We start from the raw sequence: 144,179 nt of genomic DNA on the forward strand, positions 1-144,179 counted from the left end.
AATCACTGGGGTTAGTGTGGTACAATGGATAATCGGGTCGACCTTATCTGCATCTTCACCATTAGTGGAAAGCACACTTGGTTCACTTGAAACTGCTGTGGGTTTTAAATTCGTTATCTGGCTACTCGATGTCGGTGTCCTCAGGATTCTTGCTCCAATGTTCTGCTCAATAATCAGTGGAGCGTGTATAGGTTCAATGCAATTAATGTTCCCCTCAAGGTTTGAAGAGTCATTACTGACTAACTGCTGGTCTCCGAAGTTGGGATTTTGCGGCGTTGTGTTGAAGGGAGACATTTGTCCCTGCTGTAGATATGATTCAGGTTGTGTTATTTCCATTACCTGAGGATCAATGTCTTGTCCATTTTTTCGATCCGTACTAAAACACTGGCAATTCTCAGTCTGCTCCTTGCAAGTTAAACATTCAATTAATTTTGTTAGCAAATCCTCAGCATCCTTCTGTGGCCGTGCAGCATTATTAATCTCTGTTCGGCTATAATGATCCTGAAGGTCAGCGCATAAACCTTTTTTCTTCGGGCTTGGACGAGGCGATTCCTTTGGCTTGTCTTCAGTTGGGCTTGAACAGTCTTCAGCGCTGTGCCCTTCATTGTAGCATGAGAGACCGCTGTGTAGTGGAGCATAGTAGACTTGCATCGTCTGCCGCTGGTTGGTCAGGAGAGGTTGCTAGACCCTCATGGTCTTGTTCCTGCAAGGACTGCACATTGGAGTCTTGCGTTGCTTCTATCGTGGAGGCTGTCCACGAGCTCTCTGTGGAGGCTTGTGACACTGGAGTCACTTCTTGTTTGTGCAAGGACTGCGCTCTGGAGTCTTGCGTTGCTTCTATCGTGGAGGCTGTCCACGAGCTCTCTGTGGAGGCTTGTGACACTGGAGTCACTTCTTGTTCGTGCAAGGACTGCGCTCTGGAGTCTTGCGTTGCTTCTATCGTGGAGGCTGTCCACGAGCTCTCTGTGGAGGCTTGTGACACTGGAGTCACTTCTTGTTCGTGCAAGGACTGCGCTCTGGAGTCTTGCGTTGCTTCTATCGTGGAGGCTGTCCACGAGCTCTCTGTGGAGGCTTGCACCGCTCCCTGTCTGTTAATGTCAGGCTGCAGCATCATCCGGTACTGATAAGTTGGAACGTCATATCTGCTGGATTGAAGATCCTCAAATCCGAAAAATGAATCCGCATCTGCGTCGGATTCAATGTGGGGGCCGCCAATGTGCAACACGAAAGGTTCGTCCGAGTCATAGTCGTATAGGACCACGGAGCTATCATTGGGCTCGCGAGGTCCGGAAACACTGTAAAGATCGTCATCGAAGTATTCGAGGTCGGAATCATCGGCTTGTGCGTAGGTAACTGCTTGTCGGAGGGTTCTTCGGAGGTCAAATTCATCTCCTGGGTCAATTTGCGGCACTGTGCTGTCATTCCAGGTGAGGGAAGGTTGTTTTACAGCTTTAACAGATTTTTGTTTTTTTGATTTGGGACGTTTCCCTTTTAAATTGGATTTGGGACATTTCCCTTTTAAATTGGTGCAGTCTGGGGCCTCTGACATCCTGACGCTCGGTATGTAGCACGTAGGAAGCGACTGCGCATGCTCAAATCGCTGTTCCTTTACCGATGGCCGTTTTCTTGACTGCGCATGCGCAGCATCTCGCGCATGCGCAAACGAAACTTCCGGTTCTGCGCACTGCTCGCGCAACTGTGCTAGCGTTATACCTTTAGCAAGATGGCCACCGACCTCGACCCAGCCTTCTCTCAGGCCCGGGATTTTGGCTTCTGGGAATTCGGGCTCCGGGATCCCAGCCACGAGGTGAGTACTGCAGCTTTTCTTACCTTTATTTGCCGATTGGATTGCGTTTTCTTCACAGTACTTGGAGAATTTGTCCAGGACTGCCTGGTAATCGTACCTTTGCTGCCTCCTGAAGAACCTGAACCTTGTGAATATTTCTCTTGCCCTTGCACCGGCGATGGTGAGGAGAAATTCAATTTTTTCGCTATCATCCAGGTCTTGGAGTTCAGCTGCCACCAGGAACAATTCGAACATTTGCCGGAATCGCCGCCAGTTTTCGCGGAGATCGCCGTAGCACTGGAGCGGCTGCGGAACCGGGAGCTCTACCATTTTGCCTGGGCACTGCTGGTTGTCTCTGTACACTGAGGTATGCCGGCAGGTATCGATCCACTCCTGTACCATGTGGTGTTGGGTGCTCTGGTGCACAGATGAGCCAACACAGTTGTATGTGGTACAACTCTATTTTATTATAACTCTTATAATACAGTTCGTTCTGGATACTCTGCACGTGCTGTCTCCCTGAGTGTGTTTGGTAACAGATGTTTCCTGGTTCTCCTCTGCAGCTAATACTGACCACCGGGGGTCGTGTCTGTGCTTTTATATCTTTCTGTCATTGGTTGTGGTGTTGTGTGTTCTGATTTGTCTGTTGGTGTGTCTATCATGATGTGTGTGTTTGAATATCATGACACTACTGTGCCTCTGGTACCACTCCCTATCCCACGCTGCCCCCAGCCGGCAGACCGGCAGGCAGTGCTGGCCCACGATGGGCAATCCTCTGGCTAGAGGTGCTGAGCCACCACCTCCGTGCCCCTGGCACCACCCTTGTCCCACACGCCACCGCCCTTCACCACAGACCCCCCCCGACCCCCCCCCCCCCCCCCCCCCAGAGGATTGACAGCACCCCACCCACCAACAGCCTCCTCACACCCCACCCTGTACCACATGACAATGCCCATACTCTGCACCATGGTTGGGTGCCCTGCACACACAGGCCACCAGCCGCAGATCCCCTGTGCTGCCCGCGTGCAATTGTCTCACACACTGTTCATTATCTGTACCCCTCAGAGAAGGCGACCACGACTGCAGGGAGTGGGAAAAGACTGGAGGGGCCTGCCGGACCTGCGGCACCTCACTGTCACAGAACAGTAGGTGTTGGACCTGGTCAGCGGGGTAGGAGATCGGGCAGTTGTAGAGGCGGAGGTCGGCATGGCACAACCAAGTGAGCCCCCAATGCGTTGTGACGTCCCTATGGCAGGTTTCGCCCCCACAGCCCAAAGATGTGCAGGGTAGGTGGTTTGGCCATGCTAAATTGCCCCTTAATTGGAAGAACTGAAATGGGGACTCTACATTTATTTTAAAAAGAAATGATACCAATGTTCTCCTACTGACACTTGATCCACCTCAAGAACCAGGTCCAGCAGTACTCCTTCCAAGTTCGACTGGAAACATACATCTGTAGAAAATATTCTTGAGAATGCACTGTAGAAATTCTTGCCCCCCTCTACCCTTTACACTATTCCAATCTATATTCAGATAGTTAAAGTCCTCCATTATAACTACTCTATAATTCTTGCACCTCTGTGATTTCCTCGTAAATGTGTACCTCTACCACTTTCTCAATAGACTACACAGAGTAATATGATTGCATTTTTGTTTCTTAGCTCTAGCCAAATAGATTCTGTCATCAACCTCTCTGGGACAAACTCCCTCTCAGCACTGCAATGTTCTCAGTCAATACTACTACTCCTCTCCCTTTCCTGCACACCATGTATATTTAATACCTGTTCTTTTTTGAACCAGGTTTCTGCTATAGCCATTTCCAAATGCCAATCTGCTCCTATAGCTCACCAATCTTATTTACCATATGTCCTGCATTCACTCTGCAACTGGATCCTTGACTTTCTGACCCACAGACCACAATCAGTAAGAGTAAACAACACCTTCACGATAGTCCTCAATACCGGGGCCCCTGCAAGGCTGCGTACCTAGCCCCCTATTTACACAGGGTAGTGGGTGCCTGGAACTTGCTGCCGGAGGAGGTGGTGGAAGCAGGGAAGATAGTGACATTTAAGGGGCATCTTGACAAATACATGAATAGGATGGGAATAGAGGGATACGGACCCAGGAAGTGTAGATTTTAGTTTAGACGGGCAGCATTTAGGTCGGCACAGGCTTGGAGGGCCGAAGGGCCTGTTCCTGTGCTGTACTTTTCTTTGGTCTTTGTTCCTACTATACTCCTTCTATCCACAAGACTGCGTGGCAAAATTTGGTTCCAAATCAATCTGCACGTTTGCTGGCGACATGACCGTAGTGGGTCGAATCTCAAACAACAACGAAGCAGAATACAGGAGGGAGATAGAGAACCTAGTGGAGTGGTGCAGCGACAACAATCTCTCCCTCAATGCCAGCAAAACTAAAGAGCTGGTCATTGACTTCAGGAAGTAAAGTACTGTACACACCCCTGTCAGCATCAATGGGGCAGAGGTGGAAATGGTTAACAGCTTTAAATTCCTAGGGGTGCACATCACCAATAATCTGTCCTGGTCCACCCACGTCGACGCTACCACCAGGAAAGCACAACAGCGCCTATACTTCCTCAGGAAATTAAGGAAATTCGGCAAGTCCACACTGACTCTTACCAACTTTTACAGGTTCACCATAGAAAGCATCCTATCGGGCTGCATCACAGCCTGGTATGGCAACTGCTCGGCCCAAGACCACGAGAAACTTCAGAGTTGTGAACACAGCCAGTCCATCATCCAAACCTGCCTCCCATCCATTGACTCTATCTACACTTCCCGCTGCCTGGAGAAAGCGGGCAGCATAATCAAAGACCCCTCCCACCCGGCTTACTCACTCTTCCAACTTCTTCTATCGAGCAGGAGATACAGCAGTCTGAGAACACGCACGATCAGATTCAAAAACAGCTTCTTCCCCGCTGTTACCAGACCCCTAAACGACCCTCTTATGGACTGACCTGATTAATACTACACTCCTGTATGCTTCACCCGAAGCCGATGTCTATGTATTTACATTGTGGACCTTGTGTTGCCCTATTTTAAAAAAATATATTTTATTAAAATTTTTCAAACAAAAATGTTTCCGTTTTTACAACTCAACAAGGGATTATACATTAACTGGTAAATAACATTATTTAAATAATATAGTGAACTAACAACAAAAACTAAAAAGAAAAATAAATAGCAAAAACACAGAATAGTGCTCCCCCCCCCCCTCCCCCCTGGGTTGCTGCTGCTGTCATTTCTATCTTTTCATTATCGTTCCGCGAGATAGTCAAGGAACGGTTGCCACCGCCTGGAGAACCCCTGAGCCGATCCTCTCAATGCAAATTTTATTCGTTCCAATCTTATGAACCCTGCCATGTCGTTTATCCAGGCCTCCACGCCTGGGGGTTTCGCTTCCTTACACGAGTAGAATCCTACGCCGGGCTACTAGGGACGCAAAGGCCAAAATATCGGCCTCTTTCGCCTCCTGCACTCCCGGCTCTTCTGCAACCCCAAATATAACTAACCCCCAGCCTGGCTTGACCCGGATCTTCACCACCTTTGAAATTACCCTTGCCACACCCCCCCAGAACTCATGCAGTGCCGGACACGACCAGAACATGTGTGTGTGGTTCGCCGAGCTTCCCGAGCACCTCCCACACCTGTCCTCGACCCCGAAAAACCTGCTCAGTCTTGCTCCCATCATATGTGCTCTATGTAGAACCTTAAATTGAATCAGGCTAAGCCTGGCACACGAGGACGAGGAATTTACCCTACTTAGGGCATCCGCCCATAACCTCTCCTCAATCTCTTCCCCCCCAGCTCCTCTTCACATTTTCCCTTCAGCTCCTCGATCATCGCCTCCCCCTCGTCCCTCATCTCCCGGTATATTTCGGACACTTTGCCCTCTCCGACCCATGCCCCAGAAATCACTTATCTTGGATCCCCTGTGTCGGGAGCTGCGGAAATTCCCTCACCTGTTGCCTCGCAAATGCCCTCACTTGCATATACCGGAAGGCGTTCCCCGGGGCAACTTATATTTTTCTTCTAGCGCTCCCAGACTTGCAAACGTCCCGTCTATAAACAGGTCCCTCAGCTTCCTAATTCCTGCTCGTTGCCAACACTGGAACCCCCCATCCATCCTCCCTGGGACAAACCTGTGGTTATTCCTTATTGGGGACCACACCGAGGCACCCGTCACTCCCCTGTGTCGCCTCCACTGCCCCCAGATCCTCAAGGTTGCCACCACCACTGGGTTTGTGGTGTACCTTTTCGGGGAGAACGGCAGCGGCGCCGTCACCAGCGCTTTTAGGCTCATTCCCTTACAGGACGCCATCTCCAGCTTCTTCCACGCTGCTCCCTCATCCACTTACAGACCATCGACACATTGGCGGCCCAGTAGTAGTCGCTCAAACTCGGCAGCGCCAGTCCCCCTCTGTCCCTACTGTGCTGCAGGAACCCCCTCTTTACTCTCGGGGTCTTTCCTGCCCACACAAAGCTCGTAATGCTCCTGTCTATTTTTTTAAAAAAAGGCCTTTGTGATCAGAATGGGGAGGCACTGAAACACGAAAAGAAACCTCGGGAGGACCACCATTTTAACTGCCTGCACTCTGCCCGCCAGCGGCACCATATCCCACCTCTTAAAGTCTTCCTCCATCTGCTCCACCAGTCGCGTCAGGTTAAGTCTATGCAGGGTTCCCCAGTTCCTGGCCACCTGGATCCCCAGGTATCGGAAGTTCCTTTCCACTCTCCTCAGCGGCAGAGCATCTATCCCCCTTCCCTGTTCCCCGGGGTGCATTACAAAAAGCTCGCTCTTCCCCATATTTAGTTTGTATCCCGAGAACTCTCCAAACTCCCTAAGTACCTGCATTACTTCTGGCATCCCCTCTACCGGGTCCGCAACATATAGCAGTAGATCATCTGCGTAGAGCGACACTCTGTGCTCCTCTCCCCCTCTAAGCACCCCCCTCCACTTCTTAGAATCTGTCAGCGCTACGGCCAGTGGTTCAATTGCCAACACGAACAGTAACGGGGACAGGGGACACCCTTGTCTTGTACCCCTATGTAGCCGAAAATACCCCGATCTTTGCCGGTTTGTGACGACGCTTGCCACCGGAGCCCCATATAAGAGTCTGACCCATCTAATAAACCCCTCACCGAACCCAAACCTCTTCAGCACCTCCCACAGATAGTCCCACTCCACCCTATCGAATGCCTTCTGCGTTCATCACCGCCACTATCTCTGCCTCCCCCTCTGGTGGGGGCGGCATCATCACCCCCAGCAACCTTCGTACATTAACATTCAGTTGTCTACCCTTTACAAACCCTGTCTGATCGTCATGCACCACCCCTGTATGACCCGCATTGCAGCGGGTCTTTATCTCGTTTCAGGATTAGCGATATCGTCGCCTCCGACATTGTCGGGGGTAGCATCCCCCTTTCCTTAGCCTCATTAAAGGTTCTCGCCAAGAGCGGGGCCAACAGATCCATATACTTCCTGTAGAATTCCACCGGAAACCCGTCTGGTCCCGGGGCCTTCCCTGCCTGCATGTTCCCCAGTCCTTTAATCACCTCGATTGGTGCCCCCAGACCTGCTACCTCCTGCCCCTTCACCTTCGGGAACCTTAGCTGGTCCAGAACGTGTAACATTCCTTCTTTTCCCCCCGGGGGTTGGGACTTATATAGCCTCTCATAAAAGGTCTTGAACACCTCGTTCACTTTCCCTGCTCTCTGCTCCATATTTCCCGTTTCGTCCCTAACTCCGCCGATCTCTCTCGCCGCCATCCTCTTCCGAAGTTGGTGGGCCAACTGTCGGCTCGCCTTTTTCCCATACTCATATTGCATCCCCTGTGCCTTCCTCCACTGTGCCTCTGCCTTTCCCGTGGTCAGCAGGTCAAACTCCGTCTGTAATCTTCGTCTTTCTCTGTATAGCCCTTCGCCTGGGGCCTCCGCATATTTTTTATCCACCCTCAAAATTTCCCCCACTAGTCTCTCTCTTTCTTTGCCCTCTTGTTTCCCCTTGTGGGCTCTGATGGAGATCAGCTCTCCTCTAACCACCGCCTTCAGCGCTTCCCATACTACTACCCCCACCTGAACCTCCCCATCGTCGTTGACCTCCAGGTATCGCTCAATACAACCCCTCACCCTTCCGCAGACCCCCTCGTCCGCCAGCAGTCCCATATCTAGTCGCCAGAGTGGGCGCTGCTCCCTTTCCTCTCCTAGTTCCAAATCCACCCAATGCGGGGCGTGGTCTGAAACGGCTATGGCCGAGTACTCCGTTCCTGCCACTTTCGGGATCAGTGCCCTTCCCAAAACGAAAAAGTCTATCCGGGAGTATACCTTATGGATGTGGGAGAAGAAAGAAAACTCTTTAGCCACCGGCCTGGCGAATCTCCACGGATCCACTCCCCCCATTTGTTCCATAAATCCCTTAAGCACCTTGGCTGCTGCCGGCCTTCTCCCGGTCCTGAATCTGTCTAGCCCTGGATCCAGCACTGTGTTAAAATCCCCCCCCCCCATTACCAAATTTCCCACCTCCAGGTCTGGGATATGTCCCAGCATTCGCTTCATGAATCCCGCGTCATTCTAGTTCGGGGCATATACATTCACCAGCACAACTGCCTCTCCCTGCAGTCTGCCGCTCGCCATCACATATCTGCCCCCACTGTCCACCACTATATTCTTAGCCTCGAATGATACACGTTTCCCCACCAATATTGCCACCCCTCTGTTTTTTGCGTCCAACCCTGAGTGGAATACCTGTCCCACCCATCCTTTTCTTAGTCTAACCTGATCCGCCACCTTCGGGTGCGTCTCCTGGAGCATGACTATGTCCGCCTTCAGTCTCTTTAAGTGCGCAAACACGCATGCCCTCTTAATCGGCCCATTTAAGCCTCTCACATTCCACGTGATGAGCCAGATTGGGGGGCCATTCACCCCCCCCCCCCCGTCGACTAGCCATCCCCTTTTTTAGGCCATCTCCTCATCCAGGTCCCGCGCACCCGTCTGTCCCCCAGGCAGCGCCTTCCCGCCCCGATCACCTCATCTCTTACCCGCTCCCCCTTGCACTCAGCAGCAGCAACCCAGTTAATCCCCCCCCCCCCCCGCTAGATCCCCCTCTAGCTTGGTTACTCCCCCCATATTGCTTCCGGAAGTCAGCTAACTCTGGCTGACCTCGGCTTCCCCCGTTCACTCTTTGACCTCCCTGCGTGTGGGGCTCCCTTCCTGCGCCCGTTTTCCCGCTATAATTTCCATAGCGCGGGAAAATACCCGCGCTTTCCTCTCGGCCCCGCCCCCCTATGGCGCAGTTCCCTCATTCCCCTTCCCTGTCTCTTTTTCCACCGGCGCCCACATTTCTTCGTGTCCCCCCCCTATCGGGGGGAGAGAAATTCCCCGTCCAACATTGCTGTACAATAGCCCTTCCCTTTCCCCACTTTACATTCCTGTACCACCACCTCGCTGCTTCTCTCCAAACGTCAAACTCTCAAATCTAGTCCAGTTTCTCCTCTTGGATGAATGTCCATGCCTCATCCGCCGTCTCGAAGTAGTGGTGCTTGCCCTGATGCGTGACCCACAATCGCACCGGCTGCAGCATCCCAAATTTTATTTTCTTCCTATGGAGCACCGCCTTGGCCCGGTTAAAGCTTGCCCTCCTTCTCGCCACCTCCGCACTCCAGTCCTGGTACACACGTATCACCGCATTCTCCCATTTGCTACTCCGTGCCTTCTTGGCCCAGCTCTCTGTCCATGTAGCGATGGAACTTCACCACTATTGCTCTTGGTGTTTCACCTGCCTTTGGTCTTCTCACGAGGACCCGGTACGCTCCCTCCACTTCCAGGGGGCCCGTTGGGGCCTCAGCTCCCATTAGCGTGTGGAGCATCGTGCTCACATACGCCCCAGCATCAGCTCCCTCTGCTCCTTCGGGGAGACCTAGAATCTGTAGGTTTTTCCTCCTCGAGCTGTTCTCCAGGGCTTCCAGCCTTTCTATGCACCTCTTGTGTAGTGCCTCGTGCGTCTCCGTTTTTACCACCAGGCCCTGTATCTCATCTTCATTCTCGGCTGCCTTTGCCTTCACTCCACGGAGCTCCATCGCCTGGACCTTTTGTGTTTCCTTCAGTCCCTCGATTGCCAGTAGCATCGGCGCCAGCACCTCTTTCTTGAGCTCCTCCACACATCTTCGGAGAAACTCCTGCTGGTCCGGGCCCCATACCACCTGGGCTCCATCCGCCGCCATCTTGCTTCTCCCTTCTCTTCTCTGCCGCTGCCCCAAAGGATCCTTCGCAATCTGGCCACTACCACCGCTCCTTTCCATACACACCTGGGGGGATTCCTTCCTTCGTCACCCCACACTGGGTTAGGTCGAAAGAAAATTCCGTTGGGGCTCCCGATAAGAGCCCAAAAGTCCGTTGGAACGGGAGCTGCCGAAACGTGCGGCTTAGCAGCGCATCACCGCAACCGGAAGTGGTGTTGCCCTATTAAGTATTTTCTTTTTCATATATTTTATTTTCGTGTACTCGATGATCTGTTTGAGCTGCTCACAGAAAAATACTTTTCACTGTACCTCGGTACACGTGACAATAAACAAATCCAATCCAATCCAATCCATACATATACAGTAACCCTGGTTTAGATGTTGTTATTTTCTCCCTGACTCGGAACCCACCTAATGATTTCTTATTTGCTACTCCTGTGCTATCACTCTGTCCCAGTATCCTGCACATTTATTCTAGCCTCCAAAGTTCACTCAGTTCCCCGTCCGAGTTGGTGGCTGGAATTGTAAGATCAAATGTTGGTGTCTCATGATCATTGTTGTGAGGTTGCTGCTGCTCATTCTCCAGGCTCTACTGAGACTGTCCAGGAATAGGCCTCAGGTATCTGAAAACACAGAAGCAAAAACGGAGAGCTGGGTTGACTGAAGGGTAGGTGGCGAGGAAAGCAGTTCCATGGTTACACACTCTAGCAGCACAGTAGCACAGTGGTTAGCACTGTTATTTCACAGTGCCAGGGTCTCGGGTTCGATACCCGGCTTGGGTCACTGTCTGTGTGGAGTCTGCACGTTCTCTCCGTGTCTGCGTGGGTTTCCTCCGGTTTCCTCCCACAAGTCCCAAAAGACGTGCTGTTATGTGAATTGGACATTCTGAATTCTCCCTCTGTGTACCCGAACAGATGCCGAAATGTGGCGACTAGGGGATTTTCACAGTAACTTCATTGCAGTGTTAATGTAAGCCTACTTGTGACACTAATAAAGATTATTATTATTAGTTTCTGCTTGACACAGCATCACCATGAATAGTCTCTGTAGCACCAGATGCTGCAGAGGGTTGTTGCCTCCAGATCCAGGATTTGGAACACCATCTCCTCGAGATAGCTTAGGATGGAGTTGTGCTGACCACTGCCTGGTTTTCTGGGTCAATCTGGTGTTATGCATGACTTTCCCTTTCTAGAGTGGAAAGAATGTCAGTCATTGTGTGGGACGGTGTTTATTTTAAGAAATGCACTCCTCACCCCCTTCTAGTTTTTTTTATATCTGTCTATCTTTAGATTTGCCCCATAGTCTTATAAACCCCAGGCATTCAAAGCTGGTTATGCAATTTCTTTCTCATGAAAGCTCTGCACCATGCTAATGAAACTAAACTGTATTCATTCCAAAGCTGTCTTTGCTGAGGTTTGGTGTCCAAAAAGGAAAGCAGTACTCCAAAAAGGGTCTAACCTAAATATAAAAGCAAAATAACGACTGCTGGATATATGAAGTAAAAACAGGTAATTTTGGAAACACGCAGCAGGTCTGTCAGCATCTGTGGGGAAATAAACAACAATTAACGTGAGTATTGCTAAAAAACAATAGACATGTTGTTGAAGCTTTTTGTTTTGCACTCATCAGGACAGAGTTGCTCCATGTGACAGGATACATCACTGAAACAAAAAACAGATTTCACAGATGAAAGTAAAATTTTAGATGTCTTCATACAGATTTGAAGTTGCAATCACTTCATATCTCTTAGCTCTCCCATGACCTAAATGGCATCAAGAAAGTTACCATTACACCAATGTCATCTTTGTTTGGCAACAGCTTGATCCATCAAATTACCCTGTTTGAGGGATGGGCAATAAATGCTGGCCGAACCAGCGACGCCCACATCCCATAAATTAATTAATTTAAAAATTACACTGTTAGGTTCACAAATTCAGCAGTTAAGACCAACCTGAGGGTTGGTCTGGATCCATGGGGAGCATCAACTTCACGGAGGCTCATGGTGGAGTTGTGCAGCTCCCGTCCACGATACCTTTCAAACTCTTCCTGATGTTGTATATTTCCAACAAATTGCATTTAAATTTCTCCCCCTGTTGCTAACTTTTGGTTGGTTCTTAATTTGGCTCTATTTAATCACGTTTGCTCAAGAGTCACCAGGTATCTTTCAACACCGCCACAAGGTTCAGAACCGAATACTGATCAATGACTCGATACACCAGTTAGTAAGTTCAAAAGCAATGCTCATTTATTTACGCACAGTCAAATCTACTCATGCATAAACTCTACAAAACTAAACTACCACTATTACTAAGGCCTATACTTAGCTTCGGGCGCCCACTCAGTCAGAGGAACAATGGCCGTTGCTCGGTTCTGAGGCTGCTGGGTCGAGCTGTTTACAGGGTAGCAATTAGGAGCGTCTATCTCGTAGTGTGCGTTGACTTGGAACTTACTTGGTCTGATGCAGCTGCTAGGCTGGTCTCTCTCTTCGCTGAGAGCCAAAGCCAAAGGAGGGCATTCTCCCTTGGGGGATACCTTTTATACCCAAAAGGGCTTCGCGCTCTTTTGGGCGGGCCTTGAACTTGGCCTCAACTAATTGGGTCTTTCCCAATCATCTGTATCGATTTTCCTCCAATAGAGGGGTGGTTCCTTGATCGTTGGCCGTGTCCTGGTGACTGTCAGTCAGCTTTGTCTTAGCTTCTTCTGGCGCCGGGGAGTCTGTCCTCACATTGTGTATCTAAATGTTTCCCTTTTGTCCCCGGAGATGGTTCATTAGTATGTAAATCGTTTGGTAGTTTCTGTCCTGTCTGAGCGTTTAAGGTTCTAATCAACAGACAGAGCTTGCACCTTCTTGTTTCTTAGCATTGTCCAATTTTCCCTGCAGTCTTTGCAAGTGTCCATTTTGTAATCGGGACGTGGCCATCCCAGATGGCTACAGCACTCATAAATCAGAATTGAACCTATTAAATCTAATGTACTGTAGATGCATATATATAAAAAATCCTTTACATATAGTTTTATATTATTCTTTTCCTCAGTCATCTCAGACTGAAATGAAAAGTTATTGGTTTGTTATGAGTGCTTCATGCAAAAAAAAAAAAAGAAGAAAAACCTTCCAAGTTTTTGTTTTCTATTTGTTATTTAAGGGCGCAATTCTCCATAAAGATTTCTAAGTGTGGTAGCGAGCGGGAACTGCCGTGAGCTTCCAGGCACTTGGCCCGGCGAAGGTGGCCATTCAACGTTAATTGGTCCACTTAACAAGGCTCCACAGGCTTCACGCTGCAAATGAAGGCTTGCCAGCTGATTCGCTGGGACCGCGCTCGCCAGCCTCCTGCTAACAAGGTCGAGCAGCAATTAAACAGCATTTGCTCAGACAACGCCACTCAACCCACAGCCATAGCGCCAAGAAGACCGGCCCCAGGGCAGCACGGTGGCTCAGTGGGTTAGCACTGCTGCCTCACAGCGCCGACGTCCCAGGTTCGATCCCGGCTCTGGGTCACTGTCCGTGTGGAGTTTGCACATTCTCTCCGTGTTTGCGTGGGTTTCGCCCCCACAGCCCAAAGATGTGCAGGATAGGTGGAAAAAATGAATTGGGAACTCTAAATTTATTTTAAAAAGACAACCGGCCCCAAGATTCGGGGATGCAGACCTGGGGAGGCTCCTCGATGCGTTAGAGGCCAGGATGGATGTCCTGCTCCCCCAAGGGTACCGGAGGGTGAGCCACAGGGCAGCCAGTGCCACCTGGGATGAAGTGGCGCGGCAGCCGCGAGCTTGGAGAGTGTGACCAGGAGGACTGGACTCCGGTGTGGCAAGAAGGTCCACGACCTACACCGGGCAGCATGGGTGAGTTGATACCAATGCTGCCGCTGCCCCCCCTGACACCTTTCTGTCCCCAAGCGAGCATCCACTCTCTCAACCCTCCATGCGCCCTTAAATGCTCCCTTCATCACCCCCCTCCCAACCCTTCCTTCACACCCCCGCCCCAACACTGAACTACACGTGCGGCTAATGATGCCCTCTGTGTCTACACAGTCATTGGGAGAGGACCCAGACTGGCGATGGGGTGCCGGACATACGAATCCTCACCACCTTGGAGGAACGGGCCCTGGAGGTGACGTGTGTGGCTGAGTACAGAGTGATCACTAATGTGGAGGTTGACGGACGCCGCAGAGGTGAGGATCCACTGGGCCCCACCCATAGGACCTTTCAAACTTAAATTATTGCCTTACTGACTGACCGTAGCTCCCATTGACCACATGTCTATTCGCCCGCAGGACCTCCAGCCAATGACAATGGCCCATTCAGGGTAGCTCACTCCCCTGCCCCAAAGAGAACATCTGGGAGGAGAGCTCCGAGGATGCCATGATAGATGAATCACAGCTGTCATCCTCACCCCACACCTCGGTGGGACATGTTAGTGGTCAGGCTTCTGGGGCACAATCTGGTGAGAACCACACAGTCGCTGATGTACATCAGGTGGACGCAGGAACCCCCGGGCAAGATAGCAGTCGGAGGGCTGCTGGATCCCAGGGCTCAGCTGGGTCCCAGCCAGATGCAGAGCCTATGTAACAGGTATACCCGGAGCTGACAGAGATGTTAGGGTGCGGCCGTGATACTCCGAGGGAGATGTCAGCGATACTCCAGCAGGTCTATAGATGATAGGAGACGTCCTAGAGGCTAGGGGCGCAGAAGATGTCGCCAACAATGCAGGGGCAGCGCGGTGGCACAGTGGATAGCACTGCTGCCTCACGGCACCGAGGTCCCAGGTTTGATCTGTCTCTGGGTCACTGTCTGTGTGGAGTTTGCACATTCTCCCCGTGTTTGCCTGGGTTTCGCCCCCACAACTCAAAAGATGTGCAGAGTAGGTGGATTGGACACGCTAAATTGCCCCTTAATTGGAAAAAATTAATTGGGTACTCTAAATTAAAAAAAAAAATGCATGGCACCGAGACCAACTCTGCTAGAGTGGCGATCGCAGTGCACGACGTTGGCACCATTAGTGAAGGTGCCCAAGGTGTCGCGCAGTCAGTGTCGGCCATTGCTGAGGGCCTCGGCAGGTGTCTGACTCGCTGGGGGATGCCACCCAGTACCAGGCTGACCTTGATGAGGTTCTGCAGGACATGTCCCGCTCTCAGCTGGGAATGGCCGAGGCGCTGCAGGGCATGTCCCGATCACTGAGAACTATCGTTGAGGGCGTCAACACGATGGTGCAGGTATCGGGAGCCACCAGAGCTGGCAGAACCAGATGACGCAGGAGCAGCTGGGGTTCAATCTAGCTGCCCATCCGTCCCCAGGTGAACAGTCTGGGCACCGAGTGGGAAGACGGGGCACTGAGTGCCAACCCAGACCAGTCCCATGGAGTGGGGGTGGTGGCCATCAGCTCCCCCGAGATCCATCTTCTGACGAGACCATGTCCCAAAGTCAGCACACGGGACAGGGCAGCGCGGCTGTACATGTGCCGCCGACAACTGAGCCGGGGCCCTCCGGCCCCAGAGCCCACAGAGGACTCCAGCCAGGGGCATCGAAGGCCACGGGACGAATTAAGCGGCTGGCTGGCTCCATCTCAGATGTGCATCCTGGGGACACACCTTGACATAGAGGTAGAGCCAGGAATGTTAAGCATGTTGGGGATCACTGAGGGCACTGGGGGATGGGTGAGAGGGTGGTGGGGGGAGGTAGGTAGGGGACGGGGAAAGTACCTCTAGGATAGTGGAGAATTGTTGGACACCTGTGACTCATCTAAAAACCCTTGGCCACAACCAGTGTGATGCCTCTGTCACTTTCTTTCACAATGCAGCTGACCTCCGAACCCTTGGCCCATCTTTCCAGGCATCTTCCCCTCCCTGGATATACCAAATGCAGGTGATGGGTGTGAGCGAGCACTCCGCAGACAGGCAGGGGTCAGACTATGGCATAGGTTGAGGAGCACTAGGGTTCAACTCCCTGTGGGTTATCATCACCCCCCTGCCCTTGACAGTGACCCCCTGGCATTGCCGACACAGCCCCAGCACCCTGGAGTGATGAGACACACACCCTGGGAGGGTTGGAGATGAGGTTGGGGACGGGGGGGGGTAAGGTATCGATGATGGACCAGGCCACGTCCTATGAAGTGGGCATGTATAAGGGCATCCAGCTGGCCCTCCAGCCCCTGCTGGTCCAGTGCTGTCTCATCATCCTAGTCCTCCACAGAGTGGGCACATATTCTTCACCCCAACCTCCAGCTGCTGTGCCCGGTTGTGAAGGACACAGCAGACCACACAAAGTGGGCGACCCTCCAGGCGGTGAACTGCAGGGCACCACTGGAGCATCAGAACCGCATTTTTATTTTGAAAAATATTTTATTGAGGCATTTATGTGGTAGTCTGTATTAGGGGTATTACGGTACCTAGGTTGAGGTTGTAAGACGATTGGTGTGGGAGGTACCTGAGACATGAAGATCATTGGTGAAGCCTGCCTGCTGGTTCCACCCAGTAATGCGGAATATAAGAGTCTGTGTCTCCCTCGCAGCCGCATTCTGTACCTGCGCTGTTGGGGAAACATCTAGTCCAGTAAAGCCTTCAATTGTCATCCAATCTCGCTTCTGGAGTTATTGATAGAGCATCAATTTATACTTTAAATTTTAACACAATGGACAGCAACACAACCCCAATCAGAACCACATTTTGAGCAGTCCGGTGCATCGCTCAAGGTGGCCTCGTTGGATTCGGTCTCCGCCTCGATCTCCAGCTGCCGTACTGGCATCACCTGAGCCAGGTCCTCAGCGGATACTCCTTATCCCCCAAGAGCCAGCCGGCCATCCTGGGATGGTCCTCTAAGAGGCCGGGGATAACCCAGGATTTAGCTGTCGTGTACACTCCCTGGGAAGCGTGGACACACTTGCATTATCTTCATGAAGTGGCCACACACGAGCTGTATGTTCAGGAAGTGATACTCCTTTCTGTTAATGTAGGGCACTCTCAAATGGCCTGGTGAGCGTAAAGTGACATGCATGAAGTCTATCAGCCTCTGGACCTGGGGTATCCCAGTGATAGCAGAAGATCCTGTTGCCCAGGCATCTTGCTGGACGTGGTCCATGTCAAAGTTTAAAAAAAAAAAAAAATTTAGAATAACCAATTATGTTTATCCGATTAAGGGGCAATTTAGCTTGGCCAATCCATCTACCCTGCACATCTTTGGGTTGTGAGGGTGAGACCCACGCAGACACTGGGAGAATGTGCAAACTCCACACAGACAGTGATCGGGGGCAGGATTGAACCCGGGTCCTCAGCCCCGTAGACAGCAATGCTAACCATTGCGCCACTGTACCGCCCTGCTCCATGTCAAAGTTGACATAGTTTTCCACCCGGGCAAACAGGGCATCCGGGATCTGTCAGACACACCTGTGGGCTGTGAGATGCCAGGCAGGTCTCCGCTTGAGCCCTGGAATGATCCCAAGGTGTAAAGGTTCAGGGCTGCAGTGACCTTGACGGCCACCAAGAGCGGGTGTCCTCCTCCTCCATGTGATGCCAAGTCCGCGAGGACATGGCACAGGTGCCGCATCATCTCCTTGTTGCGGCGGGGCCTCCTGCGGCACATACCGTCCGTCATCTGTTCAAAGGACCAGCTATGCCTGCAAATCCTGGGACTTCACGGGCCTCCCACCCCCACCCCCACCCCCCTCCTTCAGGTCCCTCCCTGTCCTGATGGGCAACCCGGTCCTCAGTGTATGGGGTGGGGTGCAGCACATGGGTTGCCGGCTTCAGCATCTGCAGGCTCTGCTGCTGCCACCGCTTCTGGCGTCTGCCCGCCCGGTTTACCCGCAGCACGAGCAGGGCTTGTTCTGTGGGGTCCAAAATACCGTACATACCATTCAATATCTGTAAGGAATTGGGTATTGGTGTTACTGACAAACAAAGGTGGCTCCCACCCTGGAATCCTCCATTCCCCCATAGATACCCCTCCCCCACACCAGGAAGGCCCTGCCCACGCACTTCCAACCATAGCGGGCCCACACACTCCCAACCGTAGCGGGCCTCACCCTCAAAATATCCTAGACCCTGTACCCCAGACACCCACTCATATCGTCACACGAATGGCGCTGGTTTTTCCGCTTCGCACTCACACACCCACCGGCCACGGGCATATCCCTGGAGCTGTGTCCCATCCCCTGGACATTTGGATCTCAGTTGGTGTGTGTGGTGATGCCTCCAGCATGTTCAGGCAGTGTCCAGGCATCACGGTCTGAATGGAATGCTAGGTAATGATTCCCACATGCTCCATGGCCCACCCACCCACAGGAATCCATTTGGTTAACCCATGATTGAAAATTCCCAAAGCAATAGACCTCAGCAGTCGGTGGGGGGGTTACGCATGGTCAGTGGGGTAGGGACACACTATCCAGGGATTGGCATGGTAGTGCCATGCCCGATTTCCCCCCCCCCCCCTACCCTACTTACCTACCTTTGTATGACAGCCCACTCCTATCGAGAGTCGTCGTCTCCCCCCCCCCCCCCCCCCCCCCCGCCCCCGCCCCGCCAGCCCCGCCAAGCACTGGGTCAGCAAGTCCAGCACTCCCGGCCTCTTTGCCTCTGAGCAAAGATGGCTACTCACCTTCTCGGCTCACCACAGAAGCCCTTCCCGCCAGGTTCACATTTTACTAATCGGCACCAGCGTGACCACTTGCTGGAGAGGCCGTTGTATCAGAGGAAGCCGTTGGATATGGGGTCTCAATTTCGCCGATGGGAGCGGGCCATTTGCATTACAAATTGTTTGGTGCATGTCGCGGTTCTCATTTTCGGCCTCTCCCGCTATTTACTGGCCTTGTTTCGCTCGAGCAAGAGTGCAACGAGGCCAGAAAATCACGCCTTAAGTTTATCAAGAGTTATGGAGAGATAGTGGGTAAATAAGAGTTGAGGTACTACTCAATTAAATAATAGCGGAGCTGTACAAGTTCAAGGGGCTGATCAACCTACTGCTGTTAAGTTTTAAATATGCATATATTGGACCAAAAAAATTCACTTAGTGAAAATATATCAATTGGGATGAGAATTGTATATAAAAAATGATTAGTTGCAACAGCACTGATGGAAAAGGTTCAAGGAGGACAGATCGATTGATTAGGACTTTCCTTGCCTCAGGATTCTGCAAGTTGATTTTAAATAATTTGAAAAGATGATCAAGTGTGTTGCTAACTGTGTTTCTCTTTATTTGGCTCGGAATATGGCGGTCAATATGGTCGCCTTCCTTAATTCTAATTACATTTGCTCTAGAGTCGCCAGGTATCTCTCGATACCGCCACAAGGTTCAAAACCGAATACTGATCAAAGACTCGATACACCAGTTAGTAAGTTGAAACTCAATGCTCATTTATTTACACGCACAGTCAAATATACTTATGCATAAAACTCTACAGACTAAACTATCACTACTGCTAAAGCCTATACTTAGCTTCGGGCGCCCACTCAGTCAGAGGAACAATGGCTGTTGTTCGGTTCTGAGGCTGCTGGGGTCGAATTGGTACAGAATAACAGCTAGGAGCGTCTGTCTCGTAGCGTGCGTTGACCTTGGACTTACTTGTTCTGATGTTACTGTTGGGCAGGTCTCTCCTTGGTGAGAGCCACGGCCGCAAGAGAGCGATGGGTTTTTATATACAATTCTCTTGGGAGATACTTCTTATACCCAAAAGGGGATTCGCGCGCTTCTGGGTGGGCCTTGAATTTGGCCCCAATTAATTGGCCCATTTCCCAATCGTTCTCATCGATTGCCTCCAATAGAGGGGTGGGTGCCCTGATTGCTGAGCGTGTCCTAGGTGGCCGTTTGCCTGCTTTCTTCTGGTCTCCTCTGGCGCCGGGGTGTCTGTCTTGGTATTGTTTACTTAAATGTTACCTTTTTGTTCCCGGGGATGGCTGATTAGAATGGAAATGGTTTGCAGTAGCGGTCTTGTCTGGCGGCTATGGCTCCAATCAACAGACAAACCTTGCACCTGGTTGCTTTCTTAGTATTGTCCATTTTCCCTGCAATCTTTGCAAAGTGTCCATTTTGTAATCGGGAAGTGGCCATCCCAGATGGCTACACACCCTCCTTGTGATCCTCAACACGAAGCGTGAAGGATCACATTACTGCGTCGTCTTCGTTCTCTGACCAAGCTGGACACCTGTAAGCAGTACACGGGCTCTACACTGCCCTATCCTATGAAATGCAATTCTTTACCCAAAATCATTTTACTTACATACATCAGTATAAAACTCTACGGGGCGCTATGACATTCAGGCATGCATTACAAGATAAATAAAACTGGAACCTCTAACTCTCCTCAATAAACTATCCTCACTCAAACAAGCAAAAATAACCTACAACACTTTAAATGTACAAATAGCAGCAACACAAGTTTCTCTGGCCTGGCAGTCAGACACAGAGGTTTACATTCCTTTATTGAACAAAACACACAAAGAGAAGCGGATGCACTTTAATTCATGTCAAGGGGTTCGGGGGTTTGGTGAAGTCCGAAAACAGGGGACGTAAACGTGTATACCGGGGTTAGAGAGCGGTAGGCTCTCCTTCGTCATTTTCTGATTCTAAGTGTCTGCGCGACACTGCAAAGTAGTGCCAGTACTAAGAGGGCTTCTACTATGTACGATAGTGAATACCAGGTGATAAACATATCACACCAGGTCGGGGTATCGTTAACTGTCTTAGGACTAACTATCTCGGGGTTCTGTGTATGCCATGGGTGGGAATCATTCACGGCCTGTGTGGTAGGAGTCAGGGGGGTAGCGTCCGCGCGCAACTGAAGGTATCCCACTAAGATCCAGGTGAAAAAAATGGAGGTCTTTATCTTTCCGTCTTTCTGTCTTCTTCTTTGTCTTCCTCTGGGGTTCCTGAGGTTCCGGAGTTCTATGGACACAAGCATAATATCTGTTATTATCTTGCTTAAGATCTCGTATGTCTGTCTGTCTGTCCTTTGTTGCCAATTACCCATTATGATTGGTCACCATCTGTGACTCCCTCATTTTAAAAAAAACCAAATATTTGGGACAAGACATCAGAGAAAAATACTGATATAGTATGGGCTGTCTCGCAGCCTGTGCGATCTACCATCCTAGTGTTTGAGGAAGTACACAGCATACGGAAGCAACCTAAGGGTCGTCAAAAACAAACAAAAGAATTTCGAACTGGAAGTGCCAAAATGGGGTGCGGTGGGTAAGAAATGGGTGGAATCCCCGGGTAGGACGGTGATCAGTGCAGTTTGTGCTCTACCCGAGTGTAGCTGACCAGAGGGGGGTCCTCAGGCAGGGCGGGGACCAGTGCCGTTTCTCCACTGCCTGAGTGACCGGCAAGAACGGGTAAGAATGTGGTCGTCGTGGGGGGGTGCCACTCATGATCGAGTCAGGAGAGTAGCTATGAGTGGTGTCTATCGACAAACTAGTTCCTCTGAACAGTTGTCTGGGGACAAACTTGTTCCATTAACAGTCATTGGGCATGAAGAGGGTGGGGGCCATGAAAAACTTTCAAATTTACAAACAACAAACATGTACATTAAACGAACAAACATACAGCAGGTTCCATCAGAAAGGACACCGTAAATCACATTTGGCTTGGGGTGTAACTAGCATATGGGGTCATGGGGTCAGTGTAGTGTGACCAAAGAAGAGAGGAAGGAGGAGTGGCATTGCTGAGGTGTCCCTGCCATGTGAAGCTCACAGTTTGCATGGGGCAGCTGGGACCTTGCAGCTGCTGTGGGTGGTGTTCTGTTTCATATCTGGGGGCTAGTCTAGTTGGTGGTGGGGGTCTCCTGCAATCTCGGGCGAAGTGTCCTGACTGTCCACAGTTGTAACATGACCCCTGGGGCACGTAAAGTGGGGCAGGCTCTCTGGTGCATTGCTCCCTTGGGTATGGTTCCCTGGGTGGGGGGTTGGGGCTGTTGGTGTCGTCGATGGTTCGGGGGGCATTTGTGGGCTGATTCAGTTACTGTTTCAGGGGGACTTGACATTCTCGTGCATAATGTCCTAATTGGCCGCAATTATAACACTCCTGGGATTTGGTTTGCTGGAGGCGGTTTCTGCCCTCATTTACCCATGCGGGGTTCTGGTGCGCTTTAACTGGATTCATGTCTGCCTGTTCTTCCTCGGGTTTTGCAAATGCGGTTTTGCTTTGGACTGATTGTTCCCAGGTGCAGGACAATCTCTTCAAAACCCATTACTCGTTGCGGGCCTTGTCTGAAGGGTCGTAATTTGCACAGGCTCTCTGTCCTGCATCTGTCGCGTGAAAGACCAGGATTCGAGTCCATTTGGCCATGTTATCTGGGGACAAATGGGCGCGGGCTAACTCTCCGAAAACTGCTGTGAAATGTATCCACAAGCGTCCAGCAAACGCTGTGGGGTGCTCGGTCTTCTTTTGCCTACACTTGTTTAGGCCTTCTATGGGGTCTCCTCTGTTATAGCCGATCGCATCTAGGATCGCTGTGTGCATCTCTTGGGAGTGTGCCTCCTCCTACATTCTGTGGGTCGGGAAGGGCTGCCACGACTGAAGTGTCGAGGCTTAAAACTGTGAGCTTCACTTGTTCCTTTTCATCCAGGCCGTACATGGTAGCCTGCTGTTTAATTCTAGCGAAAAACTGGTGGGGGTCTGATGTGGGAAGGAATGGTGTAATGTTTCCACACGCGTCCCGTAATTGGGTCATGGTTAGCGGGGTTGTATACAGGAAATCTGCGTTTGCATCTGCTGTGGCCCTGCGGTGTGTGGTTACAGGGTTCATGGGGGTGTGTTCTGCCTGTTCAGTCAGGGGTTGGGGTGCTTTTCTCTTTTGGGGTTTTTCTTGAGTACATGTCCCATGTACGTATCTGTGGGCCGTTTCATTTGACTCCTGCCAATCGGGGCCGTTTTCCTGGTCTGATTGGGGTCCAAACGTATTTTGAAACCCATTCTGAACGGAAAGCAGAGATTGCAATTCGGCAATTTGCTTCCGGCACTTTGCGTGATCTACTGAGCTCTGCCTTTGTTCCGTCGTGGAAGTGTGGAGGGCTCGTAGGGCTGCTTTCAAATCATTGCACTGTTTCTGCAATTTCTCTACCTGTTGCTCGGTTTCTTGTCTTACTAAGACTGCACGTTGCGTGTCCTGGTAGGCCTTATCATATTGGGTCTGAAAACTACTCAAATGGGCGAGACAAGACTGGTGTGCCCTCTTGGCATCATCCACCTCTCTGTCCCTCGCTGCTAACTGTTCTCTCAAATCTTTATTCGCTTTCTCAAACTCGCTCACATCCCTCTCACTACTTCTGCCTCTCTCCTCTATCTCCCTATCTCCCTACGGAGCGTCCTAACGACCTCCTCTGTGCCTCGCAATTGTGCCAAGCAGGATACTATTGCCATTGGCTTGCGAGCTTTCCCCAAGCTCTTCTTGTTGATCTCTGACAGGTTCTCCCACCAAGTATGTCCTATACTCCGGGGACCTGTTTCATCATTCGCGCAGAATTCGCTCCAAAGGGGCCATCCTTTCCCTTTGAGGTACTTTCTGATTTCCTCTTCGCTGCGACCTCGAATTCCATTGCCGTTCCATTGCCTTCATTGCCATTTTCTCTATCTGGGTTCTCTACTGAATTTGGAACAGGGGGTGATAAAATGGTGATGTAAACACGGGTACGGCTTATGCTAATTTCCGGCCTACAAAACTCCCGACAGTTTTACGCAAGACAATCTCTCAGGTTTACCTTATATCCCTGTTAGTACGCATGCATGAACAAACTTCCGAATCTCGGAGGTTTGATCAGTATTGTTCTTACACTTGTGGTTTTTCTGTTTCTAATTGGACTTCTAATTCAAATTTTGGGTTCTCTCGGAGTGGTTAGGCCACTTCTAAGTCGAGTCCCGTCAAATGTCGCCAGTAAATGTTGCTAATTGTGTTTCTCTTAATTTGGCTCTGAAGATGGCGGCCAGTATGGTTGCCTTCATTAATTCTAATTACATTTGCTCTAGAGTCGCCAGGTATCTCTCGATACCGCCACAAGGTTCAAAATCGAATACGGATTAAAGACTCGATACACCAGTCAGTAAGTTCAAACTCAATGCTCATTTATTTACACGCACAGTCAAATATACTTATGCATAAAACTCTACAAACTAAACTATCACTACTGCTAAAGCCTATACTTAGCTTTGGGCGCCCACTCAGTCAGAGGAACAATGGCCGTTGTTCGGTTCTGAGGCTGCTGGGGTCGAATTGGTACAGAATAACAGCTAGGAGCGTCTGTCTGGTAGCGTGTTGACCTTGGACTTACTTGTTCTGATGTTGCTGTTGAGCAGGTCTCTCCTTGGTGAGAGCCGGAGCCAAGAGAGCGATTCTCTCTTGGGAGATTCTTCTTGTACCCAAAAGTGGATTCGCGCCCTTTTGCACGGGCCTTGAACTTGGCCCCAATTAATTGAGAACGATTGGGAAACGGCCCATCGATTTCCTCCAATAGAGGGGTGGGTGCCCTGAATGCTGGGCGTGTCCTAGGTGGCCATTGGCCTGCTTTGTTCTGGTCTCCTCTGGCGCCAGGGTGTCTGTCTTGGTATTGCGTACTTAAATGTTACCTTTTTGTTCCCGGGGATGGCTCATTAGTATGGAAATGGTTTGCAGTTTCGGTCTTGTCTGGGAGCTATGGCTCCAATCAACAGGCAAACCTTGCACCTGCTTGCTTTCTTAGTATTGTCCATTTTCCCTGCAATCTTTGCAAAGTGTCCATTTTGTAATCGGGAAGTGGCCATCCCAGATGGCTACAAGTGTTTACTCCAAAGTATTTGAATGATGTTAGTACATCAGTTGAGGAAGCAGGCGGTAGCGAGAGAGATTGGAAGGGTGAGGGATGAGAGAGGCACGATGGTGTTGGAGCCAGAGGGGGTGAATGTGGTCTTTGAGGCTTTCTATCGAAGGTTGAATGAATCTGAGCCACAGACCAGCGAGGAGAGGATGAGGCAGTTCTTGGACGAGCTCCAAGAGTGGAGGAGAAGGACTGTGCGGGTTCGATGCAGGTGGGGAAGGCACCGGGTCCAGATGGGTTTTGCAAGAAGTTTGGGTTGGAGCTGGGGCATCTGCTTGTTGGGATGTATAATGAGATGATGGCAAGGGGGGGGAAACTCCTCTCTCTTCCCCCCCTCCAAAGTTTGTCGCAGGCATCCAGATCACTGATTTTAAAGGAGGACAAAGACCTGGAGCAGTGTGGTTCATACCGTCTGATTTCATTGTTAAATGTGGATGCAAAGTTGTTGGCAAATTATTGTCGCGGATAGTGGGTTGTGTGCTGGGTATGATAGGGGAGAACCAAACCGGGTTCATGGGAGGGGTGACAGTTGGCGAATGTCCGCATGCTGCTCAACGTTATGATGCCCTCAGACGGGCAGTAAGTAGAAGTGGTGGTGGCAATGGACAGAGAAGGCATTTGGCTGGGCATATTTGTTGGAGGTGTTGGGTCGGTTCACTTCGGGCAAGGGCTTGTGGATTGGGTTCGGCTGTTGTTTAAGGCTAGTGTCCGGATGAATAGGAGTAGTTCGGTGTACTTTGGGCTACACCGGGGGACAAGGCAGGGGTGCCCGCTCTCCCCATTGGTTTTTGCTCTGGCGATAGAGCCATTGGCAATTGCGCTTAGGGCATCGAGGGGGTGGAGGGGGAGTGAATAGGGAGCGGTCGAACACAGGGTCTTTGTAGGCAGTTGACCTCCTGCTGTACATTTCCGACCCAGTGGCGAGTTTTGATAGGAGCCTGGGGAAGTTTGGCCGTTTCTCAGAATAGATGTCGAATATGGGAAACAGTGAGGCATTTCGGATAAATGCCAGGGGTCTGGGGGAGTTGCAATTCAGGGTGGTAGGGGTGAGTTTCCGTTATCGTGGGATACAGGTGGCGTGGAGTTGGGCCCAGCTGCATAAGTTGAACCTGGCATGATTGGTGGAGGGTATGAAAATGGACTTTAAGAAGTGGGATGTGTTGCCCGTGCCTTTGGTGAAAATGACAAGTGCTGACCAAATCTCTTCGTAGTTCAGAACCTCCCCATCTTTGTTCCCGATTCCTTTTTTAGAAAGGTGAATAGGATCATTTCTAGATTCGTGAGGAGGGTGAAAGGGTTCGACGGGAGCTTTGCCAAGCCTATTGAATTATTACCGGGCAGCAATGATTAGGAACTGAGCAGTGGAAGAGGGGGCAGTCTGGGGGAAGGTGGAGGCAGCGGTGTAAGTGCACCAGTTTGAGCGCACCGTTGTTGGCGGTCCTTCTGTTCTCGCCGGTGTGATACTCCGTGAACCCGGTGGTATCAGTGAAGAGGGTTTGGAATGAGTGTAGGCAATACTTCAGACTGGAAGGCATGTCTCTGTGGGCACCGATATGTGACAACCATAGGTTTGCGCGGTGGGGCTGAATGCAAAAGCACTTCAGGGATTTGTTTGAGGGAGAAAAGTTTCCAGGTTTGGAGGAGCTTGAGGAGCTGTATCGATTGCCTAAGGGAAACCGGTTCAGGTACCTGCAGGTGAGGGACTTTGTTAGAAAAGAGGTGCCGTCTTTTCCAGAGCTGCCGTCTCCGGTGCTGCAAGACAAGATGCTGTCAGAGGATGACATTGGGGAGGGGAGAGTGTATACGTTCTGGGCGTGTCCGTGTTTGAAGGGGTTTTTGGATGTAATATTTGGGCGTAGGGATGGCTATATCGGAATGTCAGAAGATCTGGACTGCAGGTGGGGAGAGTCCTATGTCTTGGCCTTTGCCTCCCTGATAGCCCAGAGATTTTGTTGAGTTGGCGGGATTCGGATTCGCCAAAGGCAAGGGTATGGGTGAGTGACCTGGCAGAAATGTTGCACCTGCAAAAAGTTAAGTTCACCATTCCTGGAGTGGAATGCACCCTGAGATGAACTTCTTTGAAGCGATTTGAGGCTTCAGCATGGTGTGTGTGTGTGTGTGGGGGGGGGGGGGGGTTGAGTATTGGGAAAGAGTGGATTGTTAGTTTTGTCACTTGTTGCCGAGGTTTGGTTTGTGTATTTGTACATACGAGAAATGGCTTCAATAAAAATATTTCTTAAAAATATACTTGAATGATTGCGTTTGCTATACGTTTTAGGAGGCTGCTTCAGAAAGAGTCAAAAGCGACTTCCGGTTGCGGCTATGCGGAGCTAAGCCGCACATTCGGCAGCTCCCGCTAAAACGGACATTCGGGCTCTCTTGAGGAGCCCCAACGGCAATTTTTCTGACAACCTCTAGTATGGGGAAGGTGAGCAAGGTCCCCCCCTCCATAGTATATGGATTGGACCAGGAATGGAGAGGTCAAAAAAGCGTTTTTGGAGCAGCGAAAAGTGTGAGGGAGAAAAAACAAGATGGCGGCGGGCCTAGATCAAGCGGCATGGGTGCAGGAGCAGCAGGAGTTTCTCAAGCGCTGCTTTGAGGAGCTGAAGAAAGAGGTGCTGGTGCCAATGCTGACGGCGATCGGGGGGTTAGTGGAGACCCAGAAGGCCCAAGGGGCGGCGACCAGGCGGTGCGGGAGAAAACCGCGGAGAATGAGGATGAGATCTTGGGCCTGGCGGTGAAGGTGGAGGCACACGAGGCGTTGCACAGGAAGTGGGCGGAAAGATTAGAGGACCTGGAGAACAGATCGAGGAGGAAGAATCTTCGGATTCTGGGTCTCCCTGAAGGTGTGGAGGGGGTCGATGCTGGAGCATATGTGAGCACGATGCCCAATACGCTGATGGGAGCGGGGGCCTTTCTGCATCCCCTGGAGCCGGATGGGGCTCATCGGGTCCTGGCGAGGAGACCCAAGGCCAATAAGCCGCCACGGGCGGTGGTGGTGAGGTTTCACCGTTTCGTGGATAGAGAGTGTGTTTTGAGATGGGCCAAGAAGGAGCGGAGCAGCAGGTGGGAGAATACGGAGACCCGAATCTACCAGGACTGGAGCACGGAGGTGGCAAAGAAGAGAGCTGGTTTTAATCGGGCCAAGGCGGTGCTCCATCGGAAGGGGGTGAGGTTCGGAATGCTGCAGCCAGCGCGATTGTGGGTCACGTTTCAGGATCGACACCACTACTTTGAAATGCCTGAGGAGGCTTGGACCTTTATACAAACTGAAAAGTTGGACTCAAACTGAGGGTCTGTGGTTGTGGGGGGGGGATGTCGGATGTATAGAGGGTTTTAACTATGCGTCGGGAATGTTCCACGGGTTGGGTGATGGATGGGGATGGGGGAAGAGATCTGATGGGGAGATTGTGAGCGAATGTGGGCGTCGGTGCTGGAGGGAGGGGAGGCCCAGGGATGGGGGAGTTGGGATAAGGCAAAAGGAGCTGCGGCAGAGGGGGCGGGGCCGGCTTAGGAAAGCGCGGGCGTTTTCCCGCGCTAGGGAAAGATGGATGGGGGGGGGGGGGGGGGGTGGAGGAGCGCTGACTGACTGCTGGGAGGGGGATCAATGGGATGGCGGGGGAGGCCGGGGTCAGCAGGAGTCTGCTGACTTACGGGAGTGTTATGGGGGGAGCAAAAGAGCTCGACATGGGTCTAGCGGGGGAGGGGGGATATTGGGTTGCTGCTGCATTGGCCGATGGGGAACTGGAAACAGAAGAGGTGGTCGGGACGGGGGTCCCCAGCCTGGGGGACTGGAGGGTGTGGGAGGCGCGAGCACGGGACTGGCCCAGAAAAGGAGATGGCTAGTCGGCAGGGGGGGGGGGGGGGGCCCCAATCCGGCTGATAACTTGGAATGTGAGGGGTCTGAATGGGCCAGTTAAGAGGGCCCGAGTGTTCGCGCACTTAAAGGGACTAAAGGCAGACGTGGTCATGCTTCAGGAGACACATTAGGTGGCAGACCAGGTCAGGTTACGAAAGGGATGGGTAGGACAGGTATTCCATTTGGGGCTGGATGCAAAGAACAGAGGGGTGGCAATACTGGTGGGGAAGTGGGTGTCATTTGAGGCCAAGAATATTGTAGTGGATAATGGGGGTCGATACGTGATGGTGAGCAGTAGGCTACAGGGGGTGTGGGTGGTATTGGTGAACGTCTACGCCCTGAACTGGGATGATGCTGGATTTATGAAGCGCATGTTGGGGTGGATTCCAGATCTGGAGGCAGGAAGCTTGATAATGGGGGAGGATTTCAACACAGTGCTGGACCCAGCATTAGATCGCTCCAGATCTAGGACGGGGACGAGGCCGGCTGCGGCCAAGGTGCTTAGGGGCTTTATGGACCAGATGGGGGGGAGTAGATCCGTGGAGATTTGCTAGGCCCCTGGCCAGGGAATTTTCTTTTTTTTTTCACGTGCACAGAGCCTACTCCCGGATAGATTTTTCTGTTTTGAGCTGGGCGCTGATTCCGAAAGTGGAGGGAACGGAGTACTCGGCCATAGCCATCTCAGACAACGCCCCGCACTGGGTGGAGCTGGAGATAGGAGGGGAGAGGGACCAACACCCGCTGTGGCGTCTGGATGTGGGATTACTGGCGGATGAGGTGGTGTGCGGGAGGGTGCGGGGGTGTATTGAAAGGTATTTGGAGGCCAACGACAATGGGGAGGTGCAGGTGGGGGTAGTGTGGGAGGCGCTGAAGGCGGTGGTCAGGGGAGAGTTAATCTCCATCAGGGCTCATAGGGTGAAGAGAGGGGGCAGGGAAAGGGAGAGGTTAGTGGGAGAGATCCTAAGGGTGGACAGGAGATATGCAGAGGCCCCCGAGGAGGGGCTACTTAGGGAGCGGCAAAGTCGCCAGACGGAATTCGACCTGTTGACCACTGGGAAGGCACAGGGGGCGACGTACGAGTATGGGGAGAAGGCGAGCCGGATGCTGGCACATCAGCTCCGTAAGAGGATGGCAGCGAGGGAGATAGGTGGAGTCAAGGATAGCAGGGGAACTACGGTGCGGAGTGCGGTGAAAGTAAATGAGGCATTTAAGGACTTCTATGAGGAGCTGTACAGATCTCAGCCCCCAGCGGGGGACGAGGGGATGCAAAGGTTTCTTGATCAACTGAGGTTCCCGAGGGTGGAGGAGCAGGAGGTGGCTGGTTTGGGGGCGCCAATTGGGTTGGAGGAGCTGGTTAAAGGACTGGAGAGCATGCAGGCAGGGAAGGCCCTGGGGCCAGATGGGTTCCCGGTTGAGTTTTACAAGAAGTATGCGGACCGGTTAACCCCGTTGCTGGTGAGGACTTTCAATGAGGCAAGGACAATGTCCGACAATGTCCGGAGCGCTGATTTCTCTGATCCTGAAGCGGGACAAGGACCCACTGCAATGTGGGTCATATAGGCCGATCTCGCTCCTCAATGTGGACGCTAAGCTGCTGGCAAAAGTGCTGGCTACGAGAATTGAGGACTGTGTCCCAGGGGTGATTCATGAGGACCAGACGGGATTTGTAAAGGGTAGGCATCTAAACACAAATGTGCGGAGGAGGCTCCTAAACGTGATTATGATGCCATCGGTGGAGATAGTGGCAGCTATGGACGCGGAGAAGGCCTTTGACCGGGTGGAGTGGGAGTATCTCTGGGAAGTGTTGCGGAGGTTTGGGTTTGGGGAGGGGTTTATTAGTTGGGTTAAGCTTCTATATAGAGCCCTGGTGGCAAGTGTGGCGACGAATCGGCGGAGGTCCGAGTATTTTCGGCTGTATCAAGGGACGAGGCAGGGGTGCCCCCTGTCCCCCCTGTTGTTTGCATTAGCAACTGAACCTTTGGCCATGGCATTAAGGGAGTCCAGGAACTGGAGGGGGGTGGTCCGAGGGGGAGAGGAGCATCGAGTGTCACTGTATGCAGACGGCCTGTTGCTGTATGTGGCGGATCCAGTGGAGGGGATGGTGGAGGTCATGCAGATCCTAAGAGAGTTTGGGGGACTTCTCGGGCTACAAGCTCAATGTAGGGAAGAGCGAGCTCTTTGTGATGCATCCGGGGGATCAGGGAAGAGGGATAGACGACCTACCGTTGAGGAGGGCGGAAAGGAGCTTTCGGTACTTGGGGATCCAGGTAGCTAGGATCTGGGGGGCCCTGCCAAACTTAATTTGACGCGGTTGGTGGAGCAAATGGAGGAGGACTTCAAACGATGGGATGTGTTGCCACTCTCGCTAGCGGGCAGGGTACAGTCAGTTAAAATGACGATCCTCCCGAGGTTTCTTTTCGTGTTCCAGTGCCTTCCTATTAGGATTACCAAGGCCTTTTTTAAGCGGGTAGGTAGGAGCATTATGGGCTGTGTGTGGGAAAACGACCCCGAGGGTAAGGAGGGGGTTTCTGGTGCATAGTAGGGACAGGGAGGGCTGGCGTTGCCGAATCTGGAGGGCTGTTATTGGGCAGCCAATGTAGCGATGATCCGTAAGTGGGTGATAGAGGGAGAGGGGGGGCGGCATGGACGAGGTTGGAGATGGTGTCCTGCAAAGGAACGAGCCTGAGGGCGCTGGTGACGGCACCGCTGCCGCTCTCGCCGACAAGGTACACCACGAGTCCGGTAGTGGCGGAAACGCTAAAGATCTGGGGGCAGTGGAGACGACATAGGGGTGAGATGGGAGCCTCGGTGTGGTCCCCGATCCGGGAGAACCACCGGTTCATCCCAGGGAGGATGGATGGGGGGTTTCGGAGCTGGCATTGGGCAGTGATCAGAAGGATGGGGGACCGGTTTATAGACGGGACGTTTGCGATGGTTGACGAGCCGGGAGTGAAGGAGGCAAAAGAGGCCGGCATTCTGGCCTTTGCGTCCCTGGTAGCCCGGCGGAGGATCTTGCTATTATGGAAGGACGCGAAGCCCCCCAGTGTGAAAGCCTGGATAAATGACATGGCGGGGTTCATTAATCTGGAGAGGATAAAGTTTGCCCTGAGAGGGTCTGCGCAGGGGTTCTTCAGGCGGTGGCAACCGTTCCTTGACTATCTCGCGGAGCGTTAGAAGGAGCTCGGTCAGCAGCAGCAGCAACCCAGGGAGGGGGAGGGGTTTTTCCCCCCAGGTAGTATTTGTACAAACATAGGGAGGGTTAATAAGTGCGGGAGAAACCCATTGTATAAGTTCTGTACCATGTTTGCTTGATATGTTTATGTTTTGTTTTGCTCTTTTGTCTTTTTCTTTTCTGTTACGGGGGGGGGGGGGGGGTTTAACTGGTTGAAAATTTTTGTTGGAAAAACTTTGAATAAACGTATTTTTTTTTTTTAAATAGTCAAAAGCGAGAAGTACTTAAATGCACATGCTCAGCAAATAAACTATTTAACTGCGTAGATAAGTTTATATGCAACTTTTTATCCAGGTCAGTCTTTGGGAGCCAGTTTTAGTGTGTGGTTCTGGTCTCAAAAACATGACTTATTTACTTTCAGGTAGTCAGAGTGTTGATTTTCAGCTCCCACAAACCACTGTTTAAATTACGTATAAATACTACTATAAAAAGACTTCCAAGACAGCAATCCTCTGCAAAGTTAAAACAAGCAGTGGGAACATAGCCTATTCACAACTTTGAGGTGAGTCTTTTTCTCAGTTTCATTAATTCTCCAAGAACAGATGATTGAAGAATCAACATAAAACAATTCTGGAGCACTAGAGCCAACATTGCAGAGAATACATCATGCAGGAGCCTAAAATGTTGGCAGGCCAGAGGAAGAACGCAAGGAGCTACAGGGTTATGTATCTAGGATAAGCAAGTAATTTGTGGGAGCAGCAGCAACTACACAATCAGTGGATTTTCATTATGTAAATACTGGAGTTGCAGAAGCTATACTTCCATAACACAAGTCAACACTCTTGCAGTGCATAAAGGCAATTACATTTTATTTTTTTCTATATAAAGCAAAGGAAATGAACAAATTCACAATACATTTTCAATTCTTCCATTTTAACTACTTGCGAAACGTAACGAACATAGAACAGTACAGCACAGAACAGGCCCTTCAGCCCTCGATGTTGTGCCGAGCTTTGTCCAAAACCAAGATCAAGCTATCTCACTCCCTGTCATTCTGGTGTGCTCCATGTGCCTATCCAATAACCGCTTGAAAGTTCCTAAAGTGCCCGGCTCCACTATCACAGCAGGCAGTCCATTCCACACCCTAACCACTCTGAGTAAAGAACCTACCTCAGACATTGTTCCTATATCTCCCACCCCGAACCTTGTAGTTATGCCCCGTTGTAACAGTTACATCCACCCGAGGAAATACTCTCTGAACATCCACTCTATCTATCCCCCTCATCATCTTATAAACCTCTATTAAGTCGCCTCTCATCCCCTTCACTCCAATGAGAAAAGCCCTAGCTCCCTCAACCTTTCTTCATAAGACCTACCCTCCAATCCAGGCAGCAGCCTGGTAGATCTCCTTTGCACCCTTTCCAATGCTTCCACATCCTTCCTGTAATGAGGCGACCAGAACTGCACACAATACTCCAAATGTGGTCTCACCAGGGTCGTGTTCAGTTGCAGCATAACCCCACAGCTCTTAAACTCAAGCCCCCTGTTAATAAACGCTAACACACTATAGGCCTTCTTCACGGCTCTATCCACTTGAGTGGCAACCTTCAGAGATCTGTGGACATGAACCCCAAGATCTAACTGTTCCTCCATGTGGTCCAAGGACATCATCTTGAACAACTTCAAAAACAGTGTGGTTCAATCTGAAGTAGTTTATAATTTTCTCTAATCATTCTTCACCAGCAGCCAATGGTCTCAATCAAAGTTTTCAGTTACTACCCCTTGGTTGAAAACCATTGGCACTCATAGCACTTAGAGATCTCAATGGAGGGTGCCCTGCTATTTCAGATCCTATTAAATAGCTAAGACGTGATCAGACACTACTGACGTCTCATTCACAGCAAAAGGTCAGGAAATAGCAATACTCTCATGGATACTGTCATCTTAATATGCAGAAATACTAGATCTTATGCATTTAAATATCCATGTATTTGCATCTGGAGAGAAAACGAATTCCTATGGAACTGGAGCCTTAGCTTTACAAATTTCAAGCACACTAAAATGATTCACTGGCTCCCCTTCCAACCCCACCCTCTACAAGATTTTCACCCTATCTCTTTGAAGGTAGAGTCATGCTGGTTTCGTGAACCAAGTTATAGTCTCAAAAGACTATTTATCTGTACATGCTGCATTGATCGGACATCCACATATGCACAAGGATTTATTGAATACAATTAAGATTTGGCAACCAGGATTGATTTTAGCCCTCCTTCACCCAGGAATGCTCAGACCAATTGTAGCATCCCAAATTGCTAACATAGCTGAGATAAATTAACTGAGACGCTGAACTAAACAAAGAAGTTCCAAGCAACATTTGCTTTGAAAAATAACTCCTGAAGTTATAAAACAAGTACTCTACTTGCAACAGAAGAAACATTAGCTTACTCAAATACAATCTTTAATTCTATGAAAGATCTTTCAATTTAATAGAAAATAAGATATCTGCATATATAAATAAAATGTGCAGTATTTACAAAACTATACAGGAACACTAACAGAAAAAAGGTGTGATAAGCAGTAGAGAAATAATCAAAATAAAAATACTGGAGAGATGAGGAATATCATTTGGAGTCAATTTGCAGACATTATTTCTGTTTCATCTTTAAGCCACCAATAGCCATTAAAAATAGCTTTAGTTAGTTTTCTTTTGCATAGGAGACTCAATAACATACGTAAAAAGGTCTAACTTGCAATTCGCACGGGTTTCAGGTTTTTTTTAAAAAAAGGGACCAACAAAACAAAGCCTTCAGAATTTCATTCTCTCTTAACCTCAAGTTTCTTGCTCCTTGGAACGAGAAATACACTGCCATCGCTGGTCTGCTGCAGCGAGTATTCACTGGGAGAATATGAATTTCCATCTTCATCTCGTAGCATACTAAAAACCTCATGATACAGATTGTTCAGCTGCTGTTTGATTTGGTGAAGGTTTTTGGCATGCTCCCCCTTTTCTTGCAGAAGCTCCTCCTTCTCATCTTGAAGTTGATCCAGATCATGTTCGAGACCCACTATATTTTCTAGCTTGCGCTTGCGGCAATTCTGAGCTGCCACCTTGTTTTTGCCACGGCGACGGATATCACGGATGAGAGCAAGCTGGGCCTCACCCAGCTGATACTTGGACACCATTTCATTGAAATCATCAACAGGAAGATTAACAATCTTTCTGACAGAGAAAGGTACATTCAGTGCTTTTGCCCGCTGCTCATCCCTGGTGAGCCGAGCTTCCATTCGTCTGGAATACTTGTCTTTGGTAAATGGGGCTTTATTATGACCAGGACCCACTGGCAGATCATCCTTTGGTCCTTTGTCGTAAAGGTTCAGACTAGCATTTGACTGTGTAAGATCAAGAAGAGAAGGTGCCTGATAGTCACTGTCATTTTGAAACTGCACTGGGTTCAGCTCAGCAAATTCAGGCTGAACACTCCCAGATCTGCTTTCCAGGTCATCCATGTCTGAATCACTGTAACCATGAGAAGCATCTCCACAAAGAGATGACTGCATTGAATTACCTGGAGAGGCTCCTCCAGGGCTTGAGCCCATTGACAAGCCAGAGTCTGAATCAAGAATCTCAGGCACATTTTGTGGCTGTTTACAACCAAAATCTTTGTCAACCTCCAACTGAGAGATGTTGATTTGTTCAAGGAGAGGGTCATCTAGAATGCTGGTAAGCGACTCATTCAGAGTGTTACCTTGGGAAATGTTGCTACTTCTCTGGGTATTCAGAGGTGTAGAAAAAATCAGGTCACGGAAATGATTACTACTGAATGAAAGGTTCATGGTATCAGAGACATCTGCTTTGGGCTGGAAGAGTGTGTGGCTTTCATGTAGCATTATCTCTTCAAAGGGAGCATCAAAAAGAGAGAGAAAATTGGTGTTACTGCCTGACACATTGAGGCTGTAGTTGTCATTTTGCACTTCAGAAGTTTTACTCTTGGAAGTATATCCAGTAGATCCAATGCTAGTAATATTCTCATTCTGCATGCATAAACACTGCAGGAAAAAAGCACAAACACATAAGAATCCAGCTTTAACTTCAGCTCCTTCACAAAATAAATTAAGAATGTTGTCTGAAGGATCTAAATGAAAAGGTTTAGATACATTATAGGGAAACTGCATAAAAATATGAAGAGGATAGGGATAGATAATCATCCTGATAGAGATAGAGGAAGGCCATATTAACACCTGCCGACTGGCTGGGTCAAGTAGCCCGTTTCTGTACTGTGAGTTCTGTGCAAGGTATTGCAGAAAATTAAATGGGTACGGCTCCATCTATTCAAAACGTCAGCACAAAATTGTATCATATGCAGGCTGAATATTTACCCAGCAGGACTACTTCAAAAGGCAAATTAAGAAAATGCCTGAAATTCAATAATATCTACAAAAATAACATTCAGAGTATAATACAATTGGTTAAAAGAGCAAGAAACAAGCATTTTCTCAAATACATGCCCATTTGTTAAAGATATTACTAAGAATATAATTAATGTTTAGCCTAAAAAATTCAAATGTTACAAGATCCTGCTGCCATTAGTTTGATGATATTAATATAATGAAAGAGTGTAATGTTTTCGACAGCAAATGCAAAAGGCCACTGACAGCCAAATGACAAATGTGATTCATCAGATGTGTTTCTCAAATCACTTTAGCATATTGAAGGTTTTCCCAGGGACCTACTTCTAATGTTGAAAGGTTATAATTAAGAAAGACACAAAGTTTAAACATAAATCCAGAATGTTTCTTGTTCGGTTGAGTTTTCTCCTTTAAATTATTATACTTGTTGTGCTATCATTAACTTGGTTATAGCCTAGTCTCAAATTGCAAAATAAAATGTAGCGTAGCTTCTGTAAATCAGAACAGGGTAAAAGTTTACAGAGAACCATCTTGTCCCCTTTTCAATAGATTGCCTCTCTTTTCAATAGATTGTCTCAAATTCAATAATTACACACGCGCTGTTTAAATCCTGCAAATCAAATGTTGAAACACTCTGCAGGATGAAAGTTTTTACTGTTTAAAGTGTCTAGTTATCTACGTTTAGGCACATGCACACACGCAAATTAAGGTCACATAATATGCACTTGAAGAAAAAAAGTAAACCGAGCTGAACCCTGAATTTAAGATTAATATCCTCAGAAACAATGACTGGTTTGTTCCGTGAACAAATGGTTTATTACAGGTCTGAATTCTTTGGGTGTTTGTTACATCCATGCTCCCTCTGTATTATAGAGTGCTGAATTCAGCTATTGTATTTACCTGAAGTTCTGGGATCGACAGCAGCTCTTGCCAGGTTTGCTCCAGGTCCTCGAGAGAGTTAGATTCAAGTGGTGTGGATGGAAGGATCGAAGTAGTTCCTTGCTGTGTCTGGTGAGGAGACATTGGTTGTGGACTGGTCTGAGCTGGAACTGAAGATTCAAGTGCAACTGTACGAGACTAGAAATAATATGTGTTTTTTAAAATTTAAAGTGCTCTGTGTTGCGGCCCAACCCTTACTGTAAACCCTACATTTCCTGAATTGTGTTGCAAACATCATAAGAGGAACTATTTAGGTTCTCTGAATTTCTCTGGTCGCATTTCCTCATAAAAGCTCCCGTAGTATTTCAGTTAATATGATTAAAACAGTAAAACCAGAAGATAACACTTCTGTGCATCCATAGGGTTTACTCTAAAAGTTCTGTATTTTTATAAAATCCACACAACAGCCAAAATACAACTTAATAATAATAATCACTTATTGTCACAAGTAGGCTTCAATAAGTTACTGTGCAAAGCCCCTAGTCGCCACATTCCGGCGCCTGTTCGGGGAGGCTAGTCCGGGAATTGAACCCACGCTGCTGGCTGTATTCTGCATTACAAGCCAGCTCTTTAGCCCACTGTGCTAAACCAGCCCCTGGTTTATTTCAGAAACATCCAAATTGTAAATGAATGCCTGTTCTTACAAGGCAACTAAAATCACATGCTTTGTAACCACAGGGATTAACACATTTTCAAAATGTTATACAAAGTTACATTAAAATATCAGAAGCCCAGCAAACACTAAGCATCTTTTTAGGATTTTCAGCTAGATGATAGGACTGGCAATAAAAAGACTCACCTCTATGTCCTCTACAAATGGAAATGACTCTGCGAGAAGCTGCATGCATTCATCAAACGACAAAGCTCCATCATCTCTCTCTGTTGCCTTTGCAGTCTAATTTAAAATTGGCCAGCAACCAAAGGGGAAAGAAGAAAAATAAAGTTTAGTACGCTGTTTTTGTACATATTTAGAGATCTATAAGAATTAGATGTATTTCTGATTTAGTTTTTATAAAGCTCTAGTGCAACAGCAAAGTAGTTCCTCAGGCTTGAGCTGCGTTTCATACAGAGCTGTTAAAGTCTTTGTACCTGTACAGATTCTGTAATTCCTCCGGGGATTTCAGGTTCACTGTGCTTTGCTGGCCGAATGGCAACAAATTCGCCTGTCTCTTCATCTAGCTGCAGCTGCGCCAGCAGAGCCTTCTCTTGTTCTTTCTGTAACTGCTCCTGCTTTTCCTTCTCGAGTTTCTTCTGCTTTTCTAGCTCATACTCCTTCTGCCTGTAGTTATAATCAAAATCTTCACGGACAACACCAAGGTCTATGTCCTGCCTCCACAGGATGTCAATTAAATCAATGTTCTGTTTAAAACATGAAAAAAAATGCAAGTCAAATTCAAGTACTGTAGTGAACTAGATCAATGCATTTGCGTCACAGGTACAAATGACCCCATAGGTTAACCATTTCATTTCACACTCTCCCATGACACCAAGGATTAGTTGCCACGTTTCAGCTAAGGCAAGGTGTTGGTTGCTAAACAAAATCAAAAGCCTGAATGCCTTGTAGCATATCAGATAGAAATACCCATGATTTTCAGTCTCAAAACAAGAATCAGTCCTGGTCAAATGCACAACCATGTCTCAAAAGTCATAATAAAAATTCATTTTTTCTAATTAAGGGGCAATTTAGCGTGTCCAATCCACCTACCCTACACATCTCTGGGTTGAGGGCGAAACCCACGCAAATACGGGGAGAATGTGCAAACTCCACATGGACAGTGACCCAGGGCTGGGATTGAAACTGGAACCTCAGCGCCGTGAGGCAGCTGTTGCATGTCTCAAAGTCATTATTTATATATATTTAAAATTGTATCAAACTCAAATAAAGCTTTTTTTCTCTCTGATTGGCAGTATGTGCAAAAGGTGCCCACAATCTATAGTAATCGATTTAAGTTTTATGATTTATTTTACTTTTCAAATTTAAATATTTGCCTTCTTAATTTCAAATACTTCAACAGGTCTGAAATTTGACTCCAGCATTCCACAGCCAAGGCCATACATACAGCATGCTTTTGCAAGGAATGAAATATACAGCCATTATTTTTAAGATTCAATTGAAGCAAGAACTAACAATTCTTTTTCTTGAAAGCAGAGGCAAAGAGAGACATGTGGAATGCAATTTGTGAAAGTCAATGTTTCTGAGCAGAGAACAATTAGCTCCAAACTTAAAGCATTTTGTAAATGTTCACATGTAGAAATATAGTTAAATGAATATAAGGAACTGGCATTTCACATTACTTCACATACAAAAAGTCAGGGGCGGATTCTCCGGTCTGTCAGCTGTGTTTTCCGGCACCACGTGCCTCCCCCGCCGGCAGCGGGATTCTCCATTACCGTGTCCGCCCATTGTGGCCACCCCACGCCGTCGGGAAACCCACCAGCTTGGAAGTGCTGCTGGCGGAGCGGAGGATCCCGCCGACAGAGAATTACAGATCTAGTTCTTTCAGATGTTCTCTAAAGTCAATAAACCTTTTTTCTATACAGCCAACTGCAAAAAACACAATTTCAAAGCTGCCGACAGAGTAGGATTTTAAGAACTTGTCACAAACTTGACTCAGTGCTTGATTTGACAGGCAAGTACAGCAATTATTTAGTAATTAATATTTTAAAAGATAGTATGTCATTTTAGAGAAATAAAATGGGCCATAACACATGAAATACAAAAGCTGCCTTTGTATTCCAAGTACCTAGTCACCAGGGTGACCAAAAGTTCTCCTGTTAACACAGTCCTGTGAGCACTGCAGGAACTGCTCCCTGTTTAACCTCACTGCAATTTTAAAAATATAACAAACATCCTGTCTTGAAAAATTGAAAACTTTAAAATGCATATTATAATTAGTATTTTAACATGAACAGAGGCAAGCATTTTAATGAAAAATACACAACATGTTCACCTGTACTCCTGTCCTCTTTGTAAGTCAATACTCTAATGCAAACCTTGTCATTTACAGCTAAAAGGAAACAGTAGACAATTCATGTATTATGAAAGCCTGAACAGAAGGCATCTTCATTTCCTTGATTGCTCAATATATTGCATCATCTTACTGGAAGAGAGTCAGTGTTCTAACTGTCTCTTGGTGCACTAGGGAAATGCCCACTCAGCCCTGTAACCACAAAAATGAGATGATTTGCATATCCTTCAGGGAGGAATGAGGGATGAGGGATGCGAGAAACAAGCAACAGATAACTGTTCTGCACATGCCTGCCAACTCAAGCTGCAGCACAACAATATTAGATGAGCTTTTCCACCCGACTGTGCTGTGGCCTCCTGTTTGAGAAGTTGGCTAACCTTTTTCCAGGCCTCTACTATTGCATTCTGTAAACCAGTGTATGGCAGCACAAGCCCAGTGGATTGACCACAAATTAATGTACCGTCCCAGGGGAAAAGAGTCAAGAAAGTGCACAGAAACATACAGAAACTTGTTTTCCAGGCTACTGCTCTTTGTATTCTGCTCGCTAATTATTTTTCAATAAAGAAATTACATTTCACAAGTAAGTCCCAAATAAAGCAAGAACATAAATACATACAAATTAGGATGGCACAAACAGATTAGGAGGAATGGCCACTCGGCCCCTCTGAGCTAAATCGCTGGCATTAAAAGCAGACCAAGCAGGCCAGCAGCACGGTTCAATTCCTGTACCAGCCTCCCCGAACAGGCACCGGAATGTGGCGACTAGGGGCTTTTCACAGTAACTTCATTTGAAGCCTACTTGTGACAATAAGCGATTTTCATTTCATTTCATTTCCATCATTCAACAAGATCATGGCTGATCTGATTGCAACCTCAACCCCATATTCCTGCCTACCACCGATAACCTTTCATCCCCTTGTTAATCAAGAATCCATCTGGCTCTGCCTTAAAAATATTCATGATGTGGAGATGCTGGCATTGGACTGGGATGGGCACAGTAAGAGGTCTTAGAACACCAGGTTAAAATCCAACAGGTTTGTTTCGAATCACTAGCTTTTGGAGCGCAGCTCCTTTCTCACATTCACCTGAGGAAGGAGCTGCGCTCCGAAAGCTGGTGATTCTAAACAAACTTGTTGGACTTTAACTTGGTGTTAAAAATATTCAAAGTCTCTGCTTCCTCGGCCTTCTGAGGAAGAGCTCCAGAGACCCAACAATTTATCCTCATTTCTGTTCAAGTAAGGGGTCACTCATTTAAGACATGATGTGGAGATGCCGGTGTTGGACTGGGGTGGGGACAGTAAGAAGTCTTGCAACACCAGGTTAAAGTCCAACAGGTTTGTTTTGAATCACTAGCTTTCGGAGCACAGCTCCTTCCTCAGGTGAAGCTAGTGATTCCAAACAAACCTGTGGACTTTAACCTGGTGTTGTAAGACTTGTTACTGTGTCATTTAAGACAGTGAAACCTAGTTTTAGAAATATCTGAGTGTGGTCAAATCTAACCATAACCAGTTGTGAAATTAAATTCAATAAACCGGAGAAATTGTAACCATGAAAGCAATCGGATCGGTGTTTAAAACTCCAATTGGTTTACTAACTCAAATCCTGATTTTAAGCACTCCTCCACTGACACCTTGTCTTCTACCGCCAAGGCCACAAGTTCTGGAACTCCCTTCCTAAACCTCTCCAACACTCGATCTCTCTTTCTTGGGGTGTGAATTAATGGAAAGGTTTCCAAGTGTCATTTCAGGCATGTTTGGCTAAGGGTTTCTCCCTGGCTCTACCTAACCACACTTTAGTCATATTTTCAGGCCCTGGGGATTTTCTCTCCAGGTAAACCCACATTTAGGATTATGGCCATCACTGGGAATTTGAACTCCAGGCGTAATATCAAACTTTGTTTTTAACCCTCTTGCAAATGTGAAGCACCTCAGGATATACAATTACTTTGAAGGTACTTTATAAATGCAAGACATAAAGACTACATTTACATAGCACTTTTCATGACCACTGGACACATAGAACAGAGAACATAGAACATTACAGCGCAGTACAGGCCTTTCGGCACTCGATGTTGTGCCGACCTTTGAAACCACTCTAAAGCCCATCTACACTATTCCCTTATCATTCATATGTTTATCCAATGACCATTTAAATGCTCTTAATGTTGGCGAGTCCACTACTGTTACAGGCAGGGCATTCCACACCCTTACTACTCTCTGAGTAAAGAACCTACCTCTGACATCTGTCCTATATCTATCACCCCTCAATTTAAAGCTATGTCCCCTCGTGCTCGACATCACCAACCAAGGAAAAGGCTCACACTGTCCACCCTATCCAAGCCTCTGATCATCTTGTATGCCTCAATTAGGTCACCTCTTAACCTTCTTCTTTCTAAGAAAATAACCTCAAGTCCCTCAGCCTTCCCACATAAGATCTTCCCTCCAGACCAGGCAACGTCCCGGTAAATCTCCTCTGCACCCTTTCCAATGCTTCCACATCCTTCCTATAATGCGGCGACCAGAACTGCACGCAATACTCCAAATGCGGCCGCACCAGAGTTTTGTACAGCTGCAACATGACCTTTCAGGGATCTATGTACACGGACACCAAGATCTCTCTGCTCATCCACACTACCAAGAATCTTACCATTTGCCCAGTACTCGTCTTCCTGTTATTCCTTCCAAAATGAATAACCTCACATTTTTCTGCATTAAACTCCATCTGCCACCTCTCAGCCTAGCTCTGCAGCTTATCTATGTCCCTCTGGAACGTGTTACATCCTTCCGCACTGTCCACAACTCCACCGACTTTAGTGTCATCAGCAAATTTACTCGCCCATCCTTCTACGCCATCCTCCAGGTCATTTATAAAAATGACAAACAGCAGTGGCCCCAAAACAAATCCTTGTGGTACACCACTAATAACTGGACTCCAGGCTGAACATTTCCCATCAACCACCACCCTTTGCCTTCTTCCAGCTAGCCAATTTCTGATGCAAACTGCTAAATCACCCTCAATCCCATGCCTCTGTATTTTCTGCAATAACCTACCATGGGGAACCTTATCAAACGCTTTACTGAAATCCATATACACCACATCAACTGCTTTACCCTCGTCCACCTGTTTGGTCACCTTCTCAAAGAACTCAATAAGGTTAGTGAGGCACGACCTACCCTTCACAAAACCGTGTTGACTATCTCTAATTAAATTATTCCTTTCCAGATGATTGTACATCCTATCTCTTATAATCCTTTCCAAGACTTTGCCCACAACAGAAGTAAGGCTTATTAGTCTATAGTTACCGGGGTTGCCTCTACTCCCCTTCTTGAACAAGGGGACAACATTTGCTATCCTCCAGTCTTCTGGCACTATTCCTGTAGACAATGATGACATAAAGATCAAAGCAAAGGCTCAGCAATCTCCTCCCTAGCTTCCCATAGAATCCTAGGATAAATCCCATCCGGCCCAGGGGACTTATCTATTTTCACACTTTCCAGAATTGCTAACACCTCCTCCTTAAGAACCTCAAGCTCTTCTAGTCTAGTAGCCTGTATCTCAGTATTCTCCTCGACAACATTGTCTTTTTCCTGTGTGAATACTGACGAAAAATATTCATTTAGCACCTCTCCGATCTCCTCGGACTCCACGCACAACTTCCCACTACTGTCCTTGACTGGCCCCACTCTTACCCTAGTCATTCTTTTATTCCTGACACATCTATAGAAAGCTTTAGGGTTATCCTTGATCCTACCTGCCGAAGACTTCTCATGTCCCCTCCTGGCTCTTCTTAGCTCTCTCTTTAGGTCCTTCCTAGCTAACTTGTAACTCTCGAGCACCTTAACTGAACCTTCACGTCTCATCTTTACATAAGCCTCTTCTTCCTCTTAACAAGTGATTCAACTACTTTACTAAACCATGGTTCCCTCGCTTGACCACTTCCACCCTGCCTGACAGGGACATACTTATCAAGGACACGCAGTAGCTGTTCCTTGAACCAGCTCCACATTTCAACTGTGCCCATCCCCTGCAGTTTCCCTCCCCATCCTATGCATCCTAAATCTTGCCTTATCGCATCATAATTGCCTTTCCCCCAGCTATAACTCTTGCCCTGCGGTATATACCTATCCTTTTCCATCGCTAAAGTAAACGTAATCGAATTGTGGTCACTATCATCAAAGTGCTCACCTATCTCCAAATCTAACACCTGTCCAGGTTCATTTCCCAGTACCAAATCCAATATGGCCTCGCCTCTTGTTGGTCTATCTACATACTGTGTCAGGAAACCCTCCTGCACACATTGGACAAAAAAAGACCCATTTAACGTGCTCGAACTATAGCGTTTCCAGTCAATATTTGGAAAATTAAAGTCCCCCATAACAGCTACCCTGCTACTTTCGCTCCTATCCAGAATCATCTTTTCAATCCTTTCCTCTATATCTCTGGAACTTTTCGGAGGCCTATAGAAAACTCCCAGCAGGGTGACCTCTCCTTTCTTGTTTCTGACCTCAGCCCATACCACCTCAGTAGACGAATCCTCATCGAACGTCCTTTCTGCCACCGTAATACTGTCCTTGACTAACAATGCCACCCCTCCCCCTCTTAGACCACCTTCTCTGAGCTTACTGAAATATCTAAACCCCGGCACATATAACAACCATTCCTGTCCCTGCTCTATCCATGTCTCCGAAATGGCCACAACATCGAAGTCCCAGGTCCCAATCCATGCCGCAAGTTCACCCATCTTATTTCGGATGCTCCTGGCATTGAAGAAGACACACTTTAAACCACTTTCCTGCCTGCCGGTACACTCCTGCAACTTTGAAACCTTACTCCTGACCTCACTACTCTCAACCTCCTGTATATTGGAGCTACAATTCAGGTTCCCAGACCTCTGCTGAACTAGTTTAAACCCTCCCGAAGAGCATTAGCAAATTTCCCCCCCAGGATATTAGTACCCCTCTGGTCCAGGTGTAGACCATCCAGTTTGTAGAGGTCCCACCTACCCCAGAATGAGCCCCAATTATCCAGGTATCTGAAACCCTCCATCCTGCACCATCCCTGTAGCCACGTGTTCAACTGCTCTCTCTCCCCATTCCTCGTCTCGGTAGCACGTGGTACGGGTAACAACCCAGAGATAATAACTCTGTTCTCGATCTAAGTTTCAACCCTAGCTCCCCGAATTCCTGCCTTACATCCCTATCCCTTTTCCTACCTATGTCGTTGGTGCCTATGTGGACCATGACTTGGGGCTGCTCCCCCTCCCCCTTAAGGATCCCGAAAACATGATCCGAGACATCGTGGACCCTGGCACCAGGGAGGCAACACACCAACCGCGGGTCTCTCTCGTTCCCACAGAATCTCCTATCTATCCCCCTAACTATGGAGTCTTCAATGGCTAATGCTCTACTCCTCTCCCCCCTTCCCTTCTGAGCAACAGGGACAGACTCTATGCCAGAGACCTGTATCCCATGGCTTACCCCCGGTAAGTCATCCCACCCACCAGTATCCAAAGCGGTATACTTGTTACTAAGGGGAACGACCACAGGGGATCCCTGTACTGACTGCTTCCTCCCAGCCCCTCTCACCGTCACCCATCTGTCTTTATTCTTTGGAGTAACTGCATCCCTAAAGCTTCTATCTATGACTCCCTCTGCCTCCCGAATGATCTGAAGTTCATCCATCCTGAAAGCACTTTGCAGGCAATGGTGTATTTTGAAGTGTAATCACTGTAGTAACGTAGGAAACATGACTGCCAATTTGTGCATCGCACATTCCTACAAAAACATAATGTGATAATGACTAGATCATTTTCTCTTTGCGGTGTTGGTCAAGGGGTAAATACTGGCCAGGCAGGATATGGGAACAACTTCCCTGCTCTTCTTTAATATAGTGCCATGGGATATTCAACATCAGAATAGGCAGATGGGGCCCCTATTTAACTTCTCATCCAGAAGGTCACACCCAAGTGCTGCACTGGAATGTCTGTCTTGCTTTTTGTGCTCCAGCCCTGGAGAGGACAACCAGAATCATATAACACACATCCAAGCGTTCTACCAATTCCACCACAGTTATCACAGGGGACTAAAGACTCTATATCAATGTTCACCCAATTTGCCAGATGGTGCAATCTAATGGAGCTGTCCTCCACCAGTATCAATAATTCCTGGTGGAAAGACAAATAAAACGGCTAGCTTTGGGAAAAAGTCTTTGAGTTTATAAAGTTTAAGAGGCTTGCCAATCAAACAATCGTTAAGAAGCCATGACATCTAGGATGCATCATTAAACCTTTGAAGAGTCTGCCAAGTATTAATCCTTAGCTCCTTCTCTTCCTCATATACATACTGTCCCTTCTTATCATTCAAAGCCATGGTGGTGTTGCTTCCATATTTGATAACACAGGCCGATTTCTCCACAACTCGACTCATCTATCATTTGTGTACTACCAGACTCCTTCCGACAAAGGTTTTGGCTGAACTATAACCTTCTCCCCTTCTCCAGCTTAAACACTGGAAAACTAAAACCATTGTCTTCAGCGCTTATCACAAACATTAACATGTGAATTACTCTGTCCGATTACACAAACATTAACACGTGGATTACTCTGTCCGATTACACTGGCTAAATCAGATTATTCACAGCAGCTTTGTCTCCTATTCAAAGATAAACGGAGTTTCTGGCCTCATTTCTTCTCCATCACAAAAACCTCCTGCTTTCAACTCCAAAAAGACAAATGATGCTCCCTATATATCACGGAAACCCTCATTCATGCCTCTCTCATCAACTATTACTCCAAACCTCTACTGGCTGGCTTCCAATCTGCCATCCGCATGATTCCTGGAACAAAGAGGTTCTCTTATGAGGGAACATTGGACAGGTTGGACCTCTAGTCATAGGGGGCTTAGAAGAACAAGAGATACCTGAATGAAACATGAAAGATCTTGAGGGTAGATGCAAGACAATATTTCCCCTTGTGGGAGAGATCAGTAGTAGGAGTAGAGTGTAGAGGTCTCCAATTACGATTGAGATGAGAAATGTTTTTGTTTTCTTTCAGAGTGTTGTTAGTCTGTGAAATTCTCTTCACCAGAGAGAAGTGGAGACAGAGTCATTGAATATTTTCAAGACTTGACTGACCAAGGGAGTCAAAGAGTAAGGGGGATAGACAGAAAAGTAGAGTTAGGCCATAATCAAATCAAAATGGCAGAGCAAGCTAGAGGAGCCGAATGGCCTATTCCTGTTCCTAATTCATGTTTGTATAAACTCCGGTTTGTCCAAAGCTCTGTTGCGCACACCGCAAAACGCACACCCCAAACCACATCACATCATGCTTGTTCTTCACACCCATCTTAATTGCACTAGCCACACAGTTAAAATTCCCAATTTTGTATTTAAATCTCTCTATGGCCTTACAACTCCCTTTAGAACAGGTAGCCATAGCTAGCCAGATCTCCCACAATAGACCCAAGCATCCTCTTCTTTAGGAAGTAGTTTTGTTAAGGGTCCTTCCTGTTTGTTTCCTGTTTATTCCCATATTTCACCTTTCTTTTATTTTTGTTGTCCATTCAGCATGCATGAATCAAAAATGTAAGATGTCTCTTTAAGACAAGTGGCCTGTACCTTTAATTCAAAGAGAAGGTTCCAGAGGGCTGTGCTGTTTTATGCTGGTGATTGCAGGATGGCCAATGGCAGTGATGACTCAGTTTATTGATTTGCCGGATGGCCAGTGATTTGGCTGATGGCCAATGAATTGGCCCAAAAGGCTGTGCTCTGCCCAGTAATAGGTAGTGATTGGATATTATTTCACTGGAATGTTTTCAGAATCACAAGGTTCCATTTTGCAGCCTGGATGGAGAGATTTAACTAATTTGATTCAAAAATATCTAACGAATCTTCTTCAGAAGGCTACTGTATGTGGGGTGGGGTGAAGAAGGGGTGGGGTTCACCTGACCTATAACCATTTGCTGAATTTGGCGAGGATGAGCACAACACGTGAGGTGTGAGTCAACAGTCTTCCTAGACTTCAATCAAAATAAGCTTTATTCGAAGAACTTGGCTAACATTTATATATAACCACACAGCAATTTAAAAAAAATTAAATACAGACATAAAGACCCCACGCAGCTACTGTAATCTATGTATAACCCTTAATGAATCCCCCCTTAACTGTTCCAATGCAAACACAAAATCCTATAAACCAAAACCCCTTTTTTAAGGGCGTGGCCCAGCAAACTGTATTCCCACTTGAATAAGACTGGCTTTTCCTGAGATTCTGTCTCATTAGCAGGTTTAATCCCTTCCGGAAAGCAAACTATATATTTTATGTTCCCAAAACAGCAGATAGCTATCATCAATGGATTCTTTCTTGGAACAACTCTTTAAAATAAAAAGAGAGACACAGGCCAAAACACTTCTGTTCTCTGTCTGAGTCCACAGCAGCCAAATGTGAAAGCAAAACCAAAAACAGCTCACAGGGCCACAGCCCAGCACCACCCACACAATGACATTACCAAAGCCAAAAAAGACAAAAAACCTTTCTTAAAGGGACACTCCCATGACAAGACCATTACCCACTATAGACCAGAGGTTTTGATCAACCAGCATGCTGTGAGGAAAGCATACTAAATAACCACCATTTGAAACAGAGACTCATCCCTTTACCTTCATCTGTATTTTTTTTACCCTTTTCCAACCATGTGTTTGTCTGCCTTGTGTGTGTGGGTAGAATGTGGGACAGTTAAAGAGGGTGGTAGGTATTAGTTTGTTGTTATCTCGTTGCATTTTCTACATATTTCATGATTGTTTATTTATAACAAAAACTGCCATTGTGTTTAAACTTACAAACCCGGTGACTGTAACTATTGGGTAGCCAAGGGCCAAAGACCTCAAGAATTTTTGTAAGAATTATTGGTTAATTGTGTTTTGACTCTAGAGCACATGAATTGACCGTACACTTGCACAGGGTGGTGTAACAGTTTAAACTAAAAGACACGATCAAAAAGTACTATATTCACACTTTTCCTAACCTGACAACTCTCAGGAAAAAATATCTCTTGCCAATAACTTTCCATCTATGTAGTTTACAGTCATGCCTGCATCTTACTTATATTTGTCCCATGTTTCTCCAAAGTGAGTAACTCGCCTTTTGTCACTAATAGATCCATATTTAATACCATCCTCAACAAACATCTACACCCTCAATATTCATCACCAAATGTGGAGACCAGAATTAATACAGTATTCCAAGTGCAGTTTTTATAACCCAAATAAAATATTCATAGTCATATACCTTACTGGCTTTGTAATAGTTCAAAGAAACTTACTTGTTTTCGCTTTAGCTTCAAAAAGAATCCCTCACAATATTACGGCAAAATGTCACATTTTATCACAGCTTAGAAGTTCCAGGAATTTATGATCCAAAGATCTGCAGGTTAGGTGGATTGGCCATGATAAAAGTGTCTCTGAGGAGTCCATGGATATACAGGTTAGGTGGGAGAGTGGGGCGCTCTTTCGGAGAGTTGGTGCAGACTCTATAGACCGAATGGCCTCCTTCTGCACTGTGAAGATTGTGAGATTTTTATTCTATGCGTATTCCATAAATAATAGAATATTAACTCAACAATATTCACAAAAAACCAAGAAGAACTGCACAATAAGTTTTGTTGATTTCAGTAACACTCGCACCAAATGCCCTCGTTCTGGGCAATAAATGTCTATGATTCTCTAAATGTGTGTGACTTTGTCACTCAAGGCAACAAAATGTTAAATTATGGAAGATATTAAAAATAGTTAATGAAGGCTGAAACTACCAGTCCAGGTTGTGAAAATGTTACATTAAAAAGTAGAGTTATTTAGAACATTGTGCATACGTATACGTGTCTCACTTAAAGAATGCAAGCCAGAGCAAAACAGAAAATATACCAAAACATATTCAAAAAATAGTTTACACATATCTCTTAGGACAAAACACCACCTTTAAAGAAGGAAAATATAAATACATCAGCTGTTACATTAAGTCTGATGATAATATTGACTTATAGTGACAGCATAACTGATTTCTTCAGAATTAAAATGGTTTTCAGGCAAAACTCTCCGATCACACTCGAGTCCATTCCACTTCGCCTATTCTGAAATGTTATTTTAACTCGGATTTGGGGGGGGGGGATGCTGTTTGACTCCAGGTTTTTTATGACACTCTTCAATTGATTAACTCGATAACTAAATTAATCTAGATCCCAAGTTAACATCTTCAAACATGTCCTTTACTGAGAATGCAACGATTAAAGCGAAGTTGAGGTAAATTAAAGTAAAACTGTAAATCTGTTCCAATATAACTTCACAAAACGCAGTCAACAGCACAGACATGGAACTTTTTTCAGAAAGATTTTGATACTACCTCAGAGTAATAGCAGAGTCGACTGAGTCAGAAGGTTGAGGGTTCGTGTCCTACTCCAGAGATGTCACATATCTAGGCTGATATTCAAGCGTGGTACAGAAGGAGTGCTGCAGAGTCAGATATGCCATCTTTCAAATGAGATCCATAATTAGGTTGGCATAAAAGATTCCCTGTCACTATTAAAGTAAAGCCTGGAATTCTCCAAATGTCCCAGCCAATATTTATCCTTCCACCAAAGCTAACAAAAACAGATTATCTGGTCACTTGCTGCTTTGTAAAGTTTTCCTGTGTGTAAATTGGCTGCCATGTTTCTTTACATTTTAACGCTGATGACGCGTCAAACTTATTTCACCATCCATGAAATGCATCTATTCATATGAAGCACACTAATGCCACAAATTCTCTCGAAGCGACCTACAGTGGTGTCTGGCACAGGGTTGAACCTTCATAACAGGACGCAGCTGATGGTGTTTTCAGTTATTATACAAAGCCTTTGTGAAAACCTTCTGGAATTCACAACACTGACATTCTTGTGTAATGAAAAAACATCCACCACCCCAAATATACAGGAAAGAATATGGATTATGCATTTAACAATGTTATTTGATAGTGTGAATCATCCATAGAAGAATAGAATAAAATCCCAACAGTACAGGAGGCCATTCGGCCAGTGGAGTCTGCACCAACCCTCCAAGCACAGTGGGTAGCACTGTTACTTCACGGCTCCAGGGTCCCAGATTCGATTCCCGGCTTGGGACACTGTCTGTGTGGAATCTGCACGTTCTCCCAGTGTCTGCGTCGGTTTCCTCCGGTTTCCTCCCACAAGCCCGAAAGACATGCTGTTAGGTCATTTGGACATTTAAGCCTACTTGTGACAATAAAGATTATTTTTTAAAAAGAGCACTCTACCGAGGCCCACTCCCCCACCCTATCCCCGTACATTGATCATGGCCAATCCACCTAACCTGCACATCTTTGAACACTAATGGGCAATTTAGCAAGGCAAATCCACTTACACCTACACACCTTTGGACGGTGGGAGGAAACTGAAGCACCCAGAGGAAACCCACGCAGACATGGGGAGAATGTGCAAACTCCACAGTTACCCAAGACTGGAATCAAACCCGGGTCCCTAGTGTGGTGAGGCAGCAGTGCTAACCACTGAATCTATCCTTTAGTCTCCTATAATGCATTTATTAAGTCAAGTATTAATTACTTCTGAAGTTGAATCTCGGTGAAAGGAAACCACCACCTTGCTGGAACATGTTCAGACAAAGGACATTTCTCTGAACTACCTCACAGCACGCCAAGAAAGTAATTGAAACTAACTCTCAACAGCCGTAAGAGATGATGACAGCAGGATATTAGAGTCATAGTCATAGATTTTACTGCATGGAAACAGGCCCTTCGGCCCAGCTTGTCCATGCCGCCCAGTTTCTATCACTAAGCTAGTCCCACTTGCCTGTATTTGGCCCATATCCCTCTATACCCACCCTGCCCATGTAACTGTCTAACTGTTTTTTAACGGATAAAATCGTACCCGCCTCTACCTCTGCCTCTGGCAGCCTGTTCCAGATGCTCACCACCTTGTGTGTGAATAAATTTCCCCTCTGGTCTCTTTTGTATCTCTCCCCTCTTATCTTAAACCTATGCCCTCTAGTTCTAGACTCCTCTACCTTTGGGAAAAGATGTTGACTATCTACCTTATCTGTGCTCCACATTATTTTATAGACCTCTATAAGATCACCCGCTAAGCCTCCTACGCTCCAGGGAAAAAAGTTCCAGCCTATCCAGCTTTTCCTTAAAACTCAGACCATCAAGTCCTGATAGCATCCTCGTAAATCTCTTCTGCCCTCTTTCTAGTTCAACAATATCCTTCCTATAATAGGGTGACCAGAACTAAACACCGTATTCCATGTGTGGTCTGACTGATGTCTTGAACAACTTCAACAAGCCGTTCCAACTCCTGTATTCAATATTCTGACCAATAAAACCTTGCATGCTGAATGCCTTCTTCACCACCCTGGTCACCTGCGACTCCACCTTCAAGGAGTTATGAACCTGTACCCCTAAATCTCTTTGTTCTGTAACTCTCCTAAACACAATAGGTTTGGGGGTAGGAGCGAGGGGGTCACTGGATGGTCCCTGAATATTTACTCTAGAGGAAGTCATAAACAGAACAAGCAAATATTCAACCTGTGTGAGATTCAAACTTACAGAGTAGCTCAGAGAACAAGGGACATGGGAGATTCTTTTAATCCCCAAGAATAGATTGTTTTAGATCAAATGGGAAATAAAAATATTTTCAATTTTAAACTCGAAGTCTGGGTGAGCAGGGAGACGTCCGGTGGCGACTATGAGGGAGTAGGTCGCACATTTGGTGGCTCCCATTTCGGTCGGACCTTTGGACCTTTTCCCTCGACATTTTTGCGCTTTTGAGCGCAGAACTGAAAAGCAATAGTACTCAGGCACTGAACCCATACAGAGTTGTATGGACTTAAGAAGCCGGAGGGACCGTAAACAGCAGAAGTGGTCAAACAAGGGCACGGTGGAGGCTTTGAGAGAGACCAATATGGCCAGTGTCCAGAGCAAGGCGCGGACAGTCCAGCCTACAATGGAGCAGCTGCTACAGGCTATGCAGGAGGGCTTTTTAGCTCTGAAGCGTGATAATTTGGAGCCGCTCCAGAAGTCGATGGACCGATTGGAAAAAAGGCTGGATGATCAGGCTGAGAAGCTCCAGAAGCTGGAGAAGACCGTGGAGCAGCAGGCAGACTTTCAAAAACGGTGGCGGACATAGAGATTCGGAGGCTGAGGGATCAGCAAAAAATGCTCCTGGAAAGGCTGGAGGACCTGGACAACAGATCTCGCCGGCAGAATGTAAGAATTGTTGGCCTCCCGGAGGGGGCTGAATGCCGCCACGTATGTGGAGGGTATGTTTCAGAAGCTGCTGGGGAACAAGGTGTTCCCTCGCCCGCCGGTAGTGGACAGGGCACACAGAGTGCAGGTGAGGCAGCCACGACGAGGGGTTCCCGCACGAGCGATGGTGGTCTGGTTCCACAGGTACCTGGACAAGGAGCGGGTGCTGCAATGGGCCAAGGGCACACAAAGCTGTACCTGGGACAATAGCACCCTGCGTGTTTACCAAGACCTGAGCACTGAGGTGGCCAGGAGGAGGGGAGGCTACAGGCAGGTGAAGGAGATTTTGTACAAGAACAAGGTGAAATTCGGGCTGCTTTTTCCGGCGCGACAGTGGGTTACGTACGAGAGCCAACACCACTATTACAAGGAACCCGAGGAGGCAATGGACTTTGTTAAGAGCTGAGGACTCTTGGACTCATGGTAGAACTTAAGTCTATTTTGTTTCTCTCTCGCTTTGAAAGATGCCTGCATGCTTGGGTCCATTCTTTTCATTTTTTTCGACCTTTTTAGGTTGATGTATTTTGGTTGCGATGTGCTTTTCTTGTTCTTTTTCGTGGTTTCCCTAAATGTTTCCTTTTTGGGGTCTCTTGTTTGGTTGGAGGTTTGGTAGGGGGAAACTAAAAAATAAAATAGTTAAAAAGCTGTGGTTATGATGGGGGTTTCGGGGGAGTTTTTTGCAATCTTTTTCTGTGTGTGGAGGGGAAGGGCTGAGAGTGTCTGGTACTTCTTATCTCTATCTGTTTGATCAGAATTGCACTATTGGGGGAAGTGGTATGGATGGGCCGGGGGGAGGGGAGCCAGGGAACAATGGGTGAGAGACGTGCTGGCGCCGAAGCGGGGAGTCACCAGGCTAGCTGGGTGTGCTAGTCAACGGAAGCCAGGTGGGGGGGTTCATACAGTTATACTAGAGGAAGGGTTAGGTGGTAGGATGGTGTTACGAGGGGGGGGGGGAAAGAGTTGATCTGCTGACGAGGATGGAAACTGGACATGGCAACAGTGAGGAGGTCATGGGTGGAGCCGGCCAGGAGGCAGGCCAGAGAAAGCGCGACACATGGCTGGGGGGCTGGCCAAGGAAAGGGGATCGCTGATCGGCAAAGGGGGGGGGGCGAAGTGGCTCCCAACCAGGCTGATCACCTGGAACGTTAGAGGGCTAAACGGGCCAGTGAAGATGGCGCGTGTGTTCGTGCATTTGCGGGTTCTGAAGGTGGACATAGTCATGCTGCAGGAGACGCAGCTGAAAGTGGCAGACCAGGTTAGTTTGAGGAAGGGCTGGGTTAGTCAGGTCTTTCATTCGGGGCTCGACACTAAGACTATGGGGGTTGTGATCCTGATTAATATAGGGTTCAATTTGAGGCGGAAGGTACAGTAGCGGACGGGGGCCGCAGATTTGTTATGGTTAGGGGTAAGCTCGAAGGGGTGAGAGTAGTCTTGGTCAGTGTTTATGCCCCTAATTGGGACAATGTGGATTTTATCAGGAGGTTGCTAGGGAAGATCCCCGATTTGGACTCACGCAAACTGATCATGGATGGGGACTTTAACACAGTCCTGGACTAGAGCCTGGATCGGTCGTCTTCAAAAACGGGCAGGTTGCCAGCGATGGCAAAGGAACTGAGAGGGTTCATGGAGCAAATGGGGGGAGCTGATCCATGGAGATTTAGCCGGCCGTCGGCGAGGGAGTTCTCGTACTACTCCCACGTCCATAAGGTGTATTCCCAAATTGATTTCTTGGTCATGAGTAGAGACTTGCTGGCCGGGATGGTGCGGGCAGAATATTCGGCGATTACCATATCGGACCATGCTCCGCACTGGGTAGACCTACAGATTTGTAAGGATAGCTTCCAGTGCCCACAATGGAGGCTGGAAGTTGGACTACTTGCGGACGAGGCGATGTGAGAGAGACTCAGGAAATGACGCAGAATTACCTGCAGGTAAATGATACCGGAGAAGTCTCAGCAGCAGTGCTCTGGGAGGCACTGAAGGCAGTGATGAGAGGGGAGCTGATCTCAATCCGGGCCCATAGGGACAGGACAGACGGGGCAGAAACGGACCGACTGGTTCAGGAAATTTTACGGACGGACAGGAGCTACACAGAGTCCCCCGAGGCCAGAGTTACTCAGGAAATGACAGAGGCTGCAGGCCGAGTTCGGGGTGCTGCCTACAGGCAAGGCTGTAGAACAGTTTAGAAAGGCAAAAGGCGCGATATAGGAGCATGGAGAGAAGGCCAGCAGAATGCTCGCGCAACAACTAAGGAAGAGAGAAGCGGCTAGGGAGATGGGAAGGGAAATCTGGTGGGGGACCCGGCAGGGCTGAACAAGGTGTTTAGGGACATTTATAGTAAGCTATACACTTCGGAACTTCCCAGGGGACCGGAGGGGATGAGACGATTCCTGGACGGACTGACCTTCCCAAGAGTGGGTAGGGGGTTGGTAGTCGGACTGAGGGCCCTGGTTGGGATCAAAGAGGTAATGGGGGGCCTGAAGGTCATGCAGTCGGGTAAAGCCCCAGGGCCGGATGGGTATCCGGTGGAGTTTTACAAAATGTTTGCCGAGATAGTGGGGCACCCGGTGCTGATCAGGGTTATTAACGAGGCAGGAGACATAAGAACATGAGAACTAGTAGCAGGAGTAGGCCATCTGGCCCCTCGAGCCTGCTCCACCATTCAATGAGATCATGGCTGATCTTTTGTGGACTCAGCTCCACTTTCCGGCACGAACACCATAACCCTTAATCCCTTTATTCTTCAAAAAACTATCTATCTTTATCATGGATTTCATAGATTATCAGAGAATTTACAGTGCAGAAGGAGGCCATTCGGCCCATCGAGTCTGCACCGGCTCTTGGAAAGAGCACCCCACCCAAGGTCAACACCTCCACCCTATCCCCACAACCCAGCAACCCCACCCAACACGCAGGGCAATTTTGGACACTAGGGGCAATTTATCATGGCCAATCCACCTAACCTGCACATCTTTGGACTGTGGGAGGAAACCGGAGCACCCGGAGGAAACCCACGCACACACGGGGAGGATGTGCAGACTCCGCACAGACAGTGACCCAAGCCAGAATCGAACCTGGGACCCTGGAGCTGTGAAGCAATTGTGCTATCCACAATGCTACCGTGCTGCCCCTTATCTTAAAAACATTTAATGAAGGAGCCTCTACTGCTTCACTCGGCAAGGAATTCCATAGATTCACAACCCTTTGGGTGAAGAAGTTCCTCCTAAGCTCAGTCCTAAATCTACTTCCCCTTATTTTGAGGCTATGCCCCCTAGTTCTGCTTTCACCCGCCAGTGGAAACAACCTGCCCGCATCTATCCTATCTATTCCCTTCATAATTTTATATGTTTCTATAAGATCCCCCCTCATCCTTCTAAATTCCAACAAGTACAGTCCCAGTCTACTCAACCTCTCCTCGTAATCCAACCCCTTCAGCTCTGGGATTAACCTAGTGAATCTCCTCTGCACACCCTCCAGTGCCAGTACGTCCTTTCTCAAGTAAGGAGACCAAAACTGAACAGTGTGGCCTCACTAACACCTTATACAATTGCAACATAACCTCCCTAGTCTTAAACTCCATCCCTCGAGCAATGAAGGACAATATTCCATTTGCCTTCTTAATCACCTGTTGCACCTGTAAACCAACTTTTTGTGACTCATACACTAGCACACCCAGGTCTCTCTGCACAGCAGCATGTTTTAATATATTATCATTTAAATAATAATCCCTTTTGCTGTTATTCCTACCAAAATGGATAACCTCACATTTGTCAACATTGTATTCCATCTGCCAAACCCTAGCCCACTCACTTAGCCTATCCAAATCCCTCTGCAGATTTCCACTATCCTTTGCACTTTTTGCTTTACCACTCATCTTAGTGTCGTCTGCAAACTTGGACACATTGGCCTTGGTGCCCTTGGTCCCCAACTCCAAATCATCTATGTAAATTGTGAACAATTGTGGGCCCAACACTGATCCCTGAGGGACACCACTAGCTACTGATTGCCAACCAGAGAAACACCCATTAATCCCCACTCTTTGCTTTCTATTAATTAACCAATCCTCTATCCATGCTCCTACTTTCCCCTTAATGCCATTCATCTTTATCTTATGCAGCAACCTTTTGTGTGGCACCTTGTCAAAGGCTTTCTGGAAATCCAGATATACCACATCCATTGGCTCCCCGCTATCTACCGCACTGGTAATGTCCTCAAAAAATTCCACTAAATTAGTTAGGCACGACCTGCCCTTTATGAACCCATGCTGCGTCTGCCCAATGGGACAACTTCCATCCAGATGCCTCGCTATTTCTTCCTTGATAGATTCCAGCAACTACCCTACTACCGAAGTTAAGCTCACTGGCCTATAGTTACCCGCTTTCTGCCTACCTCCTTTTTTAAACAGTGGTGTCACGTTTGCTAATTACCAATCCGCCGGGACCACCCCAGAGTCTAGTGAATTTTGGTAAATTATCACTAGTGCATTTGCAATTTCCCTAGCCATCTCTTTTAGCACTCTGGGATGCATTCCATCAGGGATAGGAGACTTGTCTACCTTTAGCCCCATTAGCTTGCCCATCACTACCTCCTCAGTGATAACAATCCTCTCAAGGTCCTCACCTATCATAGCCTCATTTCCATCAGTCACTGGCATGTTATTTCTGTCTTCCACTGTGAAGACCGACCCAAAAAACCTGTTCAGTTCCTCAGCCATTTCCTCATCCCCCATTATTAAATCTCCCTTCTCATCCTCTAAAGGACCAATATTTACCTTAGCCACTCTTTTTTTGTTTTATACATTTGTAGAAATATATATTTGTAGACAGAGGGGTCCTACCCCCGACGATGTTGCAGGCCACTATTTTGCTTATTCTGAAACGGGATAAAGACCTGGAGGTCTGTGGGTCTTATAGGCCGATCTCTTTGATCAACGCAGACGCTAAGTTACTGGCCAAGATCTTGGTGACTAGAATTGAGGACTGTATACCGGACGTAATTGCAGAGGACCAAACTGGGGTCGTAAAGGGTAGGCAACTGGCGGACAATCTAAGATGGCTGCTTAATGTGATCATGATGCCCCCCGGAGAGCAGGGAGGCAGAGATAGTGACAGCTATGGATGCAGAAAAGGCTTTCGGCCGGGTCGAGTGGGACTATCTGTGGGAGGTGCTGGGAAGGTTTGGGTTCAGGAAGGGGTTCATTGACTGGGTTAGGCTGTTATACCAGGCCCCAGAGGTTCGGGTAAGGACGAACAGGACAAAATCAGATTACTTCAGACTACACCGCGGGACAAGACAGGGTTGCCCTCTCTCCCCACTGTTGTTCGCGCTGGCCATAGAGACGCTGGCAATTGCTCGGAGAGCTTCAAAGGACTGGAAAGGGCTGGTCCGGGGCGGGGGGGGGGGGCGTGGAACATAAAGTGTCGTTATACGCGGATGACCTGTTGTTATACGTAGCGGACCCAACGGTGGGGATGGACGGCATCATGGAAATCCTGAGGGAATTTGGCCGGTTTTCAGGATATAAACTGAACTTGGCTAAGAGCGAGTTGTTCGTAATTCAGGCGACGGGGCAGGAGAGTAGGCTGAAGAGGTTGCCGTTCAGGCTGGTAGGCGAAAGCTTTAGATATTTGGGGATACAGGTGGCACGGGACTGGGGCAGGTTGCATAAGCTCAACCTGTCCCAATTGGTGGAACGAGTGAGGGAGGAAGTTCGGAGCTGGGATGCGCTCCCGCTGTCACTAGCGGGGAGGGTGCAGACTGTTAAGATGACGATTCTACCGAGATTCTTGTTCATATTTCAGTGTCTCCCCATTTTCATCCTGAGGTCCTTCTTTAAGAGGCCGAATAAAATTATCCTGGGATTTGTCCGGGCGGGGAAGTCCCCGTGGGTGAGGAAGGTGATGCTCGAAAGGAGCAGAGGGGAGGGGGGGCTGGCATTGCTGAACTTTAGCAACTACTACTGGGCTGCCAACATAGCGATGATAAGGAAATGGATGGTGGGCATGGGGTCGGTCTGGGAGCGGATGGAGGCTGCTTCGTGCAGGGCACCAGTTTGGCGGCCCTGGTTACGGCGCCTCTGCCGCTCCCGCCAGCATGGTACTCCACCAGCCCTATAGTGGTGGCAGCTTTGCGGATCTGGGGCCAATGGAGGAGGCATATAGGGGAAGTGAGAGCATCGGTGTGGACCTCAATCTGCGGCAATCACCGATTTGCCCCGGGGAACATGGACGGTGGGTATTGACTGTGGTGGAGGGCGGGGATTGCGAGGGTGGGTGATCTGTTCCTGGAAGGGAGCTTTCCGAGCATGAGGGCGTTGGAGGAGAAGTTTGGGCTGGTGGGAGGGAATGACTTTAGATACTTACAGGTTCGGGATTTTGTGCGCAGACTGGTGCCGTCCTTCCCACGCCTCCCGCCAAAGGGGAGGCAGGACAGGGTAGTTTCTAGGGAAGAGTAGAGTGAGAGTAGAGTCTCAGATATTTACAAAGAACTAATGGGAGCAGAGGATACACAGACTGATGACCTGAAGCTTAAGTGGGAAGAGGAGCTCAGGGGGAGATGGAGGACGGTATTTGGGCAGAAGCTCTGGGCAGAGTAAACACAGCCGCAACGTGTGCCAGGCTCAGTCTGATCCAGTTTAACGTCGTGCACCGGGCCCACATGACGGTGGCACGGATGAGTAAATTCTTCGGGCTGGAGGACAAGTGTGCCAGATGCGCCGGTGGGCTGGCTAATCACGTGCACATGTTCTGGTCGTGCCCTGGACTCAGGGGTACTGGCAGGGATTCGCGGACATCATGTCCCGGGTTTTGAAAATGAGTCCTGAGGTGGCAATCTTTGGGGTGTCGAAGGACCCCGGAGTCCAGGAGAAGGAGGCCGACGTCTTGGCCTCTGCTTCCCTGGTAGCCCGGCGACGAATACTGTTGACATGGAGGGAGTCAAAGCCCCCGAAGCATGGCTATCGGACATGGTGAGCTTTCTCAGTCTAGAAAAGGCAGCCATTCATTGACTTATTCGCGGAGAATTAATCGTCAGCGGGGGGGGGGGGGGGGGGGGGGGGGGCGGCTAGGGGGCACTAGGGTAGTGTAGAGTAGGGGGTGGTTTAGGTAGGTCCTTGCGAGAATGGAGTCGTGGTTTGCACTATGTGTTATTTGCTTTTCCTTTTGTACGGTACTATACAATGTCATTGTTTTTATATGCCAAAAATACCTCAATAAAATGGTTTATTAAAAAAAAAAGTCTGGGTGAGTAGCCAATTGGCTTTCAAAAGATGGGTGGGAGACGGGATCTTAAATGGCAGCCAAAAGGAGGCAAGAAGGGCTGGTTGGACTCTCCTGGTTAGTGCATTTGCAGCACTACTTGCGGGTCTGGAGGAGGCAGTGTGTTTTCTGCAGACCCAAGCTTACCTCTTTACACCTCAGCAATCTCCAGCTACCCCTCTCCACCTCGTACCTGCTATCAGGGAGGAAACTTACAGAAACATTTATAAGAAGTTGTGCAATTAAATGGTGCACATCAACAAAATGCCCTTACTTCCAGATTTCATGTTGAGAAATTTTTCCCACTGGGTAAATATTAGGATAAAAGGTTCAAAAGCCATTTTATAGCTCCAAGGCCCTCCAAGCCTACACCAGCCACAATACCAACCTTTGCCAAAACCCTCAGCACTTTCTTGTGCCGTATCCCTCTATACCCATCCTATCCATGTGTTTGTCAAGATGCCTTTTGAACGTCATTAATGTATCTGCTTCCACAACCTCCCCTGGCAACGCGTTCCAGGCACTCACCACCCTCTGCGTAAAAAAACCTGCCTCGCACATCTCCTCTTAACTCTAAACTGTAACTGATTTTACATTTATTCATCAAAACCATTTTCTAACATATTACCATATCATTGCAATTCACACTGCTGCAGAAGGACCTTATTCCATCTCGTGAAGACCTTTCTACAACAATCAAATCCACTTTAAAACAATCACGCATATACAATCAATCCATTGAAGTGGAAACCTTTCCCAATTGTTAGTGAAAATTTACAAAAGCATTTCTGCCTTGTTTTGACGTTGAAGGCAGTGATTCAGTCCATGATAGCTGTTGTTTTAATTTCCTCTGCCTCTAGTGACACACTTAGTCACAGTAGTGACAGGCTCTGCTACCAATGGGAATGAGGCTAAAACCTGCCAGTGTCAGGCAGCAGGAATGCTTTTTTGCAAGGCTGATCAACTAGCAGTGCCATCAGTGGCACATCAGTTAGTATTTTTAGTAATTCCCATGACCCTGAATAATGGTGTGTCAAAAAGAACAGGAACAATATGTATTCCTATAGCACTCTTAATTTTAAAAAAATTCCCACGTGCTTCACAGGAGTATTATCAAACAAAATTTGACAATATGTCATGTAAGAAGATATTATTGTAAAGATAAATTATATATATATATATATATATATATATATATTTTATATATATATATACACACACACACACACACACACACACACACACACACTGAATTATATTTACAGGATAGATCTATATTCTCATTATGTACACAAGCTGATGTTTTTAAAACAAAATTGTTCTTGGACAATAAATGCCAGCATTGCCAGCAAATCTTACATCACATCTCTATTTGCCGTTGAGAAGTTGGTGGTGAGGTCCATTCTTAAACCATTGGTCCAGGTATGCCCACAATGCTATTAAGGAGGGTCATGGTGTGGCGATGCCGGCGTTGGACTGGGGTGAGCAGTAAGAAGTCTTACAACATTGTTTTGAATCATTAGCTTTCGGAGCACTGCTTCACCTGAGCAAGGAGCAGTGCTCCAAAAGCTAGTGATTCAAAACAAACCTGCTGGACTTTAACCTGGTGATTAAGGAGGGTGTTCTGGGATTTTGACCCAGCGACATTGAAGAAATAGTAATATAGTTCCAAGTCAGAATGGCGTGCGACTGGGAAGGGAACTTGCAAGTGATAGTATTTCCAAGTGTGTTGTTGTCCTTCTGGTAGAGGCCATAGGTTTGAAGTTGCTTCTGAAGGAGCTTTGGCAAGTTGCTGTAGTACATCCTGTGGAATGCTTAGGGTGGTGGATGGGGAGCCATGGGCTGCTTTATCTTGGATGTTGTCAGCTTGAGTGCTGTTGGAGCTGCACTTATCAGGCAAGTGGAGAGTATTCCATTATAATCCTGACTTGTGCCTTGTACATGGTTCTGGGGAGTTACTCTCCACAGAATTCCTAACTTCTGACTTACTCTTACATTGCTATGGCTAGTCCAGCTGTCATAGTTCTCTTTCAATTTGAAGAACAAATAGTTTTGACACATGCTGGGTGCAAACATTTTCTCCAAACAATCTATTTACAATATTATTCAGAACTGTAATAAACTATGGTTTTGGGATATCCTAACAGGACCTTGGGGGGGGGGGGGGGGGGGGGGGGTTAAGATCACAGGACAACAGGGCTGCAAAATGAAGATTAGATTTCAAATCACGCTGAAGGGAAAAGAAACTTTAACATTCTAGTAATCAGTCACTGAAGAGTTGCAGCAGTAACCTTTTACTCAAAATGCAGTCAGGTCAATTTCCATCTGAGGCTAGTAAATTCCACTTGGGTTAGCAGTAAAAGCCAGGAAAGGACAGAGGATTTCTTTGGAACAGGAAGACTGAGCGCAGTCAGGTTTGTCAAAGGGAAAGCTGTGACGTTTTTCACTGAGGCAAAGAGGCCAAAACTGTTGACTAGCAATTAGAAGCCATGATCTCTCAGACATGTATGCTCCACTGACATGGCTTAATGCGATTTATTCATTATTTTGTATCAATACACATGGATAAATGTTGTGGATTAAGTTGAGCGAGTTCAGTACAACTATTTTATATGTTACCTTATTGTAAAATAAAGCAGCTCAACAATTCGTATCTGGGTTGATTTGACCATGTTTCTTCAATTCACAGAGAGAAATACAAAAGACATTAATAATCTTGGTCAGATAACAGCAGGTACTTGATCCACCCCCAAGTCGTACCATTGCACAAGGGGATATTGAACAGTGAGAAACACATGGTAGCACGATGCTCAGATACTGGGGTGGCAGTGGTTAGCACTTCTGCCTCACGGCACCAAGGACCCGGGTTCGATCCCGGCCCCGGGTCACTGTCCGTGTGAAGTTTCCACATTCTCCCCGTGTCCATGTGGGACTCACCCCCACAACCCAAAAGGATGTGCTGGGTAGGTGGATTGGCCATGCTAAATTGCCCCTTAATTGGGAAAAAAGAATTGGGTACTCTAAATTTATTTTTTTAAAAGATGCTCAGATACTTACAGGTGCAAGATACGCTACTTGACCCAAGAAGGTATCGACAACAGATATAACAAAAGTCTCATCTGCAGGCAACAACAAATGTGTCTGAAGATTTCAATAAGTTTGTTTTTGTACTTGCAAAATCTGATGTTTCAAACTCAACCAATGCATCTTGTAAATACACAACCATTACAAAACTCATTAAAATGTTTCAATTCAACACTCAAATGTAATTAGTAAATTTACTGACCACAATTTAATATTTTTGTATAGGACCTCAAACATGCATGAGATGAAAAGCATCTGCGACATTTTTGAGCTGCTTTATTTACAATGAATATAAAATAAAATGCAGAGGCTTCAGCCGAACATTAATTATATCACCCGAACGATCAGAACAGACACAACTCGAATCTAATGAACTTAGTATTTGCTCTGAATCAAGGCCTGGGAGACCATTGCTCACAAGAGACCTACTTGGAGGAACCTCCTGATTGAAGGGACACAATTCTTGAGGACACCCAATGGCAAGATGAGTCCCGGAAAAGGAGCCTGAGAAAGGAATACCAGTGATCGGCAGTCCAAAGACCAATCCCACCTCCCGGAAACACCTGCCAAAGATGTGGCTCTAGGATCGGGCTCAGCAGCCACACAAGGACCCACAGAACCCATGACCAGTTTCTCAGGTGGACAATCATGTGTTAGTGAGAGATCCTCCAAGATGAAGAGTGCCGAGTAAGCATCCTGCTTAAGAGATGGCAAGGTGTCAATACAGTCATTACTGTGTTACAGCCCACCACCTTCTTCTGAAGTTCTCTAATTATGCATAACATACTTAATTAAATAAACCTGAAGGTTTGCTTGGTAAATTTTTTTTAAAAATAAATAAATTTAGAGTACCCAATTATTTTTTTTTCCAATTAAGGGGCAATTTAGCATGGCCAATCCACCTAACCTGCACATCTTTGGGTTGTGGGGGCGAAACCCACGCAAACACGGGGAGAATGTGCAAACTCCACACAAAGTGACCCAGAGCCAGGTCGAACCTGGGACTTTGGTGCCATAAGGCAGCAGTGCTAACCACTGTGCCATCGTGCTGCCCACTGCTTGGTAAAATTGATCAACAACTTCAGTGGTAAGAAACCAGGAAAAGCAAAGCCCAAAACAGGTGCAACTGTTTCCATTTAAATTCGATTGTGTCAGATGTAAAGAGCTCTGCTAATAATTAAACTCACCTCAACAGCAAGCAATTCAAACACAGGATTCGTATCTCCACTGTTACATCACTTGCTAACATCAGACAAGATCCAATTTCTTTAACAAGAATAATCTTCAGCTCTACTCTTCACTTTTATTCACTGGCTTTCAGTAATACAGGAGATAAATAGCACAAGTAGGTTCAATATCACATTAAATAGTATGTGCAGAATCTGTATTTGGGAATTCTTGAGGGTTCTTTGCAGTTGGCAGTTAGTACAGCAATGCTTTTATTAAAACAAACTAGACTGGATTGGATTTGTTTATTGTCACGTGTACCGAGGTACAGTGAAAAGTATTTTTCTGCGAGCAACTCAACAGATCATTAAGTACATGGGAAGAAAAGAAAATCCATAATAGGGCAACACAAGGTATACAATATAACTACATAAGCACCGGCATCGGATGAAGCATACAAGGTGTAGTGTTGATGAGGTCAGTCCATAAGAGGGTCATTTAGTAGTCTGGTAACAGCAGGGAAGAAGAGGTTTTTGAGTCTGTTCATGCGTGTTCTCAGACTTCCGTATCTCCTGCCTGATGGAAGAAGTTGGAAGAGTGAGTAAGCCGGGTGGGAGGGGTCTTTGATTATGCTGCCCGCTTTCCCCAGGCAGCAGGATGTGTAGATGCAGTCAATGGATGGGACGCACGTTCATGTGATGGACTGGGCGGTGTTCACGACTCTCTGAAGTTTCTTGCGGTCCTGGGACGAGCAGTTGCCATACCAGGCTGTGATGCAGCCCGATAGGATGCTTTCTATGGAGCATTTGTAAAAGTTGGTAAGGGTTAATGTGGACATGCTGAATTTCTTTAGTTTCCTGAGGAAGTATAGGCGCTGTTGTGCTTTCTTGGTGGTAGCGTCGACGTGGGTGGACCAGGACAGATTTTTGGAGATGTGCACCCCTAGGAATTTGAAACTGCTAACTATCTCCACCTCGGCCCCGTTGATGCAGACAAGGGTGTGTACAGTACTTTGCTTCCTGAAGTCAATGACCAGCTCTTTACTTTTGCTGGCATTGAGGGAGAGATTGTTGTTGCTATACCACTCCACTAGGTTCTCTATCTCCCTCCTGGATTCTGACTCTCGTTATTCGAGATCCGGTCCACTATGGCCGTATCGTCAGCAAACTTGTAGATGGAGTTGGAACCAAACTGACTCCATCAGGATATGTTACATCTTGCAGGCAGGACTGACCCACCAGAGACAGCAGCGCAGTTGTATACAGGATTGTCTTCAGGCCCTTTGAAATCCTGTGACATTAGGTCAATATTAGGTGACATTACCAGCAGTTAGGTGGTAACTTCCTGCTGGTGACCACCGAACACTCTCACTCAGTTGGATGAACTTGGAAGAGGCGCAAAGGATAGCAATGGCACAGAACATACCCTGGGTGTGAGCTTTCTAGACAGGAGCACCACCGAGGGCCAGAAAGACAAATCTGCCTGACTGGGCCTGTGGCAAGTAAAACAACCTACCTGCTCTCGTTCACACCAATCTGCTGCCAGAAGGATGAAGCATCCACGAACATCTCCATCCTCAATGATAGCTGAACCCTGCAAGCGAAAGGATCCTGAAGCATGCATATCTATCTTCAGCCAGAATTACTAAGTGCATAATTCATCGCAGCCTCCTTCTGAGGTACCCACCATCATCAACCTTCAGTCAATTCAGTTCACTCCCAACGCTCAATTCATTGTATACGGCAAAGACCATGGACCCCAACAATACCCTGGTAGTAGTGCCGTAAATGTGTACCCCAGAACTAGCCACTAGACAAGCATTTTGAGTTCAGATACAACACTGACACCTATTTAAAACTCCCCTTGTATTTTTTAAAATGACAGTGCTATCGAACAGCACTTAGCAATAACCTGCTCACTGATATTTAGCTTGGGGGCCACTAGAACCACTTGGCTCCAGACCTCATTGCAGCTTTGGTCCCAACATGAACAAAAAAGCTGAATTCTAGGGGCAAGGCGAGAGTGACTACTGCCCTTGACATTAAGGCAGCATTTACCCAAGTGTGTTGTCAAGGAACCTTTGTAAAATCTATGTCAATGGGAATCGGTGGAAATCTCGAGTGTCTGGAGTTTACACCTGGCAGAAAAGACGACGGTTGTCGTTATTGGAAGCCAATCATTTCAGCACCAGAACGTTAGTGCGGGAGTTCCTTGAGGCAGCGCACTAGGCTCAACCATCTTCAATTGCTTCATCAATGACCTTCCCTCCAGGAGGTGGTCAGAAATAGAGATGTTTACTGATGCTTGCACGGTGTTCAGTTCCATTCACAACTGTTCAGATACTGAAGCAGTCCGTACCTGCCTACAGTATCACCTGGATAACATTCAGGCTTGGGATTATAATTGTCAAGTAACTTTTGCAACCCACAAGTACCAGGTAATGACCATCATCACCAAGAGAACATCTCCCCTTGATGTTCGCTGCCATTATAACTGCCTAATCTCCCACCTCCGTTGACCAGAAGGTTTTCATGGACCAACCATAAAAGTGTTGTGGTTACATAAGCAGGTTGAGTATTCTGTGGTAACTCACTCACTTCCCAATTCCTGAAAGCCTTTCTACCATAGAAGGCACAGATCAGGTCTACGATGAAATACTCACCAATCTAGTAAGGCTCCAACAACACAAGAAGCTCAACACCATCCATGACAAAGTAGTATACTTGATTAGCAATCTTTCTATCACCTTCAGCATCCAGCCCCTTCACCATCGATGCACAGTGGTTGCAGAGTGCACCATCTTTAAGGTGTACTGGAGCAACTCACCAGGCCTCTTCAACATCATTTTGCCAACCACAACCAGTACCACCCAGAAGGATAAAGGAAACACCACCACCAAATCTCACATCATCCTGACGTGCAACTCCTTCATTTAGTCACTCGGTCAAAATGCTGGAACTCCCTATCTAACAGCACTGTGAGAGTACCTTCACCACAAAGACTTCAGTGTTCAGGAAAATAGCTCACCACCATTCAGGAGAACAGTTAGGGATAAAGTAATAAATGCTGTCCTTGCAAGCAATAACCACATCCCATTAATGAATAACTTAAACTTTGGACATCCCAAAGCGCTTCACAACCAATTAAGTAATTTTGAAGTATAGTCACTGTTGTATTTTAGGGAGACATCAAGAGCAAACTGCTAGCTGGTATAATCTGCTAACGTGTAATTTATAACTAGCTTTGAACAGAATCATTTAGCACCCGTCATACCATTTTTAAAAAACTTCACTATTGAGGAAGATAATGCAAAGAATGTCCCAACTATGCCAAATAACTTTCCTTTAATATAAAAGGGATAAGTATAAGCTGACACTTCAACTTATTTTTAGAAGAGCAACACTACAGGACTTACAGAAACTCATTCAACACAAAGAGCACTGTTCATTTGGGCAAGTCACCCATGTAATTAAATTGCATAACCTGATACATGTTCACCCATCATTAAATCTGTAGGTGAAAGTTCACATAGCGCTGTGCAATTTTTTTTGCATGCAATAGGTTCAAGTTCATAAAAGGGACTAATAACTAGACATACATATCCAGCAGTGGAAATGGAATCTGAATCTGATCATGCTGATTTAGCTGGTAAAATCTGATAGTTGCTATGTATAGATCCTACCATAATATTTTCTATAAAAAGAATCAACCACGACCAACTATGCTGCCTACGCTGAGGACCCGTGTTCGAATCCCGGCCCCGGGTCACTGTCAGTGTGGAATTTGCACGTTCTCCCCGTCTCTGCATGGGTTTCACCCCACAACCCAAAGATGTGCAGAGTAGGTGGATTGGCCACGCTAAATTGCCCCTTAATAGGAAAAAAAATAAGTGTATTCTAAATTTTTAAAAAAACATGCCCAACCATTGTGCATAGTTATTAATAATATCCCAGCATACTGCCAACATATCAAATATTTTCCACAAGTTACAGACTTAATTCATCACCAGATCGTCAGTTTAGAGAGATTGTGTTAATTTTTTAAAAAACACATATATAGAAGTAGAGGAATAAAAACTTATGAAATAAGTCAGCCATTCAGCCCCTCGAGCCTGCACCACCATTCAACAAGATCATGGCTGATCCATTTAGGTTTCAAATTCTACATTTCCATCTCCCTGTCCCAATAACCTTTGGTTCCCTTGCCCAACAAGAATCCACGTACCTCTGCCTTAAAAATGTCCAATGACCTTAAAAGACAGGATCTCTCGGGTTGTAATCTTGGGATTACTCCCTGTGCCAATGAGGCTAGAAATAGGAAGATAGTGCAGCTAAACTCGTGGCTAAACAGCTAGTGTAGGAGGGAGGGTTTCAGTTATCTGGACCACTGGGAGCTTTTCCGGGGCAGGTGTGACCTGTATAAAGACGGGTTGCATCTAAACTGGAGCGGCATAAATATACTGGCCGCGAGGTTTGCTAGTGTCACACGTGAGGATTTAAACTAATATGGCAGGGGGGGTGGGCACCGGAGCATAGGTCAGAAGGTGAACAAATTAGTGTTAGGGGCTTGGACAGGGCAGAGTTTGTAAGGAGCATCCAGGAGGGCTTCTTAAAACAATAGATAGTCCAACTAGGGAAGGGGCTGTACTGGACCTGGTATTGGGGAATGAGCCCGGCTAGGTGGTAGATGTTTCAGTAGGGGAGCATTTCAGGAACAGTGACCACAATTTAGTAAGTTTTAAAGTGCTGGTGGACAAGGATAAGAGTGGTCCTCAGGTGAATGTACTAAATTGGGGGAAGGCTAATTATAACAATATCAAGCGGGAACTGAAGAACATACATTGGGGGCGGATGTTTGAGGGTAAATCAACATCTGACATGTGAGGGGCTTTCAAATTCAGGACCGGCATGTTTCTGTGAGGAAGAAGGATAAATATGGCAAATTTTGCAATCCTTGGATAATGAGGGATATTGTAGGCCTCGTCAAAATGAAAAAGGAGGCATTTGTCAGGGCTAGAAGGCTGGGAACAGACGAAGCCTGTGTGTAATATAAGGAAAGTAGGAAGGAATTTAAGCAAGGTGTCAGGAGAGCTAAAAGGGGTCACGTAAAGTCATTGGCAAATAGGGTTTCAGGAAAATCCCAAGGCTTTTTACACGTACATAAAAAGCAAGAGGGTAGCCAGGGAAAGGGTTGGCCCACTGAAAGTCAGGGGAGGGGATCTATGTGTGGAGCCAGAGGAAATGGGCGAGGTACTAAATGAATACTTTGCATCAGTATTCACCAAAGAGAAGGAATTGGTGGATGTTGAGTCTGGTGAAGGGTGTGTAGATAGCCTGGGTCACATTGAGATCCAAAACGACGAGGTGTTGGGCGTCTTGAAAAATATTAAGGTGGATAAATCCCCAGGCCCTGATGGGATCTACCCCAGAATACTGAAGGAGGCTAGAGAGGAAATTGCTGAGGCCTTGACAGGAACCTTTAGATCCTCACTGTCTTCAGGTGATGTCCCGGAGGACTGGAGAATAGCCAATGTTGTTCCTTTGTTTAAGAAGGGTAGCAAGGATAATCCAGGGAACGACAGGCCGGTGAGCCTTACGTCAGTGGTAGGGAAATGACTGGAGAGAATTCTTTGAGACAGGATCTACCCCCATTTGGAAGCAATGGGTCGTATTAGTGAGAGGCAGCACGGTTTAGTGAAGGGGAGGTTGTGTCTCACTAACTTGATAGAGTTTTTCGAGGAGGTCACAAAGATGATTGATGTAAGTAGGGCAGTGTGTGTTGTCTATATGGACTTCAGTAAGGCCTTTGACAAGATCCCTCATGGCAGACTGGTGCAAAAGGTGAAGTCACACGGGATCAGAGGTGAGCTGGCAAGATGGATACAGAACTGACTAGGTCATAGAAGGCAAAGAGTAGCAATGGAAGGATGCTTTTCTGATTGGAGGGCTGTGACTAGTGGTGTTCCGCAGGGATCAGTGCTGCGACATTTGCTGTTTGTAGTATATATAAATGATTTGGAGGAAAATGTAACTGGTCTGATTAGTAAGTTTGTGGATGACACAAAAGGTTGGTGGAATTGCGGATAGCGATGACTGTCAGAGGATAGAGCAGGATTTAGATCGTTTGGAGACTTGGGCGCCGAGATGGCAGATGGAGTTTAATTCGGACAAATGTGACGGGATGCATTTTGGAAGGTCTAATACAGGTAGGGAATATACAATGAATGGTAGAACCCTCAAGAGTATTGACAGTCAGAGAGATCTTGGTCCACAGGTCACTGAAAGGGGCAACACAGGTGGAGAAGGTAGTCAAGATGGCATACGGAATTCTTGCCTTCATTGGCCGGGGCATTCAGTATAAAAATTGGCAAGTCATGTTGCAGCTGTATAGAACCTTAGTTCTGCCACATTTGGAGTATAGTGTTCAATTCTGGTCGCCACGCTACCAGAAGGATGTGGAGGCTTTAGAGAGGGTGCAGAAGAGATTTACCAGGATGTTGCCTGGTATGGAGAGCATTAGCTATGAGGAGCGGTTGAATAAACTCGGTTTGTTCTCACTGGAACGAAGGTGGTTGAGGGGCGACCTGATAGAGGTCTACAAAATTATGAGGGGCATAGACAGAGTGGATAGTCAGAGACTTTTTCCCCAGGGTAGAGGGGTCAATTACTAGGGGGCATAGGTTTAAGGTGCGAGGGGCAAGGTTTAGAGGAGATGTGCGAGGCAAGTTTTTTTTTTTTAATACACAGAGGGTAGTGGGTGCCTGAAACTTGCTGCCGGAGTGGTGGAAGCAGGGACGATAGTGACGTTTAAGGGGCATCTTAACAAATACATGAATAGGATGGGAATAGAGGGATACGAACCCCAGAAGTGTAGACAATTTTAGTTTAGACGGGCAGCATGGTCGGCACAGGCTTGAAGGGCCGAAGGGCCTGTTCTTGTGCTGTACTTTTCTTTGTTCTTTGACCTCACTTCCACCAACTTTGGAGACAGAGAGTTCCAAAGTTGCACAACCCTCAAAAAAATAAATACAGTCTTTATTGTTGTCACAAGTAGGCTTACATTAACACTGCAATGAAGTTACTATGAAAAGCCCCTCGTCGCCACATTCCGGCACCTGTTCGCAAACCCAGAGGGAGAATTCAGAATGTCCAATTTACCTAACAGCACGTCATTCGGGACTTGTGGGAGGAAACTGCAGGACCCGGAGAAACCAACGCAGGCACAGGGAAAACGTGCAGACTCCACACAGACAGCGACCCAAGCCGGGAATCGAACCTGGGACCCTGATGCTGTGAAGCAACAGTGATACCCACTGTGCTCCCGTGCCGCACAATATTTCCCTCATCTCTGTCCAAAAGGGTAACCCCTAATTTTAAAGCAGCACCCCCTTGTTCTGGACTCACCCACAAGAAGAAACATCCTTTCCACGTGCACTTTGTTTGTGAAGAACATCCAGGATCATATATACTACATTCAAGTCACCCCTTACCCCACCTGAACTTCAGTGAAAAGAAGTCCAGCCTGTGCAACGTTTCCTCATAAAACAACCCACTCATTCAAGATCAAACTAGTAAACCTCCTCTGAACCACCTCCAATGCATTTATATCCTTCCTTAAATAAGGAGACCAAAACTGCATACAGTAATTGAGATGTCGACTCACCAATGTCCCGATAACTGAAGCATAACATCCTTACAGTTATATTCAGTTCCTCTCATAATAAAGGGTAGCATTTCATTAGCTTGATTACATGCACACTAATTTTTTGTGATTCATGCACGAGAACTCTGCAACTCTAAATTCTGCAGTTGCTCTCCATTTAGTATTCTGCTTTTTTATTCTTTCTGCCAAAGTGAACTTCCTGTTTTCCCCACATTACGCTCCATTTGCCAGATTTTTGCCCACTCATTCAACCTATCTCTATCCGTCTGCAACCCCCTTATGAACTCTTCACAACATACATTCGATCTATCTTTGTGTCGTCTGCAAATATACCGTGCCTTCACCCAACTCATCTAAGGCATTGATAGAAATTGTGGAAGGTTGATGCCCCAGTACAGGTCCTTGCAGGACGCCACTCATCACATTCTGCCAATCAGAAAAAGACCCGTTTACACATACTCTGTTTTTGCCAACCAGCCAATCATCTATTCATTTTTTTAAATAAGTGTACCCATTTATTTATTTATTTATTTTTCCAATTAAAGGAATGCTCTTCCAGTTTAGCATTGCCAATCCACCTAACCTACACATCTTTTGGGTTGTGGGGGCGAAACCCACGCAAACACGGAGAGGATGTGCAAACTCAACACGGACAATGACCCAAGGATGGGATTCGAACCCACCAATTCATGATTAACGTACGTTAACCCCAAGGGCAGCACGATGGTGCAGTGGTTAGCACTGCTGCCTCACGGCGCCGAGGTCCCAGGTTCGATCCTGGCTCCGAGGTCCCAGGTTTGATCCCGGCTCTGGGTCACGATCATGTAGAGTTTGCACATTCTCTCCGTGTTTGCATGGGTTTCGCCCCCACAACCCAAAGATGTGCAGGGTAGGTGGATTTAAAAAAAAATTTAGAGTACCCAATTCATTTTTGCCAATTAAGGGGCAATTTAGCGTGGCCAATCCACCTATCCTGCACATTTTTGGGTTGTAGGGGCAAAACCCACGCAAACACAGGGAGAATGTTCAAAATCCACACGGACAGTGACCCAGAGCCGGGATCAAGTCTGGGACCTCGGTGCCATGAGGCAGCACTACTAACCACTGCGCCACTGTGCTGCCCCCTCAGGGTAGGTGGATTGGCCATGCTAAATTGCCCCTTAATTGGAAGAAATGAATTGGGTACTGAAAATGAATGTTAACCCCTACACCATGGACTTTTATTTTCCACAATAAGCCTTGGTGTGGCACCTTATCAAATGCTTTCTGGAAATCCAAGTACAACATGTCTACAGGTTCCCCTTTGTTCACAGTACATGTTACTCCTTCAAATAGCTACAATAAATTGGTTAAATATGATTTCCCTCTCACAAAACAATGTTGACTCTTCCAGATTACCGTCAGTTTTTCAAAGTGTCCATCTATAACTTCCTTAATGATTGATTCAAACACTTACCCCACACCAGGTATCAAGTTAACTGGCCTATAGTTTCCTGGCTCCCTCCCTTCTTGAATAGTGGGGTTGTGTTTGCTCTGATTAAACTTTTCCCGAATCTAGCGAATTTTGAAAAACTAATACCAATGCATCTACTACCTCATTAGCCACCACTTTTCAGACTCTACCTCTTTTAAGATTCTAGGGTGAAGTCCATCAGTGAAGACAAAAGCAAAATATTTCTTAATTTCATGCACTATTTCCTTATTATCTACTATTAACTCCCAGGACCAATACTCACTTTACTTACCTCTTTCCTTTTTATCTACCTGCAGAAACTCTTGCTATCTGTATTTACATTCCTAGCTAGCATTCTCTTGTACTCATTTATTTTTCCCGATTAACCTTTCACTCATTCTCTGCCATTCTTTATATTCTGACTAATCTGACCTGCCACTCATCTTTGCGAGTTATATGCTTCTTTCTTAAGTTTGGCACATTCCCTAACTTCTTTAGTAAACCACAGATAGTGGGTTCTCCCTTTAGAATTTTCTTATACTTTTCTGCCCTGACCCACGGGCGGGATTCTCCGTTACGCCAGCACCAGTTTCCCATTGTGGCGCAGCCCCACGCCATCGGGAAACCCCCAAGCGCCGGCAAAACGGAGAATCCTGCCGGCGAAGAACCCCGACCCCCATATTAAAATCAGGATCAAACCGAGGTGGTTCACGTGCAGATATAGTGCACAGGTTTTGACCGAAGTTCAGAAGAGCTTAAGAAAACCATTCCCCATTATACAGATTATTTTATTTCATTTTAAAAATGTAATAAATTTAGAATACCCAATTTTTTTTCCAATTAAGGGGCAATTTAGCACGGCCTATCCACCTACCCAGCACATTTTTTGGGGTTGTGAGGGGAGACCCATGCAGACACGGGGAGATGTGCAAACTCCACACGGGCAGTGACCCAGATCCTGGCCCTGGGTCAGGTCACTGTCCGTGTGGAGTTTGCACATTCTCCCCGTGTCTGCATAGGTCTCACCCCCACAACCCAAAGATTGGTGGATTGGCCACACTAAATTGCCCCTTAATTGGGAAATTATTGGGCACTTTAAAAATAAAAAAAAGAACAGATGGATTAGCACATCGGGTATGGACCTTTCTTCTGATCCTTAGTCATTTTTGGACCAGTTAATTCTTGTTTTTTTTTGTTTGCTATTAAACTTTTACTAGCACAATTTCTTTGTCTCTCCCTTTCTTGCCCAGTTGTATTTATACACAATAGGGTACTACTTTCTTCAGCCATGCTGAAATCAAAGAATGATGCAACACAGGAGGCTGTGCCTGTGTGGAATCTTTTTTCACTCCCACTCTCCTGCTCTTTCCCCATAGTCCAGCATTTGTTTACATGAAATGAAATGAATGAAAATCGCTTATTGTCACAAGTAGGCTTCAATGAATTTACTGTGAAAAGCCCCTAGTCTCCACATTCCAGCGCCTGTTCGGGGAGGCTGGTACGGGAATTGAACCCGCGCTGCTGGCTTCGGTCTGCTTTACAAGCTAGCTATTTAGCCCACTGTGCTAAACCAGCCCCAGATTACTATCCGATTCCTTTTTGAAAGTTAGTGACTCTGCTCCACCATAATTTGAGGCAGTGAACTCCAGTTCACAACATTGAATCTTACAGTGAAGTGGCAGAAAGAGGCCACTCAGCCCATCGAGTCTACACCGATCCTCTGAAAGAGCACCTTATCTAGGCCCTCTCCCCACCCTATCCCTGTAACCCCATAACCCAACCTAACCTTGGTACACTAAAGGGACAATTTAGCATGGTCAATCCACACGGAGAGAATGTGGAAACATGCTGCATAAAGAAGTGATTCTGTATTATTCTTTTGCCAATTACCTCAATGTGTGTCCTCTGCTTACTGAGCATTCAGTTACTGGAAACAGTTTCTTCTTACTTACTCTAATAAGACCCTTCAAAATTTGGAACACGTGTCTCAAATCTCCTCTTAACCCTCTTTGCTCTAAAAGGAAAAACTCCAGTATCTCTAATCATTCCACTTAACTTCTAAGGCCTTGACAATCTTCAATGTAATGCCAGAACTGGCTACAATACTCCAGCTGGGGCCGAACGAGTATTTTGTAAAGATTTAGCATAACCTGTCCTCACTGTTTAAATACATCTGAATTTTATTTCACTTGCCCTGTTTCCATAACTTAAGCCATTAATGTGTATCAAAAATAGTTGACGCAACACTGAATCCTGGAGGACCCATGGATACACTTTGCTCCAATATGAAAAACAACCATTCAGCACTATTCTTGGTTTGCTAACAGTTAAGCCAATTATATATCTGTACAGCAACTTCCCTTTAATCACATAGAATTATTTGAAGTCTATTATGTGACACTCCATCAAGTGTCTTTTGAAATTGTACAAAATGTAATAGGAGTAGGCCATTCGGCCCCTTGAGCCTGCTCTGCCATTCAGTAAGGCCATACTGATCTGACTTAGCCCATAACTCTACTTTGTTGTCTACACCCCCATAATCTCTGACTGCCGTTTCAATCAAAAATCTGTTTAACTCAGCCTACTCAATGAGCCACCCTCTGTGGAAGGGAATTCCAAACACTAACTGCCCCCCCAAGAGAATAAATTCCTCATCTCCCTCTGACACCTTTGCCGAAATTTTCCGGCTGCTCTTGCTGGTGGGATCTTCTGATCCTGCTGACAGCGCACCCCCACCACAGGTTTCCCAGTAGTGGAGGCCACATGTAATGAGAAACCCCGCTAACAGCGACGGGACCGGAAGATCCCACTACATGCCAATGGCAGGCTGCCTCCACCGTGGCAAAATGCAGCCCCTTATTTTCTAAACTGTGCTCCCCAGTTCTAGATTGCTCCACGAGGGGAAACATCTTCTCAGCATCTATCCTGTCCACAGAATCCCTACAGTGCTAACGGGGGTCATTCGGCCCATCAAGTCTGCACCGACCCTCTGAAAGAGCACTACCTCGGCCTACTCCCTTGCCCTATTCTCATAACCCTGTGCATTGATCATGGCCAATTCACCCAACATGTCAACCTCCCTCAGTTTTATATGTTTCAATACGATCACTCCTACTTCTAAACTCCAATGGGCCCAACCAGTTCAGCCTATCCTCTTTTTTTTTTTTTATAAATGTTTTATTGAAATTTTTTTCCCAAACAACAATTTTTCCCCTCTTACAAAGCAAACGCAACAATAACAATACAGAAATTTTAAACAATACACAAGTAACAAAACCCCTTTATCTTTGACCTAAACTAAACCCCCCCTCCCCCCCCCCCCCCCCCTCCCCCTGGGTTGCTGCTGCTGGTCATCTGTCTTCCCTCTAACATTCCCCTAGGTAGTCGAGAAATGGCTGCCACCGCCTGGTGAACCCTTGAGCCGATCCTCTCAGGGCAAACTTTATCTGCTCCAGTTTAATGAACCCCGCCATATCATTTACCCAGGCCTCCAGTCCGGGGGGTTTCGCCTCCTTCCACATGAGTAGGATCCTGCGCCGGGCTACTAGGGACGCAAAGGCCACAACGTCGGCCTCTTTCGCCTCCTGCACTCCCGGCTCTTCCGCAACTCCAAATAGAGCTAACCCCCAGCCTGGTTTGACCCGGGCCTTCACCACCCGCGAAATCACTCCCGTCACTCCCTTCCAATACCCTTCCAGTGCCGGGCATGCCCAAAACATATGTGCGTGGTTTGCCGGGCTCCCGCCACACCTCCCACATTTGTCCTCCACTCCAAAGAACCTGCTCAATCTTGCTCCCGTTATGTGTGCTCTATGTAGCACCTTAAATTGAATCAGGCTAAGCCTGGCGCATGAGGAAGAGGAATTTACCCTGCTTAGGGCATCAGCCCACATACCCTCCTCTATCTCCTCCCCTAGTTCTTCTTCCCACTTTCCTTTTAGTTCGCCCACCGACTCCTCCCCCTCTTCCCTCATCTCTCGGTAAATCTCTGACACCTTGCCCTCTCCGACCCACACCCCTGAAAGCACCCTGTCCTGTATCCCCTGTGTCGGGAGCAATGGAAATTCCCTCACCTGTTGTCTAGTAAATGCCCTCACCTGCATATATCTCAAGAAGTTTCCCCGGGGCAACTTATACTTTTCCTCCAATGCTCCCAAGCTCGCAAAAGTCCCATCTATAAATAAATCTCCCACCCTCCTAATTCCCAACTGGAACCAGCTCTGAAATCCTCCATCCATTCTTCCTGGGGCGAACCTATGGTTGTTCCTGATTGGGGACCCCACCAGGGCTCCCCGCACCCCTCTCTGTCGCCTCCACTGTCCCCAGATATTCAATGTTGCCGCCACCACCGGGTTCGTGGTAAACTTTTTAGGTGAGATCGGTAGCGGCGCCGTCACCAGCGCCTCTAAACTCGTCCCTTTACAGGACTTTCTCTCCAGTCTTTCCCACGCCGCTCCCTCACCCTCCATCATCCATTTACGTATCATTGCCACATTGGCGGCCCAATAGTAATCGCCCAAGTTCGGTAGTGCCAATCCTCCTCTGTCCCTACTACGCTGAAGGAACCCCCTCCTTACTCTCGGAACTTTCCCTGCCCACACGAAGCTCGTGATGCTCCTGTCTATTTTATTAAAAAAGGTCTTAGTGATTAGTATAGGGAGACATTGAAATACAAATAAGAACCTCGGGAGGACCATCATCTTAATTGCTTGCACCCTGCCCGCCAGCGATAGAGGCTGCATGTCCCACCTCTTGAAGTCCTCCTCCATTTGTTCTACCAACCGTGTCAGATTAAGTCTGTGCAAGGTTCCCCAGCTCCTAGCGATCTGAATCCCCAGGTATCGGAAGTTTCTTTCCACTTTCCTTAGAGGCAAGCCTTCTATCTCTCTACTCTGGTCCCCTGGATGTATCACAAATAATTCACTCTTTCCCATGTTTAGCCTATACCCCGAGAAATCCCCGAACCCCCTCAAAATTCGCATAACCTCTATCATTCCCCCCGCTGGGTCCGACACGTATAACAATAGGTCATCCGCATATAACGAGACTCGGTGTTCTTCTCCCCCTCTAATCACCCCTCTCCATTTCCTGGAGTCTCTCAACGCCATGGCCAGAGGTTCAATTGCCAACGCGAACAACAATGGAGACAGCGGGCATCCCTGTCTTGTTCCCCTATATAGTCGGAAATACTCCGATCTATGTCGACCTGTAACTACGCTTGCCGTTGGAGCCCCATAAAGAAGTCTAACCCAGCTAATAAACCCGTTCCCAAACCCAAACCTCCTTAACACTTCCCATAAATACTCCCACTCCACCCTATCAAATGCCTTCTCTGCGTCCATTGCCGCCACTATCTCTGCCTCCCCCTCCACTGGGGGCATCATTATCACCCCTAATAGTCGTCGCACGTTAACATTCAGTTGTCTCCCTTTTACGAACCCTGTCTGATCTTCGTGCACCACCCCCGGGACACAGTCCTCTATCCTCGATGCCAGCACCTTTGCCAACAATTTGGCGTCCACGTTCAACAATGAAATGGGTCTATAGGACCCGCACTGCAACGGATCTTTATCCCTCTTCAAAATTAACGATATCGTCGCCTCCGACATCGTCGGGGGTAGAGTCCCCCCTTTCCTGGCCTCATTGAACGTCCTCACCATCAACGGGGCCAACAAGTCCACATATTTTCTGTAATACTCCACCGGGAACCCGTCTGGTCCTGGGGCCTTCCCTGCTTGCATGCTTCCCAGTCCCTTAATAACCTCGTCCACCCCAATCGGTGCCCCCAGGCCTACCACCCCCCGCTCCTCCACTTTCGGGAACCTCAATTGGTCCAGGAACTGCCGCATCCCCTCCTCTCCCTCTGGGGGTTGAGACCTATACAGTTCCTCATAGAAGGTCTTGAACACCTCATTTATCTTTCCTGCCCTTCGCACCGTGTCTCCCCTTTCGTCTCTAATTCCTCCTATTTCCCTCGCTGCTGCCCTCTTTCGCAATTGATGAGCCAACAGGCGACTCGCCTTTTCCCCATATTCATACCTCCTCCCCTGTGCCTTCCTCCACAGTACCTCCGCCTTTCTGGTGGTCAGAAGGTCAAATTCCGCCTGGAGTCGTCTCCTCTCCCTGTACAATTCCTCCTCCGGGGTCTCTGCAAATTCCCTATCCACCCTTAAAATCTCCCCCAGTAATCTTTCCCTTTCCTTGGCCTCTGTTTTCCTTTTGTGGGCCCCAATGGAGATCAGCTCTCCTCTGACCACCGCTTTTAGTGCTTCCCATACCACTCCCACAGGGACCTCGCCGTCGTCATTGACCTCCAGGTATCTCTCAATACACCCCCGCACTCTTGCACACACTCCCTCATCCGCCATCAGTCCCACATCTAATCGCCAGAGTGTTCTCTGCTCCCTTTCCTCTCCTAATTCCAGGTCCACCCAATGTGGGGCATGATCCGAAACCGCTATGGCTGAGTACTCAGCTTCTTCCACCCTAGAGATCAACGACCTTCCCAAAACAAAAAAATCTATCCGGGAGTACACTTTATGGACATGGGAGAAGAAGGAATACTCCCTAGCCCTAGGTCTAAGAAATCGCCATGGATCCACTCCCCCCATTTGGTCCATAAACCCCTTAAGTACCTTGGCCGCTGCCGGCCTTCTTCCGGTCCTTGAGCTGGATCTATCTAGCCCCGGGTCCAGCACCGTATTAAAGTCCCCTCCTAAAATCAAGTTTCCTACCTCCAGGTCCGGTATACGCCCCAGCATCCGTCTCATAAATCCCGCATCGTCCCAGTTTGGGGCATACACGTTAACCAACACGACCTCCATTCCCTCCAGCCTGCCACTCACCATTACATATCTACCTCCGCTATCTGCTACGATGTTCTTTGCTTCAAATGCGACCTGTTTCCCTACCAAAATGGCCACCCCTCTATTCTTTGCGTCCAGTCCTGAGTGGAACACCTGTCCCACCCATCCTTTCCTTAGCCTAACTTGGTCCGCCACCTTTAGGTGCGTCTCTTGGAGCATAACCACGTCTGCCCTTAGTCCTTTCAAATGCGCGAGCACTCGGGCCCTTTTTATCGGTCCGTTCAGGCCTCTCACGTTCCACGTGATCAGCCTCACTAGGGGGCTACCTGCCCCCCTCCCGTGTCGACTAGCCATTATCTTCTCTAGGCCAGTCCCATATCCCGCCTCCGCGCTCCCGCTCGCTCCCCCAGCGTCGCACACCATCCCCGCCCACCCACTCTTTAGCCATTTCCTTTTGGATTTCCGCAGCAGCAACCCAGTTGTCCCCCCCCCCCTTCTCCCTCCCTCCTCCCCTCCCCGCTAGATCTCTTTCTAGCTTGATTGCTCCCCCCATATTACTTCCGTAAGTCAGCTGACTTCAACTGACCCCGGCTACTCCTGCTCACTCCTCGACCTCCCCATGTGGGGAACTCCCATCCGCCTTGCGCCTGTCTTCCCGCCTTATTCTTTCTGGTGCGGGAACATCCCTTTACCTGACCCGCCTCTTATGGCGCAGCTCCCTTTCCCCTCCCCCTCCCCTTCCCCATTCTCCAACTATGTCCCGTCTTTCCCCCCTCACCGGCGCCCACATTTCCCCAATGTCTCCCCCCTTCCCTGTTTACTTCTCAATTAACTTCCACCGTAACATTAACAATAACATTTCCTGCAGCATCAGTCCCTCAGTTCCGATCCAATTTCTCTTCTTTGATGAAGGTCCATGCTTCCTCCGCCGTCTCGAAATAATGGTGTCTCTCCTGATACGTGACCCATAGTCTTGCCGGCTGCAGCATCCCGAACTTCACCTTCCTTTTATGCAACACCTCTTTGGCTCGGTTGAAGCTCGCCCTCCTTCTCGCCACCTCCGCACTCCAATCCTGGTATACCCGTACCACTGCATTCTCCCATCTGCTACTCCGCACCTTTTTAGCCCATCTCAGGACCTCTTCTCTATCCTTAAGGCGGTAAAATCGCACGATTATCGCCCTGGGTGGTTCTCCCGCTTTTGGTCTTCTCGCCGGAATCCGATTTGCCCACTCCACCTCCAAGGGGCCCGTAGGGGCCTCAGCACCCATCAGTGAGCTCAGCATCGTACTTGCGTACGCTCCACAGTCCACTCCTTCCACACCCTCAGGGAGACCCAGTATCCGAAGGTTCTTCCTTCGCGCTCCATTTTCTAGGGCTTCGATCCTTTCAGTACACTTTTTATGAAGTGCCTCGTGCGTCTGTGTCTTAACCGCCAGGCCCAGGATCTCGTCCTCAATATCTGTCACCTTCTGCTCCACCACACGGAGCTCTGTCTCCTGGGTCTTTAATGTCTCCTTGAGCCCCTCAATTGCCTGTAGCAACGGGGTCAGCACCTCCCTCTTCAGCAGCTCCACGCACCGTCTCACAATTTCATGCTCAGGCCCCCATGTCGCCTGCGCTTTCTCCGCCGCCATCTTGTACTTCTCTCTTTCTGACCCTTTGGTCGACGATTCCTCGCGCTGCAGCCGCCGCCGCCGGTTTTTTCCTCCTTCGTTTGGGGGGGACTCCCTTCTCACACGCCCCACACCGGGTTGCGTCGTCGAAAAATTCCCCGTTGAGGCTCTTAAAAGAGCCCGAAGGTCCGTCGGAGCTGGAGCCGCCGAAGCGTGCGGCTAGCTAGGCATCACCGCAACCGGAAGTCCCTTCAGTGGCCTTGATGAGGTCTTTTCACAGTTGTTCCCTCTGCTGCTAGAATTCACCTTTGATAAAGGCCCTCAGGTCAGCTTGCAGCTTTAAGCTTGCCCTTCCCCCGCCTGCATGCTGGAAGAGGCCCTGTTTATCCTGTAGTTGCAGCCAAATCTTTCACTGTTTCTGCGTGTGTCTGGCAACCAAGAGACATACCCTTCCTGGGGGACACTGTCGGGGGAATATTGCCGCCTTCTTCCCACACCGGGAAATGTCAAACAAATGCCGTGGGGGCCCTGTAAAAGAGCCCAAAAGTCCGTTCCAAGCAGGAGCTGCCGAATATGCGACCTAGCTCTGCATAGCCGCACCCGGAAGTCCCAGCCTATCCTCTTAAGACAAACCCTTCATTCCAAATTAGCCTAATGAACCTTTTCTAAGTATATCCCTCCTTAAGTAAGGTGACCAAAAGTGTACACAGTACTCTAGGTGTGGTATCACCAATTCCCTGTATAGTTGTAGCAAGACTTTCCTACTTTTATACTGTACTTCATTTCCCTTTGCAATAAAGCCCAACATTCTATTTGCCTTCCAAATTAATTGTTGTACCTCCATGCTGACTTTGTGATTACGCAAGAACACCCAAATGCTCTGTACAGCAGTATTCTGTAATGTCACTTCATTTGATGTTCTGACTTTCTATTATTCCTGCCAAAGTGGACAACCTCACATTTTCCTCACACTGTACCCCATTGACCAAATATTTGCCCACTCACTTAACCCATTTATATCCCTTTGTAGTCTGTGTACCCGCCTCACAACTTTCTGTACCATATTGACTCTGCCTGATTGTATTATGATTTAAGTGTCCCCCCACTATCTCTTTAATAATGGCTCCTAGCATCTACCCCAAAAATACATTAGGTTAACTGGCCTGGTTTCCTGCTTTGTGTCTTCATCCTTTCTTGACCAGATGTGTAACGTTCGTGGCTTTCCAAAACACTAGGATCTTTCAGGAATGTAAGTAATTTTAAAAGATTACAACCAATTCATCCACTATCTCTGCAGCTACTTCCTTTAAAACGCTAAGATATAAGCCTAAGTCTAGATAGATACACATCTATCACATTACCCTCATTTGCCCTCTCCATTACTTCACTATATAACTCAAGTTAGTCAAACATGATTTGGATTTAGCAAATCTGTGCTGGTTTTCATTTTCTAACTCCAAGTGCCAATTAATTTTGTCCTGAATTAATGTCTCTGGATTTTCCCACCAATGATTGCCCTGTAATAGGCATTGATTGTGGCCAGAGCCTACATAATTTCCACCCTTACTTCCCCCAGCAGATGCACTCACCCAAACTATATGACTTTTCCAAGACCTCAGGAGGTCCCATATCACTTTCACAGCCATGAAATACTTTTGAAATATAATCATTGTTTTAGTGTACACATTAATAAAAGTTTACAGCACAGAAACGGGCCATTTAACCCATCTACTCTACGATGACACCACTAGAGCAAGCCAAAACTAATCCCACATTTATCTTCCACTTCTTTGAACATGTCTTCAATTTTCCCTTAAAGATGCAATAATTTCTGCCTCAACCATTCCGTCTGGCAAAGGATACTATGTTGCAACAATCTGTGCAAGAGATTTCTCCGGACCTCTTCCTTGTACTCAAAATTTTAAACTGTTAATCCCAGTAAATTGCTCCACAAATCAAAGTAGTTTCCACCCCCGAGACATTATCAGAATCCTTATTTATAAAACTAGAGGTCAGGAGGAAATCTGAAGTATAAACTGCCATCGTAGCTCAAGTCAAACCTCATATATAGTTTCACATACCTGTAACTAACTTCAACTTGGTGGTTCTGTGCTGTATGCTCTCTGTGATTTAATTACTCATATATAATGGGATACCAAAGTGGACACAGTTCCAATGCTCTGATAGTCAGCCTCCCATTCTCCATAAACTTCAGCTCAACCAGAACTCTACAGCCCATTCCTATCTCTCGCCATGTCCCGCTTATCAATTATCCTTGTGCTCACGTAGCTACACTGGTTCCTAGTCCTCCATGATGCAAATAATTATGTTTAAAAACCTTTTGCCTTAACCCTTTCACACCACTGTGAAGTCCTTCAGCTCCCCAAAAATTCTCCATTGCTCCATTTAGGCCTCCTGTGCATAGTCCCATCATACAGAGTAGGGAATGGTTCTTAACGCTCTTGATTTCCCTCCTCAAATTTCTCCCTTTGCCTTTAAGAGGCTCCTCAAAAACCAGCTCTTTGACCAAGCATTTCCCAGTGTCCCCTTCTTTAGCTGTGTCCATTGCTTGGAGAGTATTGTAGTGGAGTCTGAATTTTAAAAAAAGATGAGAGTTTCAGCAGCAAAGGCTGACGTATTGGTGGAGGGGGCACAATATAAGTAGGCAGTCTTTGTGATGGACTGGAATCCCACATCAGGGTAAAATAGAATACCAATGTGGCAAACAGTGGTTTAGCCAGAGCTAGTGGTCTGAGCAAGGAATGCAAACAGTTAGACTAGGGAGAAAACCAATGGCTTTAGTCTTTCCTAAGTTTAATTTTGAGGATCTCAGACAAGAAAACTGACAATAGAGAGAGACGGGACTACCTCACAAATGGTGAGGTAGAGCCTCACTATTCATATGGAACCTGATATAACATCTACAGCTAATTCCAGCAAAGAGCAGCATGTAGATGGGTAGATCCTTGTGAGAACTCTTAACAGCGTTGGGCAGTCTTACAAAGCTTTTTTTCCTAATTTTTTTTAAGTGCCCAATTCTTTTTTTCCCCCAATTAAGGGGCAATTTACCGTGGCCAATCCACTTACCCTGCACATCTTTGGGTTGTGGGGATGAGCCTCACGCAGACACTGTGCAAACTCCATATGGACAGTGACCCAGGGCCGGGATCGAACCCGGGTCCTTGCCGCCATGAGGCAACAGTGCTAACCACTGCCATTGTGCTGCCTTACAAAGCTGATCAACTCTGGAAGGGTTGTATGATCATCTGGGTCAAAGAACTGGCACAGTGGTTTGTACTGTTGCATCAAGGCGCTGAGGAACAGGTTTGATCCCAGCTCCGGGTCACCATCCTGTGGAGTTTGCACATTCTCCCCGTGTTTGTATGGGTCTCACCCCCACAACCCAAAGATGAGCAGGGTAGGTGGATTGGCCACACCAAATTGCCCCTTAATTGGAAAAAAAGAATTGGGTACTTTAAATTTATATTTTTTTAAAACTGTGTCAAAGAATTTAGACAGATTAAGGAGGGGGAAAATGTACCAGAGTCCCAAATATGGTATTTGCGACTGATTAGAACCTTTTCAGTGCTGTGAATAGCTTGCCATCACTCATCATGCAGGCTAGCATATGAAGAATTATTACTTAGTAAGGTAGTGGACAGATGCATACAACTGTATATGGGAGGTCAGTTAGCCGGATGGCTGGTTTGTGATGCTAACAGTACGGATTCAATTCCTGTACTGGTTGAGGTACCATAAAGGTCCCGCCTTCTCAGCCTTGTCCCTCACCTGAGGTGTGGTCACCCTCAATTTAAATCACCACCAGTCAGCTCCCTCTCAAAAGCGGAGAGCAGCCTATCCGACATTCATTTCAGAACTGTATACCATCAGCACTTATCACCGTCAGGGATTAGGCAGTTGACAGGGGGGTGGGGGAGGGAAGAGAGTGCCAATGAAAAGTTAAGAAATTATGGTCCTTTGTACATTTCCTGCACTTAAATCAAGTCAAGTCTGATTGCCACCTGAGACAAAACAGCCTTTTGTGTACACGAGTAATAAAGGAACACTCCCTCCACAAACCTGTTTCTCTATTCCCTAAACACACTACTTGAAACCTATTTCTTTGACCAGGTTTTTGATCACCTGTTCATGTGGCTCCATGTCAAATTGAGTTTGACAATGTTCCTGTGAATCACCTTGGGACATTTCACTTATATCAAAGGTGCTGTATACATGCAAATTGTTGATGGTGGAAGTGCGCAAAGTGTCTCCTGACTCCTCTAGGCAAGTACTACAGCATTTCTTTAAACAAGTGAACTGGGCTATTTGTAATTGTCCAATCTGAATCCAAGATTTGATCTGACAAATCCTTCTGAAGGGAAAAACATAGTTCAACGCATCCTGCCTTTACCAATACTGACAGATCCTCAATTTTTAAGTACAAACTTAGCAAAGGTACCTGAAGACAAAAGCTTGGGAACAACTGTGAATCTCCCAACAAGATCAAAAATGGTAAAGGCTGAAGATTTTCAGAGGTGGAGAAAATGCTTCCTCGTCAATTAGGAGGATCCACATCTAGCCTCTTCTATTCTTTACACTTTTATTGTTTGTTTTGCTATTTTGTCCATTTTCATTCTTTACTTTGTATGATAAATACAGGAGGTTGATAGTTATTTATTTGATCAGAATTGATTTAAAATGTATAGATGCAGCATGGGGAGGATGGACCAAATGGCCTCCCTCTGTACTGCAACCAATCAGAATTGGTTAAAACTCTATAGATCTAGGAGGAGAGATGGGCCAAATGGCCTTCCTCTGTGCTGCAACTATTCTGTTGCTCAGGACCTTCACCATGCAGAAAATATTTCACAATGCCATCACGCAAACCAGTCAAGACATTAATCATTAACTATCAGGAAAAAATGTTGAGGGTCAGGGAATCTTAGCCAAACACAAATGTAACATGCACTTGACAGCTCACTGAATTGTGATATCAGGGCAAATAAAGGAGGAACAATCGCTTTGACAGGTGGGGGAGGAAGGTTTAAAAGAGTTTAAGTTTAAAGGAGAAAGGAGTACACATCTTATCACTACTTTTGCTGAACGCTGATAAGCACAACCAAACCTTTTCAGACATGCTGTTTTTGGCCTGCCATTCATTTACAGTGCAAGCCTGTGGGTGGAGACAAGATCACGACCTGGGATCAGCTGGAAACTCCCAGGGGTCAGACGACAAGCAACCTCCCAAAGCCTTTCAGAGAAGTCACAAGACTAGGAACACTGCAACCGACCCACACAGTACAAATTGCCATCATCGGACGAAGCATGAGACAGCCCACAATCTCCTTGCAGTCAACCTTTTAAAACACGGGTGCTGTTATTACTATTAGGACGACACTTGAATGACTTTGCACAATTTGCAATAAGTTTGGCGCAGAATCGGAAACACAGCTCCTGTGGTGAACGCCCAGGTTTCAATGTTTTACAGCAATACAGGCTCAGAAAATATGTCGTGGGAGTGTGGATGGGCGAGGAAATTAAATCCAAAGATCAAAACTGCAATGGAAGGGGGGGGGGGGGGGGGGGGAGAGAGAAATGACACCGATATCAAACTAGTCACCCAAGTTACTTTAACCACAAGAACCTGTACATTTTTGAATGCAATAAGTCTCGGCCACATTGACAACCTTTCGTATAACGCGGACTAAACTATCGGAAAGTTTACCACTTAGCCAAGTGCGCCCCCCTCAAACTGCTTGGTGCCCCATACCCTGCGGGTGAGGGGAGTTGCTGCTGGCAGTACCTGCTGCTGTGCTAGTGGCCTCTCAATCTCCATCACCGCTGTCGCCCAGTCACTGCTGATCACGCGCAGCCCGCCTTGACTCTGCCAGCTCTTGTGACGCACACTTCCCCGAGCAGCGCGAGACTCGCCTCGCCGCCCCGCCCATCGCCTTCCTGCCCCAATCAACAGGCCGGACCCCGCCTGCCAATCACTCAACAGGCCCCCCCCCATCTCCCACTGCTCTCATTCCGATTTGGCCCCCATCCTGACAATCATCAAGCCCTTCCCTCCACCGACCCCCGTCAATCCCCGCCCCCCGTCAATCATCATCAGTTCCGTCTTCCCATCAAGTCCCATCAGAATGTGGCAGGCACAATCTGATTGTAGGGACAGGCACTCGGGCAATCGGGGATGGCCCCCAATGCCAATAACAGGCTGGGATGTCAAAGCTCTGGACTTCTGACTGGCCTCTCATCTAAAGCGACGGTTCACAAAAAAAGCAAGTCGGGCAAATCATAAAATCCCGACACTGCAGAAAGAGGCCATTCGACCCATCGAGTCTGCACCGACCCTCTGAAAGAGCACTCGACCTCGGCCCAGTCCCCCATCCTATCCCTGTAACCCCATAACTCCACCTAACCTCTGGATATTAAGGGACAAGTTATCATCGCCAATCCACCTATCCTGCACATCTTTGGGCTGTGGGAGGAAAACAAACTGGAGGAAACCCACACAGACATGTACAAACTCCACACAATCACCCAATGCTGGAATTGAATATGACGCTGTAAATGTTCAATTATAATAATTATTATGCAATTACACTTATCATAAAATGAAGGCCTTTATAGATTCAAAGGTTAAAAATATTACAAAGATATATCGCCGCTTAAGGTATGGAATGATTTCTGCCTCCACAATATGATGCGCTTTGGATGCAAGTCTTTTTGAAAATAAGTTTGGAAATAGGCACGTAACATATTGTAATTAAAATACGTTTAGTAAATATTACTGGTTTTAAACATCTGTATTGAAAAATATATCAACAACGAATAGAAACACTTCCAATCAGGTTGTAATAACTTCAGTAAAGCATACTTATTATAATTTGGAGTTGACACCAGTGTTTATTTAACGGCATTTAAAATAAGCACTTTGACGAAATCCAGTCCATCACGTTATGTCTGGGCCGCCTCCGCAGTCCGTCTCAAAACCTTCCTGAGGAACTGGAAAACATTCTCAAGCAAAAAGTCCCTTTTCAAATGACGTCCCTGAAATTGCGCAATAGTGCTATTTCCAGCATTTCAAAGGGGGTTGTCCTCCATATCTGCGGCTAAATTGATGTTTTAAATCTATTACAATCGCTCTGCTTTATTTCACGCACACCACATTTTCGCCTTGTAGCTTTGTTTGGAACTGGTTTTTACATTTTACATCTGAATCTACCTATTATCCAAAGGCAAACGGAGTGTCTGCCGTCGCAGACGCGAAGGGTCGAATGACCTCCTTCTGTGCTCAAACGATTCTTGTCAATCTGAGTTTTAAGAAATGTTGACAACCTGCTTTCTCCAAAGGTGAAAACAAATGTGTGCTGGATAACGTCAAAACTGATGAAAAAAGATGGAAATACTTTCCAACTAAAATTGTTTTGAACTATAGGGTGTGTTAAAGGGAAATGTTGTACCAAATGTAAGGTTTTGTAGCTATTGAGGTGCAACACCAGAACAATTAAAGTAGAAAAACTGCATATTTCCACTTTTGTTACTTCTGAGGAAGTGAAAGCATTTTAAAATAAAACCAAAAAATACTGGAAGTTCACAGCAGATTTCAAGAGAAATTTACCTGACCAACCTACATTTTCTGTTTTTATTTTGTATATCAAACATTCAGTGTTTCTTAACCCTGCTTTAGAAATGTTGGGTCCTCGGCGCGGTGAGGCAGCAGTACTAACCATTGCGCCACCATGATGCCCCTTTCTATTGACATCCTAAGGACAAGTTCAGAAAGATGGAGTACCATATACCCAACATAATTGCACAACAGAGGGGCCAGTGGGGACCAGTGATTATTACATAGAACATTTGATTTCTTTATTTTCATAGCTTTTTTTCCACCACTCTCCACATCCTTTCCTGCTCAGCCACTCACTTAACTTTACCTTTCATGCCCTTGTTCATTGTAAAATCTCTTGTTCAAGGGGAGCAGACTTGATCTATCTAGCATAAAACTGCTCAAGCTATTGACTACTAGGTCTAGCTAGACAACATCACCCTTTTGTCATAAACTCACAGCACCACATGCTGTAAATTGGCAAGCCCACTCTCAAGACTTCAGGATCTCCCAATGTTTCCAATTTAATAATCTCATCTTCATGTTTAAATCCCTTTCATGGACTCCTCCAGATGGACTATATCCCAGAATTCTCTGTTCCTGTGAATCTGGCCTCTTGAATGTCCTTCAGCCAACTTGGCAGACTGACAGTGAAGTTTGCTTCATTCAGGAAACTGGGGCAGCACAGTAGCACAGTGGTTAGCACTGTTGCTTCACCGCTCCAGGGTCCCAGGTTCGTTTCCCGGCTTGGGTCACTGTCTGTGCGGAGTCTGCACATTCTCCCCGTGTCTGCGTGGGTTTCCTCCGGGTGCTCCGGTTTCCTCCCACAGTCCAAAGATGTGCAGGTTAGGTGGATTGGCTGTGCTAAATTGCCCTTAGTGTCCAAATAAAAAGGTTAGGATAGGGTGGAGGTGTGGGCATAGGTGGGGTACTCTTTCCAAGGGCCGGTGCAGACTCGATGGGCCGAATGGCCTCCTTCTGCACTGTAAATTCTATGATTCTATGAAAAACAAATGTCAGAGGATTTCTGACATAGGCAGAGCCTCCAAAATAATCATTTGTAATCTTGAAATTTTTGAGTGAAGATAAATAAATTGTAGTTTAAATTGAAGAAACGTGGATGACATTTGCTCCAATTCCATCTGCAGAAAATGATTATGTTTACAGATTGGCTCGTTAGTTTTGAAATACCTGTTACAGACACAAGGATGAGGTGAAATGAATTATTACTGTTCCTCTCTTCTGCACGTGACAGTGGTAGTTTTATTTCTAATTTAATTTGTTTCCCTTAGCATCCTTTCCCTTGTTAAAATGGGCTTTTGGGTATTTTCCAATCTCCGGTTTACGATGTCCAATGTTAAAGACCCCACAGAAAATTCTTTAAGGTGAAACAAAACCCGAGGGATAGATCATGACACAACATCCACACTCACGGAAGCTAAAAAGGCAAAGAAAGGGAAGGAAGTTACAAATTGTGAGTTACTTAAAAGAATCAAAAAGATATTGGCATTAATTTATGTGCGTAGAGTCCAGTAAGCCACTGTCCAATGAAAATTCCTTCATGTGCCCTTGTCTGGCAGAAATCCTGGTCTTTGTCCTAGGAACTTGGTTGAGGTGGTTGAATTTGCAGCAAATTATTCTTGTATTCTGGGAATTAGTTCACTTTGTAGGTGGGATATAGGATTGTTTCTGGAGATCTGATTGAGATGGAGGTGGTGGTCAGAGGCAGGTTGCTAGCCTGGAGTCCAGTTTTCTCTTCAGAGGTTAAACTGCAACTGACGGCAAAAGCTGTATAATTAAAGCAATTCAAACAGTTCAAGTCTTGTTCATGTGACAGGGTGATTTCAGGTCTAGCCATTCAGCTAACTAAGCACATTACGAACCCTGGTAAAAACCCATTGTATTTTGATCAGATAACTTTGCAACCATTAGAATAGAATAACGTTAGAGATGAGGAGTCCTATGTTCAGAGCTGGCTGGTGCAGGAATCTTTCTTCAGAGCTGGCTGGTACAGATGTCCTGTCTACTAGTCTTTTGTGTTGGCTTGGCTGGAATGTTCATATAATCCAAGAAGAAGTCTTACAACACCAGATTAAAGTCCAACAAGTTTGTTTCAAATCAATAGCTTTCGGAGCACTGCTCCTTCCTCAGCCTCCACGGGTTGTTATAATCCGCTTCCATAATTAAAAAAGGAAGGAAAGAGTCTTGGAGTGGGCAAAGAGGGCTCAGCACATCGACTGGGATGGGCATACTGTCCACATTTATCAAGGTGTCGGAGTTGAACTGGCGAGGAGAAGAGCGGTATTTTACAAGAAGGGCATGAGGGTTAGAGTGGTGTATCCAGCACGTTTGCAGGTTACAATGAATTTGAAAGACTATCTCTTTGACACACCGGAGCAAGCAGAGGCTTTCATTCTAGAGAAGCTGGGTCCACTATAATGAGGCCTATCTTGGATTCAGTCTCTGAAAGATTATGATGTAGATATGTTACTATTATTGTTTTTTAGACCACTGTTTCACTTTTACTCTGTCGGGGAGAAGGGGTAGTTTGTAAATAAGGGATTGGACAAGTGTTCCTTGCTTATTCTTGGAGGGGAGAAAGAGAGTTTTGTTGGTTTTGTTGGGGGTATGGTTATGGTTGGGGGGATAAGGGGAAGTATTGGTTGATGTTAGAGGGGAGTTGTTGAAGAGATCTTGTTCGGGAGTTGTTTAGCTAGCTATGGGGAGAGGGGAAGCTAGCAAACAGGAGTGGTGTGGGGGGAGAGGCTGCAGTCTTTTGTGCCAGGTTGGGAGAGAAGCAATAGGCTGAGCTGTAGTTTTGTGTTTGTGTGATGGGGTGTGGTTATAGTGCCAGGCAGTTGGTGGGCTTGGAGGAGGAAATTGGGAGCAATAGGAGGAGAAGGGGAACTAACAGTGACCAGAGATCTCTCTTTATCACATCCTGTGGGTGAGGTTAGTGGTCATCTTAGATGGGCCTAGGACCCAGGAATTTGGGTAAGCACATTGCACTGTGCAAATGGCTGACTCGAAATGGAGAGGGGAGTTGAAACCCTCAGCGAGAACGAGATTGATCACTTAGAACATACGGGGCCTGGGGGGGCCAGTAAAGAGAGCAAGGGATTTTTCCCATTTTTAAAAATAAATTTAGAGTACCCAATTCATTTTTTCCAATTAAGGGACAATTTAGCGTGGCCAATCCGCCTGGCCTGCACATCTTTAGGTTGTGGAGTGAAACCCATGCAGACACAGGGATAATGTGCAAGCTCCACACGGACAGTGACCCAGAGCCGGGATCAAACCTGGGACTTCGGCGCCGTGAGGCAGCAATGCTAACCACTGTGCCACCGTGCTGCCCAGGGTGAACAGACATGAATGTCAGGAGGTAGTAGACAAAATTTTAGGGGTGGATAGAGAATATGCAAGTGACCCAACAGCAGAGCTTTAGCATGTAGGGAGGAGCTGCAAATGAGTTTGACCTACTGTCTACAGGCCAGGTGGTGAGGCAGCTACAACGAGCAAGAGGGATGATCTATGAGTATGGGGAGAAGGACAGTCTACTGTTTGCTCATCAGCTAAGGCGGCAGAATGCTGCCAGGGAGATTTTGCAGATAAAGGGTTTGGGGGTTGGATTGGGTTGGCCTCTACCCCAGAGAAAGTTAATGAGGTGTTTCACTCCTTTGATTAATTTATTTAAAAAATAAATTTAGAGTATCAATTTTTTTTTTTCCAATTAAGGGGCAATTTAGTGTGGCCAATCCACCTATCCTGCATATCATTTTGGGTTGTGTGGGTGAGATCCACGCAGCCACAGGGAGAATGTGCAAACTCCACATGGACAGTGACTCAGGGCTGGAATCGAACCTGGGACCTCGGCGCTGTGGGGCAGCAGTGCTAACCACTGTGCCACCATGCCGCCCATTTCCCTTTTATGAGGGACTTTACAGATTGGAACCGCCAGAAGATGAATAGGGGATGACTACGTTTTTGGAGGTCCTGGTGTTTCCTCAGGTGGGAGATGGGTCGCGGGAAACGTTGATGTGCTGCAGGAGTGAGGAGGTCCACATCGCTTTGGGTAAGATGCAGGCAGGGAAGGCATGGGTTCCCAGTATAATTTTATGACACTTTTGCAGACCAGCTGACCCCAATGGGGCTGAGGATGTTTTTCCTTTATAAATTTACAGTACCCAATTCATTTTTTCCAATTAAGGGGCAATTTTAGTGTGGCCAATCCACCTAGCCTGCACATGTTTTGGGTTTTGAGGGTGAAACCCACGCAAACACGGGGAGAATGTGTAAACTCCACACAGACAGTGACACAGAGCCGGAATCGAACCTGGGACCTCGGTGCTGTGAGGCTGCAGGGCTAACCCACTGCGCCACCGTGCTGCCCTGGGTCTTAGGATGTTTAATGACTCATTGGCATGGGGTTCACTCCTGGAGACGTTGAGAGGAGCATTTATCTCTCTCCTTCCAAGATGGACATGGAGTCCAGAATGTGGGTCGTATCGCCCCGTCTCTCTGCTTAACAGGGGCAGCACGGTAGCATTGTGGATAGCACAATTGCTTCACAGCTCCAGGGTCCGAGGTTCGATTCCGGCTTGGGTCTCTGTCTGTGCGGAGTCTGCACATCCTCCCCATGTGTGCGTGTGTTTCCTCCGGGTGCTCCGGTTTCCTCCCACAGTCCAAAGATGTGTAGGTTAGGTGGATTGGCCTTGCTTAATTACCCCTTGGTGTCCAAAATTGCCCTTAGTGTTGGGTGGGGTTACTGGGTTATGGGTATAGGGTGGAGGTGTTGACCTTGGGTAGGGTGCTCTTTCCAAGAGCCGGTGCAGACTCGATGGCCTTGCCAAGCTTAATGAATATAGCCATGGTTAGGAAGTGTGCAGTGGGGGAAGGATGGTGTATGAGCGGATGGAGGCAGCCTCTTGTAAGGATCCTAGTTCAGGGGCACTGTTGACGGCGCCTTTGCCGTTCTCACCAGCTAGGTACTCCATGAGCCCAGTGGTGGTGACAGCCCTGAGTGTGTGGGGACAGTGGCAGCAGCACCTGAGGTTGGAGGATGCCTCGGGCTGGGCACCAATCTGTGGGAATCACAGATTTGCTCAGGTGGGGGGGTTGGATGCAGGGTCACAATGATTTGGGATCCTATTTGTTGGAGGCAGCTTCCCGAGTCTGGAGGAATTGGAAGAGAGTATGAGCTGCCCAGCGAGAATGGGTTCCGGTTTTATGTTAGGAAGCAAATATTCTCAATCTGCTACCCCCAGGACTCCACAACAATGTGGTGTCGAAAACAGGAGTTGGCAAGGATAGGGTGTCGGAGATTTATAAAGAATTAATGGATTGGGAGAGAGCCCCAATAGGAGAAGTTAGACGGAAGTGGGAGGAAGAACTGCGGAGGAAGTGGAGGTTGGGTTATGGGAGAAAGCTCTGAGGAGATTGAACACATCCTCTTTGTGTGCTCGGCTTAGCCTTATTCAATTCAAAGTGGTTCATTGGGCACATATGACGGTGGCCAGAATGAGCAGGCTCTTTGAGGGGGTAGAGGATTGGTGTGGGCGGTGCATAGTGGGGGGGGGAGGGGTCTGTGAACCATGTCCACATGCTTTGGGATTGTCTGAAGCTGGAGGGATTCTGGCAGGGTTTGCTGATGTGATGCGTGGGTGCTGAGGGTGAAGGTGGCCCCGAGTCCAGACTTTACGATTTTTACAGATTTTTTCAGAGTGTCGGAAGTCCCGGAATCCAGCGGGCGAGAGAGGTTGACGTCTTGGCCTTTGCCTTCCTGGTAGCCCGGAGACGGATATTGCTGGAGTGGAGTGACTCAAGGGTCGCCAAAACCGAGCGACCTCCGGAATTCCTTAAGCTGGAAAAAAAATCAAGTTTGCCTTGAGAGGGTCTGTGGAGGGGTTTGTCCAGAGGTGGAAGTTGGCTATTGACTTCTTCAAGGATAGTTAAGACATCAGCGGGAGGGGAAGGGGGGGTGTTATAGGGGGTAAAAATGTGGCGACTAGGGGCTTTTCACAATAACTTCATTGAAGCCTAATTGTGACAATAAGCTATTATTATTATTAGACAGGAGAAGCTGGGGCTGATCTCCGGAGGGAGAGGAGATTTATCCGAGATGTTCAAAATCATGAGGAGTCCAGACAGAATAGATAGGGAGAAATGTTTTTCTTGGCAGGCAGATCAAGACCAGAGTGCATTGATTTAAGGTGTTTGACAGAAGAAGCAATCGCAACACGAAGAAAGACTTATTTTTTACAACGAAAGGTTAGGATCCGGAATGCACTGCCTGTAAATGTGGTGGAGGTAGAGCCTTTCAAAGAGAATTACATCAGCAATAGAGATGGGTTGAAGGTGAGCTGTTTGAGGAGAGTGTTGATTATGGAGATTTCAAATATGATGGAGACACTAACAGAACACACCAAATCGGAAGAGCTATTGGAAAATAATAAGGGAATTCTTAGACAGCAGCTCTTGCAGAGAGACTCTTGTTGTTGCTCTGTTGAGCAGGCATTCTGATAAGAATGATATTCAATACAGAAAAATATGAATGGTTCATTAATCATTATTATAGTTAGATAGAAACCAAAAGGAACGTAATTCCTCATTACATGTCTCATCGGAATTATGAACATGGATCAATGAATAGGTTTTCCTTTCAATATTTTTGCCTTCAATAAATGAATTTTATCAATTATCATTATGACACACAGAAGTGGATTCAAATCCCACCACAGCAGATGGTGAAATTTGAATTCAATAAAAAAAGTCGAATGATGACAACAAAACCATTGTCAATTGTCATAAAAACCCATCTGCTTCTTTTAGGGAAGGAAATCTGCACTTGGGCAAGGCTATTATTGAGTTGGATCAATTCTGATCGTAATGAATGGCCAACCTGCTCCTTTTTCCCATTTTATCAACTTTGTTACCAAGTAGAAAGATCAAATAGGCAGTATAAATGGAGTTATAATTCCACACAATATTTGGCGTATTGTTCAAATAGTTACTGCTCATACAAAGTGTTTCCAAATTGCTCTCAAATGTCAAGCAAAATCTGTGGAGATGCCGGGGATTGAACCCGGGACCTCACGCATGCGAAGCATGCGCTCTACCACTGAGCTACATCCCCTCCTGCTGTTGCTGTTGTGTAAATACTTCTTTAAACTTACAATTATACCTTTGTGTTATGTTCTTTATTGGTTTTATGTGACGAGACTGTCTAAAATAGATTAATAGAATTGGCTTGGACCCTTTTCATTTGAATTCGGAAGAATGTGCAAATGCTGACTGCTGTGGCTGGCGAAAATATCTGCACAGGATTGTGCCTTGCCCCAAAAAGTGAAAATGCCGAGAACTGAACCCGGAACCTCCGGCATGCAAAGCATGCGGTCTACCACTGAGCTACATCCCCTCCTGCTGCTGCTGTTGTGTAAATACCTCTTTAAACTTACAATTATACCTTTGCGCTGTGTTCTTTATTGGTTTTACGTGACGAGACTGTCTAAAATAGATTAATAGAACTGGCTTGGATCCTTTTCATTTGAATTCGGAAGAATGTGCAAATGCTGACTGCTGTGGCTGGCGAAAATATCTGCACAGGATTGTGCCTTGCCCCAAAAAAGTGAAAATAGCGAGAATTGAATCTGGAACCTCCGGCATGCAAAGCATGCACTCTACCACTGAGTTACATTTGGTCTATGAGCCTACATTATTCAGTTTGCTCATCTTGGAGCCACTGTCAATATAGCACAGTTAAATGCAGCAAAAATATTTGAACATTGTTAACCCACAGGCAAAGATTTCTTTATTGCATCGACGGAGAATACCGCGAAAGATATAAGGTTGTAACTTTAACAGCAACATGACAGAAGTAAACATGAAAATAACCTAAAGGGGAGAATAATGAATTTTCTTAAAAACAGAAAATGCTCGGAAATACTCAGTAGGTATTCTACCGAGAATTTTGCTTGACGTTTTTGCTCCTTAAAAAAAAGTTTCCACAGATTTGATTGATAAGAAATCAAATTCCATACCAGGACAAAAATCTTCAATGTCTGAAAGAGTGTCTATATGTATACCAGTGCTCCACGCATTTCTATTCCGAGAGGCAGTATAAAGAGTCTTGGGCATATTGTGAATAGATAAATCCACCTCAAATGTTTGGGCATACCTCAAATTACTAATAATAATGGAGTAATGGATTGTTTCCTTTGGATTTAAAATATTTACAACAATGAGAAATAAATGCCAAGACAAACCTTCCCCAAACCACACCATGAAATAAGAGAAACCAACAGACAGCTACATCAGGAAAGAAAAGTAAGGATGGAACGGATCGAACTACAGGCAGTGATGGCAAAAGGACATTGACCAGGGATCGCGTGGAAACAACAACAAAATATTTGATTGCAATCGATGGGGAATCAGAGAAAGGACATATCACAGAATGAGCCATTCAGCCCGTGGTGACTGTTACTCAGACTTTTACAGCACAGAAATAGGCTGTTTGTCCATCGTGTATGTGCCGGCCTTAAATCACCTATCCTAAACCCATTTTCCAACACTTAGATACATAGATTTTTCTTTTATAATTTAGAGCACTCAATTATTTTTTTCCAATTAAGGAGCAATTTAGCATGGCCAATCCACCTACCCTGCACATTTTTGGGCTGTGGGGACAAAATCCACACAACCACAGGGAAAATGTGCAAACTCCACACAGTGACCCAGAGCCAGGATTGAACTTGGGATCTTGGCATTGCAAGGCAGCAATGCTAGCCACTGCACCACCATGCTGCCCAGATACACAGATGTGTAGAAAATAGGAGCAGGAGGAGGCCTTTTACCCTTCGAGCCTGCTCCGCCATTCATCACGATCATGGCTGATCATCCAACTCAATAGCCTAATCCTGCTTTCTCCCCATAGCCTTTGATCTCATTCTCCCCGAGTGCTATATCCAGCCGCCTCTTGAATATATTCAATGTTTTAGCATCAGCAACTTCCTGTGGTAATGAATTCCACAGGCTCACCACTCTTTGAGTGAAGAAATGTCCTCATCTCTGTCCGAAATGGTTTACCCTGAATCCTCAGACTGTGACCCCTGGTTCTGGACCCACACACCACCGGGAACATCTTCCCTGCATCTACCCATGTTGACTCTGACTGATCCTGTCACTGCTTTCTAAATGTTCTGCTATAAAGTCCTTGATAATGGATTCAAGAATTTTCCCCACTACCGATGTTAGGCTTACTGGTCTATAATTCCCTGCTTTCTCTCTATCTCCCTTTTTGAATATTGGAGTGACGTGAGCTACCCTCCAATCTGCAGGGACAGTTCCAGAGTCTATAGAATCCCGGAAGATGACCGCCAATGGGTCCACTATTTCCAGAGCCACCTCGTTAAGCACTCTGGGATGCAGATTCTCAGGACCTGGGGATTTATTCGCCTTCAATCCCATCAATCTTCCCAGCACCATTTCTCTACTAATGTTGATCTCCCTCAGTTTTTCCCTCTCATTAAACCTTTCATTCTCCAACATTTCTGGTATATGACTTGTGACCTCTTTTGTGGAGACAGAATCAAAGTATGTATTTAATTGCTCAGCCATTTCATTGTCCCTTATTATACATTCCCCTGTTTCTGTTTCTAGGGGGCCTACATTTGTCTTTACCAATCTCTTTCTCTTCACATATCTGTAGAAACTCTTAGTGCCAGTCTTTATGTTCCCTGCAAGGTTACTTTCGTACTGTATTTTCCCCCTTCTTAATCAGAACCTTGGTCCTTCTTTGCTGAATTCTAAACTACTCCCAGTCCTCAGATGTATTATTTGTCTTGGTCCACAGCCTTGGATGCTCATTTAAATGCTTCTTAAATGTTGTGAGGCCTCCCACCTCTGCCACAGTTTCAGGCAGTGACATCCAGATTCCTACCACCTACCTGATTCCTACCTGATTCACTGGTTTTTCCTCAAATTCCCTCTGAATCTCCTGCCCTTTCCTTCAATCTCTGGTCCCCAGTTATTGACCCCTCTGCCATGGGAAAACGTTTCTTCCTATCCACTGTATCTATGCCCCTCATAATTTTGTACAACCCAATCAGGTCCCCCCTCAGCCTTCACTGTTCGAAGGAAAACAACCCCAGCCTAACCAACCTCTCTTCTCAGCTGAATGGCTCCAGCCCAGGCAACCTGATGAATCTCCTCTGCACCCTCTCTCGTTCAGTCACATCCTCTCTGCAAGAGCAATTCAGCTCGTGTCACCTTCCTGACTCGTCACTGCAAATCTTTTCAGATAATTATCTGATTCCTTTTTGGAAACCACCTTGCTTATTGTCACGTGTACCGAGGTACAGTGAAAACTATTGTTCTGCGTACAGTCCAGGCAGATCATTTCATACATGAAGAACATAGGACATATGATAAATACACAATGTAAATACATAGACATTGGGTGAAGCATACGGAGTGTAGTTCTACATAGTACAGAGGATGTGTGGAGAGATCAGTCCATAAGAGGGCCATTCAGGAGTCTGGTAACAGCGGGGAAGAAACTGTTTTTGAGTCTGTTCGTGCGTGTCCTCAAACTTTATATCTTCTGCCTGATGGAAGAGGCTGGAAGAGTGAGTAAGCCGGGTGGGAGGGGTCTTTGATTGTGCTGCCCGCTTTCCCCAGGCAGCGGGTGGTGTAGATGGAATCAATGGATGGGAGGCGGGTTTGTGTGATGGACTGGGCTGTGTTCTCTCTGTAGTTTCTTATGGTCTTGGGCCAAACAGTTGCCATACCAGGCTGTGATGCAGCCAGTTAGGATGCTTTCTTTTTTAAAAAAATAGTTTAAAACTCCATTTTCACATTTTCTTCAGAATTTACACCCCACCAACAAACAGTAAACTGTAACAAATACAATGTCAATCCCCTTATTAACAACAACGATCCCATCCTCCCACCACCCCCCAAATAACAGCCCACCTGACAATATAAGCATCAAATGAAACAAACCCTCCAAAGGTGGGAAAAGAAAGAAGGAAAAAAGAAAAAGGAATCAGGAATCGCCTATGGTCACCACTGACATATACAGTCCACCGCCCAACCCACCCCCCTAATATTCAATGCCATCCAACCCCCGAAAGAATACCGTGAATGACACCCATGAATTGTAGACACCCCCGCACCCTCCCTCCCAGTCTCCTCCCCTCCACTTCCTCGTGTAAACTCCTCCCCGCAACCTCGGTTCCTTCCCCCAACTTTTCACCCCGGCTAGAAACACCAAAACCTGTTCTACCAGGCTCCGATGGTCGCAGTCCCTCCCCCCACCTCACTCCCGTTCACTGGCCGGCTTAAGCCGGCCAGCGTGGAGGCCCCTGCCGGGATCTCCTTTCCCCTTGCCTGGTCCCAGGAAAACCAAGAAATCCCCTTTAGCACACAACCCCCGCATACACACCCAAGCCCCAAAGAACCATCATTGCAAATGAAAATCCCATCTCTTCCCTTGTCCAAATATATACAGCGTCGACTCATTTAATACATACACCAACACGCAGTGAAAAAATAAAGTTACATGAGGCTATATCGGTACACAACCGTTTCTCAATTCTGCCACAGTCCTTCTGCTTTCGCAAACTCCTCCGCTGGCTTCCGCCGTCCCAAAATAAAAGTCCTTGGATTTGTTGGTCACCCTCAACTTAGCTGGATATACTATGCCGCACTGCACCTTGCTGATGTACAGTGCCTTCTTCACCGGGCCGAAGGCAGCCCACCTCCTCACCAGCTCCACCGTAAAGTCCTGGTGTATGCGTATACCAGCTCCAGCCCACTGCACCACCCGCTTCTGCTTTGCCCAGCACAGGACTTTCTCCTCCACGCTATACCTACGGAAACACAGAGTTACTACTCTTGGCGGCTCACTCGCCTTTGGTATAGGCCTCCACGACCGATGAGCCCGATCCAGTTCATATCGAGAGGAATCGTCTTCCTCCCCCAATAGCTTCGCCAACATTGTGGCAAAATACTCCGTCGGCCTCGGGCCTTCCACCCCTTCAGGCAGACCCACAATCCTCAGATTCTGTCGCCTGGATCTGTTTTCCAGGTCTTCCATTTTGGCTCGCAGACCCTTGATGGTCTCTATCACCCTCCGCAACTCCTTCCCCATTGAGGTGAGTTGATCACTGTGCTGTGATAATGCCTCTTCCACTTCCTTCAGTGTCCCACCTTGCTTCCGCACCTCCGCCACTGTGCTTGATACCGCCGCCCTCACCGGAGCAATCACTTCCTCCACCAGCATTTTCAATACCACCCCCAACTCCTTCTTCATCATTTCCATGTGTTTTGTGAACTGTTTTTCAAGTTCCACAGTCATCACCTTGGTCATGTCTACTGCTGTGAGCGGTGCGGCCTCCCCTGGTGCTTCAGCCTTCGCTTTTCTTAGAGTTCCTGCACTAACTTTTCCACTCACCGGCGGACTTTCATTAACCCCCTTTTCCATGGCCGTTTTTCTCCCAAACATGGACATTTCTCCTCCCTGTGCCTTCTTACAGCCTTTTCAGCCTCCGTTGCCCCCGGGACCGGGCGTTAAAACCCCAAAAATTCTATTCCTGAGCAGGAGCCCTCCAGTGTGCAGCTGCCTCCCGCCCGCCGTCACCGGAAGCTCAGATAGGATGCTTTCTATGGTGAATTTGTTAAAATTGGTAAGAGTCAATGTGGACATGCCGAATTTCCTTAGTTTCCTGGGGAAGTATAGGCGCTGTTATGCTTTTTTGGTTGTGGCGTCATTGTGGGTGGACCAGGGCAGATTGTTGGTGATGTGCATACCTAGGAATTTGAAGCTGTCAACCGAATGGCCTCCTTCTGCACTGTAAATTCTATGTAAATTCTATGACCATCTCCACCTCGGCCCCATTGATGCAGACAGGGGTGTGCACGACACTTCGCTTCCTGAAGTCAATGACTAGTTCCTTAGTTTTGCTGACATTGAGGGAGAGATTGTTATCCTTACACCATGCCTCTAGGTTCTCTATCTCCCTCCTGTACTCTGACTCATCATTATTTGATATCCGACCCACTACGGTCATGTCATCAGATGGAGTTGGAGCCACATTTTGCCACACAGTCGTGTGTGTATAGGAAGTATAGTAGTGGGCAGTCTGTATGCAGCCTTTTGGGGCCCTGGTATTGAGGACTATCATGGAGGAGTTGTTGTTGTTTATCCTTACTGATTGTGGTCTATGGGTCAGGAAGTCGAGGATCCAGTTGCAGAGGAGGAGCCAAGTCCTAGGTTTAGAAGTTTTGAGGTGAGCTTGGCTGGGATTATGGTGCTAAGGCGGACTCTAGTCAATGAATAGAAGTCTGATATAGGATTCCAGGGATGAGTGTAGGGTCAGGAAGATAGTGTTTGTTGTGGACCGGTTGTGGCGAATTGCAGTGATCAAGGCATTCTGGAAGTATGGAGTTGATGTAACTCATGGGCAACCTCTCAAAGCACTTCCTAATGATAGATGTCAAGGCCACCGGACGGTAGCATTGAGACATGTTGCCTGGTTCTTCTCTGCTATGAGAGGATACAAAAACAACAAGCTGCCCCTGGAATATAAGCAGAAAATGCTGTAAATGCTCAGTATGTTTGGCACCATCAGAGCAAAAAAAATCAAACTTAATGTTTTGGATTGGTGACCTTTTGTCAGAACTCTGGAAGTGTGACAGACGTCAACAGCTGGTCTGAAATATTAAGATTGAGGCCTCTGGTACAATTTTCAGTAGAACCTCATGCCTCCAGCTTCAGGTCACTGTCCGTGTGGAGTTTGCACATTCTCCCGTGTCAGTGTAGGTCTCACCGCCACAACCCCAAAAGATGTGCAGCGTAGGTGGACTGGCCACTCTATATTGGTCATTAAGGACTTCCAGTTGTGACCATGGAGTGAGTGGTCACACACAGGGCAGCTCCTGCTTAAAGGCACAAAAAAGAGCTCTTTTTACCCAATACTGGGTTGAATTTTGTTGAAAAGGTGTAGGTGAATGTTGGAGGCATAGTTTCCCCCCGGGAGTGGTATGTCTGCTAGTTACCATACCCGGCAGGAAACAGTGAGAGATTTGGCTGAAAAGTTGGAATAGGCTTCTGCAACAGCAGCAACAGCCACTTTAAGCATGCAGGCAGGGTGATGCACAATCAATTATTCTCGAGACAAGGTGAGTCATAACCAATAGGCTTTAATCTGCTAGAACTGTTCCCCAGCAGCTTCGATACAGAAAGTGAAGGCTGCTGGGACGGCATTGGTTCTTATACTCCGCCTCTCAGGGCGGAGCTATGTACATCAGCCAATGGTAGACTCCTGGGTCTAGCCAATGGTCATCCACCTCTCAGGTACCGCAATACCTGGTATTACCACACAGGGGAAGGGCTGATGCAAGCTGGAAGACCCCAGATGCAGGAGCTGATGGCTTTTATCAAGGTGGAATTCCATCAGCAGGGGAAAGAAATGCATGAGGCCATCGAAGAAGCGGTGGCATCCCTGAAGAGTTCTCTGGGACGGGTGAAGAATTGTTTGGAGGTGCAGGGGTCACAGATTCAGGAGATTGAAGGAGTGATCTCGGACCACAGCGATCGTGTGGTTGCTCTGGAGGCGGAGGTGGGGCTCCTAGTAGACCTGTGTGAAACTGAGGGCAAAGGTGGAGGAGCAGGAGTATACCTTGAGAAGGCAGAACGTACGAATAATGGGCCTGCCTGAAGGAGTGGAAGGTGTGAGTGCCATAAGGTGCGTCCCGAAGATGCTGGCAGGGTTGGTGGCAGAATGGGTGCTAGATAAGGCGTCTGAGGTGGACAGAGTGCTCAGGTCCCTGAGGCAGAAGCCTAAAGCTGGGGAGCCGCCATGGGCGGTGATCGTGAAACTCCACAAATTTGTGGAGAAAGAGAAAATTCTGCATTGGGCCAGGGAGAAGCGCACCTGCGACTGGGAGGGGAATAACGTCCAAATTTATCAGGACATCGGAGCCGAGTTGGCAAAGTGGCGGGCAATTTTCAACAAGGCCAAGGCGGTGCTGTACCGGCGGCGGATCAGGTTTGGGGTGCTCTCCCTGGCGAATCTATGGGTGACGTTCGGAGGCCGGGAGTATTATTTTGAGACCCCAGAAGCGGCCGAAGACTTCATTGAGGAGCATAAACTGGGGGAGAACTGAGCGGAGAATGCTTGGGAACCGGGGTGTTGGTACTTTTTAATGGTTGGGAGCATGTCTGAAGTGGGTGTACGGATTGGGGGATTTTCGCCTTTTTTGGGGGGGCTTTGCTGTTTAATGTTGAGATTGTAAGTAGTTGCAGGGGTGAAACATTTATGTGGGGATGGATGTGGGGGAGGGTAAGGTCAGCAGGGAGTCTTCTTCCTTGAGCTGAGGAGTGGGGGGGAGGGAGGGGGAGGTCATTGGGAGGTGCCTTTGGGCAGAGGCGGCCGCGCTAGCAGGTTATGCTGGTGAACGGAAGTGAAGTGTTAGGGGAGAAGGCCGAGAGGGGTGGCCGTGTAGCCAGTTAAAATGGCTAACTCCCAATTTAAAATGGCGAACGGCAAAGGCTGATGGGAAAGTCAGCCAACAGGACACAAACGAGCAGCTGCAGGTTGAGTGTGTATTTACCTCTGGAAAGGCCAGACAAGATCGATACCAGCAACCATCAGCATAACAAAACACCAGCCATCTGCATATTAATGAGCAATCCCCGGGAACAATGAGCAACATTTAGACACATCAAGCAAAACCAGACTCTTTGGTGCCAGCAGAAGCCGGCACAAAAGGAGGTGAACGACCACCTCAAGACCGCCCATCGATCAGGGAACCGCTCCAGCATTGGAGAAAATCGAACCAAGTGATTGGGACAAAGTCCAATCACTTGGAACCAGGTACAGGGTCCGCCCCGAAGGCGGGAAGCCCCTGGGGACTATAAGAATCAAGCCCAAGTTCAAATCGTTCTTCTTGACCCGGTCACTCAGCAACGCGAACCAACTCTTGACAGTGACCGGTTCAGCCGCGGCCGATATCCAGTAAGTCTTACTTCAACGCTCGCTACGTGATAGGCGCTCCTAGCTACCAATCTGTACCAACTTCGAATCCCGCAGGCTCAGAACCCGAACAAAAGGCCATTTGTTTCCCTGACCTGGTGGGCCAGTTCCAAGTTAAGTATAGGCCTGTTAGTTGTAGAAGTAGCTTAGACGTAGAATCCGTGCATGAGTAGTGATTACTGTGTATAATAAATGTGCTTTGGTTTAAATCTTACTAAGCGATGTATTGGATTATTGATCATTACTCGGACTTGAACCACGTGGCGGTATCATAAAGGTACCTGGCGACTCAAGAGCAAAGGTGATAAAACAGAGAAATTAAACTAAAGCAAAAGTTAGCAACAGCCGGGAGGATTGAGGAGGGGGAAAGTGGGGAGGGAAGGAGGGGAAGGTGGAAAGGGGGGAGCGGTTTCTGCGATATGGCAGGGGGGGAGAGATGGCATGGTTAGGGGTGGAAAAAGGGGCCATCTGGGATGGGCTAGGTATAGGGCGGAATTAAGGGGAGGGAGTTAAGTAGGGAAGATGACGGTAGAGGGGATTGGAGACGTAAGCCTCTGGTAAGGCTGGAAACATGGAATGTCCGGGGACTGAATGGGCCGGTTAAAAGGTCACTGATGTTTGCGCACTTCAGGAGCTTGAAAGCAGAGGTGGTCTTTCTGCAGGAGACGCACCTCCGAGTGAAGGACCAGGTTAGGCCATGGAAGGGGTGGGTCGGGCAGGTTTTTCACTCGGGGTTTGATTTGAAATCAAAGGGAGTGGCGATTTTAATGAGCAAAAAATGGGATTTGTGAGTGCGGAGGAAGTGAGGGACCCGGGCTGGAGATATGTGATTGTGAGTGGGTTATTGGAAGGGGAACTGGTAGTGTTGGTAAATGTGTATGCCCCACATTGGGATGATGTGGGTTTTATGAGGGGGTTGCTGGCAGTGATCCCGGATTTGGCCACGCACCAGTGGATCATGGGAGGAGATTATAACTGTGTCCTGGAGCCGAGGGTGGATAGATCGAGCCCCAGATCGATGGGTAGGGTACGAGTGGCGAGGGAGCTGCGGGGGTTTATGGAGAGGATGGGTATGGTGGACCCATGGTGTTTTCAAAACCTAGGGAGAAGAGAGTATTCCTTCTTTTCACACATCCGTAAGGTGTAATTGAGGATTGACTACTTTGTTGTGAGTTGGGAGATTTTGGTTGGGGTGGGGGGGGCAGAGTATGTGGGGATAGTTATCTCAGAACATGCACTCCATTGGCTGGAGATTGGGTTTAGAACTGGATGAGAGCAGAGGCCGGGGTGGAGGTTTGATTCGGGCTTGTTGGCGGATGGAGGTTTTTGTGATAAGATACAGGCGGCGATTAAGGAGTATGTGGAGTTGAATCAGAAGGGGGAGGTGTTGGCAGGCATTTTTTTGGAAGCACTGAAGGCAGTGATCCGGGGGAAAATCAATGAGTGTCTTTAAGACAGAGATAGATAGGTTCTTGATTAATAAGGGGATCAGGGGTTATAGGGAGAAGGCAGGAGAATGGGGATGAGAAAATATCAGCCATGATTGAATGGCGGAGCAGACTTGATGGGCCGAGTGGCCTAATTCTGCTCCTGTGGTAGTATCAGGTATTGCGGTACGCGAGAGGCTGTAGACCATTGGGTAAGCCTAGCAGCTTACCATTGGCTGTTTGGTATGTGGCTCCACCCTGACAGGCGGGGTATAAGAACAGGTGCCATCCCAGCAGCCCTCATTCTGTACCGAAGCTGCTGGGGAACAGATCTAGTCTATTAAAGCCTTCAGTTATGATACAACCTCGTCTTCGAGTCTAATTGATCGTGCATCAATTTAATAGACTGCTCTTGAGCTGAAAGAATAGATTTCCGAATCAAGCCGGAGTGTCTACAACTCAGCCCCCACGCGGAGAACTCGGCTGCGATTTTTAAGCACTGGCTGGCGTGTTTTAAAGGCTACCTCGAGACGGCCGGAGGCACCCCCTCAGGAGAACAGAAACTGCATCTCCTGCACTCGAGAGTAAGCCCTGGAATCTTCTCCCTCATCGAGGAGGTGGAGGACTATGATGATGCGATCGAACTGTTAAAGGGACATTATATATGCCCTGTAAACCAGGTCTACGCACATCACCTGCTTGCAACTAGACGGTAAAGCCCCGGGGAATCGCTGGAGGACTTCTATAATGCCCTACTGGTGCTGTGCAGAAACTGTGGCTGCCCGCAAGTTTCGGGCAGCGAGCACACGGAAATTCTAATCCGGGATGCATTCGTAGCAGGTATGAGCTCTTCAGAGATCCAACATAGACTTTTAGAAAAGGACACCCTGGGACTGAGAGAAGCACGGGCCCTGGAAGGGCCCATGGATGTTGCCTCCAGAAACGCGCAGTCCTATGTGCCCGACCGCGCGGCAGCCCCCTGGGCTGCGTGGCATCCCGCAGCAGCAGCCCCACTGACCTTCCCCGTGTCCCCGCAGGCCTGCGCTGTAAGACGGCCCGCTAGCTCCATTGGGCCCCGTTGCTTCTTGTGCGGGCAGGCGAAGCACCCCTACCAGCACTGCCCAGCCCGCACCTCCACCTGCAAAGGGTGTGGCAAGAAGGGCCATTTTGTGGGGGTCTGCCAAGCACGAGCTGTGGCCGCAGTCTCCAACGTCCCCGGCCCGCTGCGGCAAGCTTCCCTTCGGGCCCCAGGCGGCCAGCACTCACCGCCACCCACCTATCCGAGGACCACGCCCGACCCATGGCCGCGGCCAGCTTGCCCCTAGGACGCCATGCTGGACGGATGGGCGCCGCCACTTTGTCCATCCCCGCCGCCATTTTGTACATCCCCGACCACCGTGTGCGATCCATGGGAGACGCCATCTTGGATGAGGCCCCAGGCCCCCAGCACAGCCGACTACATGCTGCCCGATCACAACCCACAACTGCTCCATCTGGCCTCGGTGACGCTGGACCAAAATCGACCTCAGACACTCGCAACAGCAACGACGACGATTTTCATCAACGGCCACGAGACGTCTTGCATGATCGACTCTGGGAGCACGGAGAGCTTTATACACCCCAACACGGTAAGGCGCTGTTCACTTGTTACCCAACCTGTAAACCAAAGAATGGTTGCCTCCGGGTCACACTCAGTGGAGATAAAGGGGTTCTGCCGAGCAAACTTAACTGTCCAAGGCAAGAAATTCAACAATTTCTGCCTTTATGTCCTCTGCGTGGCTACACTCCTGGGGTTGGACTTCCAATGTAACTTGCAAAGCCTCACTTTTAAATTTGGCGGCCCTATAGCTCCTCTTACTGTCTGCGGCCTCGCGAACCTTAAGGTCGACCCGCCTTCCCTGTTTGCGAACCTCACCCCGGATTGCAAACCTGTCGCCACCAGGAGCAGACGGTACAGTGCCCAGGACTGGACCTTCATCAGGTCAGAGGTCCAAAGGCTACTGAGGGAAGGGGTCATCGAGGCGAGCAACAGTCCCTGGAGAGCTCAAGTAGTGGTGGTAAAGACCGGGGAGAAACATAGGATGGTCATTGACTACAGTCAGACCATCAACAGGTTTACGCAGCTGGATGCGTACCCTCTCCCCCGCATATCCGACCTGGTGAACCAGATCGCGCAATACAAGGTCTTCTCCACGGTGGATCTCAAGTTCGCCTACCATCAGCTACCCCTCCGCACTAGTGACCGCAAGTACACTACCTTCGAAGCAGATGGGCAGCTCTACCAATTTTTAAGGGTTCCCTTTGGTGTCACTAATGGGGTCTCAGTCTTCCAACACAAGATGGACCGAATGGTTGACCGGTACGGCTTACGCGCAACGTTCCCGTATCTGGATAACGTCACCATCTGCGGCCATGACCAGCAGGTCCACAACACCAACCTCTGAAAATGTCTCCAGACCGCGAAAGTCCTTAACTTAATGTACAATAAGGATAAATGCGTCTTTAACACTGACCGCCTAGCCATTCTCGGCTACGTAGTGCGAAATGGAGTTATAGGCCCCGACCCTGAACGCATGCGCCCCCTTATGGAATTCCCCTTCCCTCACTGCCCCAAGGCCCTGAAGCGCTGCCTTGGGTTTTTCAGCTATTACGCACAGTGGGTCCCCAACTACGCAGACAAAGCCCGACTCCTAATCCAGTCCACAACCTTCCCCCTGTCGATGGAGGCCCGCCAGGCCTTCTGCCGCATCAAAGCATACATTGCAAAGGCCACGATGCACGCCATCGACGAGTCCCTCCCCTTCCTGGTCGAGAGCGATGCGTCCAACGTAGCTCTGGCCGCCACCCTAAACCAAGCAGGCCTTCTTCTCCCGTACCCTCCATGCTTCAGAAATTCGCCATTCCTCGGTCGAAAAGGAGGCTCAAGCCATAGTAGAAGCTGTGCGACACTGGAGGCATTACCTGGCCGGCAGGAGATTCAGTCTCCTCACTGACCAATGGTCGGTAGCGTTCATTTTCGATCATGCACAGCGGGGACTTCCGGGTGCGGCGATGACCAGCTAAGTCGCACGTTTCGGCAACTCCCGGTGGAACGGACTTTTGGGCTCTTGATAGGAGCCCCATCGGCAATTTTAACGGCAAATAACACTGTGCGGTGATCCAGAAGGGAATCCCCCCCGGACACGAATGGAAAAAAGAGAGGAAAGTAGCCGGATTGCGGTGGATCCTCAAGAGCAGCGGCCAGGAAGGCAGGCACAAAGCAAGATGGCGTCGGAAGGAGGCTGTTTAATATGGGGCCCTGACCAACAAGAGTTCCTGCGGCGTTGCGTAGATGAACTCAAAAAGGAGATGAAGAAGGAGCTGGTGGCCCCGATATTACAAGCGATTGAGGGACTAAAGGAGGAGCAAAAGACCCAGGAACAGGAGCTTCGGGTCGTGAAGGCAAAGGCTGCTGAGAATGAGGACGACATACAGGGCCTGGTGGTGAAAACGGAGATCCATGAGGCACAACACAAAAGATGTGTGGAAAGGCTGGAGGTGCTGGAGAACAATACGAGGAGGAAGAACTTAAGGATTCTTGGTCTTCCCGAAGGTGCAGAGGGGGCGGACGTCGGGGCATATGTGAGCACGATGCTGCATTCGTTAATGGGATCGGAGGCCCCGACAGGTCCACTGGAGGTGGAGGGAGCCTATCGAGTTATGGCGCGAAGACCGAGGGCTGGAGAAACTCCTCGAGCAATAGTTGTGAGATTTCTCCGATACAAGGACAGAGAGATGGTCCTCAGATGGGCCAAGAAAACTCGGAACAGTAGGTGGGAGAATGCGGTGATCTGCGTGTATCAAGATTGGAGTGCGGAGGTGGCGAGAAGGAGGGCAAGCTTTAATCGGGCCAAGGCGGTGTTGCATAAAAGGAAGGTCAAATTCGGAATGTTGCAACCGGCAAGACTGTGGGTCACACATCTAGGGAAACACCACTATTTCGAAACGGCAGACGAAGCGTGGACATTTATTGTCGAGGAGAAGCTGGAGTGAGCGGGCCAGAAGAAAAAGAACGTTTGGGACAAAAGTGGGGGGGTGAATTTGTGGGATGAAGGGGGGGAAAAGGGGGAAGAGAAGACTTCCCAGATTGTTAAGCCTGCGACCCTGTAACTTCTCTCTCTTCCCCATGTCGTGGGGGAGGGGGTGAGGGAGGATGAGGAGCTGTGGGCGCCGGCCATTGGAGGCGGGGCCAAAAGGGGAAGCACGGGCTTTGTTCCCGCGCTATGGTAATCATGGCGGGAACAGGGAAGCAGGAAGGAGGGGGCCTCGCACAGTGTGAGCCGAGGTCACGGGGGGAAGCCAAGGTCGGCCAGAGTTTGCTGACTTCTGGGAGTAACATGGGGGGTGCAATTACGCTAGCTTGGGATCTAGCGGGGGGCGGGGGTTAACTGGGTTGCTGCTGCTGGGGAGAAGGGGGAGCTGGTATGGGAGGGGGGGGTCGGGGCGGGGGGGGCGCCGCCTGGGGGGGATACAGCTACGTGGGAACCGGGTGAGGAGCTGGATTGAAAAAGGAAATGGCTAGTCGTCAAGGCGGGGGTGGGGGGGGGGGGGGGGGGGGTGGGGGGGGGGGGGGGGAGCCCCCCAACCCGGTTGATCACGTGGAATGTGAGAGGGCTGAACGGGCCGATTAAGAGGGCACGGGTACTCGCACACCTAAAGAAACTTAAGGCAGATGTGGTTATGCTTCAGGAGACGCATCTGAAGCTGACAGACCAGGTTAGACTTCGCAAAGGATGGGTGGGGCAGGTGTTTCATTCGGGGCTGGATGCAAAAAACAGGGGGGTGGCCATACTAGTGGGGAAGCGGGTAATGTTTGAGGCAAAGACTATAGTGGCAGATAGTGGGGGCAGATACGTGATGGTGAGTGGCAAACTGCAAGGGGAGGCGGTGGTATTGGTGAACGTGTATGCCCCGAACTGGGATGATGCCAATTTTATGAGGCGTATGTTAGGACGCATCCCGGACCTAGAGGCGGGAAAGTTGGTAATGGGTGGAGACTTTAATACGGTGCTGGACCCAGGGCTGGACAGATCGAGGTCCAGGACCGGAAGGAGGCCGGCTGCAGCAAGGGTGCTTAAGGATTTTATGGTGCAGATGGGAGGAGTAGATCCCTGGAGATTTAGTAGACCTAGGAGTAAGGAGTTTTCGTTTTTTTCCTATGTACATAAAGTATTTTCACGAATAGATTTTTTTGTTTTGGGAAGGGCACTGATCCCAAAGCTGACGGGGACGGAGTACACGGCTATAGCCATCTCGGATCATGCTCCACACTGGGTGGACCTGGAGATAGGGGAAGAAAAACAACAGCTTCCACCCTGGAGAATGGACATGGGATTATTGGCAGATGAGGGGGTGTGTTTAAGGGTGAGGGGGTGTATTGAAAGGTACTTGGAAATTAATGATAATGGGGAGGTACAGGTGGGAGTGATCTGGGAGGCACTGAAGGCAGTGGTTAGAGGGGAACTGATATCTATTAGGGCACATAAAGGAAAGCAGGAGGGTAGGGAAAGGGAGCGGTTGTTGAAAGAACTGCTGAGGGTGGACAGACAATACGCGGAGGCACCGGAGGAGGGACTATACAGGGAAACGCAAAGGCTACATATAGAGTTTGACTTGTTGACTACGGGTAAGGCAGAGGCACAATGGAGGAAGGCACAGGGTGTACAGTACGAATATGGGGAGAAGGCAAGTCGGTTGTTGGCCCACCAACTGAGGAAAAGGGGAGCAGCGAGGGAGATAGGGAGGGTGAGAGATGAGGAGGGGGAGATGGAGCGGGGAGCGGAGAGAGTGAATGGAGTGTTCAAGGCATTTTATGAAAGATTATATGAAGCGCAGCCCCCGGACGGGAAGGAGAGAATGATGTGCTTTCTGGATCAGCTGGAATTTCCGAAGGTGGAGGAACAGGAGAGAGAGGGGCTGGGAGCACAGATTGAGACGGAGGAAGTAGTGAAAGGGATTGGAAGCATGCAGGTGGGGAAGGCCCCGGGACCAGACGGATTCCCAGTTGAATTCTATAAGAAATATTTGGACTTGCTGGCCCCGCTACTGATGAGTACCTTTAATGAGGCGAGGGAAAGGGGGCAGCTGCCCCCGACTATGTCAGAGGCAACGATATCGCTCCTCCTAAAGAAGGAAAAGGACCCGCTGCAATGCGGGTCATACAGGCCCATTTCCCTCCTGAATGTGGATGCTAAGATTCTGGCCAAGGTAATGGCAATGAGGATAGAGGATTGTGTCCCGGGGGTGGTCCATGAGGACCAAACTGGGTTTGTGAAGGGGAGACAGCTAAATACAAATATACTGAGGCTGCTCGGGGTAATGATGATGCCCCCACCAGAGGGGGAAGCGGAGATAGTGGTGGCGATGGATGCCGAGAAAGCATTTGATAGAGTGGAGTGGGATTATTTGTGGGAGGTGTTGAGGAGATTTTGCTTTGGGGACGGGTATATCAGGTGGGTACAGTTGCTGTATAGGGCCCCGATGGCGAGTGTGGTCACGAATGGACGGGGGTCTGACTATTTTCGGCTCCATAGAGGGACGAGGCAGGGATGTCCTCTGTCCCCGTTATTGTTTGCACTGGCGATTGAACCCCTGGCCATGGCACTGAGGGGTTCCAGGAAGTGGAGGGGAGTACTTAGGGGGGAGAAGAACACCGGGTATCTCTATATGCGGACGATTTGTTGCTATATGTGGCAGACCCGGCGGAGGGGATGCCAGAGATAATGCGGATACTTGGGGAGTTTGGGGATTTTTCAGGGTATAAACTGAACATGGGGAAAAGTGAGTTATTTGTGGTGCACCCGGGGGAGCAGAGCAGAGAGATAGAGGATTTACCGTTGAGGAAGGTAACAAGGGACTTCCGGTACCTGGGGATCCAGATAGCTAAGAATTGGGGTACATTACATAGGCTTAATTTAACACGGTTGGTGGTACAGATGGAGGAGGATTTCAAGAGATGGGACATGGTGTCCTTGTCATTGGCAGGTGCAGGCGGTTAAAATGGTGGTCCTCCCGAGATTCCTTTTTGTGTTCCAGTGCCTCCCGGTGGTGATCACGAAGGCTTTTTTCAAAAGAATTGAGAAGAGCATTATGAGTTTTGTGTGGGCTGGGAAGACCCCGAGAGTGAGGCGGGGATTCTTGCAGCGTAGTAGGGATAGGGGGGGGCTGGCATTACCGAGCCTAAGTGAGTACTACTGGGCCGCCAATGTTTCAATGGTGTGTAAGTGGATGGGAGAAGGGGAGGGAGCGGCGTGGAAGAGAATGGAGAGGGCGTCCTGCAAGGGGACTAGCCTGCAAACAATGGTGACGGCGCCGTTGCCGTTCTCACCAAAGAAATACACCACAAGCCCGGTGGTGGTGGCTACATTGAAAATTTGGGGGCAGTGGAGACGGCATAGGGGAGGGACGGGAGCTTCGGTGCGGTCCCCGATAAGAAACAATCATAGGTTCGTTCCGGGGAGAATGGATGGGGGATTTGGGGCATGGCAAAGAGCTGGGGTAGTACAATTAAGAGATCTATTTGTAGATGGGACGTTTGCGAGTTTGGGAGCGCTGACGGAGAAATGTGGGTTGCCCCAAGGGAATGCATTTCGGTATATGCAATTGAGGGCTTTTGCGAGGCAACAGGTGAGGGAATTCCCACAGCTCCCGACACAGGAAGTGCAGGATAGAGTGATCTCAGAGACATGGGTGGGGGACAGTAAGGTAGCGGTCATATACAGGGAGATGAGGGACGAGGGGGAGATCATGGTAGATGAGCTGAAAGGGAAATGGGAAGAAGAACTGGGGGAGGAGATTGAGGAGGGGCTGTGGGCTGATGCCCTACGTAGGGTAAACTCATCGTCCTCGTGTGCCAGGCTAAGCCTGATACAATTTAAGGTGCTACACAGGGCGCATATGACTGGAGCACGGCTTAGTAAATTTTTTGGGGTAGAGGATAGGTGTGCGAGATGCTCGAGAGGCCCAGCGAATCACACCCACATGTTCTGGTCATGCCCGGTACTACAGGGGTTCTGGTCGGGGGTGGCAAAGGTGCTTTCGAAGGTGGTGGGGGTCCGGGTCGAACCAAGCTGGGGGTTGGCTATATTTGGGGTTGCAGAAGAGCCGGGAGTGCAGGAGGCGAGAGAGGCTGACGTGTTGGCCTTTGCGTCCCTTGTAGCCCGGCGCAGGATATTGTTAATGTGGAAGGAAGCTAAACCCCCGGGGGTGGAGACCTGGATAAACGATATGGCAGGGTTCATAAAGTTAGAACGGATTAAGTTTGTGTTAAGGGGTTCGGTTCAGGGGTTCACCAGGCGGTGGCAACCGTTCGTCGACTACCTCACAGAAAGATAGAGGGAATGGAAAAGAAGTAGATAACAGCAGCAACCCAGGGGGGAGGGGGGGGGGGAGAGGGGTGGGGGGGGGGGGAGGAATCGGACGGACTCTCAGGGATGTTATTGTATATGTATAAGTATTTGGTATATGTAATTGTATATTGGATTGTTGGACTGTAATTTTGGAGAGTATTTAATTTGGACAAGGCAGTTGCCATTTTTTTTTTTTGTTTGTTTTTGTTTATATATATTATTTATTTATTTGTTTATAACTGGCCACGGCTACTTATATTGCTTTATTGTTGTGTAAAAGAAACACTACGTATTGTTATGTTTGGCCAAAAAACTCGAATAAAATATATTTAAAAAAAAAAAGATAATGCACAGCGGGGCAAGATAAAAAATGACAAGATCTTGTGGTGGAGGTTCGAACTCTCCACCTACAACTATGAGATCTTGTACCACCCTGGGAAGCTAAACGAGCCTCCCGATACCCTGTCCCGCGGCACGTGTGCCACCGCACAAGTGGACCGCCTCCGAGCCCTCCACGAGGACCTCTGCCACCCGGGGGTCACTCGCTTTTTCCACTTCATTAAGGCCCGCAACCTGCCCTACTCCATCGAGGAGGTCAGGACAGTCACCAGGGACTGCCAAATCTGCGCGGAGTGCAAACCTCACTTCTACTGGCCAGATAAAGGCTTCCCGTCCCTTTGAACGCCTCAGTATGGACTTCAAAGGCCCCCTCCCCTCCACCGACCGCAACACGTATTTGCTGAACGTGATTAACGAGTACTCCCGGTTCCTGTTTGCCATCCCCTGCCCTGACATGACCACTACCACTGTCATCAAAGCCCTCCAGGGTATCTTTACACTGTTCAGGTTCCCCGCGTACGTACACAGTGATAGGGGTCCTCCTTTATGAGCGACGAACTGCGTCAATTCCTGCTCAGCAAGGGCATCGCCTCGAGCAGGACGACCAGTTACAACCCCCGGGGAAACGGGCAGGTAGAGAATGAGAATGGAACAGTCTGGAAGACCGTCCTACTGGGCCTGCGGTCCAGGAATCTCCCAGTCTCCCGCTGGCAGGAAGTCCCCCGGAGGCCCTCCACGCCATTCAGTCGCTGCTCTGTACAACTACCAATCAGACACCTCATGAACGTCTCCTTGTCTTCCCCAGGAAGTCCTCCTCCGGGACCTCGCTCCCAACCTGGATAGCGACACCGGGACCCATCCTGCTTCGGAAGCACGTGCGGGCGCAGAAGTCAGAGCCGTTGGTCGAGAGGGTCCACCTGCTGCACGCTAACCCCCAGTACGCCTACGTGGCGTTCCCTGACGGCCGGCAAGATACAGTTTCCCTCCGGGACCTGGCGCCCGCCGGAACCCCACGCGCACCCGAACCATTGCCCCCACCCCCTCACCCCCCACAGCACCTCACTGGGGGGTCGGTCCTCCCGCCACTCCTACCTAGGCCATCCCACCCACCGACGCCCCCTACAGGCACCCCTGTCTCATGTCAATCATTTGCCCCACCAGCGCCGCCTAGGGGTGACGAAGCAGCCATGGACGACGAAGCCACGCTCCCGGAGTCGCAGACGCCCGGACCCCCACCAGAACCACCACAGAGGCTCAGACGATCCAGGAGGACGACCAGGCCACCCGACCAACTGATTGCTGCACTGTAACTGTAACTGTAAATGAACACTGACTGTATATATATCTCCCACACTTGTAAATACTCACGGTACCTCCATATCTGATCATAACATGTTCAATGCAATTGTAACCACTGGCCACCACCCCGGCCGGACTCTTTTTTAACAGGGGGTGAATGTGGTAGTATCTGGTATTGCGGTACCCGAGAGGCTGTAGGCCATTGGGTAAGCCTAGCGGCTGTTTGGTATGTGGCTCCGCCCTGCCAGGCAGGGTATAAGAACAGGTGCCGTCCCAGCAGCCCTCATTCTGTACCGAAGTGCTGGGGAACAGATCTAGTCTATTAAAGCCTTCAGTTATGATACAACCTCGTCTTTGAGTCTAATTGATCGTGCATCAGCTCCTATGTCTTATGGTCTTATGGTTTTAAGGCTCGTGCGGATAAGGAAAGGAGGGCAGAACATGACCGTCTCATGAGCGAGATAGAGGGGGTGGACAGGGAATATTCGAGGGTGCTGTGGAGGGATTGGTGAGGAGGAAAGAGTTGCAGGGGCAGTTTGACAGGCTGAAATTGGGTGGGGGGTAGGGCAACTGCGTAGAGCAAGAAGGATGCAATATGAATATGGGGAGAAGGCGAGCCGCATGCTGGCGCACCAGCTGCGGAGGCAGGCTGCACCCAGGGAAATATTGAAGATGCGGACTGGGACTGGGGATGTGGTGTTGGAGCCATGGAAGAGAAATGAGGCATATTAGGGAGTACTACCAAAGACTTTAAGAGGCGGACCCAGGGGGGAGGAGAGGGACGTGGGGCGGTTTCTGGACGGGCTGGAATTTCCCCAGGAGGAAGCAAAGAGGCAGGCATTGGAGGAGCCCCTGGGTTGAGGAAAGTGCTGGATAGTGTCAGGGGTATGAAGCTGGGGAAGGCCCCTGGGCCGGATGGGTACACGAGGGAATTTTATAAGGAATTCACGACGGACCTGGCACCACACCTGTTGGGGGTGTTTAATGAAGCACTGGAGAAGGAGGAGTTGACGGAGATGATGACGCAGGCATTAATCACACTAATGCTCAAAAAAGGGAAGGATCCGGTGAAATGTGGGTCGGATAGGATAGACTCATATCACTGTTGAACACGGATGTGAAAGTATTGGCTAATTTGTTGGTGGGGAGGATGGAGGCCCCGGGGATGGTTGCAGAAGATCAAACAGGCTTTGTGAAGGGCAGGCAGCTTGCGTGTAATATAAGATGGCTGTTGAATATGGTGATGAATTCGTCGGGGGCTCTGGTACCGGAGGTGGTGGTGTCCATGGACGCGGAGAAGGCATTTGATCAGGAGGAGTGGCGGTACTTGTTTGAAATTTTGGGAAGGTTTGGGTTTGGGCCAAGATTTGTGGCCTGGGCACAGTTGCTGTATGTGGCACCAAGGGCGAGGGTGAGGCCAAATGATATGAGCTCACTAAGCTTTGACGTACACAGGGGTACAAGGTAGGGCTGCCCACTGTCGCCATTGCTGTTTGACCTGGCCATAGAGCCATTGGCGATGGCTCTCAGGGGGTCGGCGGAGTGGCGGGGGATTATGAGGGGACAGAGGGAGCATCGGGTGTCGCTCTATGCCGATGACCTCTTGCTGTATGTTTCGGATCCGTGGAGAGTATGGGAATGATTATGGGCTTGCTGGGGAGGTTTGGAGAGTTCTCGGGGGTACAAACGGAATGTAGGGAAAAGCAAGGTATTCCCGGTGAATGAGCTGGGACAGCGGGCTAATTTATGGAGGATGCCATTTATGGTAGCAAGGGATAGGTTTAGGTACTTGGGGATTCAGGTAGCGAGGGAATGGACGGGGCGTCATAAGTGGAACTTAATGAAGCTGTTGGAAGAGGCCAGGGAGGATCTTAGGAGGTGGGACACACTACACTCAACGTTGGCGGGGAGGGTCCAAGTGGGTGAAAATGAATATTCTGCCGAGGTTCTTGTTTATCTTTCAGGCTCTCCCGATCTTTATACCAAAAGCCTTTTTTCGTAAAGTGGACACGATCATCTTGGAGTTCGTATGGACGGGGAAGGTGCCAAGGGTGGGGAGGACCCTGCTACAGAGGCAGAGGCAGCAGGGGGGGTTGGCGTTGCCGAACTTGCTTCATTAGTATTGGGTGGCGAATGTGGACAAGGTACGGCGGTGGTGGGAAGGAGAAGGGGTAGAGTGGGTTAGGATGGAGGAGGAATCTTGTAAGGAGTCTAGTTTGAGGGCAATGGTGATGGCAGCGTTGCCAATGGGTCCGAGTAGGTATTCAGGGAGCCCAGTGGTGCAGTTCACGGTGAAGATATGGAATCAGCTGAGGAGGCATTTTAGGATGGAAGGGATGTCGGTGCTAACGCCACTGTATGAGAATCATGGGTTTGAGCCGGGGGGGTTGGGTAGTGTATACGGGATGTGGAGTGAAATGGGGCTGGTCAAGGTGAGGGATTTGTATTTGGATGAAGGGTTCGCCAGTCTGGAGGAGCTAAGGAAGAGGGTAGAACTGCCGAGGGGTAGTGAGTTCAGGTATCTGCAGGTTAGGGACTTTGCACGAAAGGTCTGGAGGGGGTTCCCTAAGTTGCCAGGGTACACCCTGCTGTAGCGATTGCTGCTTCCGAATGTGGAAGGGGAGAATTGGGGATATATAGAAGGGCCTGAGGGAGCAGGGAGGTGAGCGGGTAGTGAAGGTTAAGGAGAAATGGGAAGTGGAGTTGGGAGGGGAGATCAATTTGGGAGTATGGAGTGAGGCACTGTGAAGGGTAAACAGGACCTGCCAGGATGAGCCTGATACAGTTTAAGGTGGTGCACAGGGTGCATATGACTCGGGCGAGAATGAGTGGGTTCTTTCAGGGGTAGCAGATGAGTGTGAGAGGTGTGGGCGGGGGCCAGCGAATCACGCACATGTTTTGGGGTTGCAAAAAATTGGGAAGATTCTGGGCGGGTGTGTTCGCGGTCTTAGCCAGGATAGTGGGGAGGGAGGTGGACCTTGGCCCGTTGGTGGCGATATTTGGGGTTTCAGAGAAGCCGGAGCTCATGGAGAGGAGGAAGGCCGATGTCTTAGCCTTCGCCTCTCTGATTGCACGGCAGCGAATTTTGCTGGTGTGGCAGTCGGCATCGCTACCGGGGATAACAGCTTGGTTGGGTGTCCTGTACGACTTCCTGTGGTTAGAGAAGATAAAGTATGAGTTAAGGGGCTCAGCAGGGGGGTTTGAGAAAAGATGGGGGATGTTTGTGACCGTGTTTGAGGAGCTGTTCATTGCAGGGGAGTGGGTGGAAGAGGGGAGGGTGATAAAGGGGACAAAATTGTGCAGACTGTATAGTTGGTTGTTGGGAAGTATGTTTCCCGGGGTGTTTATTTGTTGTAACCTGCTTCGATCCATGTTTGCAACAAAATACATTAAAAAAAAACAAAATTGGCCCTTAATTGGAAAAAGAAATTGGGTACTCTAAATTTATTTTTAAAAATAAATTAAACTTTAACATCGCACCAGAAAATAGCTTACAATTACCCCTTAAATAATACTAATTAATACAGTGTATACAGTAACCTGTAACTGTTATCTTTATTCCCACTCAAACTACAACAAAAAATTTCAGTTCGCAATCGACTGTTAAAATACAGTATACCCTTGGGTATACCTGCTTTACAGAGATGTTCTTCGAGAAAGAGAGGTCCTTTGACGCTGCTTTAAAGAAAGGATCTGAATCCTGTCAGAATCACACAGAAACTCTGGCTGTAATTCTTCAAAAGATGCTGATCAGTTCATTTCAGCTTACCTTCTATTTTTTATAAAAAAAATTTATTAGGATATTTGTAGTTTTTATAATAATAACGATAACAGCAACATAAACATGGTGCATAAAACATTTCCAACCCTATTTCAGCTTACCTTATAACCAGACATTTCTGAACTGCTTGGAAAGAAACTACTAACATGTCCACAGACATGTCTTGAACTGAACTGCTGTGAGAGCAAAATGTTTGACTTTGGCTCACATGTCCATTTAAAACTCAACTAAAGTCTGCTTTTCTGTCTGATGCCTTGGCTCCTCCAGTGACTACGCCATCTTACCAAGCTGAAATCTAATTAACTCCATAGGGAATCGCGTTAATCCAAACAACATTCCATTAGCTCAAGCTTTTTACGATGCTTTAATTGCACCTCTGGCTCCAAAACCTAGTTGTCTTTCAAACTATGATTTATTTAAAAGTGCTACTAACCCACGCTCTTAACCCTTACTGCACCAAATACCTAAAGACAAGGTATGTGAAATTCCTACTTCATCACAGTAACAATAACAGTGGAAAAAGTATTGTTCTTTTACTTTAAATGTACTCAGACAAAGTGTTTTTCACTACAGGTAGTTGGTGAAACCTGTTTGCATATACAGATTTGAATTTGAAGAAAAAGAAGTCTGGCTTAGTTTTGATTTGCATCAGTAATGATTAAGGGTTGTAAATATTTCCCAATAACTGGTACAATGTTACTAGCCGATGCGTAGTTTCCAAAAGGATGTTGTATTTTGGGAATGTAAGTCATAGCGGAAGAGAAAGGAACAAGTAAATTGTCATTGTATTGCTAAATGTAAAGACAATTGTGTGAGTACAGAATGCAGATGTGCTGTTCCAGAGCTGAATGCTTTTCCCCTTTTGTGTCCTTCATTGTTATTATTTATTCTAGAGATACTTTGCAAAGAAAGAAACAGATGTGCCAGAACAAGATTGCTGTAATGGGAAAATGAATGGAAAAGCACAAGCATCAGTATGACAAAATGGTAATTGAAAACTGCAGAATTGAAGTGTTGGAAGGTAAAAGAACTAAATAGCAACTTATGTCTTAAGCCTTGGGAAGTTGACTATTATCTGTCAAAGGTTAGCTCTCGGGGATAAAACAACTTAAGCAAGTGATTGAGGAAAAGGAAGCTTCAAAACAATGAAGGGCATTGAAAGACGAATTAAAAAAGAAAGTGGAATCAAATTCCATGTTGATGACCCTCAGTAATAGAGCACCAAATTGTGAAGTACCTTCTACTTGTGTTAGAAAGAACAGTTTATCCACTGATTCCAAATCGGCAGAACTGTCTAAGTAACCAGGTTCAATTATTCAATGTAGTTATACTTGTATTCCTGCAGAAAAAAAACAAAATTGTTTGGGACTTCCAGTAGCAGCAATGGTGTGAGTGGTCGCACATTTGGTGGCTCCTGCTCATGTTGGTTTTTTCGGACATTTTCTCTGGTTAACGGGTGGATGTAAGTGTAGCACCATCGATCACACACGAGGCGAGACGTAGAGAACTTCAATCGAGGCTTTATTGAGCAGACTTGTTCAGACATGTTCCCCAGCAGCTCAGTCACAGAATGCAGCTGCGGGGACTAAACCGGGTTCTTATACCCCGCCTATCTGGGTGGAGCCCAGTAGGCGGCAGATCCAATCGGGACCCAGCATCTGTCCTCCAATAGCTCCTTGGCATTCATGGTGTACCGTATTACCCCTAATACATAACACCACAGTAAGGAGGCAAAAAGGTGCAGGAGAGCTAGCAGAAGAGATTGACCCACTGGTGTATGGAGCTCAGGGCCAGAAGCGGTTGCAAAAGAGGGAACAGAGTGCAAAAGCTGGTGCAGTGTCAGCGTCACACGTGGAGATGGCGGAGCGTCAGGGAGCAGACATGCCGGCTCAGTGGTCAACAGAGAAGCTGGTGGGCTTCCTGAATGGGAGGTTCACCCAGCAACGTAAGGAGAATCTGGAGGACCACTCCAGGGTGGTGGATTTGATTAAGGCGGTGATCGACCGTGTGGAGACGAGGCTGGAGAACCAGGATCAGGTGATCCAGAAGATGGAGGAGGTGGTGGGGGAACAGGAGGAGCAGTTTGCCTCGATGGCAGCGGAGATGGGGCTGATGCAGCTCCAGGAGAAAGTCGAAGACCTGGAGATCCGGTCACGCAGGCAGAATATTAGGATTGTGGACCTGCCGGAGGGAAGTGAGGGAGCTGACCCCGGCAGGTGTGTGGGGAAGATGTTGGAGAGGTTGCTGGGAGAGGGTGTATTCGCAGGGCCTCTGGAGGTGGATCGAGCGCCTAGGGCGTTAATGAGGAAGCCCCAGGGGAACCATCCGCCGAGGGCGATGGTGGTGCGATTGCACCATTTACTGAACAAGGAGCGGATCATGAGGTGGGCCAGGCAGATTAGACGCTGCACCTGGGAGGGCAGCGAACTTCAAATATATCAGGACCTGGGTGCAGAGCTGGCCAAGAGGAGAGCGAGCAACGGGGAGAAGTTCAGGATGCTGTACCCAGCACGCCTGTGGGTGACTTATGAAGGCCGGGAACTGTACTTTGGGACATCGGAGGAGGCGATGGAATTTATCAGAGACAATGGACTGGCAGGAGGAGGAGGACATTGAACTCTGGTGGAGATGCTTTGGCGCTGCGTTTAATTTGTGTTTGGGGCCATTGTTCGGCTTCAGGTTTGTTTGTGTTCTTTGTTGGAAGGCCGGTGGTTGATCTCTTAACAGGGCTTGGAGAGGGGTTGTTTCTGCTTGCACTAGCAGGATGGTTGAGCAGGAGGAGGGCGGGGGGGGGGGGGGGGGGGGGCGGGTAGGATGCTAGGCGCCATAAGACCATAAAACATAGGAGCAGAATTATGCCACTCAGCCCATCGAGTCTGCTCCACCATTCTGGCTGATATTTTCTCATCCCCATTCTCCTGCCTTCTCCCCATAACCTCTGAACCCCTTATTAATCAAGAACCGATCGATCACTGTCTTAAAGACACTCAATGATTTGGCCTCCACAGCCTTCTGCGACCAAGAGTTCCACAGATTCATCACCCTCTGGCTGAAGAAATTCCTCTTCATCTCTGTTCCAAAGGATCATCCCTTTAGTCTGAGATGGTGTCCTCTGGTTCTAGTGGGCAGGGGCTGCGAGGCTAGCTGAGCGGGCTAGTTTACGGAAGCGCAGTGGGGGGTGAGCAGAAGGTTAGTGGGGGGATGGGGTAGGGGCTGTTGCTTGGGGGACTTGTTGGGGGGGGCGTACTACTGACAGGGGAAGGGCTACTAAAAGATAATGGGAGGAGGATCGAGGACGGTGGGCACACGAGGGCGGGCCTCGGGAGGTGTGGCACATGGGCTGGAGGCTGGCCCAAGAGGGGCTATGTTTGATCAGAAGGGTGGAAGGGTGCCTCCCGACCAGGCTGAGGATCCCTAACCTGGACTCTCATCGGTTGATTATGGCCGGGGGGACTTCAATACGGTCCTGAATCTGAGACTGGACCGATCGAGCTCGAGGTTGGGGAGGGTGTCGACCACAGCTAAGGAGCTTCGTGGGTTGATGGAGCACATGGGGGTGGAGGTGTTTCCGTGGCGATTTGAGAGACCGAGGGTGAAAGAATTTTCATTCTTCTCCCATGTGCACAAGGTGAACTCCCGAATAGACTCTTTTGTGTTCGATAAGACGTTGTTGGCAGGGGTGGTTGATGTTCAGTATTCTGCAATAGTGGTGTTGGAACATGGCCCGCACTGGGTGGACCTCTGAGTGAGCAAAGGGGGGCTCAGCGCCCGCAATGGGGGCTGGATGTGGGACTGTTGGCGGAGGAAGAGGTGTGTGAGTGGGTGAGGAAGGCCATCCGGGGATATGTGGAGATTAATGATATGGGGGAGGTTTCGGTAGATACGGTATGGGAGGCACTGAGGGCAGTGGCCAGGGGGAGTTTATTTTCATTCAGACACATAGGGAGAAGGTGAAGCGGGCAGAGATAGAAAGGCTACTTCAGGAAATCCTGCAGGTCGACAGGAGAAATGCGGAAGCACGGAGGCGGGGCTGCTACAGGAGCAGCAGAGGCTGCAGATGGAGTTTGGGCTATTATCTACGGGAAAAATGGTGGGGCAATTGGGAAGGGTGAGAGGGGCTGTGTATGAGTATGGGGAGAAGGCAAGCAGGATGCCCGCGCATTCGCTGAGGAAGCACGAGGCGGCGAGGGAGATTGGGAAAGTGAAGGACGCAGGTGGGAATAGGATCTTGGACCCGGCGGGGGTGAATATGGTGTTTAGGGACTTCTATACCAAGCTGTACGAGTCAGAACCCCCAGCTGGGGTGGAGGGGATGAGGCGGTTTCTAGAGAGGTTGGAGTTCCCGAAGGTGGATGAGGAGTTGGTGGAGTGCCTGGGGCCCCAATTGGGCTTGTAGAAATAGTGGAGGGGCTGGAGACGATGCAATTTGGTAAGGCCCCAGGTCCGGATGGGTACCCAGTGGAATTTTACAAGAAGTTCTCGGGGGTATTGGGACCGCTGCTGGTCAGGGCATTTACCGAGGCAAAGGAGCTGGGAGTACTCCGCTCGACATTGTTGCAGGTGTCGATCTCCCTCATTCTAAAGCGGGATAAAGACCCGGAACAATATGGGTCATATAGACCGATTTCCCTGCTAAATCTAGATGCAAAACTATTGGCTAAGATCTTGGCCTTGAGGATCGAGGATTGTATGCCAGGGGTGATAGGGGAGGACCAGATGGGTTTGTGAAGGGGAGGCATCTGGCGGCCAACATCAGGAGGTTACTTAATGCGATCATAATGCCTCCAGAGGGACGAGAGGTAAAGGTCATGGTTATCATGGACGCAGAGAAGGCCTTTGATCGAGTGGAGTGGGAATATTCTTGCGAGGTCCTGGGGCAGTTTAGGTTTGGGCAGGGATTTGTGGACTGGGTCCGGTTGTTGTATCAGGCACCGGTGGCGAGTGTGCAGACAAATGGGGTGAATTCAGATTATTTTAGGCAGGGGTACCCACTTTCCCCACTGCTGTTTGCCCTGGCTGTAGAGCTGTTGGCAATGGCATTGAGAACATCGGGGGTCTGGCATGGGATAGAGCACCGGGTCTCGCTCTACGCAGATGATTTATTTCCATACATTTCAGACCCGTTGGAGGCGATTGGAGGGATTATGGGGATATTAGGGGAATTCGATCGGTTCTCAGGGTATAAATTGAATATGGGCAAGATTGAGGTCTTTGCGATTCAGGCGAGGGGCAGGAGAAGAGATTGGGGGAGATGCTGTTCAAGATGGTAGGGGGGAGCTTTCGGTATTTGGGTATCCAGGTGGCGCGAGAGTGGGAGCAGCTGCACAAGCTGAATTTGGTAGAGCAGATGAGGGGGGACTTTCGGAGGTGGGATGCGCTCCCGCTGTCATTGGCGGGGCTGGTACAGACAGTGAAAATGACGGTCCTCCCGAGGTATTGTTCGTCTTTCAGTGCCTTCCAATTTTTAACCCCAAGGCGTTCTTTAAAAAAGCAAATGCGGGGAATCGCCCCGTTGACGTATCGGTTTTCCCAGCACTCAGCGGGTAGAGGAGGAAGTAAGGAAAATTGTGCGTTAATACCCTCAGTGTCGTGAATAAGAAAATGTTCTGTTGAACCCGTTCTAGAATATTCGGAGGAGCAGGCCGACACTTCCGGAGGTTTGCGGGCCCTTGTGTTCACTGCCCAGACGCACGGTGATGCCTAAATATTATGAAGAGAAGGAGGAGGACGGCAGAGCGTGTGCTAAGGTGAGGGAGGACCTGAGGGCCTGCTTGCTGAATCACGACTGTGTGCTGAAGGAAGGAAAGACACCAAAACAATGCTTAAAAGAAGGACATTGCAAGGCATTACAGGTTACTTTCTTTGAATGTAAAAGATCAATGCTGGATAACAGAACTCGGTTCAGAGGAAGAAAAGGAATGCTGCAGAATACTGTGATAGAGGAATGCTGCAGAACTGAATTATATTTATGGTTTTGGATGACACTTTTTGAATGATGTATAAACAGTAGTACTCTCAATTGATTTGGAAAATCATTTAATGTTTGACTGTTCTCTTTTATATGAGAATTAATAAAGGGGGGCTGGCACTTCCGAATATTATAAATTATTATTGGGCGGCGAATAAAGCAATGGTCAGGAAGTGGGTAGTGGGAGAGGAGTCGGTTTGAGAGCGAATGGAGACGGCCTCAGGTAAAGACACGAGCTTGGGGGCACGGTTTTAAAATTTAAAAAATAAAATAATTTTAGAGTACCTAATTATTTTTTTACAATTAAGGAGCAATTTAGCATGGTCAATCCACCTAACCTGCACATCTTTGGGTTGTGGGGGTGAAACCCACACAGACATGGGGCGAGTGTGCAAACACCACACAGACAATGACCCAGAGCCAGGATTCGAACCTGGGTCTTCAGCATCACAGTCCCAGTGCTAATCACTGCGCCACATGCCACCCCACTTGGGGGTGCTGTTAACGGCACCTCTATTGTTCTTGCCGTCTAGATACTCCACAAGCCTGGTAGTAGTGGTAGCCTTGAGGGTGTGGGCACAGTGGCGGCAGCACATGGGGTTGGAGGGGCGTTGGTGTGGGCACCGATATGAGGGAACCACCGGTTCGCTCCGGGGGGCTGGTGGGGGGTTCTGGAGGTGTATATTGCTTTATTCTTGTTGAAACCTAATGTTTAAAGTTGTTATAATTATAACTGCCTTCATAAAATATTTTCTAAATAAAAAACTAGAATTGTTCAAAATAATCAGACAATAAGAGACACCTTCTTTCATTCAAAATAAAATTCTGAAGGGCACGATGAAGCCACCTTGTGGCGAACTCCTGCCTAAAACAAGAAAAATGTTTTTAGACCTATACACACCCGAAATAGCTCTGAACACTGATCTTCTGAGTATGATTCCAGAATCTGAACAGATCAGAGAACTGAATGAAGAAAACTCAGAAGCTGCTCAACTATTTGTAAAGTCACTACAACAACTGTCCAGCCCAGCAAAACCCAAAATCTATGGCACTGCTCTCAAACTGGCTGCTGTTAAAAAGATGTGAGTGTGTATTGGTTCATTGATGCTGTTGTCCCTGCTAGAGTTGAGGGGGAGATACATTGGTGCGCACCCGATCTTGGCTTGAAAATTTATCCTGATTTCCTGTGATGATTGCAAGGTTATGCGGCGTGGGAGGGTGTGCACCATTTTGTCATGTTGTCATGTTTTCTTTTTCTTTGTTGAAATCTTTTTATTGGCGTTTCTCACATTTATAAAGAGTTGTATATATCCATTACATTTTTCTTACTGTATTATACGAAGAGATTTATTTTGCCCTTTGTTTAACTGGCCCTATGTACATTTTGCTGCTGTCTGGATCGGTATATAGTTTCCCCCTGCCCCGCTGCACCCCCCCCCCCCCCCACCCCCCCCCCCCCCCCCAGGTTGCACAGTCCTTAGGTTCCTCATCTACCCTGTTTTTTTATTCTTATCTTACTCCTCGTTACTGGCCTCGAACAGGTTTTGGAACAAGCCGGCAAACAGCCCCCAAGTTTCCAGGAAGCCTTCCTCCAACCCTCGGGTGGCGTACTGAATCTTCTCCAGGTGGAGAAATTCTGAGAGGTCAGCGAGCCAGTCTGCGGCTTTGGGTGGTGCTGCCGATCGCCAGCAGAGCTTCTCCGGCGTGCGATTAGGAGAGCGATAGCAAGGGCGTTGGTCCTCTTCCCCATGTGTAACTCTGGCTGCTCCGATACCTCGAAGATTGCCATTATTGGGCATGGCTTCACCCTCGCCCCCACAACCTTGGACATTGCCTCGGAGAAGGCTGTCGCGAACCCAGCAAGCTTGGGGCAAGCCCAAAACATGTGGGCGTGGTTGGCCGGACCCCTCTAGCACCGCTCACATTTATCCTCCACCTCTGGGAAGAACCTGCTCATTCGGGTTCTGGTCAGGTGTGCTCTGTGCACCACTTTGAGCTGCATTAGGCTTAGCCTTGCGCAGGAGGAGGTGGAGTTAGCCCTCCTCAGTGCTTCGCTCCATAGTCCCAACCCTACATCTGTCCCCAGTTTGTCCTCCCATTTTTGTCTGGTCTCGCTCCAGTAGTTGTTCGTATATTTTCCCACATAGCCCCCCCTTCTTGCTGCTTGTGCCTATCAGGTCCTCTAGTCGTGTGTTTTCTGGAGCCCCAGGGAACCCTACTGTCTCTTTGCAGAGCAAGTGTTTTATTTGGAGATATCTCATTTCCTGTCCTTTTGCTAGTTTCCACTTCCTCATCAGTTCGTCCAGTGTCGCCAGTCTGCGCCCTAGTAGAAGTCCCCGACCGTCAGTATGCCCCCGTCCCGCTTCCATCTTTTGAAGGTGGTATCTAGCATGACTGTGGGGAATCTGGGGACCATGGGGGATATTTTAGTAATCCCGAAGTGTTGTCTCAACTGGGTCCACGTTCTCAGCCTGACAGCTACCACTGGGCTTGTTGTGTATCTTGCTAAGGAGGATGGGAGTGCTGCTGTAGCCATTTCCCGGAGGGTCATTCTTTTACAGGATGCTTCCTCCATTTGTACCCAATCTGTGTCGGGTTCGTGTACCCATTCCCTCACTCTTTCTGCCATTGCCGCCCAGTGGGAGTATTGTAGGTACCCCACGCGACTCAGTCTTCCCACACCATCCCAATGAAGCTCTCACCGCACCCCCCCCCTGCGAATTGCTGCTGCTGCTGACATTTTAATTCTCCCCGAGAAATTTGACGAACGGCTGCCACCTCCGAGAGAACCCTAGCGTAGACCCTCTTAAGGCAAACTTTATTTTCTTGAGGCTGAGAAACCCAGCCACGTTGTTAACCCAAGTCTCTACACTCGGGGGCTTCGAGTCCCTCCACATTAATAAAATCCATCTCTCCGGGCTACAGGGGAGGCAAAGGCCAAGACATCGGCCTCTTTCGCCCCCTGAACTTGTGGGTCTTCTGACACTCCAAAGATCGCTATCTCTGGACTCGGCACCACCCGTGTGTTAAGCACCTTGGACATTGCCCTCGCGAACCATTGCCAGAACTCTCTAAGCTCTGGGCATGCCCAAAACATGTGGACATGGTTTTGCTGGGCTGCCCTTGCACCGCATACAACTGTCTTCTACCCCAAAAAACTTGCTCATTCTCGCTGCCGTCATGTGTGCCCGGTGGACCACCTTAAATTGAATTAGACTGAGCCTGGCACATGATGAGGAGGAATTTAAAAAAAAAATATATTTTTAAAATTAAAGTTTAGCAAAGTTTTTCATAATAAATAGTAATAATCCTAACACAGCAAAATAGAGTGAACATTAACATAGTGCAAAAAGAGAATATACAATAGCAATTGACTAGACGTGACCCCACGCGCCTCAGTCTTCCCACACCCTCCCAACGGAGCACTCACCCCCACTCCCCTATGGTTCGCTGCTGCTGCTGACATTTTAATTTTCCCTGAGAAGTCATCGGATGGTATTATGCCCCCGCTCAACAGCAGCAGCTCTGTACACTTGGCAAAATTATTCACACACATAAGCAGGCATCTGTTCGTGGTGTTGTCGTCCCTTGCTTCCCCCAGACGGAGTTCGCTGCCGTTGTTGTCTCATTCCGCTTCTGCGCACTTCCGCTTCTGCAGCCCTCCCGTCTTCCCCGTTTTCTCTGTTCCTGTGGACGTTAAGTTTGTTAACGTTTCCCAGCCTCCCCCCTCACCCTCCCTGGCTCTCCTCTATTGTTCCGTCTCTTCCCTCTACCCCCCTCTCCCCGCTCCTGCCTCCCCCCCCCCCCCCCCCCCCCCGAACTGTGGCTCGCCTTTCCTTCCTCTTAGATTTAGCTGTCCCCCCCCAACTCCCGGTCTATCTCTCCCTCTCATGCTTTGGCTGCTTTCCCCTGGTTCCTGGCTACCTGGCTATTCTTCTGCTTGTTTGTTGGTCACAAACAGGTCTCGGAACAATTGGGTGAATGGCTCCCACGTTCTGTGGAAGCTGTCGTCTGACCCTCGGATGGCGAATTTGATTTTCTCCATTTGGAGAGATTCTGAGAGGTCGGACTGCCAGTCTGCAGCTTTGGGTGGTGCTGCTGACCACCAGCCAAACAGGATTCTACGGCGGGCGATCAGCGAGGCAAAGGCAAGGGTGTCCGCCCTCCTCCCCAGGAATAGATCTGGCTGGTCTGAAACCCCGAAGACCGCCACTTACGGGCATGGCTCCACCCTCACCCCCACCACCTTGGACATTGCCTCGAAGAAGGCTGTCCAGTACTCCACAAGTCTGGGGCAGGACCAGACCATATGGGAAAAAGAGTAACTAGGGACAGAGTACGGCCTCTTAAGGATCAACAAGGACATCTATGTGCAGAGCCACAAGAGTTGGGTGAGATCCTGAATGAATATTTCTCATCGGTATTCACGGTGGAGAAAGGCATGGATGTTAGGAAACTAAGGGAAATAAATAGTGATGTCTTGAGAAGTGTGCATATTACAGAGGAGGAGGTGCTGGAAGTCTTAAAGCGCATCAAGGTAGATAAATCCCCGGGACCTGATGAAATGTATCCCAGGATGTTGTGGGAGGCTAGGGAGGAAATTGCGGGTCCCCTAACAGAGATATTTGAATCATCGGCAGCCACAGGTGAGGTGCCTGAAGATTGGAGAGTGGCGAATGTTGTGCCCTTGTTTAAGAAGGGCAGCAGGGAAAAGCCTGGGAACTACAGACCGGTGAGCCTAACGTCTGTAGTAGGTAAGTTGCTAGAAGGTATTCTGAGAGACAGGATCTACAAGCATTTAGAGAGGCAAGGACTGATTCAGGGCAGTCAGCATGGCTTTGTGCGTGGAAAATCATGTCTCACAAATTTGATTGAATTTTTTGAGGGGGTGACCAAGAAGGTAGATGAGGGCAGTGCAGTAGACGTTGTCTACATGGACTTTAGCAAAGCCTTTGACAAGGTACCGCATGGTAGGTTGTTGCAGAACGTTAAAGCTCACGGGATCCAGGGTGAGGTTGCCAATTGGATTCAAAATTGGCTGGACGACAGAAGACAGAGGGTGGTTGTAGAGGCTTGTTTTTCAAACTGGAGGCCTGTGACCAGTGGTGTGCCTCAGGGATCGGTGCTGGGTCCACTGTTATTTGTGATTTATATTAATGATTTGGATGAGAATTTAGGAGGCATGATTAGTAAGTTTGCAGATGACACCAAGATTGGTGGCACAGTGGATAGTGAAGAAGGTTATCTAGGATTGCAACGGGATCTTGATCAATTAGGCCAGTGGGCCAACGAATGGCAGACGGAGTTTAATTTAGATAAATGTGAGGTGATGCATTTTGGCAGATCGAATCAGGGCAGGACCCACTCAGTTAATGGTATGGCGTTGGGGAGAGTTATAGAACAAAGAGATCTAGGAGTACAGGTTCATAGCTCCTTGAAGGTGGAGTCGCAGGTGGACAGGGTGGTGAAGAAGGCATTCGGCATGCTTGGTTTCATTGGTCAGAACATTGAATACAGGAGTTGGGACGTCTTGTTGAAGTTGTACAAGACATTGGTACGGCCACACTTGGAATACTGTGTGCAGTTCTGGTCACCCTATTATAGAAAGGATATTATTAAACTAGAAAGAGTGCAGAAAAGATTTACTAGGATGTTACCGGGACTTGATGGTTCGAGTTATAAGGAGAGGCTGGATAGACTGGGACTTTGTTCCCTGGAGCGTAGGAGGCTTAGGGGTGATCTTATAGAGGTCTATAAAATAATGAGAGGCATAGATAAGGTAGATAGTCAACATCTTTTCCCAAAGGTAGGGGAGTCTAAAACTGGAGGGCATAGGTTTAAGGTGAGAGGGGAGAGATTCAGAAGGGCCCAGAGGGGCAATTTCTTCACTCAGAGGGTAGTGAGTGTCTGGAATGTGCTGCCAGAGGTAGTAGTAGAGGCGGGTACAATTGTGGCTTTTAAAAAGCATTTAGATAGTTACATGGGTAAGATGGGTATAGAGGGTTATGGGCCAAGTGCGGGCAACTGGGACTAGCTTAATGGTAAAAACTGGGCGGCATGGACTGGTTGGGCCGAAGGGCCTGTTTCCATGCTGTAAACTTCTATGATTCTATGATTCTATGTGGGCGTGGTTGGCTGGGCCTCCTTGGCACCGCTCACATCTGTCCTCCACCTCCGGGAAGAACCTACTCATACAGGTTCTTGTTAAGTGGGCTCTATGTACCACTTTTAGTTGCGTCAGGCTGAGCCTTGCGCACGTGAAGGTGGAGTTGACCCTATGCAGTGCTTCCCTCCAGAGTCCCCACCCTATTTCGATCCCCAGGTCCTCCTCCCACTTCATTCTTGCTGCGTCCAATACGGTGTCGGCCCCTTCTACCAGTCGGTCATACATGTCACTACAGTTTCCTTTATCTAGTATGCTTGCGTCCAGTAACTCTTCCAGTAGAGTCTGTCGTGGTGGTTGTGGGTATGTCCCTGTCTCCTTTCGTAGGAAGTTTTTTAGTTGCAGGTACCTTAGCTCGTTCCCCCTGGCTAGCTGGAATTTCTCTGTCAGTTCATTCAGTGTTGCGATCCTGCCGTCCGTGTACAGGTCCCTGACTGTCAGTGTCCCTCTGTTCTGTCCCCACATTTTGAAGGTGGCGTCAGTCAGCGCTGGCATGAACCTATGGTTGTTGCAGATGGGACCTGACATTCTGGTCAGGCCGAATTGTTGCCGTAGTTGGTTCCAGGACTGGAGGGTGGCTATTACCACCGGTCTGCTGGAGTGTTTTTTGGGTGGGGATGGGGATGGGTGCGCCACGGTGGCGAGGGCCCGAAGGGAGGTCCCCATGCAGGAGGCCTCTTCCGCGCGCACCCACTCAGCTTCTGGCTCCTTGATCCATTCCCTTATTCGCTCGGCCGTCGCCGCCTAGTGGTAAAGTTGTAGGTTTGGGAGGGCAAGCCCCCCCTGGATTTTGTTTTTTGTAAGACCTTCTTTGGGATCCTAGCATTCTTCCCCCCCCCCATACGAACGCCATGATTAGTTTGTCTAGTGCTTTGAAAAAGGCCTTGGGGATGTAGATCGGGATGGATCTGAATAGGAAGAGGTACCTGGGCATTACGTTCATTTTGATCGTCTGGACTCTCCCCGCGAGGGAGAGTGGGAGTGTGTTCCATCTTTGCAGATCCTTTTTTACTTCCTCTGTTAGACTGGTGAGGTTCCATTTGTGGATCCCTTTCCAGTCATGGGCTATTTGGATCCCCAGGTAGCGGAATTTGTGTCAGGCTTGTTTAAACGGCAATCCCATTAGGGCTGCCCACCTACTTGTGGGTGTACCGGGAAGATCTCGCTTTTGCTCATGTTGAGTTTGTAGCCCGAGAAGGCGACAAACTCTTTCAGGAGCGCGATGATTCCGTCCATGCTGCTCTGTGGGTCCGAGATGTAGAGGAGCAGGTCATCTGCATAGAGTGAGACTCTGTGCTCCCTGCCTCCCCTTCGGATCCCCCTCCAGCATTTTGCTGCTCTGAGCGCGATTGCTAGTGGTTCGATCGCTAGAGCGAACAGCAGCGGGGACAGTGGGCATCCTTGTCTGGTGCCCCTGTGCAGCTGGAAGTATCGGGAGTTGGTATTATTGGTCCGTACGCTCGCCATGGGAGCGTTGTATAGGAGCTTTGCCCAGGAGGTGAACCCTGTTCCAAGCCTGAACCGCTCCAGTACCTCTATGAGGTATTTCATTCGACTCTGTCGAAGGCCTTTTCTGCATCCAGGGAGACGATCACCTCTGGTGTTCTCTCCCTGGAGGGGGTCATTATCATGTTCAGCGGGCGCCTGATGTTCGAGGTAAGCTGTCTACCTTTGACAAAGCACGTCTGGTCCTCTGCGACCACCTCAGGTATACAGTCTTCTAACCTTTTGGCTAGGATTTTGGCCAGTATTTCGGCGTCTGCGTTCAGTAGTGAGATGGGTCTGTATGACCCACATTCCGTTGGGTCTTTGTCTTTCTTAGGTATCAGCGAGATTGAGGCCTGTGCTAGCGTGGGCAGCAGTGTGCCCCTCGCTAGCGAGTCTGTGAACATCTCCCGCAGGTGCGGGGCCAGTGCTGTCGCAAATATTTTGTAGAAGTCCACCGGGAACCAGTCGGGTCCCAGCGCCTTCCCTGCCTGAATGGAGCTAATGCTGTCCATGATCTCCCAGTGCTAGTGGGGCTTCCAAGCCCCGTTTTTTGCCCTCCCCCATGACTGGAATGTCCAGTCCAGCAAGGAACCGTTTCATCCCAGCCTCCCCCATTGGGGGCTCTGAGGTGTTACAGCCCTTGGTAGAAGGCCTTGAAGGCTTTGTTGATCTTTTCTGGTTCTGTTTCTAATGTGCCTCTGGTATCCCTGATTTGTGCAATTTCTCTGGTGGCTGCCTGCTTTCTCAGCTGGTGGGCCAACAGGTGGCTGGCTTTGTCTCCGTGCTCGTATAGGGTCCCACGTGCCTGGCGGAGTTGGTGCACTGCTTTCCTGGTGGAGAGCAGATCAAAGTTCCTTTGTAGCTCTTTCCTCTCCGCCAGGAGCTCAACGGTCGGGGCCTCGGAGTATTTACGGTCTACCTCCAGTATGGAGTCGACCAGCTGCTGCCTCGCCACCCTTACCTCCCTATCTCTTTGTGCTTTGAAAGCGATGATTTCCCCTCTGATGCGCGATCAATTAGACTCGAAGACAAGGTTGTATCATAACTGGAGGCTTTAATAGACTAGATCTGTTCCCCAGCAGCTTCGGTACAGAATGAGGGCTGCTGGGACGGCACCTGTTCTTATACCCCGCCTGTCAGGGCGGAGCCACATACCAAACAGCCAATGGTAAACTGCTAGGCTTATCCAATGGTCTACAGCCTCTCGGGTACTGCCATACCTGATACTACCACATTCACCCCCTGTTAAAAAAGAGTCCGGCGGGGGTGGTGGCCAGTGGTTCCAATTGCATTGAACATGGTATGATCAGATATGGAGTATTTACAAGCGTGGAAGATATATACAGTCAGTGTTCATTTACAGTTACAGTTACAGTGTAGCAATCAGTTGGTCGGGTGGCCTGGTCGTCCTCCTGGATCGTCTGACCCTCTGTAGTGATTCTAGTGGGGGTCCGGGCGTCTGCGACTCCGGGAGCCTGGCTTCGTCATCCATGGCAGCTTTGTCACCCCTAGACGGCGCTGGTGGGGCAAACGGTTGACACGAGAGGGGGGCGCCTGTAGAGGGCATCAGTGGGTGGGATGGCCTAGGTAGGAGCGGCGGGAGGACCGGCCCCGCAGTGAGGTGCTGTGGGGGGGGAGATGAGGGGGGGGGATAATGGTTCGGATGTGCGTGTGGTTCCGGCGGGCGCCAGGTCCTGGAGGGAGACTGTATCTTGCCGGCCGTCAGGGAACGCCACGTAGGCGTACTGGGGGTTAGCGTGCAGCAGATGGATCCTCTCGCCCAACGGGTCCGACTTGTGCGCCCGCACGTGCTTCCAAAGCAGGATGGGTCCGGGTGTCGCTATCCAGGTTGGGAGCGAGGTCCCGGAGGAGGACTTCCTGGGGAAGACAAGGAGACGTTCATGAGGTGTCTGATTGGTAGTTGTACAGAGCAGCGACCGAATGGTGAGGAGGGCCTCCGGGAGAACTTCCTGCCAGCGGGAGACGGGGAGAGTCCTGGACCGTAGGGCCAGTAGAACGGTCTTCCAGACTGTTCCGTTCTCCCTCTCTACCTGCCCGTATCCCCGTGGGTTGTAACTGGTCGTCCTGCTTGAGGCGATGCCCTTGCTGAGCAGGAATTGACGCAGTTCGTCACTCATAAAGGAGGACCCCCTATCACTGTGTATGTACGCAAGGAAACCGATCAGTGTAAAGATACTCTGGAGGGCCTTGATGACAGTGGTTGTGGTCATGTTGGGGCAGGGGATGGCGAACGGGAACCGGGAGTACTCGCCAATCACGTTCAGGAAATACGTGTTGCGGTCGGTGGAGGGGAGGGGGCCTTTGAAGTCCATGCTGAGGCTCTCAAAGGGATGGGAAGCCTTTATCGGGTGTGCCCTCTCTGGCCGGTAGAAGTGCGGTTTGCACTCTGCGCAGATTTGGCAGTCCCTGGTGACTGTCCTGACCTCCTCGATGGAGTAGGGGAGGTTGCGGGCCTTAATGAAGTGGAAAAAGCGAGTGACCCCCGGGTGGTAGAAGTCCTCGTGGAGGGCTCGGAGGCGGTCCACTTGTGCGGTGGCACACTTGCCGTGGGGCAGGGCATCGGAAGGCTCGTTTAGCTTCCCAGGACGGTACAAGATCTCGTAGTTGTAGGTGGAGAGATCTATCCTCCACCGTAAGATCTTGTCGTTCTTTATCTTGCCCCGCTGTGCATTATCGAGCATGAAGGCAACCGACCGTTGGTCAGTGAGGAGTGTGAATCTCCTGCCGGCCAGATAATGCCTCCAGTGTCGCACAGCTTCTACTATGGCTTGTGCCTCTTTTTCGACCGAGGAATGGCGAATTTCTGAAGCATGGAGCGTGCGGGAGAAGAAAGCCACGGGTCTGCTTGCTTGGTTGAGGGTGGTGGCCAGAGCTACGTCGGACGCATCGCTCTCGACCTGGAAGGGGAGGGACTCGTCGATGGCGTGCATCGTGGCCTTTGCAATGTCTGCTTTGATGCTGCAGAAGGCCTGGCGGGCCTCCATCGACAGGGGGAAGGTTGTGGACTGGATTAGGGGTCGGGCTTTGTCTGTGTAGTTGGGGACCCACTGTGCGTAAAAATTGAAAAACCCTTGAAAAATTGAAAAATTGAGGCAGCACTTCAGGGCCTTGGAGCAGTGAGGAAGGGGGAACTCCATAAGGGGGCGCATGCGGTCAGGGTCGGGGCCTATAACTCCATTTCGCTCTACGTAGCCGAGAATGGCGAAGCGGTCAGTGCTAAAGACGCATTTATCCTTATTGTACGTTAAGTTAAGGATTTTCGCGGTCTGGAGAAATTATCGGAGGTTGGTGTCGTGGTCCTGCTGGTCATGGCCGCAGATGGTGACATTATCAAGATACGGGAATGTTGCGCGTAAGCCGTACCGGTCAACCATCGGTCCATCTCTCGCTGGAAGACCGAGACCGCATTAGTGACACCAAAGGCAACCCTTAAAAATTGGTAGAGCCGCCCATCTGCTTCGAAGGCAATGTACTTGCGGTCACTAGTGCGGAGGGGTAGCTGATGGTAAGCGGACTTGAGATCCACCATGGAGAAAACCTTGTATTGCGCAATCCTGTTTACCAGGTCGGCTATACGGGGGAGAGGGTACGCGTCCAGTTGCGTAAACCTGTTGATGGTCTGGCTATAGTCGATGACCATCCTATGTTTCTCCCCGGTCTTTACCACCACTACGTGAGCCCTCCAGGGACTGTTGCTTCCTTCGATGACCCCTTCCTTCAGCAGCCTTTGGACCTCGGACCTGATGAAGGTCCGGTCCTGGGCACTGTACCGCCTGCTCCTGGTGGCGACGGGTTTGCAATCCGGGGTGAGGTTCGCAAACAGGGAAGGCGGGTCGACCTAAAGGTTCGCGAGGCCGCAGACAGTAAGGGGGGTTATAGGGCCGCCAAATTTAAAAGTAAGGCTTTGTAGGTGGCACTGGAAATCCAGCCCAAGAAGGGTGGCTGCGCAGAGGTGCGGCAGAACGTACAGCTGGAAATTGCAGAATTCCCTGCCTTGGACAGTGAGGTTCGCTATGCAGAACTCCTTTATCTCCACTGTGTGTGACCCGGAGGCCAGGGAAATCCTTTGTTTTACGGGATGGGTGACAAGAGAACAGTGCCTTACCGTGTCGGGGTGGACAAAGCTTTCCGTGCTCCCGGAGTCGATCAGGCACAACGTCACGTTAGCCAATGGTAGACTCCTAGGTCTAGCCAATGGTCATCCACCTCTCAGGTACTGCAATACCTGGTATTACCACAACGGGGCAATGGGTGAGCCAGTTCAGACGAGCCAATCAGCGATCAAAGCGGCAGAACTGAGGTATCGCCGCATCAAAAAGAGCTGGGCAGACAGGTGCAGTCTCCCCCGGGGCCTAGGGGGAGCTGGAACTGGAAGGCAGCCTTTGCTGATGCACTGAGGGAACATCAGCAGGTAAACAAGGCAGAGGCTAGGACAGACATAAAGGCCGCAGTGCAGGCAGCAATGGCCAAGGCCCTGGCGGAGGTGCAGCAGGCCCTGGGCAGAGCAGAGGAGAAATTGGACGCCCAAGGGAAGAAACTGGAAGCCCAAGAGGCGACTATCAAGGAGCTGGAGAAAGCAGCGACTGACGTGAGCGACCGGATCACGGCCCTGGAGAGGGAGGTGGCGAGACTGGGCACAACACAGGGGAGCCTGAAGGGCAGAGTGGACGACCAGGAAAACCGCTCGAGGAGGCAAAATGTCAGGATAGTGGGCTTACCAGAGGGGATTGAGGGTAGAAACCCCACGGCATACGTGTCCGAGAGTGGGGAAGAAAACCTTTCCCAGCCCACCAGAAATGGACAGAGCACACCGGTCGCTGCGCCCGAAGCCCAAAGCAGGGGAACACCCGAGAGCAGTTATAGCTAAACTGCACCGGTACCAAGATCGGGAAACAATCCTGCGCTGGGCCAGGAAAAACAGAACCTGCAAATGGGAAGGACATGCCATTAGAATTTACGAGGACATTGGGGCAGACCTAGCCAGGAGACGGGCCGGGTTTAATAGAACAAAAGCAGCTCTTCACAAGAGCAACGTGCGTTTTGGTATGCTGCACCCAGCGAAACTCTGGGTCACATATCAGGAAAGAGAATACTTCTTTACAGCCCCTGCCGAAGCAAACAGGTTTGTCGAGGAACACGGGCTGGAAAACCACCAGCGAAGGTAGTAATGAGGGGCCCCTGGCAGGGGGCAACAACACGATGACGGGGGGGTGGGAGGGGTGAGGTAACGCCAGGCCCCCCCGCCCCCGCCACGGCGAGCGCACCCTGAACTAAGAACAGACCACTGCCCGAGAGACTGCTTCAGGTGGGAGGCCAGGCCCCAGCACGAGGGAACGAGAGTAGCGGAGAAGGGAGAGCAAGCAAGAGGAGTGCAGGGTAGGATAGGGGAAGAGCGGGCAGAAAACCGTAGAGGCCGGGCAGGGGAGAAGCGAGACAGGAACTCCCGAGAGGGGGGCCACCGTACTAGCAGGAAAGCTAGTGCCGGGGACATGCAACAAAGCAGGGCCGCAGCGCGCCCCCAACAGGGGGAAGGCGCCAGGCTGGAGGTGGGGGGAACCACTCAACAGAGACGGGAGAGCAAACTGGGACAGGAAAAGGGAAAAGAGGGACAAAGGAGGGGTACAAGGGCAAGGGGAGAGACCGGGAGGCGGGGGGACACAGGGAAGGAGAGACCGGGGAGGGGCGACACAGGGAAGGAGGGACAAACAGGGCTAGAAAAGGAATTGGGCTACAAAGTGCCACAACCAAGGGCTCGAAACAAGGAATCGCTGCAAGCACCCACCCAGTACGGTCTCTGGGCGAAGGGAGACCCCAGAGTGCAGGGGACTACCCGCAGGGCGGACGCACAGTGGCCAGCCATGTCAGGTGCCCCCGGGACAAAGGGAAACCCTGGAGCGCAGGGGCCCGACAGCATGGAGAGAGCAGTGACAGCGGCCATCCTGGACGGCCCCTAACAAAGGGAAACCCCGGAGGGCAGGGGCGCGCCCACCAGGTAAGTGTGGTTAATCCCACAGGAGCGAGGGGGCAGAAGCTATACGGGGGAGAGGGTACGCGTCCAGTTGTGTAAACCTGTTGATGGTCTGGCTATAGTCGATGACCATCCTATGTTTCTCCCCGGTCTTTACCACCACTACTTGAGCCCTCCAGGGACTGTTGCTTCCTTCGATGACCCCTTCCTTCAGCAGCCTTTGGACCTCGGACCTGATGAAGGTCCGGTCCTGGGCACTGTACCGTCTGCTCCTGGTGGCGACGGGTTTGCAATCCGGGGTGAGGTTCGCAAACAGGGAAGGCGGGTCGACCTTAAGGGTCGCGAGGCCGCAGACAGTAAGGGGGGGTATAGGGCCGCCGAATTGGAAGGTCAAACTTTGCAAGTTACATTGGAAGTCCAACCCCAGGAGTGTAGCCGCGCAGAGTTGCGGCAGGACATAAAGGCGGAAATTGTTGAATTTCCTGCCTTGGACCGTGAGGTCTGCTGGGCAAAACCCCTTTATCTCCACTGAGTGTGACCCGGAGGCCAGGGAGAATCTTTGGTTTACAGGGTGGGTAACAAGTGAACAGCGCCTTACCGTGTCGGAGTGTATAAAGCTCTCCGTGCTCCCAGAGTCAATCAGGCAAAACGTCTCGTGGCCGTTGATGAAGATCATCGTCGTTGCAGTCGCGAGTGTCCGAGGTCGATTTTGGTCCAGCGTCACCGAGGCCAGATGGAGCAGTTGTGGGTTGTGATCGGGCAGCGTGTAGTCGGCCGTGCTGGGGGCCTGGGGCCCCATCCAAGATGGCGTCTCCCAAGGGTCGCACATGGTGGTCGGGGATGGACAAAATGGTGGCGGGGATGGACAAAATGGCGGCGCCCATCCGTCCAGCGTGGCATCCGAGGGGCAAGATGGCCACGCCCGTGGGTCGGACGTGGCCCTAGGATAGGGGGGTGGTGGTGAGTGCTGGCCGCCTGGGGCCTGAAGGGAAGGTTGCCGCGGCGGTCTGGAGTCGTTGGAGACCATGGCCACGGCTCCTGCTTGGCAGACCCCCACAAAATGTCCGTCTTGCCGCACCCTTTGCAGGTGGAGGTGCGGGTTGGGAAGCGCTGGCGGGGGTGCTTTGCCTGCCCGCAGAATTAACAGCGGAGCCCAACGGAGTTAGCGGGCCGTCTTACAGTGCAGGCCTGCGGGGATACGGGGAAGGTCAGTGGGGCTGCCGCTGCGGGATGCCACGCAGCCCAGGGGGCCGCTGTGCGGTCGGGCGCATAGGTCTGCGTGTTTCTGGAGGCAACATCCATGGACCCTGCCAGGGCCCGTGCTTCTCTCAGTCCCAGGGTGTCCTTTTCTAAAAGTCTTTGGCGGATCTCTGAAGAGCTCATACCTGCTACGAAGGCAACCCGGATTAGAAGTTCCATGTGCTCGCTGCGCGAAACTAGCGGGCAGCCACAGTTTCTGCCCAGCACCAGTAGCGCACGGTAGAACTCCTCCAGCGATTCCCCAAGCCTTTGCCGTCTAGTTGCAAGCAGGTGACGTGCGTAGACCTGGTTTACAGGGCGTATATAATGTCCCTTTAACAGTTCGATCGCATCATCATAGTCCATAGATGAGGGAGAAGATTCCAGGGCTTACTCTCGAGTGCAGGAGATGCAGTTTCTGTTCTCCTGAGGGGGTGCCTCCAGCCGTCTCGAGGTAGCCTTTAAAACACCCCAGCCAGCGCTTAAATATCACCGCCGAGTTCTCCGCGTGGGGGCTGAGTTGTAGACACTCCGGCTTGATTCGGAGATCCATTCTTTCAGCTTAAGAGTAGCCTATTAAATTGATGCGCGATCAATTAAACTCAAAGACGAAGTTGTATCATAACTGAAGGCTTTAATAGACTAGATCTGTTCCCCAGCAGCTTCGGTACAGAATGAGGTCTGCTGGGACGGCACCTGTTCTTATACCCTACCAGTCAGGGCGGACCACATACCAAACAGCCAATGGTAAACTGCTAGGCTTACCCAATGGTCTACAGCCTCTCGGGTCCTGCCATACCTGATACTACCACACCCTCTTAGTACGGCCTTTAGTGCTTCCCAGAACGTGGAGGGTGAGACCTCCCCGTTCTGGTTGTTCTCTGTGTACTCTGCAATGGCCCATGATAACCTTTCGTTGAAGGCCTTGTCCACTAGTAGGATGACGTCCAACCTCCATGTGGGGCGTTGAGCCCTGCCCGTCTCCAGCCTCACGTCCATGTAGTGTGGAGCATGGTCTGATATCACAATTGCGGAGTATTCCACCTTGTCTATCCCCGGAAGCACCGTTTTCCCTACCACAAAGAAGTAAATTCTGGTGTATACGTTGTGTACTGGGGAGAAGAAGGAGAATTCCTTATCCCCCGTGTGGGCGAATCTCCAGGAGTCCACCGCTCCCATCTGCTCCATAAAGTGACTGAGTTCCCTTGCCATGCTTGAGGTTTTCCCCGTTTTGGGGTTTGATCTGTCTTTCTTTGGGTCCTGTACACAGTTGAAGTCCCCCCCCCCCCCCCCGCCCCCCCCCCCCTATGATTAGTCAATGCGTCGCTATGACAGGGATTTCTGCCATGGTCTTCTTGATGAAGCTCGTGTCATCCCAGTTGGGTGCGTACACGTTAACTAGTACTACCGGTGCCCCATCCAGGGTCTCGCTGACCATGGTATACCGTCCCCCTGGGTCCATAACCGTCTTTGTCGCCCTAAACATCGTCCTCTTGCCGATCAATATCGCCACCCCCTTACCCTTGTTCCATTGCAGGAATGGTAGGTCTGTCCCACCCAGCCCTTTCTTACCCGCAGTCGGTCCTGCTCTCTCAGGTGTGTCTCTTGGAGGAAGACTATGTCAGCCCTCATATTTCTTAGGTGGGTGAGGACTCTAGATCACTTCACTGGGCCGTTGAGTCCCCTTACGTTCCAGGTGACTATCCTGGTGGGGGGCTTCTGCCCCCTCGCTCCTGTGGGATTAACCACACTTACCTGGTGGACGCGCCCCTGCCCTCCGGGGTTTCCCTTTGTTAGGGGCCGTCCAGGATGGCCGCTGTCACTGCTCTCTCCATGCTGTCGGGCCCCTGCGCTCCAGGGTTTCCCTTTGTCCCGGGGGCACCCGACATGGCTGGCCACTGTGCGTCCGCCCTGCGGGTAGTCCCCTGCACTCTGGGGTCTCC

The 144,179-nt window shown here is 48.7% G+C and overlaps 1 protein-coding gene, 1 non-coding gene and 1 pseudogene across 2 annotated transcripts; 1 reads left to right on the forward strand and 2 right to left on the reverse strand.

Moving 5' to 3' along the window:
- Positions 1–32,697: 32,697 nt before the first annotated feature.
- LOC140391954 (nuclear factor erythroid 2-related factor 2-like) lies at positions 32,698–88,444 on the reverse strand. The gene is made up of 5 exons (XM_072477042.1): positions 88,314–88,444; positions 38,281–38,550; positions 37,991–38,086; positions 37,153–37,329; positions 32,698–35,892 (listed from the first exon to the last, which is right to left on the reverse strand). The coding sequence occupies exons 1-5, from the start codon at positions 88,344–88,346 to the stop codon at positions 34,660–34,662; spliced, it is 1,809 nt and encodes a 602-aa protein (XP_072333143.1). The 5' UTR covers positions 88,347–88,444; the 3' UTR covers positions 32,698–34,659.
- An 8,738-nt stretch (positions 88,445–97,182) lies between these two features.
- trnaa-cgc (transfer RNA alanine (anticodon CGC)) lies at positions 97,183–97,254 on the reverse strand. Its single transcript has one exon. It is a non-coding gene; the product is annotated as a tRNA-Ala (tRNA).
- Positions 97,255–126,895: 29,641 nt separating this feature from the next.
- Positions 126,896–127,385, forward strand: LOC140406804 (cytochrome c oxidase assembly factor 5 pseudogene; annotated as a pseudogene).
- Positions 127,386–144,179: the final 16,794 nt, after the last annotated feature.

Source organism: Scyliorhinus torazame, chromosome 2 (genome assembly GCF_047496885.1).
Source record: "Scyliorhinus torazame isolate Kashiwa2021f chromosome 2, sScyTor2.1, whole genome shotgun sequence".
Classification (NCBI taxonomy): domain Eukaryota; kingdom Metazoa; phylum Chordata; class Chondrichthyes; order Carcharhiniformes; family Scyliorhinidae; genus Scyliorhinus; species Scyliorhinus torazame.

Excerpts from the sequence above, each read along its gene's own strand:
- LOC140391954 (XM_072477042.1), bottom strand. The coding sequence starts at position 88,346 with ATGGAGATTGAGAGGCCACTAGCACAGCAGCAG. Across the intron at positions 37,330-37,990 it reads CATTTGTAGAGGACATAGAG|TCTCGTACAGTTGCACTTGA; the intron begins GTGAGTCTTTTT and ends TATTATTTCTAG. Across the intron at positions 35,893-37,152 it reads TGTCGATCCCAGAACTTCAG|TGTTTATGCATGCAGAATGA; the intron begins GTAAATACAATA and ends TTTTTCCTGCAG.